This window comes from Onychostoma macrolepis, chromosome 23 (assembly GCF_012432095.1).
Source record: "Onychostoma macrolepis isolate SWU-2019 chromosome 23, ASM1243209v1, whole genome shotgun sequence".
NCBI classification, from domain to species: Eukaryota; Metazoa; Chordata; class Actinopteri; order Cypriniformes; family Cyprinidae; genus Onychostoma; species Onychostoma macrolepis.
This window is the reverse complement of record NC_081177.1, coordinates 26,447,928-26,592,106: the sequence shown is the minus strand read 5'-3', so window position 1 is coordinate 26,592,106 and position 144,179 is coordinate 26,447,928. Positions and strand designations below refer to the sequence as shown.

At 37.6% G+C, this 144,179-nt stretch overlaps 4 protein-coding genes and 1 pseudogene across 7 annotated transcripts; 4 read left to right on the top strand and 1 right to left on the bottom strand.

The window, feature by feature from the left end:
* Window positions 1-5,654: 5,654 nt before the first annotated feature.
* ndnf (neuron-derived neurotrophic factor) lies at window positions 5,655-23,017 on the bottom strand. Its single transcript, XM_058764108.1, has 4 exons — window positions 22,661-23,017; window positions 13,809-13,997; window positions 11,146-11,270; window positions 5,655-7,893 (listed from the first exon to the last, which is right to left on the bottom strand). The coding sequence occupies exons 2-4, from the start codon at window positions 13,994-13,996 to the stop codon at window positions 6,485-6,487; spliced, it is 1,722 nt and encodes a 573-aa protein (XP_058620091.1). The 5' UTR covers window position 13,997; window positions 22,661-23,017; the 3' UTR covers window positions 5,655-6,484.
* Window positions 23,018-56,392: 33,375 nt separating this feature from the next.
* cpeb2 (cytoplasmic polyadenylation element binding protein 2) lies at window positions 56,393-89,510 on the top strand. Of its 2 annotated transcripts, XM_058763547.1 has the most exons (11): window positions 56,394-57,931; window positions 63,221-63,490; window positions 70,367-70,457; window positions 74,500-74,550; window positions 80,386-80,409; window positions 80,984-81,157; window positions 82,312-82,401; window positions 82,738-82,856; window positions 83,613-83,727; window positions 84,053-84,234; window positions 85,777-89,510. In XM_058763547.1, the coding sequence occupies exons 1-11, from the start codon at window positions 57,077-57,079 to the stop codon at window positions 86,002-86,004; spliced, it is 2,199 nt and encodes a 732-aa protein (XP_058619530.1). In that variant the 5' UTR covers window positions 56,394-57,076; the 3' UTR covers window positions 86,005-89,510. The 2 variants fall into 2 exon arrangements, with proteins under 2 accessions (XP_058619531.1, XP_058619530.1); XM_058763548.1 differs by lacking the exon at window positions 80,386-80,409 and having other exon boundaries at window positions 56,393-57,931.
* Window positions 89,511-90,133: 623 nt separating this feature from the next.
* Window positions 90,134-98,509, top strand: LOC131532696 (NACHT, LRR and PYD domains-containing protein 12-like; annotated as a pseudogene).
* A 439-nt stretch (window positions 98,510-98,948) lies between these two features.
* On the top strand, window positions 98,949-107,769 carry LOC131532697 (complement C1q tumor necrosis factor-related protein 7). Of its 2 annotated transcripts, none has more exons than XM_058764559.1 (3): window positions 98,949-99,104; window positions 101,937-102,176; window positions 105,331-107,764. In XM_058764559.1, the coding sequence occupies exons 1-3, from the start codon at window positions 98,954-98,956 to the stop codon at window positions 105,954-105,956; spliced, it is 1,017 nt and encodes a 338-aa protein (XP_058620542.1). In that variant the 5' UTR covers window positions 98,949-98,953; the 3' UTR covers window positions 105,957-107,764. The 2 variants fall into 2 exon arrangements, with proteins under 2 accessions (XP_058620542.1, XP_058620543.1); XM_058764560.1 differs by lacking the exon at window positions 98,949-99,104 and adding an exon at window positions 100,584-100,761 and having other exon boundaries at window positions 105,331-107,769.
* Window positions 107,770-112,200: 4,431 nt separating this feature from the next.
* cc2d2a (coiled-coil and C2 domain containing 2A) lies at window positions 112,201-141,130 on the top strand. Of its 2 annotated transcripts, XM_058764371.1 has the most exons (38): window positions 112,201-112,635; window positions 112,749-112,824; window positions 113,102-113,158; window positions 114,068-114,148; window positions 114,804-114,927; window positions 115,076-115,167; window positions 115,276-115,377; window positions 116,148-116,240; window positions 116,475-116,708; window positions 117,906-118,065; window positions 118,154-118,290; window positions 118,436-118,567; window positions 121,467-121,676; window positions 121,759-121,865; window positions 121,958-122,098; window positions 122,169-122,325; window positions 122,422-122,666; window positions 124,753-124,930; window positions 125,026-125,179; window positions 125,276-125,423; window positions 125,512-125,650; window positions 126,699-126,902; window positions 127,256-127,348; window positions 128,044-128,135; window positions 129,830-129,997; window positions 130,075-130,180; window positions 130,271-130,380; window positions 131,770-131,866; window positions 131,945-132,043; window positions 132,293-132,469; window positions 134,154-134,357; window positions 134,439-134,528; window positions 134,618-134,731; window positions 134,894-135,028; window positions 135,729-135,851; window positions 136,042-136,100; window positions 136,186-136,363; window positions 140,366-141,130. In XM_058764371.1, the coding sequence occupies exons 1-38, from the start codon at window positions 112,622-112,624 to the stop codon at window positions 140,552-140,554; spliced, it is 5,019 nt and encodes a 1,672-aa protein (XP_058620354.1). In that variant the 5' UTR covers window positions 112,201-112,621; the 3' UTR covers window positions 140,555-141,130. The 2 variants fall into 2 exon arrangements, with proteins under 2 accessions (XP_058620354.1, XP_058620355.1); XM_058764372.1 differs by lacking the exon at window positions 113,102-113,158.
* Window positions 141,131-144,179: the final 3,049 nt, after the last annotated feature.

Here is a 144,179-nt window from a genome sequence, read left to right as displayed (position 1 = left end):
ATTTTTGTTTGTTTTCCCAAAATAACTAAACTTTATTGGATATACCATAATTAATTATTTTTGGTTTGTTTTGATTTTGTTTTTGTCATTTAAAGTTTACCATAATTGTTTCAGTTTTACTGGCGTTTTAATTGAAGTTTCTGTCTAGTAAATAGTCAAATCTGGAAAAATTGGCAATTTTCATAATTTTAGGAATCCTCTGATCTCTCTCACTTGCCAATTGTGACCTCATGTAAAAACAACCAAATTGGTAAAAGTGAATTTTTGTTTCTATATTGTTGCCACAGAAACAAATTATTTCTGAATCTGAGCTGAGAAAGTAAACAATCAGAATAGTGCTACATCACGTTATTACAACAATTGTGACAACATGGCTACAGCAAAATCTGATTGTGACCCGCTAAATTTGAATATGCAAAAGTGCAAATTTGACAGCTATGATGAGAGGCAAGTTTTTCAGTGAAAAATTACTTTCAAAAAATTATTTCAGACTTTTCCCTGCACAACGCTATAATATTGGTTTAGAAGACATGGACTGTTGCATACAAGATTTAGCATTTATATCTCTTGTTTTGAGTTTAACAGATGCAAAATCATATGGGTTTGGAATGATAAAAGGATGACAATTTTATTTTTGAGTGAACTATTTCTTTAAAATCAACCTAGGCTCATTAGAAAAACATTTTTGCAGAGCTCCAAAAGCACATCTATACAATTCACTGCTGTTTCTAGCTGAAGTGAACACTAGTGCACGACAGTAAACTTTTATTCCTTTTCACACAATTATGATTACAGGGAAGATTATCAATTAATAAATACTTATTTTCACACAATTCCTTGCACAATACTGACTTCATGACTTTTACCATAGTGCATGATTTGAAAACTAATACATTTTGTTGTTTGCATCATACAGGCAGATTCATATGGCATTTTTTACATAGTAAACTTGCTTGGAACCCCACCTGATACAGCACTGCACTTGCAAGGTGGAGCACTTGGATACGAGTCAGGAAAGTCTTGTGAAAGCAGGATAAAATGGCATGGTTGCTTCAGCAAATACATTTTTATCTTGTTTGATTTTGTTAAGATTATTGGTTATGTTTGGCATAAGGTTAAGTGTAAGATCTACATAATTTTTAAACATGAATGTCGTGTTATGTACAACAACCAAAGTAATAAAACATTGCTAGATTCATATTCATCTGTTTTGGACAGAAATTAATGCACTTTAAGTGTCACTTTGAAAGTGTTGCAAAAAAAAAAAAAACACACACACACACATATATATATATATATATATATATATATATATATACAATATATTAAATTAAAAAGCAAGTTATATTATTTTGAAGAAATTACATCACAAGCATGTACTGTATTTCCAGTGAGCTTGTGTTGTGTAAAGTATGTTAGTCATTATACACAATTCAGTTCATTCAATTCATCACAACAGCAATTCATCCTAACTTTAACTAGATGATAGCAGAATCATCCGAACTGAAGTATTTCTGCGTCTCTTTCTGACTCCACAACCAGTCAGACCAAGGCTGGTACCAGATCCTAACAGAAGTACAGATCATTGAATACCGCCAAAAAAAGCTCTCTTTCTTTCTCACTCCTCAGGGTCTCTATTTCTTTACACAAATATTTTTTCTACAGACAAACCTCATTTTGGCAGTTCACACAACCGCCTTCATGCAGGATTTTCCCCAGCGTTTTACCATATTTCAGAGACACTTCTGAAAACTTGATACTGAGAGATCTCTTCAAACTGGAGGTGTCTCCATCATCCAAACCTCACTCCAAACCAACGTCCCAATGAATGCTGTTTCTGGCCTGTCCTGCACTGCTGACGTTACTATATACACTGTGTTTGACTTTGTCAAGCCCCCGCTGCTTCTTGAGGGCCACCAGGATGGGAAGCGTTGATAGAGAGAGTATGAGAGGGTGGGTAGAGAAATAGTCCTGAGAGACAGAGAGATTACAGTGAAGATAAAGCGTGAGAAAATGACTGCCACTAACAACAGACATCTGATGAAGGACAACACAGACACCAGACCACCCTTTATGAGGGCGTAACAAAACCCTGTCTCCATTTATTCATTTTTACTCCCTTTATTCAGACGGAGACAATAATAGCTAAACTCTTAACAATAAAGGGTTCTTCAGTGACTCTTAGATTCAGCAGTATGTTGTGCATTTGGGCTATACAGTTCTTGAGCTTCTTGATGTTTCATTATAGATTCTTCAAATCTAAGTGTAAGGTGCAAAACCCTAAGGTAGCATGTACACTCAAAAATCAAGTGGGTTTCTTCATAGAAGAACCAGTACCTTTCAGTGAACAGCTCTTAAAAGAAAATTTGTTGTTGTTGTTGTTGTTGTTAGTTTAAAGAAGATTTTAATAAGAATGTTTTCTATTATAAAGAATATTTGCACCATAAATATGCAAATATTTTTTGCACCATATAGTTCCAGGAATTTAGTTCTAGGAACTAGCAGGCAAGGTGGTTCCTAGAGAACTAATTTCCCCCTGGCGCTGTTTTCCATGTTCATGGAGTAAATATTTTTACACAGCTTTTTAAAAATGCAGACACTTACGTCGCTGGTAGTTCCTATACAACTGTTTTAGACCCTACTCTGAAGTAGGAGCTAATTAGCGAGCTAGTTAACTAATTAGTTCCCCCAAATGCAGTTCCTAGAACTAAATACGTTCCTTAATTCCTGCGGTGCGAACACGCCCAAAAAGCGGGAACGTTCACCAATAGTTGTAGGAACTATGAAAAGGTTCCTCTAGTGCGAAAACACTTATAGATGTTAAAGGTTCTTCACAGAACCACTAATGCCAATAAGGAACCTTGATTTTTAAGACTGTATATAAAACCTTGACTTTTCTTGAGGTTTATGTTTCCATGTGCCACTTACCATGTCAAATTTAGTCACATGACACATGGGAATCAATGGTGATTGACGATAAATCGATAAACTCCTGTGGCATCAGACTTTCTGGATCTGGATCTAATTGGAAACTCTATTTTTAAGAGTTACAGCTATGTGACATTGACTAACTTGAAAGATCATTTATGATACCCAGAAATCTAGTATGCTTAATGTCATCAGGAACCACCCTACCTCCAGTTCGAAAAAGAGACCTTGGGAAGCATTTTGTGAAATATCCGCCAAACTAGCAGAATTTATTGTTCTCATTTTTGTCATGATGATAAACCACTTTAGAGGGAGTTTTTGATGGAGGTTTTTAATCAACGTGAGGAGGTCTTTAGGTACAGATGGTCTGACCTCAGAGGAACTGCCAGGACTGTGGTTTCTGAGACCTTTTGATGGTATCAGTATTTCTGTCTTACGAGCACCATCACACACAAGTGTCATAAACAGAGTTGGTATGTGGATGTCGAGCGAATATGTTTTTTTGAAAGAGTTACTTCAGAATCCTTCTTCACAAACTATCTTCAGAAGTGTCACTGAGTTCTAAGGAACTGGGACGCAAGCCATGCATATACATGCATTCACACAGACACACACACCAAAAATCAGATAAGAGCAGAACAAAGTTCAGCGCTAAAAGCTGAAACCCATCACTCTGAGATGTGGCTTCCATCCCTCTATATTTATTTCATTCACTGTTTTTTCTGGCTGTATATCTCTCACTCTTCCCCCTAACAACCACATCTCTCTCCTTTTATAGTCCCTGGAGAGCCGCCGGCCAGCATGAAACCGTTTATTCTGTGTATTTGAGTATTTTCCTCTTTTACGACACCAATGTGAACTGCTTTTACAGAGAGAAGACCTGTTTTGATTGTGCTGTTATCATCTTACTCTGAGTGAGTGTTGGCGGCCAAATGCGGCAACTGTGGCTCATAAGAATTCCAGAATAGAGGATACAACAAGGTAAATGCAGAGAGAGAGAGAGAGAGAGAGAGTGTGTCTGTGTGTAAAGACTGTGTATGTGAGCGGGAGGGAAAGATACAAAAGTTTGAAAGACAAACATAAGCTCTAAAGTCTAATGAGTTTCCCAACTTTATAGCATTTTAAAGTATCATGGGTATGCGATCAATGCAATTACTGTTCAAAAACATAGGCAGTGCAGTTTTGCTGCCTTTTAAGACCACTTCTTTTGGCCAAATACTAAAGCAGCATAGCACATACCCAAGTAACAAATTTAGGTTAGAAAAGGTTTTGAAATGTTTGCAAATGTCCAGATTTCCTGTTGTGGTGATAATAATATTTAAAGGTTACAAAAACGTTTCTTACAATGTTTTACTAACTTTGTGTTCACCCAAAATACAACGTTATTTGAAAGTTAATTTTTAATTATCTAATGTTAAAATGTTTTCTTGTTGTGATTAGAATGTCAAATGTTACTAAAAACATTTTTCACAACATCTTACTCATTTCTTTTTTACCCAAAATATAATGAAAATGTATATCAAATATTAATGTTCAGTAAACATTACTTAAAGAAAATTTTGTCCTAACATTTACATAACTATTAAAAAATACTATAAAGTTGTGAAAACGTTCCTTGTAAGCTAGGTATACTTTGTGAAATAAAGCAATCCCAGAATGCATCGCGACAACCTCGGTCTTCAACTATTATTAATAGTTAAACTAATCCAAAAAGAAAAAAGAAACATTTAAAATATGTATATAATTGCTTACTATAGTTCATAATAAAGCAAATTGGACATAACGTAATTTCTTTCACTTGATAAACTGCTAATAAATAAAGACTGATGTGAATAGAGTAAATGCATAGAGTGCAAGCTAAGCTATCAGGCTAATCAGGTATATGCATGATATACTAGTATGTGAGCTTACAAAAATAGATGTTAATGTTCATTATAATGTAGTTCTAACTTCAGTACATATACCATGATTTCGTAATAATTGCAATCAGGCGCTAAAGAGAACACCCATTAAAATGTATTTGAGTCTGTCTCTCATGTAGTTTATGTGAGGATGTCTCCCATGTGCTTCTTTGGGTGATGCACAGTGTTGCTGCCAATCTAGTGTACTAAATCAGTCAATTATAAGGGTTTATTTCAGTATGGACTTAGAAGGCAAATGGCTATGTAGACAGTACTGAGCAAGACCACTCTAGAGGTTGAAAAAAGAAAAGAAAATGTGAATGCATTGGCCACCTCTTCTTTTGATTGTCTTGGGATCCAGGGAATTTTGGTTTTATTAAAAACACATTCACTCTCTTAACTGACCCTCTTTCTGGGAGCTTTGCACACACAGTCCCTGCTGACCGTTCTTATTAGCTTCTCTGTAAAAGGCCATCCGTGGCATTCCCAAACCATTGCCTCAAGCATTCCCAATCCATTCCTGCACCATTCCCAGTACTCTTCCTCATTATTGCAGGGCAGCAATGAGGCTAATTTAAGACAGGCGAGGTTCTGCTATGTCTGTAGTGATTGACAGGCTGCGAAGGGAGCTCAAACTGAATTGAGCTCAAACTGCATTGTGGGATCAAGTATTCTGTTCAGTGTGCTCTGTTGTATACTGCAAATTTTGGCAAACGCAATTGGTCATTAGGGTATTCTTGACGTGCATTACTATGAGTCATATGAAAGATTCTTTACTTCATAGCAGAACATACACTTTCAGTTGTTCATTCATGTGGATATTTTGCAGTATGTATATATCATCCTGGCAGAGAAACAGAGAACCGCTGGGATTACAGATGTCTATATTTAGTGTTTTATGTACATGAATATTGGCAGAGAAAATCTGTACATGTGACACAGAGATGAGACACATTTACACACACCAGATTCACAAACTGAGATTATACACACACAAACTGACAGTGGGGAAACGCTTCAACAACGTTGACTTTCATATAGATTTAAAACACATTTTTATCACTAATAACTGTTGTCAATAACAAAAAAATAACAGTTAAAAAAATAAAACATTAAGAAGTATGAAATAATTTAAAAAGTCTTCTAAACCATGTTTTTAATACAGGGCAGGAGAGCGGAGAGAAGGAGTCATGGAGCTACCACTGCGATGGCTGGCGTAAAAACCAAAACGAACAAACAAATCGAACGTAGACATAAGGCAGACAAATGGTGCATGCAGTGGCTAAAAGAGAACTGCAAGTCCTCCAAACTCCCATTTCCACGGCATTGAGGATGCAGTACAGGGACTCTTTGCGTAGCAACAGCGATGGCACCCCCTGAGAACAAACCTTCAGGTGCCTAAGGTCGCCTGAGAGCGCCAGACTCGACTCGACTCGGTAATGTAAACATAAATACAGAGGTTGATATCTCACTCTACAGGCAGTTCGGTAATCGCGACACATGCAGCATTAGCATTAGCATTGTGCGCAAGTAGTCAGTCTGCAAAACTCTCCTTAGTAGAATATCACTTCGAGTTAAATAAACTTCTTTTTTTCTCATTATATATATAATATATTTACTTCTGTGCAGAGTCTGTGCTTCGGAGTTTCTGTTTTTTAACAGTACTTCCTTGTTTTCACCAGTTTGCTCTGGTACTTGACTGAGTGGCCGCTGTGTCCCACCACATAAACATCCAGGAGGTAGCTCTTTCCCGCCTCGAGGCCCGTTATGGTCTCGGTAGTGACTGCCTTCTGCAGGTTGGCGCTGTGGAAGTACTTGCAAAGCACTTTCTCAGACTTGCGACGGCTCTCTGGTCCAGCGCACTGGTTCTGCTCTCTGCGCCGATGCTCTTCGCCGTAGCTTTCGGAAACTTCACGTCTGTAAACACAGTATTTGTTGCGCTCCTGTGTGCCAAGCCAAGCCACGGTGACAGAGGAACAGGTACGCAACTTATCGAAAGCCTTGATGCGGGTATCCTCAGGTAGGGCAGGGAAAGGCTGCTTGCCTCCGGCACGTGTGCTGGCAAGTACTTTCAAGGTGGAGGCACCCTTGCGGGACCCTCGCACACGAATCAGATACTTGGCTTTGGGCTTTCCTCGGAGCTGGAACTGACGGACACCCTCCACATTCTGAGAGAGAACAAGCTTCCCGTCACGCCGCACCTGAACTTGCACTGCGTCCAGACAGGCATGGACAAAGAGCGTGACGCGCTGGTGAGAGGAGACCGGGGCAAAGCGAAGGAATTTGCTGCCTTTCCTCTTAATGAAGACGTCGGTTACTTTCCCATCCTTGAGCTCCACAGTCTTCTGCTTGGCTTCTTCCTTGGTGCGGGCAAAAGTGCCCACGTACGCAGTACTCATGTTGGTGCCAGTGTTGACGGCGAACACATCAAAGTAATACTGTGTGTCTGGCTTTAGATCCGTCACGGTAAAAATATTCTTGTTGCCTATGCAGATCTTCTGCATGTCTGCCACTTTGGGCTTGGGGATATATGTGCGACTCATCTTGTTGCTCAGAGCTCTGTTGGTGGTGAGGGAACGATCCTTGAAATCATTCTCAGATGGGACAAAACCAAAATGAGCAAAGTCAAAGGGGCTGAAATCCCGACCGGGTTTTGGAGCAATCATGAAGACATCATCCAAGCTCATCTTGGCCTCCGCTGCACATAAACTCTTGAAGTTGTGCTCCTTGTTAATAACCACACAGTACTGGATCGGCTGGCCCATGATAGAGCCAGTAGGAGTGGGCTTCCAGGCCAGCGTGACAGTAGTACGACCCAATGCGGTAACATCAACCCTGGGGTCGTAAGGCAGCTCCGGGTATGGCTGGTCGGACTCGGGAGTTGTGGTAGAGTAAATCTTGAAGTTGCTGTCCTTTTCGGTGGAGATGATTTCCAGCTGGTACAAGCCCGAAGGGGAGCTAGTGGAGATGAACGACTCAACGTCATTTCCTTTGTAGGTAAAGAGTTCGGTCCCCTCGTTGGCCGTGACCTGCTGTTTCTGCTGCTCTAGAGGTTCTGGTTCACCTGGGACACAAAAGACACAGAGAGATTCACAAAATTAGACCTTGGGAAACAAGCACAGAGAATCAAAAGATGATGAGGAATTGAGTGTCCCCACAGAACAAACCACGAACATCAAAAGCAAGGCCCATTCTGTGAGGGTAAAACTGTTTGGAGATGCACGTTTTGAATGATGACTTGTTTAAACCACACACAAACACAAGCCACATAAACTGTCGAACAAATGGATGTACACACTTAGGCTTTCTCTGAACATCAATGACTGAGACATTTAACATTAACTGCCACATAATGACGCATTTCCCTCACCACTCCAAATCCTCTCATCTAGTTGTTTACTTTCCGCTTCCTCCCCACACCCCGATTAACACTACTGGAAAAAAAGAAGCAGCAATTTCCATCTTAACGGAAAGAGCATCGTTTAATTTGTTAATCCTTGTGAGGTAACAGGGAGCTACCTGCTCCGGTGAACGTTAGCCACTCGTCTTCTGTGTTTTGTATCCAAACAACCTTGCAGATCAGAGGGTAAATTTCACTTTGCCTTCCCAGGGAACTCTAAGCTACACAGAGACGCCTTGTGGCTTCGCTGTTCCCTGGGTTCCTTTCCAAGCCCTCTCCGTTCAGCTGGGCGAGAAAGCATAATATTATGTTTGTCAACCAGAGAACTAAATGAACACGCGTTGCACTCAAAGACCGGCTCCCAGTGGATATATTCCGCAAACATGGGAAAAGACTTGTGTATGAGTATTTATTTACTTTGACTGCTGTACCTCAAAAAAAAAAAAAAAATTAAAAGTGCTTCCATGTCCTTGTTTGCTTTTCATTTATAACATAGTCCTGCAATTAACCAGAAAAAAGTACATGAAGTATTGCACAGAAGCAGCTCAAAATGGAGTTCTTACTTATGTTTAAAAATGTCAACTTCGTCTCGGATGTGTCTCCTAAAATTCTTTAGGGGAAATAAAATGAGACAATTGTTGATACACTAAGTATTTATGTAGCTTAAACCGTAGAGCATGGCACTGGCAACACTAAGGTCATGTGTTCGATTCCCATTGAATGCAAGGACTGATAAAAACAGAGGTTGTATGGATCGTGAAGTTGCTTTGGACAAAAGCATCAACAGTTTGCATAAATATAAATGCATAGAGCTGTAAAAACAGGTGGATAGCAAAGTTTAAGACATTGTTCTCTGAAACTCTAAGGTACAGGGGTCTTTCTCAGGAAAAAAAAATCTGAAAAGCAGGAGACCTAAAGATTCTATAAAATGTTATATCGGTGGTCTCAAAAAGACAGACACTGACTAAAACCCACAAAACTCCAGTTTTCATTCATTCACTTTCCGTTTGACCCCATTGCTGTCTTTAAACAAATGAAATATTGAAGAGATCTCATTTGAAATGTTCTTTCCTAAAGTCCAGTCCCACCAGAGTAAGTGTGTGTATGTGTGTTTGAGTTATTGCAACTGTGAATGACTGAATGTGTATGAGAGCAAGGAAATGAGTCTGAAGGCAGATATCATCAACTTTGACTGATTTGTCTTTCAGGATCTCCTAATCACAGCCAAGTCACGCCGTAGCAGGACAATCATTACATGGTGTGCAAAAAAAATCTAAATCCTTTGCGTAAAACCCAACTGTACAGCAGTGAATGATGGGGTCTCTGCATTTCATCAGCCAGGACAGCCATATTGGGCCACAGACTAAGAGGAAGGAGGAAACCCAAGGCCTGGGAGTCATTACGGCACAAAAAGTCAGAGATGATCAGAGAAGCTTGTCGTCTCGCAGGGAGACACTCGTGTCTTCATGTAAGCTCACACATGTTCTGCGCATACAGTACGCTTCTGACACAGCAGCTTCTGCCCCGTTTCGGTCCTATACATTGGGTTTCACAGACACGCGGAACTGAAACCGCTGTTCTGCTCCATGTGTGTGGAGTGAAATACAAGGGTGTTTTGTGGAACTTTATTGATTTCTTTTTTAGGATACTGTCCAGATGGAAAAAGAGAGATGCAGAGAGAGGGTGATGGGAAAAGGGAAGAAATGAGAAAAATACCAGGAGGGAGGGCAAAAGAGGAGGGAGTACTGCTAAAAGGGAGAACGAGTACAAGCGAGAATTTTGCTTTGAAGAAGAAACGCCGGTCACAACCTTTTTTTGCTTACAGTTGATGGGAACAGTGGGAGGAATTCTATTGCTGTGTGATTGAAAGCATGTCTAGGTCACATTTCACTACAAATTTTTTCCTTTTTGGGGTCATGTTCTTGACAGGTTTTGTGAGATTCACTCTTATATTTCCCTATACAAGATTCACTCCATTTATTCTTTTTCATTCTTGCTTTAGGCTTTTACGTCTGCAGATGTTCAGATGTAGTCCATCAGCACACCAAGTGTGCTTACACTGAGCCCAAATTCACACACATATACACACTGACGCACTAGAACAGGGCTAATGATTGACCACGGTGGAAAACACTGACCCACACTGGACACGCTCCACAGTACTTCACAGAAAACACATATTTACCTGCAGCCATGCTGCTTTTTCAAATAAAACTAGAGTTATTTTTGCATAAAACTTTCCAAGGGGGGCATCTGTAGGACATTCATTTTGACTTTTGGTTAAATCAATTTGTTGTCTATTCCCTACATAGGCAACATCCTAACTGAAGCGGAACCTTATAATGCAAACAGTGCTGCTCCGGCAAGCCACGGGAGAATAAACACAATTTTATTTGTTGTTATAGATTAAAATCTAAGTATAATTTAGGCCTAATAGATATTTCTCTTGTATAATTATCCTCATCTTTTGTCACAGTGCTTTAACAGGTAACTACATTTTAGGTCAGCCTTAACATTACGAGCTTAAAATGCTGCCTATGAAGGCTGCTCACTAGGTTTTGGAACAGAACCAAAACAGTCCCAAGAATTTTTATGCTATCATTTATTTAATCATTTCAGTTTATTTTAAATTTTAGTCACAACATAGAAAGGAATTCTAATCCTCTAGGATCTAAATGATTCTTAATTTAGGAATGACTTCCTTCCTAATCAAGTTTAATCCTTTGGAGGTAAATGGAAGGAGATGCCAATGTCTACTTTAATCATTAAGCTGTATTGAATGGCTATGGGAGATGTTCTCTTGTTCCACAGATCTAAGATCAGGTTTTCTAATAATAGTTTAGAACGTTTACATGGAAAACAAGTCTTAAATTACTGCAGAGTTGCAACATTGATCAGGAGATTTAATTCGGATACCTGATCCTTCCCCGCTGCGGTCCTCTGGGAGCTCCTGCAACGTCAATCTCCACTCAAGAGGAGCATCGCAAGGTGTAACCGTCACCAACAGAGGAGTGTTGTCTTCCTCCACCACAAAATAGTACCTGCAAGAGAGAGGAAAGTTAGCATGCACTGCAAAAATGACAACAACATAGAAATTAGCCTACACAGGAAATTAAACCTGATTTTGTATGTTGTATAGCAGATGTGCTCTTTGCTTGGACTGAATCACATTTGATGACTGTGTGAAAACTAGCCATCTGCAGGCAATTATATTTGTAGGTCTTTTTTTAGATAAACACATGCACTATTTTAGCATACAATTATATAGAAGGTTACATAACAAGGTGTATAACAATACTTTCCACATTAGGGCCTGGAAAAAAGTGCAGGTCCCTAAGTATAAGACTGCTATTTTAGCAAGGTTATGCATAATGGTGTTGCTAATTTAGCCCGTCTGATTGCAGTCATGTTTCGTCTTTAAAAGTACTTGAGATATATTAAAGCACGTCCCAAGACACAATATGCTGAAATTAGAACTAGCTGGCCTTTCAGAGACCACTACCGAATTAGGACCATATTCCCCAAACACAGCGCTGCTACATTAGCCTTGCTGTCTCAACACATTTCCGCTAGCTTTGTTAGCGTTTTTAGCACTGTGTTGCCAATGAATTAACATACTTTTGACAATGCGTTGCACATGGGAGATGTCTTATAAAAGGCACACCAAACACACCTGGTGTATTTTAGCTGTAACCTCTTTCTAATACTATACTGAAATATTAGCTTACTACTTAGTGCAAGTATAGACTGAATACTGCCTACTATTTCTTTACAAAAATGTGAAACAGAAAGCATCATGTGTTTATATACAATTCATTTAAATTAATTACATCACCACATTACATATATGAATTATATCCATACAGAGAAATGGCAAGTAACACAATGAATTCAATGTGAATTTTTATTTGTAAAGACTGAAATAGTAATATTTTGTTAAATGTACTCTAATAAATTGTGTTTCATTTACAACTTTGAAAAATATTTTTTTTTACATTGCATTTAAACTCAGGCAGGTTGTAACTGTTTTACGCTCTGACCAATTGGTGGCTAATTTGAATTAGTTTTTTTACTTTTTTATATATATATACATATTATTATTATTATTATTACTCTAAATTCTATTTATTTAATTCTTTATTTATTTATTTATTCTTATGCTAAAGATTAGGTTTGGTGGTGAATCGTCACACTTTTTCTAAAAGCAACAAACAACAATACAAATCACATCATACAAATTTATACAAAATCATCTTGTAAAATAGTAATGTTTTCTCATTAGATTAGGTCGGTCCATTTACAGGAAATACATTTTTTTTTAAAATTGTAATGTAATATATAATACATATAAAATTGTCTCAAAATTTAAAATGTCTTAACTCTTGATGTTTTAAAAAAGGTTGAAATTACTTCCAGATCATCCATCACACTGGAAAATGAAGGTCAAATTAAGCATATTGCATTGTGGGATACAGCGCAGTGTGCTCTGTTGCATACTGCACATTTTGACAAACGTGTTTAGATATTGCATGAAATATCTACTGTACATATACTTCTAAATTAGTATAAGTAGCATGATACTGTGTTATTCCAAACAATCTGAGCTTTTAATCAGACCTTCTGTGAGCAGAAACACCTTTCAACTCCACATTCTGTAAAATAATTATGACAGATGTATGCTAGACTTCTGTGTAATCAGCTATATTTGAGAACACTGCAGTTCATTAGCAGGACACGACATTGACAGAATCACTGGCGTGGACATCAAACGGGAAACGGGGAGATTTGTTGTTACTATAAAGCGTTTTAAATTGCGAATAGCTCAGCCTGCAACCATCTGTGGTATGTATGTGATTAATTCATCCAGGATCCTCAGCTAAAATAACCCCGTAGCCTTTTGCTGAGACCTTGCATGTGGTGCAGTTTGACGGATGTGGTGAACACGGTTGATATTCATCCATCTGAGTGCACCTGCTACTCAAAACAATGCTTCATCAAACACACACACACAGTCGTTTCCAGCATCTCATTCATAATGCATGTCTCACACTCATCTGATGCATTATAGCTGTAATAGATCCCATATTTCTTCTTCCCTCACACAAAGACACTTCCACAAATGCACATGATTATAACCCTCCCATCCCAGGATGTTCAAACTTAAAAATGAATTTACGTGAAGGAAAATGTAAAAACATGAAAAACATACAGTATGCTGCAATTCAACACACAGAAGATCGTAAATATAGGTGAAGCAAGCAATTTGCACCACAGCTGCACCATCTTCACCAAAAAGAACCAAATAACCAAATCTAAAACTCCTTTTGAGGAAATATGGGAAAATCTAAATAAATACAAACAAAGGAACGAACTTATATATATACTTAAAAAAAAAAAAAAAATGAAACGTTTAACTTTCTGAATGTAAACTTTTATATAAAAAAAATATATTTATTTATTCAATTATTCAATCATTCATTCATTCAGGTTTGTGTTAATATATACCAGTTTTAATTACCTTTATATAACTGCAAATATGTAAAGAAAAGTGTGTATGTTTGTGTGATGTATGATCCCACCTTTTCGGTGTATCTCTGAACAGGTATCCGCTGATCTCAGCTCCATCTGGCAGGACAGAAGAGTCATGAAACAGAGCTTTATCCCTGATCTGCATCTGAAAGAGGCCTTCATCACGTGTGGGCAGTTTCTGTCCCATCACCCCCAAGACCAGCAACACCAAACCATAACATCCACACATCCACGTCATCCTAAAGAGAGAGAGAGAGAGAGAGAGAGAGACATTGACAGTGACTGAACAGGAGAATGGAATTTCATTCTTAAAAACCAGTCTTCTTTCCTTTTTTCTTTCACACCAACTATATTAGCGTCCACATCAAAGCACAATAATGTTCTGTTTCTTAAAAGCAACCACACTGTGGTTATTGGGTGGATTCTTATTGACTGCCAATGTTTTTATTGTTTATCAGCTGGAAAAAAATAAAAATAAAATCATTCTAGAAGTACGTCTTTCCAATAATATTGTTCCACTGTATAGTTATTGTTATAGTTCTGATTTTGACTTAACCATTCTCATAGAATCTGAATGATAATTAAAACTGTATTAGTTATAGTTCTCGTCATAGTCTCTAGACTTGTTGGGGGAGGGGCATAGAAGAAAGCATTTGATTGGACAAAAATATGTTCAGTGCAAGATGAGTCATCAATATTTGTGCTCTGTTTTGCCAAAGGAGAAAACAAAATATGCTTATCTGCTGAAAGTGAATTTTGGAGTGCATTAATCATGTACATGACCTTAGTTGAAGTAATTAAACTCAAAAATGTTTGATTTCGCTGGAGAATCAATACATCAAGTTAAGGACAGTTAAACCATCAGTAGAAGTTAACAACTGTTTAAAAACTCTAATGGAGGACAGTTAAATATTTCCATGATGTCCTTATTCTAATCTAAAAGAACAGCAAATTCATCTGAACATTTAGCTAAATGACTGGATTGCACCATCATGCTACAACAAACAAACCAAACTACAGGAGATTTGGGATGAAGAATTCAAATTAATGTCCACACTGACCACCTTTGAAGTTCTGCTGCTTTTTTAACTCAAGGGGCGGCACAGCTGGGGTAAAAGACGGGTATGCGGCGGTTGATTACTGCACGCAAACAACATTCAGCAGCTCATGAGAACATCCAGGCACTCAGAGACACTCACAGATGCACACATCTGCTCACTGAAGACACACACACACACACACACACACACACACACTAATCACCGTTTGAATGCCTGTGTAGAGTGTCCGAGCTCACAGTACAAAAATATCCATGTCTGGTTGGTGTTAAACACCTGCTTGTAACTATTCACAGATTTTCTTTTTCACTGATCTGCTGCATCTGTCCTGTGCACTTTTTATTTAATTTTGAAGTGAATGACAAACAGTATATTTTATTATTATTATTACTATTATTATTATTACTTTGGTTAAGATTTTGAAAATGAGCCTTTAGAGCAGATATTAAACAATAGTCAAATTACTGTTCAAAAGTCTGAGGTCAATAAGACTTTGTAATATGTTTGAAAGAATTTTCTTCTTCACTCACCAAAGTTCATTTATTTGATCAAAAATACAGTAAAAATGTGAAATATTATTACAATTTAAAATATCTGTTTTCTATTTGAATATATTTTAAAATGTAATTTATTGCTGTGATCAAAGCTGTATTTTCAGCGTCAGTACTCCAGTCTTCAGTGTCACACGATCCTTCAGAAATCATTCTATGATGATTTGCAAAAAAAAAAAAGTGTTTAAAAGAACATAAGTTATTTGAAATAGAGATATTTTGTAACATACATATCTTTACTATGATTTAATTTTTTTAAAGTTCAGACTGCAGTGCTTAACTATGCTAGTCTGTGCTTAGCTGGCTTTCATTGTTCTGGAGTGGGTAAGACCGCACAAGTGTGTTAGATTGAGCTGGACTAAGTTTATGTATGCTGTTCTGAATTAGACTGTGATGAGACCACTTAGAAAAAGCTGAACTTGGTTCATCTGTGCTGGTCTGAGTCTGGCTGTGCTGGACTACACTCTAGGCTAGATTTGGCTTTGCAGGGATCACATGATATCCTCTTTCTATTGATTTGGTGCCATTGATTGGAGCTGAAGGCAAAGCCCAAACCCCCTGATATAATCAGGCTAATGATGGCAGATTAGAGTGATACTCCACTGTCATTAACAGCAAGTGAGTGCTTGTCCTCTTAATGACCTCTCCAGGAATCCCTCCCCTCCTGCTGCCTTTATTCCTACTTTTCTTGACCTCCTTCACTCACTCTTTATTTGCCAGGCTCAGATGGTACTCTCTCTTTCTCCTCTTCCGCTTTCATCCATTGTTTCTCTTTCTTTTACGTGCCTTCCTCTTGCCTTTCTTTTAAAAGTTGCACATTATCACTTCCCCCTCCTTTACACTTGGGCTTTTCACTTCGGCCAATCAAAAATGTACTTAACTGCATTTGCACACAAAGCACTGCTTTTATCATGCATTACATTTCCTCTCCTCTGTCTCCCACAACAAGAGAGCACTGCTTTCTCTTGTGCTCTGATGGTCTAACAGGATATTCTCACACAGTAATGCTCTCTCTTGAGGACTCATCTTGTATTGTTAAATAGGTATATGGGGATGTAGATATACTTAAGCAGGATACTTTGAGGACATGTTTCGAACACTTTTGGTGCACACCCAAGTCTGTTTGGTTGTGGTGAAACTGATTTTCCAAGCTCGGCATTGAGTTTACTTGAAAAAGTGGTCTGGGATAACTTAGGAGTATGTGAAATTTGGTATGGTTCGCAACTGGTATGAAAACAGTCCATCTTAATTCACAGTCATGTAGTAGGCTATACAAGGATATCTTCTAATCCAGATCAGTTATTTAATGTAACATCTGCTTGTATAGGCTTGCAGATAATAAGTCAGTGTTCACCGGAGAGCTCTGAACAGAACTGGGAAAACAAATGAGCTAAAAGTGTAGATTGTGACTGGGAAGACCTTGTATGCATGATACTTGGGTAAGAATTATAATACTGTATCTCTCTGGATGTGGTTGCAGAACATTTGCCACGAATTCCAATTTACAACCAAGAGGTGAAAGCAAAGAAACACAGGAACATGGATTTCCCCTGCAACTTCGTCAGGTTTGGATGCAGTTCCCCAGTTTCCCAGAGCAGAAAGTAGTTCTCTTTCTAAAATAAAACTTCAAAACAAAGCCCCATCTGGAACAAATAAAAGCTAATGTTTAATTAGAGCTGGGGAGAATGTCTGATCGTAATTTGGGGGAGGATAATTTGAAGGCAGAGTCGGCCGCAATCGTGTCAACTTTGTTTTGCTCCTTTTTATTTTTTTTCTGCATTCATTTGTTTTTACCAAACTTTTTTCCTGTGACGGAAACGGGTTCATTTGGGTCCTGGATCACTTATGCACCATGTACAAATCTGAGATGTGTGATGAATTGGACCTTGAAGTGGTTTCGAGAGAGAGTGTGTTGTGGGAAGGTCGTAGAGTCAAGTTCATAATGTTAAACAGCTTAAACCCTTTGAACGCAACAAGCTGTAATGTTTGAATTATCGTCCTCAAAATGCTCCTAATCACGTGCGAGTAAAACGACAATGTGATGGTGCTAGCTTACTCTGTAACTTTAAGTAATTTAACCTCCTTGATTATCATTCTATGATCTAAAGAGCCATTAGAGATAATTCTGCAACACAAATGCATTTCAAGAATCTTGTGTCAGGTGTTTCAGAAACATCTGGCTGCATTCCACTCTGGATAACACACAATTTCCTTTGGTTACAATTCTTCTAATTATCTCTCTAGAGACAGAAATGTCATTCTCTTCGAAATATGTTTATCCAAATCAGATAAAATAACCATTCATCTCCACTGGGAGTCTAGAGGCTTTAGGCAACATCAAAGTCTGACTGATTGATCAACAATTAGGAGCAGATAATTCTATCAGCCTGTCGTTAAATGATTCAATCAGTCAAATAATAGACTGATTAATTGCCACAGGAAGTGTTAACGTGCAAGGTGAGACAGGGACTAACAGGCTCAGCCAGGGAAACACACACACACACACACACACACACACACACAAACACACACACACAGATGAGTAGCACATGTACTGTGCATGAAAAGCAGCACTATTGACAGGGTGAAAACACACATCGCACCAGAGCAGCTACCACCTGTCAATCAAACCGCAGCGGCCCGGGCCACAAACAGCGGAGAGCCATCATTACCGCGCTAACCTGTGTGGGGGTGTCACTTCTGTCTCACTCGCTTTTTAAACATGTATGACTGCACGTTTACACACACACACACACACGCTGCCTCCATACTGACTCTCCTCCCTATGGAGCTCAGTGTCACATATGTGAACTCTCCTATATCACACCAGAGCTGCAAAAGCCTTCATTTCCACCGAGATAAGGGAAACATTATAGATTCTGTTTCAACAGAGGCACGACGCCCTGAAACTGGAGAATGGGTGATTTTCCCTCAGCTTCTGTCAGCGCTTCCCGAAACCTCTGAACAGACATTTACTGTGAGCTTCGTCCCCTGGGCTCCTCACGGCCCTGTCATGCATACATACAGAGCCAGAGCTGGAAAGCTAAAGACGGGGGGAAAGAAACCAACCTCAACAGTGGAACACAATGGGGACAATGTTGGATTTTGTTGAGCAGTTTTATTCAATGCAGCTCTGACAAGAGTCAGTGGTTTGTCCATCTATTCTGACTATCTCCATCCTGCTACACCAATAAGCCAAGCTATGCGATCCAGTTTTTTTTTCTTTTTTTTTTGGTATAACCCACTCAAATATGATATTCATAAACCAGATTCAAAACCACATTCAATAAAAATCTCTACTTTAGTTTCATTTTCATAATTTGCGACATGTCCTGTCCTGCTCTTGGAGGGACACTATCCTGCAGAGTTTGGCTCCAATTCTAATTAAACACACCTTTACCTGCAAATCAAGGTCGTATCCAAAATCACATATCATATCCTCATGTCAGTGTTTCCCAACCATGTTCCTGGAGGCCCCCCAACCCTGCATATTTTCTTTGTCTCCTTAATTAAACACCTGATTCAGATCATCAGCTCATTAGTACAGATTCCAAGACCTGAAATGGGTGTGTCAAACAAAGGAGAGATGCAAAATGTGCAGTGTTGGGGGGCCTCCAGGAACGTGGTTGGGAACCACTGCCTTATGTAATGTAGTTGTTCACAAGCATGCTGCTGGAGCCCCCCAACACTGCACATTTTGCATCTCTCCTTTCTGTCACACACCCATGTGTGGTCAGGTCTTGGAGTCTCTACGAATGAGCTGATGACCTGAATCAGGTGTGTTTGATTAATGTGCAGTGTTGAGGGGCTCCAGGAACGTAGTTGGGAACCACTGATGTAGTGCACTATTCGAGGGGACAGCCATTAGTAGTGGTGTCTGGAACCATAGTTTACATTATTGACTGCAATCATTCAATCCCATAATGCACCTCAATAATGAATGTACGACCTATGTACACTTAATGACTAGTAGCTAGAGGAAACCCACCAATTGTGAGCATCATGCAAATGAATTACCTCATCTTGCCAGAAGATGCCATCTTCAGCATTACCAGTGCCAAATTCACATTTGTTTTCATTCACTCATTTGGTGGACTATATCAGAGCAGTGCTTCCCAACCACATTCCTGAAGCCCCCCAACATTGCACATTTTGCAGATCTCCTTTGTCTGACACACCCATTTCAGGTCTTGGAGTCTCTACTAATGAGCTAATGAGTTGAATCAGGTGTGTTTGATTAAGGACACATGCAAACTGCAATGTTGGGGGGCCTCCAGGAACATGGTTGGGAAAGACTGTATTAGATGAGTATTGTAGGGAATAGAGAATAAGGGTAAATGGCAGGGCTCTTCAACTCTAGGGTCAATGTCCTGATGAGTTTAACCCTAATCAAACACCCCAAACAAGCTAATCACAGTGTTACAAATTAGAGACAGGTGTGTTAAATTAGGGTTAGAAATAAAGTCTGCAGGACACTGTCCCTCCAGGACTGGAGTTAAAGAGCCCTGGTATATAGTGGGTGATTTCAGATGCAGCCACAGGCAAGTGTGTTGGGGCAGTTCAGAATTAAACCCTGCAGGACACTGTCCCTCCAGGAGCAGCGCTGGACATACATGGCAGTATCAGCTGTGTCTCAATTACCTCATTATGTGGTATTTGGTTTGTATTGAAAAATGAATGAGTGTGCACGCAAACAGCCACTATGTGTCCTTCTCACCTCAAATGTTATGATTTCTTATAACTGAGATCAGCACTTTAGAGCTGAGGTGCTTGACATGTACTTCGGCTGTGTCTTTATGCCAATCCTGAGCTGCACTGGTGCTCTTGGACAGCCAAATGGAACAATGACTAATTGTTAGAGGCCGGTTTTGAGAGCTGAAGTCCAGCACTCCACCGTGGACACTTGGCTGTCTGCTGCTTGTTTACTTTGGCAAGGACCCAGAACGGCATTTGTTGAGTAAAATCTTTGAAGATATTTGTGTTTTTGAGGCACATTTGAGACAGACACAGATTAGCTATGAGGTATAACGTCTCCAGGTGATTTCAAGATTATTAATAAAGTCAAACCTACTCAAGAGTGTCCAGATGTCCCACTCTAAGTATCCTCACACAGTTCTTTATCTCAGGACTCCCAATTAGTACAACGTTTGGGAATGTTCTTCAGGCAGCTGTGCTGAGGGTGTAGGGGCCACTTTCTCCAAGTGCCACACAAACAGACCATTGAATGGGAAGGCCCCTGACTGATGTTCACTTCATTGCTGTCTTTGTGAGAAGAATTTGAGATCTCACAGATATTCACAGACTTGAGGGACAATTTGTCGTCCTCACCCCACCCATACGAACATATCTAAGGAAGCGCACAAACGGACAAGCTGGGAAATAAAGAAGCCACTGACGTTTATTTATCATCTACCTACCGAGAACGAAAATGATCTTATGTGAGTGGCGTTGTTTGCGTGTTTCACCGACAGGACGTGCTGAATGAACCATCTCAAACTGAATTTGAGCTCTGAAGCTTTGCGAACAAACAGATATGGAAATGAAAGAGCAGGGGGTCACAAAAAGTTCGAAAAGCTGCGATTAAATCCCTGGTTCTCCTCAACAGGACATGACACACAGTCACGACAGACCCCACAAAGACCAGCGTGAGGACGACTGTATCTCCGCATCAGACTGTCACTCCGTCGGACACACAAATGGCTGTTGCAACAGTGGCGGAATTCTTTCGCTGCCAGAGTTTTCATATGCAAATAAGGGTTTAGATACGCTATGCAACACAGACCTTCCCGTTCTTAGACTTTTGTTCCTGTTTCATTCTTTCCGAGAGAGGATGGGAGGCAGTGCAGCTTGGCCTCGCTGCTAAATACAGTTATTCAAATTCCCTCATTCTGAGTCTGCCTTTCATTACGGCTCCCAGCCCAGAGAAAAATATCACTCTCACCAGGAACCACATCAGGTAGCCAGCAATCCACTTCGTAGTTGTTTGTGTCTGATAGGAGACTAATCCTCGCAATCCCATCGGAGAGATTAAAAAATCCACACAATTTACTATTCAAATTCGAAAAGAAAAGGATGCAAATGGGACCGAGATCTCGCTGCATGCTACAGATGGGTAGCTGATGTGAAATTTCAAGCAAGTGACATGCAATATTTTTTTAGAGCTACTTTTATTATCATATAATGATTGTTCATCATGCTCATTTTATGTGCTTACATTAATACACACAGAATATTTGTACTGTTAAAAATGAATTAAACACACTACAGGACTAAATTGATTAAAATGGAATTTGTGAGTTTTGTGAGGAATTTTTTATACTTTTCAAGCTATCAGTGCTGACAGCTAAATATTCATCAAATGTTAAATTTCTTATTTCACTCCATATTCGTGAAACAATGTAGATTGTGGTTGTTTGGATTTTTGAGAATACAATTTAAAAACTAGTCCACTTTAAACTTAAATTGAGCACCCCAATCTAAAATATACACTTTCTCTTATTCATTCAAAAACTGTAAAATGAAGCTAAAATCTTGATGTTGAGAAATAAACTTGGTGTGTTTATAAAATACCAATCTTCTCGCTGCTTAAACCAAAGAAAAACGCAAACTTGTGCAATAAGTTGTTCCTGTCAAACCATTCATCTATCTAAACAGCAAAGGACAGTTCATTAAAAAAAATGCATCTTACAGGTGCTTTTTTGCGTTACTGTTTGGAGAAGTTCCTAACAAACAGATATTTAAAGAAAACTCCCCATTTGCCTTTGCCTTCATCGGAGACAGAGACGTTTAACACTTTGAAAGACTGAATAACAGACGCACAATTGAGAGGGCGAGGACGAGTTGTGATGAATTGCGTCTGGCGGATGGGAGCGCATGGGAACCGCGTCTCCAACACAATGTCCAAAAACTCCCATCACACCTCCTCTGAGATCCAGACGAACATTAAAAGAGCCTGCGAGCTCGGGCTTGATGGAAAGGTGTTTGAAATCGTTCACTTCCAGGAGTTTGCAGACCGCAAAAGCCCGTCGCTCTTGTTCTGGCAGAAGGTTCAAAGAGCGCGGGGAGTCCCGCTCCGTTCCCCGTGACTGCAGAAGTGTTTCAACTCTTTCATGAGGCTTGAAAGCATTTAGGAAATGCAAAGGCAGGTACCTTTGAGCAATGTCTTAAAATAGTGCAAATGATCCTGAGAGGTTTTAAACGCATCGCCTCCTGCGTGCATTTGCTATGAACGGGCAACTAAAACCTTTAGTCAATACACAATTAAACATCTCAATGTTACGTGAAGTTCCTTACCTTGTTCTTTTGGGTTAAATCACTCCAGTGCGAAAGTGTCTCGATAGAAATGTTATTCGGCTGTGTGTGTTGTCTTCCAGCAGCGCAAACTTGTCTGAGAACACAAGATGGAAATGCAGGGAGTTTGTTGGAGAAAGTGCGCTGAAGTTGTTCCTGCTAGATTCCTTCAGTCTGTGCTCACGGAGTTTCTCCCGTCCCAAAGTTGGTGTCTTGTCTTAGTGGGTATCCTGAGTTGTTCTCCTGCTGTTCTCCTCTGTAGAGACCGAGAGTGAAGTGAGAGTCAGACTGCTGTGAAGTGTCTCTCTCTGAAGACCAGCCCACTCATCTGACACAGCGCACAAACACACGCTCCTACACGAGTCAACAGTCAACAAGCTTCAGTGGCATCATGATAAAAACCTTACACTGCCAAAGCCTCAAGTTGTAAAGTTACATTGTCATTTTAAGTTTAATTCAATTCAAATGAAGTACCTGTTCTCAAATGTATCGTTAGAAATAAAAAGGTTTTGTGTAGGCAGTATATAGAAGGTCTAGATAGGCAACTATATACAAATCTGACAATATAAATCCAAATATATAGTGGTACTTTGGATATCTATTTTTTCTCAAAAGTAGTAAATCCAGTTAAAAATTGAGTATAAATCGGAAGTAGGCCCTATATCCAAATATAGTTTATGCACTTTATATTATGTATTGAGTAGGCTATAAATATTGTGAGTCTAAATGTATAATTTAAAATGCAAATGTATTTATATAAGTCTACACGTAAAGCTATAAATCCTAAAATATATTATTCTAGACCCAGAATATATACTTCTATATAGAATATAAAACCAAATATATAGTGATATTTGAATATGTTTTTTATAATATGTGAATATAAAGCCGTACATCCTAAAGTATATATATATATATATAGACATAAATCTGTGAACTTTAATTATTATTATTCAACTTATTATTATTATTAATTATTATTTCAGTTTTTTATTAACTAATAAATAGCCTAACATTTCATAATATTCATAATATATAATAATAATAATATTCTAAATCTGTGAACTGGCGTATCAGCATATCTGAACAACAAACGCTGTTTTAAACTTTGATTTTTATTTTTTATTTTTTTTTAATGCTAATTGCATTGATTTTTCCATCTTTGAAAACTATAATTTGGTTGCTCTGTGGGTTATAAAATGAGATTACTGATAATAACTGAATCTGTTGCAGAATGTGCAGAAAGAGCAGTGATATGATAAAAGGCATTATGTCTCAAACACCCAGCGATCTGTCTTCCTAGACAGCATTCTGGGCATCATTTCACTGGTCAAAAGTACTAAAGGAATGTGAATACAATTATGATCAAAATTTAAACCAATCCTCATGACAACAAATATCAAATAAAAATCTTTTAAGAATAAAATCATAGCCTACTGAATAAACTGAAATGCCTGTTTTTGAATTCATTTTTTTTTTCTTTCTGAAATTCAGTTTAGTATCTCTTATGTAAGCCCTTTAAGATAGTGTCCAAACATTTAAATGCACTTTTGCGTCTCAAACATGCTGTGCACTAGGTAGCACACTAAACTTCACAGTCAAGCCTCCAAAGGCCTGCTGAAGTTATGTTTTTGTTTCTTCACACACAGGATAGTTTACTGTAGGGCATCTGTCTCTCAACTCCTGAAGACTTCATCAAAAGAGCTGTGTCACGCTGAAAAAAAAAAAGTCCCACGATGCTTCCCGTCCTTCTTTTTGTACTTGGAGTATTTGCATACTTGAATAGCTTGTGATTACCAACACACACGCAATTGTGGGGTTTGTTTGAAGAGCGCAGGCACGGTTTGTTTCTTTTGTTGGGCTGTTTACAGCGGGCCATTCTCTCCATTGCCGTCTCTATGACCCGCATCTACTGGAGGTGTGAAGGGGAGGTTTTAACCAGGGGAAGTAAATATTTATGAAAGATAACAGCAGCTTGAACAAATGCACTCAGTGATGAATGGTCATTTATGACTGAATGAGTGTCTGAAGGCTTCAATCAGATGGAATGAGAGCTTTAAATCTCGTCTCTTAATGCTCCTCTGATAAGATCAGGGGCCATCGTTCTGGGAGTAACTTTAAGTATTGTTGTAAATCTTGTTTTAATTTCATACAGTGTGACAAAATGTCACTGTTAAGATTGTTTTCAGAAGATAATATTTGCTGTGAGCTGTGTTTCAGACAGCAGACTAAGTGCAATATCACCATCTAGTGGTTTTGTAGCTTTTCTAGTGAGAGCCGCGTGATTCTGTTGAGATTGATTTCATATGTGAAGTCCAAATTTTCAGAAAGGTGATTGTCCATAAAAGTAAAATCATTTGCATATGGGATCAATTTGAACCTAGCAAAAACATGCCCATGTGAAAAAGAAGGGAGCTTAAGTGTATTGAATGTGCACTTGTAGTGAACTTCACATCAAAAATTATATTGTTAAAAACTGTACTTGCAGATAATATATTAATGAAATAAAAGGCCACTTATACTTAAAAAGAGCTTGCTTTGCTAACTGTTTTAATACACCTAAGAGCATTTAAATTCACATTTACATTTATTTTACATGCACATGTTAAATCATTTTAATAATATTTATTTGTGCTTTTAAGTACTCTTATTTTGATGTGTTGACTAACATACTTTAAGCACATGTAAATTAATTAAATGTTTTTACTTAGTGTGTTATTTGATATTAGAATTAAATTAATTTAATTGTACAAAATGACAGCATCATCATTAGAAATGTGTAATTACAAATATATTTAAATACATGACATACAAGTTTTAATAGAAATGGCATTAAAGTGTATTTTAGTTTACTATAAAAACACTTTAACCATATTTCAAAGACAGTAGAAGTATGAAATTACAAATAAATATGTATATGTATAAGTCCCACTTAAGTGGGTTAAAACAACATTTAAAATTTAAAAATTACATTTTCATTTAACTGCAGATAACATGCAATTAAGTGAAGGCAAAAATATATTGCATGCCAAAATTGTATATTTAGGTTGAGGGAATTGAAATTTAATTAACAATCACATCGAACCCTGTAAGAAGAAAGAAAAAAAGAAAGAAAGAAAAGAAAAGAAATTAAAAACACAAGCAAAACACCTGTGAAAAATAAGATACAGAAAAAAAAATATATGATAAATGTAGTTTTGGTCCTTTTTTACAGACTTTATAAAACATGAAGTTATGAAGCAGTAGCATTGACATGATAGCTCAGCTTTAGATATGTTTTTGAGCTATTAAAAGCACCTCTGGGTCTTTCTGATGCTGAACAGAACATGAAGAATACACTTTATCCCATTAATCTCCATGTAAAGGCATGTACTGCACATATCTACTGACAACCATTAAACCAAATCCGTCTGTGCAGCAGGACACTGAGCCTTTCATGTCAGTGTCGTTCTGCTCATGTGGGCTCTGATATCTGTTCAGCTGTAGATACGAGGATGCTGCTGGAAGACACAGTGGATCTCAACAGTAAGTGGAAGAAGCTTCATGATGATAAACTGATAGAAGAGATGCTGGCGACAGAAAACAGAGACACGTTGAAGAGAGTGTTATAACACACACACACACACACACATGTCTGGTTTGCTATCCTTGTGGGGACTCTCCATAGGCGTAATGCTTTTTCTACTGTACAGACCGTATATTCTATCACCCTACACCAACCCTACACCTAAACCTACCCCTTACAGGAAACTACAGGCATTTTTAGATTTTCAAAAAACTTAATTCTGTGTGATTTATTAGCTTGTTTACCCGTGGAGAACTCAATTTACGTGACATGAGTCCCCGTGAGTCTGTGTGTATTCAGGTTTAAGTCCCCACCTGAATAGAAAAACAGGTACACACACACACACACAGAGACAGAGAGAGAGTCTAATCGTGAAGCACTCCTCTAGCTCTGGAATGCTGGTCTTGAATGAGATGTCTCACACACACACACACACACACACACGTTCTAGTCATTAACCTCATAGACACTTTCACCATGACAACAAGCCCTTCAGTAAACAGTTCAGGATGTTTACTGTTTCCTTTTCCTGTTCTGACTGACACAATGCATGACCTTTGACCTCACCCTCACTGGCTTTCCTTACCACCCGCACTGAGGTTATTACCTACCTAAACTCACACGAATGAGACCTGAAATTACAGTATGTCTTGTTGAGGAGAGTGTGATGCATAAACTACAATGGAAACATTTATTTTAAATGTAGTTCACAACTTGTATGGAAACATAATTACCGTATTGACCAGACGTACCTTTTGGAAAAAGTCTTTTGGAAAACCAAATCTTGTTTTTCTTTTTTTTTTTTTTCTCTGTAAAACATTTTTTCTTCAATTGTTTTCATATTGCATATTTTTCCTAGTTTAATTTTTGTTTTGAAAGTATGGTAAATACTGGTAAAATGTACCAACAATGACATTTAAAAAATATACACTTTTTGATGTACCATACAAATAGCAGGTAGCCCATCTGAATTATATAACATTTAGGCTATCCATCTCATAGTAGCCTACCAAAATTTAATTAACAGTAGAAGTGAAATCTTTTTGTAGTCTTCAAATCTGGGTACTGTCTTATGTTTTAAAATCACTTACAGAGGAAGTTTGGTCCCATCAGGCGTAAATCCCGGGGGGACGGGGGGGACAGGACCCCCCCTATCTGAGGCTTGTCCCCCCTAAAAATATCATTACAAGCGACTCTGTGTATTGAAAATAATATAATAGACATATACTTAAAATAATTGTGTGATTAGTAAAACAAAATAAACGCGAAACAACGTTTTAAGTTCATAAATGTTTTGATTCCCCCCTCCCTTTCCTCACAGTGGTTTGGTCCACTGCCTGCTTTCCTTCTTTACCGATACACACACACGAGTCCGGTGAGAGAGAGCAAGTTAGTTATATGTAAGGCTGTCAAGGCTATTTTATTCTCTTTAAACATCGGGTGAAATGATTCTTTCTCTTTAATACAGATGATGCTGGATCATTAATAAATTAGTCATGATAAAAAAATTATGACATCCGATGTAGTTTCTATGAGCGATTATAAGGTTAACAAGCTTAATACCGTAGCTTGTAGCCCACTACAACTAACACGGCGATAAGCCTGTGTGTGAACTGATATTAGGCTAATATTGTAGACCTACGTGTTGGGTTTCGTTCAATATGATGTTAAGTGGCAGATCAGTGGGTTTAATGCAGTTGAATTAATGCGAAAGAGACGAAACCTAAAATACTATGGATGACACAAAATAATAATTATAATATGACCGCGTGGTGAACCATGAACTCATATTTAAACACGGTCTCCATGCTATGTACACATGCTGTGTACACATATCTATCCTTACGTAAATTTTACGTTTATTGTCCCCCCGTACTGTTAGATGAAATTTACGCCCCTGATTCGGGTCAATACGGTATAGAGACTTGGGCAAGTAAGACACTAGTGACCTCCCACAACACCCTACTGTAGCAACTGCTTTATAACATGCTGAAAACAGAGCGGGATAGTAACTGATTACATGTAATCTGGATTACGTAATCCGATTTCAAAAATTAATGACTTGTAATTAGATTAAATTACATTTTAAAATACTCACAATCAAACTACAGACAGTTTTTTTATGGATTGCATGATTACATATTATTTATGCAATAATTTTACACACACAATGGGCACACAACAGACATTGCATTCATTTATTTATTATTACGGTAAGTGTTTTATTTCGATTCATTTTAAAATTATTTGTTTTGATTTAACATTTTTATGATTTAATTCATTATTAGCTTTTCATTAATCATCATCATAAACCCTCCTTCCTTCACAAACCCAGTTTGGGAAACCTTGACGTAATATAGGCATAATGTTTAATGCACTTCATTTTGTTAATTACAACAAATGGAATATATGATCTTACTCTTTGTATTTTATATCAATATGGTACAAGATTATCCTTTTGAAATCAATGTGAAAAACCAAATAGGTCAAAAGTAATCTAAAAGTAAAAATCTAAAAACTGTCTGATTATATTACCTAAAATGTGTAATGTTAATGGATTACGTTAATTACGACAATTTTTGTCATGTAATTTGGAATCAGTAACGGAAAATGCTACAAATGCTACAATCCACATAGAAGCATGCTGAACAGGCTTATTCATTTCAATTTTGGTGTGAAAGGGCTTTTACATTTGCCAAAAAAAAAAAAAACTTTTTATATTAAAAACAAAAAAGGAAGCACAGCCCAAGGGAGAAAAAGTAACGTAACACATCACTTTCCATATAAAGTAACTAAGTAATTACACAATTAGTTATGTTTTTAGGGAGTAACGCAGTATTTTAATGCATTACTTTTAACTTTCCCCAATACTGGACATGATAATATGAATACAAACACATCATTCTCCTCTTTGTTGATATAAATGGACTGTTTCTAAAATTAGCTTCTCTCTCCCAAACTGACTCTCTCCTGAGAGGAAGAGAAGGAAAAGAGGCAGAACAGGATTTAAAGTGGAAGAAGAAGAAGAAGCCTCGATTGGATCCAGATGCCACAGAGATGGCTTACACTGTGTCATTATCCAATCAGAGCAGAGTTTGATCTCATTATCCAATCAGACAGTTGCGTGTCTGTGATGTCTGATCTCAGCAGGGAGTGCCGATTCAAACATGAATGAACCTCTCAGTCTCTGTGACTCATTAACTGAAAACACACACACAGACACACACATGCACAGCGTTATTGATAAAATGTGTGTGGTAATGGCAGAGATGGATCTATAACTCTGTGAGCTGCCTGGCTGTCTACTGACTACATAAATATAACCACAAACGGCAATCAAGCACTAACAGCTCAAATGGATCACTAGGTGACACATTTGTTATGTATCTTTTTCCAATATGTGTTTTTACTGCAAAGTCAACAGTCTTAAATCTTTACTGATATTGTAAGTTTTTGGTGAAATGGTTGAAAAATACATGATACTTCCAAAAGACACGAACGACTTAAAAATAAATAAATGAAAAAATTAAAATTAAAATTAACGAAAAAGATAAGACCTAAAAGGATATATTGTGGTAATATTACAGCCTTCATCTGTCATTTACATTGAAATAAATAATTGATTATATAGATGTTCTACTTTGAGCACCGTATGCACAGAGATTGACATACCTTGTCCTGTATCCTCAGAATGTCCTCTTGTCTATATGTTTCAAGTTTTGTTAAATTTGGACTTTCAGTTTGGGTATTCAGCAGATGTAAGTCTATTATAGCTAAAAACAACCCATTTCTATTGTCTTATAACTTTGCAATGCTTATTGAAGCATCTAAACTCATTTGATAACTTGTTGTCATGGGGGTCTTGATATGATCTGTCTCAAATTTGTTCAAATCTGACACTTTTTGGGGCAGAGAAAACAAAGGAGAAGAAGAAAATAATAAAGAAGACTCAATGGGAATGCAATGTTTAAGAAGAAAAGAAGAATATAGGGGAATACAATTTGTGGTGCACCACTTCAAGATATTTTTGTAAATAAATGCCTAGTTATTTTATGAAACTCTAGATGGCACAGGCTGACGGGTTCTTAACGTAACTGTTGATATTCACAGCGTTAAATGACTTGGCACAATCTGATTGGTTCATGTTGCATACATGAGCTTACTGTTTTACATTTATATGGCTGGTTAGCATTCACTTGAGCATTTTGCAGCACGCCTTCAGAGTTCCTCTGAAACCCTCCACCTTCCCCAGCTCCACCTGTATAGATCTGCCACGGGTTATTTTATATGCTATTTGTGCAGCAGCAGTATGTCTTAAATACTCACAGCACTGTATCACCGCATGCATTGGCAGGAGCAAGTTCCTGTACTTGCTTGCAGCAGCAGCAATAATCTACAACTACAGCAATAACCGACAGCAGCAGCGATTCAGCAGCAGCTTTGCAGATCTATTCTGCCTATTCCCATTGTCATAACCATTGCCATGCTAAAATCTTCAGAGAGTTGTTATAATAGAAATAATTAGAACACCAAACTAGTAAAAAGGTAGCTATTTAAACTTTCAACTTGGCTTACTTTTTTTCTTTTTTCCCTCATCATTTTTCAACATTTCTTCAGTGATAAAAAAAAAAAAGGCGCAACATTTGGGCGGTGTTATGCAAATCTTCCCACACCGTGACGTAGACCTGTGGGGGCGTGTTTAAATGAGCCGTTTTAGGAGGGCGTGGTCGAGTCTTAACTTTTATAAAGAATATCTCTTTTGTTTTGAGACTTTAGTCTTGGCAACTTCAGGGATCTTATCTATGCACAAACCGCTTGTAACACTCCAAAGAGAAAGGAAAACTTGAAATCGCATCATATGACCCCTTTAACAAACTCTCCTGAAGAAACTCTCCATATTTATAACCAATCTCAGAGACGTCACAACGACAAGCCTCTGATTGGCGCTGCAGTTACACATGCAGCCAGCACTCTCTCACTCTGTTGAGTGTTTCCTCAGCAATGAAGGTCCAGTGAAACTTTATCATGAATCTTCACACGGCAAGTCTGTTTTTTTTTTTGTTTTTTTCAGTTGCAGGACTGTAGACGTATTTCTTAAGAAGAATGTGACATGTTTGAGCTATGTTGTCCTGTGGAGCAGCAAAACCAATCACGCTAACACTGTGTAGCTATGTTTCTTTTCTTATTATTTTGTTTGTTTATTTCACTGGTTTGCACTCTATCTGCCATGTGCCTTGTACTACTATCTTTTTTGCATGTCTTTATTTTTATGGTTGTATACACTCTTTAAAATAAAGGTGCTTCAAGATAGAAGAACATTTTTTGTCTAAATGGTTCCATATAGAACCTTTAACATCTGAAGATTATAAAAAGGTAAGAAAGAGATGTTTTTTTAAAGAACCTTTGACTGAATGGCTCTTCGTGGAACCAAAAAGGTTCTTCTATGGCATTGCTGTGAAGAACCTTTTAAGCACCATTATTTTTAAGAGTGTAGTAGTATATTATATTATATTTTCATCTGTGTTTATCTGTATGCACCAAGAGTCTGAGAGTAAAGGTCATTGCACACTGAGTCTGAAATTTTCGCACATTAAAAAATAAAATATGACCTCACGTTGTGCGCTACTTTAAAATGCTGACTCAGGTTCACAAGGTTCACTTTTTGGAGCAGAGTGAAGGCTCTCTGCCTGTTTTCAAAGAACTTTGTGTTTTTGGTGTTTTCCCCAAAACAGATGTGTAACACACTACAATCAACTGAACTACACACAAGCTAAATACACACATCTGCACATCTGTAGAAAAGAGTAAACATCTTTTACATGCAGCCAATGACACAGTTTACAGATTGTAAACAATTGGAAATTGCGCCCATGGGAAAAGACTGAGAAAGACAAGGGCATCATACATTTAAACATTTGCCATCTACATTTTATATACACTGTATATGCCACATATAGTAGAAAGAAAGAAGAAAATAATTGCTAAAAAATTAAAGACACTGTTTTTGTAAATTGGCTTATTGTGTACTGATCATCTCTGTCTTTTTCAAATGCAAACAGTACAACAACAACAACAAAAAAAAACACACATTTCCTGTTGCTGACAATGTTTGTGCATGTTTTTAATGTAAGTGTGCGGCTAAAATGTTGACAACTCATCTTTTCGACAAAGACTTGGACAATAACCTTTTCTGCTGTTGATTTGTGATGTTTACAACAGGAGGAAGGACATATACATATTGGCCACTTTTACCTGCTAATTAGAACCAGATGGACCTCAGCAACATGATTAGGACCAGGTTTGTGTTGTTTTTGCAAACGGAGTACCTGTGTGAAGTTTGACAGGACTGTGTCGCCCTCTAGTGCCAGTTGCTCTTCAATCATTTTGGATCTCTTCTTGAAACATACAATCCAGTTTTATTATTAATCAGTCAGGCTTCCACTAGCTAGTTGTTTTTAGCTGTACAAAATAGCACGTTATGCTGCTTGATATTGCAAACTGCTTTTTCTTTTCATATTATTTTAATGTACACTACCAATTAAAAGTTTTTGAACAGTGAGATTATTAATGTTTTTTTTAAAGAAGTCTCTTCTGCTCACCAAGGCTGCATTTATTTGATCCAAAATACAACAAAAGCTGTAATATTGTGAAATATTTTTACCATTTAAAATTACTGCTTTCTATTTGAATACATTTTAAAATGAAATTGATTGCTGTGATCAAAGCTGAGTTTTCAGCATCATTACTCATGTCGTCAGTGTAACATGATCCTTCAAAAGTGATTCTAATATGCTGATTTATTGAATTATCAATATTTAAAACATTTGAGTACATTTTTTCAAGATTCTTTGATGAATAGAAAGATCCAAAGATGAGCATTTATCTGAAATAAAAAGCTTTTGTTATGCATACATACACAGTATACACACTCATATACGCATATATTCCCTCCCACTACAATTAATAAGATCATCCATACCCACACTTGCCATAGTCTGTCACACAGACATGCGCTTATCCTCCTCCATCCCCAACTCCTCCTTATGCAGATACATGATCACTAACTGCTCGCTCAGGGAGATATATATATCATCCATCCAGCTCATGTTGCTCAAATTGTCCAATATTATCCACAGTACTGTGTTACTCTACTTGGTATATGTCACGGTGCACACAGCAGGGAGGAACAAGGAACACGCAGACGAGGATAAACTCAAATTAACAGTCTTTAATGTTGACATCAGGGCATGATAAGGCAGGGCGAGACAAGGCTGACATACAGACAGGAACACCAGGGAGTAACGAGTAGACCAAACGAATACTAACTAAACAGGCAGGAACTAAATACACAGGTTAATTACACAAACACAACATAATTAACTAATGATCACATTAAACAAGGACAGGAAACAGACCAAATATGGACACAAGAGGCGGGAACACATGACACACACGACGAGTCCTGCCAGTATATAACTGCATATTAAAATATTTGGCAGAGCTCTACTAGCCCCCCCCCAAAATTTCCTTAGGGAATCTAGGGGGTATCAGGAGCCCTCCGGGGCTAGACAAACAGGACATGACAGGATAGCCCTCCAGGGCTAAACAGACAGGAACAGAACAATCCTCCAGGGTTAAACACCAACAGGACAGCCCACAGGAACAGGAAGCCCTCCTGGACTATCTCGGAAGCAGAGGCTTCTTCTGGGCATGACAAGGAGTCAGGGGCCCTCACAAGGTCCCTCAGCAACCGCCTCCACTTCCGCGACATGAGGGCAGGCGGCTGGGAATGCCCTCGACGAGTCTCCGTGGACAAGACAAGGTTTGATTAAAATGTTCCTGTGGGCACGACATGACAAAACCGGCACTCCTGGCCGGAACTAGGGAACTGGCGGCGTCGATCTCCCGCAAACGGCGGGCCTGGGAGAGCTGCGGTCGGCGGGTTGACTTTCCCCGCGAGGAAAACGAGGAACACGCAGACGAGGATAAACTCAAATTAACAGTCTTTAATGTTGACGTCAGGGCATGACACGGCAGGGCAAGGCTGACACACAGACAGGAACATCAGGGAGTAACGAGTAAACCAGACGAATACTAACTAAACAGGCAGGAACTAAATACACAGGTTAATTACACAAACACAACTGGAACATAATTAACTAATGATCACATTAAACAAGGACAGGAAACAAACCACATATGGACACAATAGGCGGGAACACATGACACACACGACAAGTCCTGCCAGTATATAACTGCATATTAAAATATTTGGCAATTGCTCAGGCTTCAGGGGGGTCCAAACCTCAGAATCTGAACCCTTCAGAGCAAAGCCTGCCGCCAAATATAAAGTTCAGGACCTCTACAATATTCTGACTCGAACAGAGTGGTCCTGACTGTTTTTTTTTTGAAAATTAGCAGCGAATCAGAATGATTTCTGAATGATCATGTGACTTGAGTAATGATGCTAAAAATTCAGCTTTGAAATCACAGGAATAAACAGTTATTTTCAATATTTTACTGCTTTAGCTGTACTTTGGATCAAATAAATGCAGGCTTGGTGAGCAGAAAAGACTTATTTAAAAAAACAAAACAAAAAAATCTTACTGTTCAAAAACTTTTCAAAAATCACACTGATTTGTAGCGCAAATAGTTTTACCATTTACTGTATGTTGTTATTCTTCTAGATATTTCGGCTAATGAATCATCGTCTCACACAATGACAGAAAAATATATTACTTACGCGTTGAAAGAGAGATTAAACTCTTGCCATCATATCAGTGAATTTATGGTAACCTTGATTTAGGTCTATAATCTAAACGTCACGTTCAGGATATTCCATTGTAGGCCTATTGTCTATATCACCAACTACATAATTTATGCAGGACACATAAGCATAATTTCTTCAGTTTTTGTGGGATAATAATGACGATTAAATTGCAGCCCATCATCACGAGAATCAGTGGGCGAGTGAGGAACCCAGTAATCAGGAGAAGTTCAATATAAGCACTTCCTGATATCTAATAAAGACAAGGTCAATGTCAGCTGATTTCAAAACAGTATGGCTCAGATTACTGCACTAGTGACCACAGCAATCCTCTGACCATATGGACACACTCTTCATTCTCAGCTTCTGATTATTATTTTATTATTATTATTATTATAATGATATCATTAGTATTTATACTAAATATAAGATAGTATTCATATCCATAAATATTAACATTATAAGTAATAATAATATTGTTATTAAATGACATATTTTTTTGTGTGTGTGTATTGCATAATGCCTTAAAAGCATGGTCAAAAAACAAAAACAAATTTTATGTATATATATAACCAATATTATGTATATATATATATATATATATATATATATATATATATATATAGTTTTTAATTGCTGACACACTAAAATTTGTACCTGAGGCACAATCAGTGAATGCTCAAAACAATTCTGCAAAACTGCAAGCACATTATTTGCTTTACACTCAGTTTGCAATTGTAAAACAAACTTTACATTCTAACAAGCCAATAGTGTCATTATACAGCTCAAGTCAGTTTAGTGTTGATTCAGTATAGTTCAATAACTGTAAAGTTTATCACATGTACATACCCACTGTATATACAGTGCATTTTTGCACATGCGTGTACATGTGAGTGCTTTGACAAACTCCACGGCACACTGAACGAGTAAAAGAGACTAGATAGTAGTGTTTTACATTTGTCATATCTGTGTGTAGTTTGGCATTAATATGGCTAATCATTTCATGCTTGTGTGTAGAATTATGCAAAAACACAGTTTTTATAAGAGGTCAAATAGTTCTGAAAGAGGTGTTTGCTTATGCAAGATATGTATATGTATGTATGCTTTGTGTAGAGTTCAGAGAAAAAGAGCCATAGTTTGTGTAAGCAATTAAAAAAAAAAACTGTATTACCTGCTTCATGTTTTCAAATAACCTTTTAAATAAAATAACACTTCTATCACTTATATAACACTTATGACACTAATTGATGACACTTACCAAATTAAAATATATCAAACCTATTTATTGCATATTATGGACAATGTCCATTCAGTACAGTATATACAGTAGACTAGTGGAACTTGGATAGGCTATTGTAGTAATCTGTTTTCACAAATAGAGGGAGACAAAACACAATTGTTTTTTAGCTCCAGTGACCTGTTGGAAAACAGCACCTGACTGAATGTTCTATGGAAACTGATAATCTGAGTGAACAGCTAATTAGCTTTTTAATGGATAGTAATAATATTTAATATATTGACAAATTACATAGTTATGAAAAAAAATCCCATGCGAAAACAAGCTTATAAATCACACAGAATTAAGTGTTTCAGAAATAAAAAAATTAAATAAAAAAAAAGGTTTTGTGTGATGGGTAGGGTTAAGGGTTGCAGTTAGGGATAAAAAAATACAGTTTGCACAGTAGAAAAACCAGTATGCCTATGGAATGAATGAACCCATAAAACATGGAAAGTGTGTGTGGGTATGTGTGGGTGTGTGCGTGCATTTTTGTGACAAATGAGGATATAAATTTGTATAATGACAAGGGTATGACATAGGTATTACAAGGAGAAGGTGATTTTTCAGGACATTACCCCATGTCCTCACTTTTCAAAACGCTTATAAATCACACAGAATGGAGTGTATTGAAAATATGAAATAGCAGAAGTGTCCTGTAAGGGGTAGGGTTAGGTGTAGGGTTGGTGTAGGGCAATAGCACACACAGTTTGTACAGTATAAAAATCATTATGCTTATGGGATGTCCCACAAGGATAGCAATACCTGTATATTTTGACCTTGTGGGGACACTTTTTAGGTCCCCATGAGGATACAAGCTTATAAATCATACAGAATAAAGTTTTTTGAAAATCTAAAACAGCAGAAAGTTTCCTGTAAGGGGTAGGTTTAGGTGTAGGGTTGGTGTAGGTCGATAGAAAATACAGTTTGAACAGTAGAAAAACCATTATGCCTGTGGAGATTCCCCATAAAACATGGAAACATAACGCACGGTGTGTGCGTGTGCGCAAGGTTTAGATTCAGATGTATTCTATCCTCATTCCACCCAGTTTCACATATTAATAATGGAAGAACCCCTTTCCCAGCACACACACACACACACACACACACACACACACATATACAGATACACACACACACACATACACACACACACTTCCCCATTGTCTCTATAATGCTAATGTGTCTCAGTGTGTGTCCATGTCTGTCTGTGTTGATGCATAATTAACTGTTTGAAGCTTGAGTTACTCAATACATTATTGAGAGGCAGGTGACAGTTTCCTTTGCCTGTAGTTATACAGTGACCAAAAGAAAACAGATTCATTTCTTACTGTAATAAATAAATGAATAAATAAATAAATAAATTCCTCCCACCTGCAGCCTGCTCATGTTTACTCACATAAATATGTAAATCCTCATGATAGCATGAGTCATGATAGCAGAACATTTATCATTCCACAGAAACAAAACTCAGTTCTAGATGTTTTAGGCAGTTTACACTATACTGTTACATCTTGAAACTTTAAAAACCGAGTTTCGGTAGCAGACCAAAATAATATTTATCTGTTAAATTGTTATATGTCATTTAATGAGGTTTTGTAATTCGTAATATATATATATAGTAATATGTAGTAATGGGTTTGTGATTTGTGTGGTCAGTTAAAATCAGCTGAGCTTCAAAACAAAACCATATCAGGACCATTTCATCTAAAGACATCCATTGTTTATGAGACAAACAGATCGTAAATAAACCAAATGCTGTGGCCTCAGTGAGGTCTGTCTTCTCCCCCGAGCTTCTGTTGAGCATCTCAGAGACAAAGAGATGTTTTTGTTTACTCTGCATTATCAGTTTTTTTTTTGTTTTTTTGATTTATTTAATAAAGGCACAATACCCCTCTCACTGCACCTGCCTAGCTCCCAGAATGCATCTGGAGCTCTAGACACCTGTCATTATTGACCTCTGACCTCCAGCTGGAGCTCTGAGGTCACAAACAGACACATGAGCAAAGGTGTAATTAACACACTCAACACAAAGACAGACCTGTCAGTAGGCTTTGCAATTGCTTTGGATGCATTGTCAAGTTAATTTTTGTCAAACGATAAAATGAACTTAAGGCTGGTTTTTATTCATAATCAAATTGTTTTGTGTATAATGTAGCTGAAAAACCTATACTGACAGCTTTATGGTGTGATTATATTTGTGGGAGGTGTTATATTTGTGTTTTAGGTCTTTTACAAATCGCTTCCAGTATGAATAATCCTTACGTATTTTAGTAACCATAAAATGTATATAGAACAAGGATTTAAAGGAACAATTATTAAAAAATTTCTTCAAAAACCTTCTTTCCTCTGAAAAACACAAAAGGAGATGCTTTGCAGAATGTGCACGCTGCTCTTTACCATTCAGTGGATAGGTTTGTGTGAAGAATCCAATGAAAATGTTCCCTTCTGCTGTAGGCCTCAAATTTAATTTCTGCAATTTGAGTACATTTCTATATGATCAGTGCAAAAACCAGTAGAGTTTGGTGTAAGAAATAACTTTATACAGGTTTGAGGGTGAGTGAATGGCATAAATGTATCTAGACGTAAATGTCAGGATTGTGTTTAGGGTGAACTATCCCTTTAAAAGTTCTGTCTGAAGCAGACGACTGTGGTGTTTGTTGTGTAAGTTGTAGATAATTGTTTGTGTGCTGTATAAACAGGTGTCCAGTAGCCCCAGCGCATGTCAAACACACACTTATCAGATCTGTGCTCTGGAGACAAATGCATCATCATACTCAACATGTGAGACGACAAACACCATAGACTTTCTTACATAAGCCAAAAACAATAAGGGTGGCAGCGGTTATGAGGCCGATGATGAGTGACAATTAACCGTTATCTTTACTGGAGTCATTCGTGTCATCTCGCTGATGGATGTACTTGTGATTCTTAAAGGAATAGAAAATTAATATTCTGTCATCCTTTACTCACCACTGTATCATTCTAGAACTGTATGACTTAACGGATCATTGAGTTGTATTAATTACACTACTGTTTAAAAGTTTGTGGTTGGTAAGATTGTTTTTATGTTTTTGAAAGCAGTCTCTTCTGCTCACCAAGGCTGCAGCTATTTGATCAAAAATACAGTAAAAACTGTTTTCTATTGTAATTTTCTTAAATGTAATTTATTCCTGTGATCAAAAGCTGAATTTTTAGCATCATTACTCCAGTCTTCAGTGCCACAGTCTAATTTGCTGATTTTTTTCGTGTCACTTTTGATCATTTTAATGCAACCATTCTACAGTAATTCTCAAAATGAATATTATTTGTAAGGTAATTATATATAAAGTTTACTACATCAAGTCAAACCATTTAAATGAGTGATGATATAATCATTCATGATGAGACTTGCAAAAAACACTGATGTGTTTATTGTCTATGAAATCACATTTGAATGTGCACAATTATTTCAACAGCCCTAGTCTGCATTCACTCTCATTGTATTTAAAAGAGCAGCCTGGCTATTCTGCTGAACATCTCTTTTTGTCTTTCTCGTGAAGTAAGTCACAGACATTTTGAACTACAAGAGAGAATGAATTTGAAGAATTTGAATTTCCCTTTTGCTTGTATGATATCATTACCATCCCCCTCTTCCTCACACTTTCTCTCATGGATCAGGCCTCCCCTCACCCTCCTCAAATAGTGCAGATCATGCTGTGATCTCCCTGTGAACCTACAGAGGACAAGCGGTTTGGAAAATGAATGGATGGTGTGATCTTAAAAACAGTTTTAGATTTTCTGCTAGGCAGTATGATTTAATTTTTTTTTTAATTTGAGACTGCAAGTGCACATTCAGTACAATTAAGTGCACTTCTTTTTCACAAGGATATGTATGAACACGTATAAGATACGTCTCTGTATGGATAAATACTTCATTTCTGTACCACAACCTAACCCCTTAAACCTGTAAATTAAGCTTTAATTTATGGTTTATGGGTTTATTCAAATCACTAAGTATGTGCAAAACTAATAGTCAGGCAAACACCATTAATAAATAAACCCTGCCAAACACACCACATACACATGAAAACAGAGCAGCACACCTCACACAACAAAACACACGCATACATCTTCTTCTGAGTGGGTAGTACATAAGCGTGTGACTTAGTCTTAATCCTCAGAACAGATTGCTTCATGGACGAGTTTAAAAACAGGTCAAGATGATAACGAGACCAAACCCTAACCCCTCACCAGCTCAACACACACCCCACACAAACACACCCTTACTCATACAGACACACCTCAGAGGCACACCCTAAAAAAACTTTATGTCAACATAACACACCATCCACAGTCCATTTTATTTTCATAATATGTATTTCTGAATAAAACCAGGGTATTTTACTAGATTCTTTCTGCGTCATGATAAAATGTAGCTCAAACAGTAGGGCATGGCACTAGCAACACAAAGGTTATGGGTTTGATTCCCTGGGAATGTAAAAGGCTCATCGAAATATATATACCTTAAAAGCAATTGAAGTCACTTTGGATAAAAGTGTCTGTCAAATGCATAAATGTAAATAAACACTATGGTTATTGGTTCGATTCCCAGGAAATGTAAAATACTTATTGAAATGTATATACACGGAAAACTATTTACAGTAAATCACCTGTTAACAAGACGGATGGCAGTACCCACATGCTCACTGCAGTTTGCACAAATACTGGATAGTAATGTTTTATTTCCTTCGAGTAATAAATACAGTAAAATGCCGTTATATTGTCTCTATGTCATTTCACAAAAACGAAGGAAAAAAAACAGTAATGTACTGCTTTTGAACAAAACAGTATTATACTGTTGAAATTCTGCCGTAAATTAACAGCAATTTCTAACAGTGTATATATGGCAAAGTCTGCTTTATATGTATTTTTGAAGTGAGTGAGTCTCATGTCTTGTACTGTGGATTCTTTGAGCCTCACGTGTGATGTCATTAACTTGGGAACAATGACAGCAATTGTACATTGCACTCTGTCATCAGGGTGTACAGGTGATTAAGCCAATTAAACATATTTAGCCTTATGCAACAACAAATTTGATGGTTGTTTTTCCAAAAAAAAAAAAAAAAAAATGCTGAAAAAGGTAACATGTTAGTTCACATCCCTCACATTAATTATGAGCAATAGTACTAGCAATGCTTGACTCAACAAACACCACTAATGATTCAAGTGTCCAAATGAATCATTATTTTAGTGATAAACACTTAGCATAGATTTGATTGCTATAGTCATAAAAACCTGAAATTATAATTTGATCATAATAAATTCATGTCAGGTTTACAGCTGTAGATTTTGTGTCCTTGCTGATTCATCAAACAAAAGGCCATTTGCTTTGTTCAGAATTTGTTTCAGTTGTTTAAAAGAAAAGAAGGAACCATTGTGTTGAACACTGATTACACTCCTCACCCTCAGCTGCATCTTAAAGAGCCTCTGAAACACACTGCTAATGCTATTAGATGTCTGTAGGTGTAATTGTGTGTGTGTGTGAGAGAGAGAGAGAGAGAGAGAGAGAAAGTGGTCCTTTCAAGACTTTTTAAGACTCTTGGGGGTCTTAATCTTACTGAATCTTAGACTGGGCAGGAATGAAAGTACAGGCTGTTCAGTCTGCTGTGTCCATGGTTTGACAATAATGTCTTGCTAAAACTCTTCTCAAGGCTTAGGAAAACAAACTAGATGTGACCTATGACTGTAAAACTACGCAACAGGCTGTACATCTATCCCTCACAACCATGTTTTCATTTGCATGAATTAAACGTGCCATCTACTCTTCAGTTATCATCAACTCATGCGTTTAAACCCAGATGCATATCTTAATTTTGTATCTTTTCTGATTTCAATATCATCGACAGCGTCAATATAAACATTTGTATTTGGTTCTGTCTTCACTACATGTTCAGACGCTGTGGGGAGTGAGGCAGAGATCTTCTCAGAAATCTGAAAATAGACCGTCTGGTAGGCAAGTCCACCGTCGATCTAAATATAGCTTAGCACCGCACAACAATTATGCCAAGTGTTCCCCCTTCATGGGAAGTGAAGGACTGCCTACTTAGGCAGCACAAGTGTGTCCCCAACACTGTTCTAAAGGGTAAGCATAGTTTTTGCCTTCCAAATTCCAAATAATTACATTCATTGGTTCAAGTGACCCATTTCTGATTTTTTTCCTCCCATGTGGCAACGTGTAAGCAGGAAAAATCACACATATTCTGATTTTCTCAGATTGGTTTCAGGCCTCATTCATATGTGGAAATAAATCAAATATGAATCAGATTAATTTGCATTTCCCATGTAAGCGGACAGATCGATATTCCTCTGTCAATGCGTGGATGAGTCGTATGTCATCGAAATTACGTCAGCGTTTCCAGGAAGTGTTTCCAAGTCCATGGTTTTGCCATGGAACTGGGCTACTTTTACACTGTTGCTGTGGGTTGGTTTTAGTCTGTGGGTTAAAGCAATCTCCCCCCTCCCCCTGGAACAGAGGGGAAAACCCCACAAAACAAATGTGATTGGGCTGGTTTTGATTAGCAATTAGGCAGATTTTGTTTCGCAGACCTGGCAGCCCTGTTTCTAGGTCAGTACATCACTTTTAAACAACTAAAAGATGTAAGCTAGTCATCATCAAAAAAAAGGGATACAGTCAACAAATTGTAAATGTGGCCTAAAACACCTTGTTTTAACCAAATTGTAAGGCAGAATCACATGCATCATTTGTAGATAAGCCAATCCCAGAATGCATTGCAGCAACCCAGAGGAACAAAAAAAATATGCAAGATGGCAGAGAGGTCAGGTGAAATTGATGTCAATAAATGTTCTACATTAAAAACAGTTTACTATACCTTCTATTTTTTGTTTATTATAAAGGTGTGGTTACAGTAGCAACATTTCTGGGAAATTATGTGGGCAAAAACTGTAAAAAATGTTATCTATTGCCAATAGTGTACCTATGAACAAACCACAGCTCACGCAGAAATCACTTTTAAAACAATCAGCTTTCTGTCAGTCAACACAATGAATTGAACCTGTTGCAAAATCGGTGTGAAATTCCTGAATTGACGTGACTTGATTTCGACAAAAAAACAAACAAAAAAAAACATGCAGAACAGTAAACATGACCACAGCTTTAGAAAGTCATGTTGTTAGCTTAGCAACATGCTAACATCAAACTCAAGTGTCTTATTTAAAACTTGCTATAGACGGTTTCATCAGGCGCACGCGCCTGGACCGAAGTTAACTTCCGGTCTGTGTTTGTTTGTCGGTCTTGTTAGTGGCGCCGGTTAATGAAGTTGGGCTCAGGTTGTTGTGCTGTGGGATGTGTTTCACATACATTTATTTATTTGTGGCGACCGCCGCGATATCAAAACTGACCAATTTTCCAAAAGGCTTCGTTGAATAAACATGAGCACATAACGCACGTTTAAAAATCAAAACGAGGCGCAGGCGTTTTTATATCACTGTATTTCTGAAGGAACACTGTCTTTAGAAAATGTTCGATGTCATTTTCATTTCATCTTGCATGTTATATGCCTGATAAAGCAGCGTTTGTAAGCTCAGCGCTGCTTTGTGTAACTACAGCCCAAAAGCCGTTTCCGGGGAAACCTTTAATTCTCCCACTTTAAAGCGCCTCCTGCTGGCAGAGAATGAATTTAATTGCATTTTTAATAAGTCTGTCCAAGTAGTTATCACTGCATCTCAGTCAGTCTGATTTACGCAGTAAACATATTTTGCTTGTTATCAAAACATAATCTACTCTAGAGGGACTTAGCTGTTGTCACTGATTGTATTTGGATGTCTACCAGAAGTTAAGTTAGGGCCACAAAAGCGCGCATGCGCAGTAACGTTTGTTTATGTTGTTGTCGTTGAAACCGTCTATATTGTGTAGCACAGCTCTAAATTAGTCACCTGTAAGGTTCCATTTTGGTTAGCAGGTAGGTGCCTGTATAGACAGCAGACAGTGAGGCGGCTCGCTAGGTTTTGGAACTCAGCCATAGTATGTGCTCATCATCAGATTGAGGTGTCACATTCAGTTCTGTGGCAGCTGACACACTAAGAAAGACACACACACACATACACATATGCAACCCCCATCCTGTTTAAGAAGGCTATACATTGAGAAGGGGACAGCAGCTGGCAGCTTGCCCTATTATAACCCCCCCACCACCACCACCACCGCAGACACACACTCAACCCCACCCAGAAATCACACACACTAATCACAGCCAATGATTGCTCAGCACCGGCCAGGACCGCCACACCTGCCTTTAAACTGGGAGAACTGTCCCATCTGGGCAACAAGAGCAGAAGGAGGGGTCCCTGTTTATGGACCCAACAGCTGAAGAGGAACATGGAGGAAGGGGGACGTAAAGGCGAGATCTCAAGAGGATACAAGTGATGACGAAGTGTGTGTGTTAGGCCTCAAGGGAATATGCTGTGTCATCTCTGCAGTTATCAGCTGGTGAAATTTCCACTTTTAATCTATTACCTTTAGCAGTCTTTTTCTCAATGTTAAACAAAACATTGTTAAGCGAAGAAATGGAAAAGCATTGTTTCTAGCTGTGCTCTAGCTCATTCACGCCAAGGACGATAGCTATAACGATAACCATAAAATTGTATTAATCGATGGGAATAGACATTCACACCATGACTGCAAAGCCACAGACGTCAAAACTGCAGTGCAAGCTTAGAATAAACAGAGTGCTATCATCTGTTTGTGTGGATGCTACTGTAAAACCAGAGCTGGGTAGATTACTTACAAATTGTAATCCGTTACTGATTCCAGATTACATGACAAAAATTGTAGTCAGTAACGTAATCCGTTACATTACACATTTTAGGTAATATAATCAGATTACTTTTGGATTACTTTTAGATTACTTTTTATTTAACTCGTTTATCACATTGATTTAAATGGGATGAACTCGCAATTAAATTACACATGTCACTTCAGCAACAAAAATCTGAAATTAATTGATCCATGAATGTTGTTACTTATGTTCAAATAGCATTTAAAAAGCTTATTTGTCAGGCTAGACCAGCCATTACGCATGCGGAGTAATAACGTGCTTATAACTGTGCATGCGCATTGGCTGGTCTTGCCTCAGATTTCTATGGGAACTGGAGCTTCTAACAGCCGCTGCAGTGAATGCCTGCATTACATGTAAATAAAAAATAATGTGAATATATGCATTTTAATGAGTTTGAAAGACAAAAGCCTTCCAAAGGCATGATAATACATGGTTAAAAAAACAACAACAATTGAGTGATAATTCAAATAAAAATGAATGTGTTCATCAGTAGTTGATGCAATGTTGAAACCCTTCTTAAACCTGAAATTATTTTGTAAATCCAGTGATCAAATGCTGTATCGCCACCTGACTAATGACTAGTCTATGTGTGAATGTCCACAAAACTGGACTTTCTGAATGTATATAATCGGTAGGCTATTTTAGAAAGGAAAATTTAAAAGATGAAAAAGAGAAATTAGGGAGAATCTGAATAATTTATTGCTATTGTGTGAATAATATGTAATAATGTAATCCATAAACAAGTAACTGTAGTCGAGTATTTTAAAATGTAACTTACTCTAATTACAAGTACTTAATTTTTAGAATCTGATTACGTAATCCGGATTACATGTAATCAGTTACTACCCAGCTCTGTGTAAAACCTTAGTCAGGGTAGTGCCATATGTAATTTTTGACAGGAATGAAACAGAGGATCTGAAGGGTTAGAGGTACAGTGCGTTCAGTGGGTTGTACTGTTTTGAAAGTTGGTTGAATGTTCTGATCTAGTAGCGTTATACAGTGCATGCTACTGTGAAGACTGCGACTCGATTTCATCCGTGCTAAAGGGTTAGTTCACCCAAAAATGAAAATTGTGCCATTAATTACTCGTCCTCATGTTGTTCCAAACCCGTAAGACCTTCATCTTCAGAACACAAATTAAGATATTTTTGATGGAATCTGAGAGCACTCTGACCCTCCATAGACAGCAATGATATTACCACGATTAACGCACAGAAACGTAGCAAGGACATCTGTAAAATAGTCCATGTGATATCAGGGGTTATCAGAACGTAATCAATGTAATCAGCATTGTTTACGTTCAGTAGAAGCAGCGCGCGCATGCTGAACATAAACAACGGTCATTACGTTGATTACGTTCTGGGATACTCTCCAAAATGGTGGAAGACGGTTACTCGGGGAGAAGAATTACTGAATAGATTGTTTTTTTTTGTTTTCTTTGCGCACAAAAAGTATTCTCATAGCTTTGTAAAATTATGGTTGAACCCCAGATGTCACATGGACTATTTTACAGATGTCCTTGCTACGTTTCTGTGCGTTAATCGTGGTAATATCATTACTGTCTATGGAGTGCCAGAAAGCTCTCAGACTCCATCAAAAATATCTTAATTTGTGTTCTGAAGATGAACAAAGGTCTTCTGGGTTTGGAATGACATGAGGGTGAGTAATAGATGACAGAATTTAAATTTTTGGGTGTACTATTCCTTTAAATACAATTTGGTGTCTAATCTGACTAAGATCTATCTATATAGATTTTTTTTTAAATATACATATAGTTATCATTTTTGGTGTGAACAGGTCTTTGCTGTTATTTGTGTTCATACTAGGCATTAATGATACCCTCACATGTTATCAGAATTATCGTAAATACGATTTTTCTACTCGGAAATTGAACAGGAACGGCCTCCCTAGTCTCCATCTGGGAAACTCTGAGATAATTTTGATACCTGAGTTTCCGAGTTGGCGTGAGCCATAGACTTTATACATGGCAGAGAATAGAAACATAACCGTAGCCTACTATTGTAAAGTTTTATTTTTTATTTTTTTCCCACATCTATCTTGTTTTCTCCCTAAGTTACAATCGTGTATATGTATGTATATAAATAACAATTTGATGTATATTATATGTATTGAACAGAGCGAAAATAGCACTTATTTGACCGAAATTTGGAAACGTCAGCCAGCTGAATATCTTGAAAGCGCAGTGAATGTTTATATTATTACTAGTGAATGGGACGCTACATTTTATTCTAAATCTATATGAGCCTAAATATCATCTATACCTTTTGGCTTTAATAAGATTTCCTCAAGAAACAGGCAAGAATGAATTCATGAATGCGCCATTCTCCATGATTCCTGTTCTTTTCGACAAGAAAACACTTGAATGCGACAAACTCGTAATTACAACTCAAAAGGTGGAAAGTAGTAAATTTCCAAAAGCACTGGCAGCATCAGATTTAACCACCTAATTAAACCTTGGTATAAAACTCATCCTGCGCTTGTGTCCATTTTTGCGTATAAATACCACGAGTTTTCATTTTTATTTGGCATACCATTTATACGCATTTTCATGAGACCAGACTAATATATGCTGTCCATAGAGTTTATATTTGACCTGGAATATTCCTTGATTTTAGTATACACTGTATGAAAGTACACTATTATCAGAAAAATAAAAAATAAAGGGAAAAAAGAAGGATTTCATGGATCCAGATAAGAGTCTGCTAGTGGATGTTTATTCTGTCAGTTCTCTCTCTCACACACGCACTTAGAAGGCCAGCTGGTATTTAGTTGTAGGTTGAAATCTATACGGTGGTAATCAGCAAATTAGATTGCGTACAATGTCTGTTCACCGTATCTCTGACTCTCTCTCTACCCCTCTATCCCACAATCCTATTTCTGACTAGCTCTGTTTCCCATATCTCTTCAATCTGAGTCCCCATTCAAACACAACCATCCATCTCTTTGTTTGTGCATGTGTGATGAAAATGAATTTCAAAAAGAACAATTACAGGTTGTCAGCTGCTAGTCCTGGTTATTCCAGTTCATCTGCAACCACCATTCACCAGTCGTTAATGACCCATAATAAAGGCAGCATGCAGGGTTTGACGTTCCTGTTGGGCCAACCTTATCTTCATCTTCTTCTCATACGATGCATTTGTCATGTCACACACAGTGATTGAAGCCCGTCAAGTCTCTTAGCAAATTACAGGATGTGTCTTTTAAAACTTGAGGAGTAGTGATGCTGTGTGCAGCAGGATGCAAATGGTACAAGTGAGTAGACTTTGATCAATTGTGATATGTGGGTTCATTTGTAACTGTCACAATAGCCGCTGCATGGAGGTGAAGCTCTGATGGGCTTAGATCAATGATTGTATGATTAATCTGTCCTCAGTGTTGCTGCACTGTGATTGAATCAATGGAGAAATGAAACATTTATGGGAATTATGACAGGGACCATTGTGCTTATATTGATGGCAATATAGCCATAATTAATTGTGCTTAGTAGTAGACAACCCCCTCCATACACATCCTGTAAAAGCTTTCATTATTGATCAGAGCCCAGCATGAGAGAGAGAGAGGGACTGAAAAGTAAGTGCTTAAAACAAATGCCACATTTGACGTGGGAGGTACAAACACGACCAGCTGTCAAATGGATCAGATGCTTTAAAAGGTGGACAAAGACTGGAGGGACAGAATAATGTCCCCTCGTTAGAAGCATGAGGATGCTGTTTAAGCATGCACAGGGAATTAATCTCCTTGACACCCGGGTGCATTTTAATGAGATATTTTTAGAATCCAGCGTCACTGCGCACTGAGGATGCACATCGCAGAGTCATTATCTCTGTTCACTGGTATTATACACACAGCAGTACATACTGAAGTATGCACTATGCACTACAGTATGTACTAAACTATATTCTATAACTGCACTATAATATTATAAATGCTATAGCGCAAACAATATACTCCTACAAAAAAGTACCTTGATGATGCCATAGTACCATGATTGTATTAGATGGGGTAGGCCCTCAAATCTAGGCCCCAGCCTGGCCCTGGCCCAAGCCCGTCTTTTTTTCCCCCTTCTCCCAAAACAGCTTATACTACTGTTTCAGCTATTAAAATAGTTCAGTTTTGTACATAATGGCAAAGTGATTATGTTTCGTTTCGTTTTATTATTAAGTTAATTGAGAAAAACGTTTGGAGCATTTTTGTTCGTTAAATATAAGTTTTTGTTTTTTTAAAGTAACGACCAAGCGGCCAGCGGCAGACAGTGAGCTGATCATAGCCTATGTTTGATCAATTTAGCCTTCTCAAATCATCACGACTTGCCTAAAATAAAATCAATAGATATAAAACAATTCAAGCATATAACAATGTTTAAATGTTAAACCTAGATAGATGTGCGCTATATCCAAACGTTTGTGCAGAGAGTGGAAGCTAAAGCGCGCTATGGAGACATGGAGGCGCCAGCGCGATCACTTGCATTTCAGTGGATACAACTTAAAATACGTCGTCATTTTTACTCATAAAGGTAAGAGTAATACATCAATCGGAACTGTAAAGGGTCTTTTATTTGCATGCACTCACAATATCAACAAAACGTTGGGTAACACTTTAGAAGAACTAACAGGTAATTATGCATCAACGCTTAATTCACTACTGTTAACTACTAAGGAAGATGTGTTAACTAATCAGTATGTAATACAATTTTAAGTAACAGTTCGCTAATCAATAACTAATGTATTCTGTCATACATCCTGAATAACTACTATTAATTATCTACTAGTTAAGGTTCCAGATAAATAACTATGAAGTAACTACTAATGAACAGTCATACACAATTACATTGAGTTGTGACCCTTTCATATAATTGTTATTAGAAGTAGTAGCAGTAGTATGAAAATGCAATATTAATAAATGCAATACACTTTATAGAGGTTTTTCCTGTGTAGTGAATTGTTTTGTGAGTGTGTTTTGTAAGAAATCAGCTTCCGATAGGAACCCCACCACCACTCCAGTGCCTTGCGATAACTTACCTTAGTTTTTATATTTTATATACAGTATGTGTGCCTCCTCAGCATATACCACATTACCATTAGTTCAATTCCTGTATGTAAGGCAAGGACTGAGGGAAAGTGAAAATACAGGTAACCCATTAGTAATTAATGAAGAATTATTAGATAATTCTTCAAGAATTACTTAGAACCTGAAACAGTATTCTAAAGTGAAAACATAGGGAACCCATTAGTAATTAATAAAGAATTATCAAATAATTATGCAGGAGTTATTTCGAACCTGAAACAGTAGGCCTATTCTAAAGTGAAAATATTGGGAACCCATTAGTAATTAATAAAGAATTCTTAGATAATTCCGCAAGAATTGCTTAGAATCTGAAACAGTATTATAAAGTTAAAATATAGGGAACCCATTAGTAATTAATAAATAATTATCAAATTATTCTTCAGGACTTATTTTGAACTTAAAACAGTAAGCCTATTCTAAAGTGAAAATATGGGGAAACCATTAGTAATTAATAAAGAATTATTAGATAATTCCGCAAGAATTACTTAGAACCTGAAACAATATTCTAAAGTGAAAATATAGGGAACCATTAGTAATTATAAATAATTATCAAATAAATCTGCAGGAATAACTTAAAACCTGAAAGTGAACCTATTAGTAAATAATTACTACATAATTTTGACTCAAATCAAACTTACGCACACACACACACACACAAAAAAAAAAAAAAAATATATATATATATATATATATATATAAAAGTAATCATAAACTTTGTAAAATACAGGACACAACTTGTTACTTTATTTCAGATGAGAAATTTTTTTAATACAGAATATTTTATTCCGTTTTAACATGTATACTGCCCACATTTAAACTAATTTAACAAACATTTTATAATCAAAAGTTCAAGTGTTAAAGAAGCAATTCAAGTGTAATCAATTGGTATCCTCCGTTAGGCGTTAACACAACACAAAAACTACCCAAGACTAAAAAACAAATATGACCCAACAGCTTCATATCAGTGTTTCGGTAAATAAATAAATAAACAAACCACCATTTTACAGAGTGTACTCTATCTGTAGTAAGTTGGATAGTTATGGCAAGACAGTGGAGTTGGGGTTCCTTTCCAAAGCAGATTTCCTACAGAACATGTGCACAAAGCAATTATTTACCATACAGGTAAAAACTTAGGTAACACTTTATTTTGATGGTCTCTTTTGAACATTCTGTTGACACTAAGTAATGCTGCAACTACATGTCAACAAATTCTCATAAGAGTATTAGTAGACTGTCTGCTTCATATCTACTAACTCCTTATTGTGTTGGTCTCCCAACAGATATTCTACTGACTATAAGTAACTTTGCAAGAACGTGTCAACTTAATCTAACCCTAACCCTACCAGTCAACTAATACACTACTAACACTCTAATGAGAGTCAGTAGAAATGTAGGTGCAACTTTACTTATAGTCAATAGAATGTGTTAAAGGGACCATCAAAATAAAGTGAAACCAAAACTTATGTACAATTATAGTAATGAGTCCTTTTGCAGCAAACAAAATGCATATTTCATTTCCATTATAGGCTAATAATAGTAGTAGTGGACTGTAACAAAGTTGCTACTGTAGTAGTACTTTGTACTTCTCCTTTTACTCAAGTAATTTTGAAAATGAATAGGCCTACTTATAATTTTACTGGAGTCATATTTTATTGGGGTATCTGTACTTTTACTCAAGTACTTGATTTGTGGGCCACAGCCTGATTATTATAGTGACTATTTGCGTATACATCTTCTTTAGAAGTTAACAGTAGTGAGTTAAGTGTTAATGAATAATTACCTGTCAGTTCTTATAAGTTATGCAGTAAGTAAGAAACAGTATTCTAAAGTGTTACCAAACGTTGTGCTCTTATAAAATAAAGAAAACAAACGTGATGCGCTTTCTGCAGTTTCGGTCTTGAACAGGAGTGCTTAACAAAAATGAACCGAAACTCAGCGAATACATGCATCACAGATATGACAAATATATCTATAGAAAGCTTCAAAATGAATACTTAAAGAAATAAAACAAATCGAAAATAAAAACTCTTTAATTATAATCATAATCCGTAAAGATGCACTTCTCTCTAAATGCGCGTCTAATGAGGAGATGACGAGTCATGATCGCCATGACTTCATCCTTGCAACACGGACTCAGAAAACACTAGTTTACTAGTAAATAATTCAAATATCTCCTTACTATTTCCCCCGGACACATTCATGGTAATTACTTTTGCCGATGCTTTGTGGCAAGCTTTAGCCTATTGTGTGCATTTGAATGCAGAACACTTCAGCTGTGCTGACGGCACGCATGCTGCTTCTGCTGCTGCTTCGAGCCGCTCTTGACAGTTGCTTGTATCACAGTCTCATGTTGTTTCCACTAGCCACCAATTTTTTTTTCATCACTAATTGATGGATGTCTAAAATTCTATGTTGTAAAAATTGGCCTGAAGCCGTAAAAAAGTCGGGGCCCATCGGGCCCGGGCTGAAATGCAGGGCTCTAGTACTGTGGTATTATACCATGGTACTAAATGATTACACAAATCAGGTTCTCATGAGGTTTACGTTGCTAAAAATAACATGGTATTACCATGGTATATTTCCAAAAAAACAAAAAACAAACATGGTAATAGCATAAGGCTTTTAGAATATTTTTCTCATACTATGTATTACATTAAAGCATATAATGAATACTTCACTGTGTACACCATGTACTACACTAAATACAATGCATAGACCAATATACGCACTTCTTCAGTGTGCACTAGACAATATAATTTCAGAACACCATATATGGTAGTATACACTACTTAATTATATATCACACTCTATAGAATAGCCTAAATACTTCAGTATAAACTAGAACACTATATAGCACACTACCACAGTATACTGAATATTCTAGACTGTATACCATATAATACATTCTATAGAATAAACTACCCTTTGTTTTATATATTACAAAATAAACCAAATACTAAATGCTTCTTTATAGAGCAGGCAGTACATAATAATGAATACACTACACTACAACCTAGGTACTAGACTATGTATTTTACCTTAAGTAATATACTAAATACCACAGTATGAACGACACAGACTACCATGCTACTTATTAAAGCTACACTATATAGACTATACTACAATATTCTGAACACTTCAGCATAATCTAGACTATGCAGAATATGCTACTCTATGTACAATACATGACGCAACGCTGAACTCTTTGTTCTGGATCGGGGCCAACTACCATCGCCCCGTGGACCTCCCAGACACCACCGGACTCAGCTGAAGGGAAGGGATCCTCTGGTGTCTGGAGAGTGTCCAGCCCCGATTCAGAACCAGCCCGTCGGCTGCAGCTCTCTCCAGACTGCTGTTCGCGGGGAAGTCATGCCCGCCGCCATTCGCGGGGAAGTCATGCCTGCCGCCGTTTGAGGGGAAGTCATGCCTTCCGGCCTCTCCACTGTCAATGTTCATTATTACATCTAACAACAAATTGCTTAGGAGTCATTCTTGTCTACATCTGCTACGGCGGTGAAACAACTGATGACAGCTCACTCAGGGCGGGTCTGAGGTAAGACACCAGTGCAGTTTGTGCTAAAACACTGTCAATCAAAATATTGTGGGAGTGGCCTTCGTCCGTGTGACCTCACACAGACAGACGGCTCGATTTGAGAAAGGGGTAAAGATTTTAGTAGATTAAAAAAAAACTTTTATCATTATAGGGTGGTTGTGTACACACACTGCCAACACACATTTCAGTTCAAACAACTTGTAAAAGTGCATGTAGCATTATATGACCCCTTTAAGTATACACTACACAATATATTAAATAATAAAGTGGATACTGTATAGTGCACTACATAGTATATACTACACTTCTTACTGTGTACTGAATACTATGGTATACTCTAGACTGTATAGAAAAAAATATAGAATTTAGGATATAGGATTTATTTACTGCACTATTTAATGTTCACAACACAATTAAGAATACACAACACACTAATAAACGACTGCTGATTCAAATTCTATGATAAGAGTCCAATCTACCATGACACATAAGGAAATATGTGACACAGATATTTCAAAACCATACAAAAGTACATAATTAAGTATTTCTTTATGATATAAGTCAGGGGTATTCAATTAAATTTCCAAGAGGTGCGGTCTCTATATTTTCCAAGCAGAGGTCTCGACAAAAAAATAAATAAATAAAAAACCTTTTTACATGTATTGTATTTTTACATTTAGATACATGCAAGGTCATGTGACAGAATAAAATACTGTTTTTGTTTTTTTCTCAGGGTTTTGCTCCTGAAATCTATAGTATTTTAATATTTTACTTAAAAACATTATCTACTAAAAACATTAATCAAAACGTTCTCATCTTGAGCAAAAAAGTTTAAGTTCTATCCTAGCCATCTAGCGTTTGGCTTTAGATAAACATACTAGAGGATATAGCGCTGAAAGATATTTGCCATAAATGACCCTGAGCGCTTGTTATGTGATCCACTCCGCTGTTTTGACACGCTGCTCACTTTTAAAATGGTGCTGCTGTTACAGCTCGCGGCCCAGATGGATGCCGGGGAGCGGATGCGGTCCGCCTTTTGAATTTCAGTTATATAAGTATTTAAGGATAAAAGACCCGAGTTTATAGAATATGCTACACCATACTAGTATGTACTATATAATAAAGACTACTAAATACTTTTAAACAGTATAATATAATACATTGTATAGAACACACTGCATACTATGTACTGTACTACACTTATATGCTCCATTGCCAATGCGCTAACATAATCCAAATGTTTTATCAGGCACCGAAGGTATGCCGTGTAACACTGTGTCCTACACAACATAGTATACACTACTACATGATAATAATAAACAATTGCATAATACATAGTGTGCTACACTGAATATACAGTACTGCTTACTACTGAATGTGACTACTACAGTACAATCTAGATTGTGTACTACATTGTACTAAATACTACAGAATAATCTACACTATTTAGTACATTATGTACAGATACTACACTGTTAAGTATACAGTATGTATAATTAATGTATGTATACTACTTTCTGTGTACTGAACAGTATGGTGTAAATCAAACTTTATAGTACGTTATATAGAATATACTACACTAAGTATACACTACACGATATATTAAATAATAAAGTGGATACTATATAGTGCACTACATATAATATACTAAACTACTTACTATGTACTGAATAATATGGTATAATCTAGACTGTATAGTACATTATATAGGATTTACTGCACTATATAGTGTCCACAACACAATTAAGTATTCATCGCACAATATATTACATAATAAACGATTGCACACACTACATCGGATATACAGCAGTGCATACTATGTACTGAATGCTACAATATAATCGTACATAGTACATTATCAACATGATCTCACAGAATTCCGTGTAATGTTCACGGACTTAATTAACCCCGAATCTGTGGTGGTATCACGGAATCGCCGAAAATTCCGTGATGGGCTCACAGAAGTGATATATCAATGTAAGTCAGTGACAGGCATCAGCCGTGCTCCACGCACGGATTCACTGGTTCAACACTTTAAATATGCCGACGCGATAATTTATCGTTATAGCCTTATTGTTCAGAACTGGGTAGGTTTAGGGTAGGGGTGGGGTCAGGTACTCCAGTGAAAGTATAACTGCATCGGAGTCACTCTTTTTACGTGGTCCGATGCAGCGCTGGTGTTGAACCAGTGAATCCGTGCATGGACCACGGCTGATGCCTTCTGTGAGCCCAGCACGGAATTTTCGGCGATTCCTTGATGCCACCACAGATTCGGGGTTAATTAAGTCCGTGAACATTACACGGAATTCTGTGAGATCAGGTTGAATGTACTACACAATACATTAAATAATAAAATGTATATTATAAAGAGCACTACATAGAAATGACTGAATACTGCAATATAATCTAGACTGTATATAACATTAAATAGAATTTACCGCACTATATAGTGTTCACAACACAATTAAACATACACTACACAATAATAAACGACTGCAGACTATATAATACACTACACAGAATATACTACAGTACTTACTATGTACTATGCTACAGTAGACTGTATACACAGTACATTATATAGAATACACTATATAGCCTACTATGCGTACTATACATTAAAGACTCCTAAATACTTATAAACAGTATAATATAGTACAGTGTATACTGCAGAACACACTGCATACTATGAACTGTGGTACACTCATATGCTCCACTGCCATGCGCTAACATAATCCAAATGTTTTATCAGGCATTAAAGGTCTACCGTTGTAATATGATATGTGAATGCTCATAATTCCGTCTGGTTACCAAGCACAGTCCGCCGTTTATTACTGGTTTATTACAGCCAAGCATGATGCATGAGTATAAACTCGGCAGATTATAAAGGCTAAAGGTGAAAAGGCTGGAAGACACCCGAACAAGCATTTGACCGAGCAGCTGCCATATTTCCGACATGCTCTGCTCTGCTGCACCTCCTGAATAATGAATGAGCGACGCGCACATTGCGGCTCTCTCTGCGGCTGTGAGGGAGGCGGGCGTTGTGACGCGGCGGTGACGCGCATGCAGGAGTTTTAATCCTCTGCCGCAGCAGCAGATCAGATCCGCCGGTAACGCGAGGAGGGGGATGCGCGGTCGGTCGGACGGCTAGAACGGCTAAAAAAAGCCGCAGACAATTAAATCCGCGAACAATATTTACAGTGCGTAAAAAGGCGACCGAAAGCTCCTCCTCTCTCGCTCTAAACAGGCTTTAGGAAGTTACAGGACACAGTGCCTCTCTTATTGTTCTTGAGCAGGCCTGGGAATAGGAGAGCTGCGCTGTTTTGACGCAGTTAAATGGGTGATTACGGGTTCGGTTTGTTGCAGACAGCGAACATCAGCAGCAGCTCCACACGGTTCGGCGGAGGCGCATTCACACCCTATCCCAGCGCGTCTCCGGTGCGCCCCAGCAACTCGCCTCTGGTGTCCCCTCTTTTCCCGTCACATCAGCGCAACATGCAGGATGAGCCTGCGGGGCTGACAGCTTCTCAGTCCAACAGCGAACAGAGCAGCGCCGCCGACAGCGACCTGAGCCGCTTCTCCGCTGTAGGTCACGCACAGACAGCCGGTGACCTTCAGCGCGACCGGAACATACATCAGCAGACTGAGCCGCCGCCGCCGCCGCAGCAGCAGCAGCAGCCGTACTCCTCCTCCTCCTCCTCTTCCTCCTCCTCCACGGGCCTGGACACCGATGCGCCATCGTCCAAGGTGAAGCCCCAGATGGAGTCCCCCAGCGCGCACCACATCAATAACGGTACCGGCGGCAATAACATGCTCGCGGCGGCCGCGTTCCCGGAGATGCAGAGCCCCGGCGGCGGCGGCTCGGTTTCCCCCTCCCTGCCCGCTTTCGGAACGCCGTGGTCCGTGCAGACGAGCTCCCCGCCTCCGCCCGTCTCCAACGCCGCTAACGCAATAAACACGATCCCCACCACCGAGCCTGACAACTTCTACCCCGGCATCCCCTCCTCTATCAACCCCGGCTTCTTTCAGAGCTTCTCGGCGAACCCGTGCCCGGTGCAGGGCTTCAGCAGCCCCTTCTCCCCGCAGATCAACGCGCCGCCGCAGAGCCGCCGGTCCCCGGTCAGCCCGCAGATACCCCCGCAGCAGGGCGCCTTTCTGCAGCAGCGGAACAACTACAACCACCACCACCAGGTGAGAGAACCCATTTAATCAAACGAAACACATAACGCGTTTATTGAGAAAATAACTATAGCCTATGCTTAGTAAAGGCCTTTGTAGAATACTAAAGATGAAGGCGGCTGTCATTGTGACGCAATCGCGGCCTTGAAACGGCTTCTTTTGCGTCATAATGCAGCGCTCAATGAAGCCATTGTGACGTCTGTGAGTTGCATACAAATGCGGCCTGTCAGTGCGTCACTACAAGCCAGCATTACTAGCTTACTGCGTACTGCGCAGGACGCAATGCTTAGTAGGATTTAAAAAACTGTATTAGTGTGTTCAAATATGTAACCCTGGAACACAAAACCTGTCATATGGGTCAATTTTTTGAAATTGAGATTTATACATCATCTGAAAGTTGAATGAATATGCTTTCCATTGATGAATGGTTTGTTGGGGGCAATATTTTTGTCTGAGACAACAATTTGAAAATCTGAAATCTGAGGGTGCAAAAAAAATCTAAACATTGAGAAAATCGCCTTTAAAGTTTCAATTTTGATATATTTATGGTAGGAAATTTACAAAATATCTTCATGGAATATGATCTTTACTTAATATCCTAATCATTTTTGGCATAAAAGAAAAATTGATCATTTTGCCCCATACTGTGTATTGTGGGCTATTGCTACAAATATACCCGTGCTACCTATGACTGGTTTTGTGGTCCAGGGTCACATATATTAAAATTAACAGTTCTAATGATATTTACTGTTATTTTACTGTATTTTTGATTAAATGCAGCTTTCGTCCTTCAAAAAGATTTTAAAAAATCACACCAGTAGGCTATGTGACAACAGTAGCTATATATCATGCAACAGTAAATGTTAAAAACTGTAATATCATACATTCTAGTATGAAACATTGTGGACGGCAGTTATAATCTCATAATTTGTGTGTTTTTTTAATGCAATTTGGTGTTGTGTCATAACTTGTGGTAGTACAATCAAATAGTGAGTCAAAAAAGAAACGTCACAGTGGAAATGCAAGGTCAGATCAAGTTCAATGCATTGTGGGATACAGTATTCTGAACAGCTTGCTCTGGTTTTTTACAGTTTTGTGCAAATGTAGCTGGTTCGCACACTGCATAATGCAGAAAATAGTAGTATGTTTTTCCACAAAGCCGTTTTTTTCTGAAAGCGGACATGGGCGCATCAAGCATGAGCCGTGGTAATATCGTTCAAGGGCTTCACATGACATTCCAGGGATGTCTTGACCTTTAGGGCATTCAGTGAAATCTCCCATTGAGAGCTTAGAGGCCGGAGATGTCAACACCATGCTAAACTGCAGCAGTTTTAGAAAAGGCTGTTATTACTGTAATCTGCAGTTTACGCAAGCATTCCGCTTATATGGTGGCCATTTTGGTGAATGTTAGTATACCTTTGCATTTCAGCATTTTTTGATAATATATTTGCATATTTAAAAATCTACGACAGTGGTTTCTGCATCATTACTGAATCTACATTAGCACAAAAATAATTTTTAGTACAAAATAAATTTATATTTTGCGTTTGCAGTCTGAATTGAAGTTGATATAAGATGAGGTGCTGCAAAAAAACAACAAATACATAGCATGTTTTGTTTTTTTGTTTTTTCTTCATGCAACAGAAAACACAATATATAATCAGATTTACAAATAAATGACTATTATGAACCAGTTCAGTTGATGAATTGGTCAAAAAGACTCTCAAACGCACAAGGTACAGATGTGAATCAGTCTAGCATCTGCTTCCACAGAAAAATGCTCTAGATGCATTATGAATGATATGCATTTCTATTTGATATTGCGTTGCCGTAGATGCAATATCTTGGTATCTGGTGCTGGTAGGCCTCAGTGTCTGTGTGTGTCTGGTCTTGTGGGGGTGGGGTAGAGGCGGAGGGGGTACGGTCACATGATTTTAGGAGTGGCCCTATATGTCACAGTGATATTCGTACATGTGAAGTCATGCTGGTGTAACAGCTGTTAAGAGTGAATGTCTGTTAGCATGATATTAGGGCTAAACTGGAGACACCCTTTATTCAGGAGTCCAGAATCGTGTGTGTGGTGTGAGAGGTATGACCAAGATCTTATATCACACTTTGAGTAATTTGTATGGAAAATGTATTTTCGCGGAAAATGTATGTTATCATTGTGGTAAGATTTTTTTTTTTTTTTTTTTTTGAAAGAAATTCATAATTTTAGCAAGGATGCATTAAACTGATCAAATTTGACAGTAAAGACATAAAGATTTCAGTTTCAAAATTAATGCTGTTCTTTTGAACTTTTTGTAATTTAAAGAATACTGAAAAAGCATCCACAAACAATATGAAGCAGCACAACTGTTTTCAACATTGATAATAATCAGAAATGTTTCCTGAGCAGCAAATCAGCATATTAGAATGATTTCTGAAGGAATGTGTGACACGGAAGACTGGAGTAATGATGCTGAAAATTCAGCTTTGATCACAGGAATCAATTACATTTTAATATATATTCAGATAGAAAACAGTTATTTTAAATTGTAATAATATTTGACAATATTACCGTTTTTGCTGTATATTTGGTCAAGTAAATTCAGCCTTGGTGAGCAGAAGAGACTTCTTTTTAAAAACATTACAAATCCCAAAAAGACAATTAAATATTTTTTGTATTAAATACCACTGTGGTACCATTTCTTTGATATTTAAATACTTAAGAAAAATTACAAATGAAAGGTACTTAGAATGAATTGTACTTCATCTCATTTAATTATTTGCACTTTTTCATTGGAGCTTGATGACACAAACCAAAAGATAAGATTATCCATATCGAGTAAATGATAAATCTGGCATCAGTGCAAAAACACCTTCAAACTATGTAACACTTGAGTTAAAAATCCAACACACAAATCAGTAAAACCTAATATCATAAATGAAGAGATCTGATTCTTATGACTTTATAAGCCATAGTTGAAGTCAATGTCAAACAGCCAATGAACACACAGCTGTGAAAGCTGCAGTTGCATCTGAAAGCTGAGAAACGCTGGCGGGATTCGAATGTAGGAAGGCAACAAGATACATCTGAAACCAATGACCTGTACTGCATGCTATCTACTGAGATGCCTTTTTGAAGGCAGCATTGATATATCCTTCACTGCCATTGATTGAGCTGAAGAATAAAATGGCACCCAAAAGTTGTAGTTGGTGGTCATTGTAGTAAATAAATATACTCTTGATTATCACCAAAGCTTCTTCTGTTTGGGACTCTTTGAGCTTTGTTTCTTTTGTCTCGCTTATGTTTAAATAACCTAAAGCAGTATAAGCAGTATAGCAAGGTGTCTACTGGTCGATGCATGTCTACCATTACACGATATATACATCAAACCACAAGCAGGTTTACTGTGTGATTTACTTCTTGCTGCATAGTACACCATCTTTCCAGTGTCTAGACGCCATCAACGGCAATTATCTCTCACTATCCCTTAAACACTCAACCAGATTGTATGTGCACACAGTCTCACACCCACACGCACACATACACACTCGGGCCATTACCCAATTACACACAAAGACATTACGGAGATGGGTGGGACACTTATTTGGGGAGAGTTGTGCACACAATACAGTGACAACACATGCTGATAATGAAAATGTGTTTGTCTGTTTGTCACTGTTTGGTGGCATTTGCGTGTGTGTTTTTGGCTTATGTTCTGGGATAAAGAGAGTGTGTGTTGTTGCCACTGCGTTCACGAGATGTGCAGTGGTAGATGCAAAGCTTTAAATCTTCTTACTTGTACAGCAAGGCAAAGCCTGGCCATGCAATAAACACACACACACTCGCATACGGGCGATTACACCAGGTACTCTCATTCAGATTCCCACACACAGGTTATATTTGTAGCTTTTAGTTTCTGTTAGCGTTGATTAGCGTTCTGTATTCTGGTGTAGGCTACTCCTAATAGTTGATGAAATCAACTTAACTAGTTTGTAATTTGATGCAAATGTGATCTAACATAAAAAAATCTAAATCTAAAAAAAACTGTTTAATTATTTTTTGACCCACTTAAGTAGGATTTAAGTGTATTTTATTTGTAATTTCATAATTCTATTTCCTTTGAAATATGAGTAAAGTGTATTGTTGGATGTACTGACAAAATGATAAACTAAAATATATTTGTAATTACACATGTGTAATGATAAAGTTGCAATTTAGTTCATATAAAATATATTAACTTTAAATGTAATCAAATAACACGCTGCAGTTAACATTATAATTCCTTTACATGTGCTTTAGTATTTTAGTCACATCAAAATGTGTACTTCTTTTAAGTACAACCAAAGATTATTTTAAAAAATGATGCTTTACTTTGGTACTTTAAGGTAAAACTTTTAACTTGACATTATTACAAAAGTATACTTAAGTGTGTTAAAAACAACTTTCATAAGAGAAAGTAAATTCTTTAAGCAAGTAGCCATTAATGCCATATTATCTGCAAGTACAGATAGTTATTATACTTGTAAGATTTGGAATACACTACAATTGTGCATTCATTACAAACAAACAAGGCATTCAGGTTTTTGTCCAATAAAATGCTCTTTCTCCAATACTACACTCTGAAAAAAAAAGGTGCTATATAGCACTAAAAGTGGTTCTTGGCTCGTAATCATAGGGGAACCACTTTTGGTGCTATATAGCACCATATCTTTAAAGGTGCTATACAGCACCTTGTCAAATGGTGCTATGTAGAACCATAAGAGGTGCCGTACTGCATTGTATTCCTTCAACAAAAATGGTACTAAACAGCACCAACAGTGCTTCTTTGGCTCGTAAAGAACCTTTAAAGGGGCTTAACAGGTTCTTTGTACGGCAGTGGTGCTATATAGCCCCTCAGTCATGCCAAAGAACCGGTGAAGAACCACTGAAGAACCACTGAAGCACCCAGATTTGGTGCTATACAGCACCAAAAGTGGTTCCCCTATGATTACGAGCCAAAGAACCACTTTTAGTGCTATATAGCACCATTTTTTTTAGAGTGTACTAATAGTGCACGTGTACTGGCTTATCAGCCTGAAATATACAGTTTATTCATTCATGTCAGATTTTATTGCTTATTTGAAATGTTATAGAAATGTGAGTTTGGCAAGTATGCTTTGAGATTTTGATATTCCCCCATTCAGCTCGATAGGAGCTGTACATGCATAACTAAAAATAGATGGTCGAATGCGTTCCCAAGATGGCCGCGAGTGAACAGTTGAATCTAGCGTACTTGCATTTTGTATCTAACTGTGCTTTCTGTCTGTCTGTAGCCCATGATGAAGCAGTCGCCGTGGGGCAGCCATCAGGGCAGCGGCTGGACCTCTGGAGGGGTGTCCTGGGGCAGAGACCACCGACGCGGGGGCGGCATGGGTGTGCCCGGCTCGGTCAACCAGATCTCTCCCATGAAGAAACCCTTCTCCAGTAACGTCATCGCTCCGCCCAAGTTTCCTCGCTCCGCCGGCTCTATGGGACCTAAATCCTGGATCGAAGAAAATATGTTCCGTACCGACAACAACAGCAACACTCTTCTGCCGCTGCAGGTATGTGTGTGTGCTGGGATGAGCATTGAAGCACTTGGGCTGGGATGGGCGGCCCATGCAGTGGGCTCCGTCCATGCTATAATTTAATTGCTGGTCAGTATGCATCTGCAGCAGACGTGTTGTGTTTGTACGCCCGGTACGCCCTGCGTGTAGTTGTTGAGTTCTCTGTTGATCAAGAGGACGTTTAGGACCTTCTACAGGATCTGAAGACAGTGATGACTCACAGTGAGGTCATCGAGGGTTTTGGTGGTTTCATCCTGAAGGAACCTGTTCTCTCCCTTCATTATTGTTTGGCTCGGGCGGTTTCTCACAGCCTGACAAAAATAAGCCATCCAGTAGAGCACTGCTATCGTCGGTGTTTGTTTAGTCTAGGCTTAGAGAAATTAGCCCGTCTATAGTGTCAGTGTGCTTTTTGGCAAAATCAATTCAATCTGCTTCATTTCCTGTTTGCTGTTAGATGTGCCACCTGGGACTATGAAATGTACATTAATCTCACAGAATCTCAAGCGCAATCTTATGCTCGCATGGCCATCAGCCTCTGTTTATTGATTTTCTCCTTGCACTGGGACTGGGGGGAATATTTTCTCTGAAATGGGTTTAAAATATATATAATAAAAATGTATATCTACAGTACCATTCACAAGTTTGGGGTAGGTGCAGTTATTTTTTTGAAAGAAAATAATACTTCTGTTCAGCCAGGGTGCATTAAATTGATCAAAAGTAACGAGACATACATGGTACTAAATATTTCTATCTCAGATAGATGCTGTTCTTTTGAACATTCATCAATCATTCTATCAACTTTCATCAAATAAAGATATAATATCACAGTTTTCTCAAAAATATTAATCAACACAACTGTTTTCAACATTTTCATCATAATTAGAAATGTTTCTTGAGCAGCAAATCAACATATTATAATTATTTCTGAATGATCTCGTGACACTGAAGACTGGAGTAATGATGCTGGAAATTTAAAATAGAAAATAGAAAACATACTGTTTTAATGCAAGAAGTAAAATATAATAAAACTCAGGAAATAATCCGGTAAATCGCCACACTTCTGTGAACATTTTTGAGTGATGGTGGCAACGAACCATAAAATTCTTCTGAACTGATTATTTAAAACAACAGTTTGCACCATTTTTGCTGCTAAATTGTAAATTAAAAAAGCCAAGAAGAACAAATACGAGATGTACAAGATGTGAGTACGAGATGACGTCATCGGTACTTGATATTCACAATGTTTTATGTTACCAAGAAAAAAAAGAAAGAAAAAAAAAGATTGCAAATATGTTCAGTATATTGTCCAGCCCTACTTAATACTTCAAGAATTTTAGATCACGAGAATCCGAAAGCTGAAAGTGAGAAACTGTGAGGGTGTGAGAGGCTGACAGAGAAAAGGAGGCGAGAGTAACACGTTTTTGTCATGTTGCCCCATTGTTTTGTAGATGGAATGAAACAGAAGCTCATTTATATGTGAATCACTGAAGTGTACGAGGAAACTCCCCACCTGTGGCACCTGTAGCTGGGTGCTCATCCTCTCACTTCAGCTTTAAACCTCCACTGCTAATGTTAACTTTATAAGTTAGTATCAACATGGTGCCATATACTGGTACTTCAGCCATCCTTACTCGGCTAATCTTATTCAGGCCCTGTGTGCTAATGGCTATAGATCGTCATATGTGCTGTTCTATTAAACCAGTTTTGTTTTTATATATTATTATATATTTATATATTATTGTTTTTATATTTAAAGTGCCTTTCTGTCGTCAAGAGCTGTAGTTGGTAATATTGGCATGGTCTAATGACTCAGGATTCATTGTTCGTTTGTACTTAATTTTGGACCAGATGAGTGTTTGGCACGTCACAGTTAATTCCTTTAATGCCAAGCCTAACAGAACTGAAATGAGGAACTTGAGATGCATGCAATCTGGCCTTCATCACCTTCTTTTCTCCTCTCTCAGGAAACAGGTCCGACTCTACTAGTATCTACGGTATCGTTCATTTCCATAAACAGGGTGCCGTTTGGAATTCCTCACATTCCACAGCCTCTCCTCTCTCCTCCTGTCCTCTCCTTCCTTCTCCGCGATTGCTCTGCGTTCCAGAGATCAAATGCGTCACGTTCTGAAAAGACAGATAGAAATGGAGGAAGGAGGAAAGGATAGAGATACAATGTTGTTACAAAGAGTTCATTCGAGTTTACAAGAAATGGTTTTGAAGTTTGAAATTTGAATGTCAGTGACGATGAGTTTGAATCAATACCGAGACTAAGGTCGAACATGAAGTCTGTAAAAATATGGAGACTGATTCCAAGACCATTTTTCCATATATAATTTAGGAACATGTGGTCTCAGTCTTGAACCAGATTCAAATAAGCAGGTTTTGATTCCAAGTCATGATAAGTCTTCGAAATGGAGGCAGGAGAAAAGGACAAACAGGTTATAAAAAGGTGATCGTCATTTTCATAAACATTTCGAATTTGGTATTGAATGGTAGCTTGAAACCCAAATCTCGGATCATGAGTCTTCAGGCCTCGTGTTCTTCGCTGGAGAACTGAGCTGCTTTTCAGACACTATTTCTGGCAATGTTGCTAGAACTATATTTAGCTTCTTGCAGCCTCGCGCTGTCTGTAAGCTCTGCTGTGAGGGCCTGTGAATAGGACTGGATGCTGAAAGCGGCACAACAATGATATAAGCTCTTGCTTTTTAAAAGCTGCTCTACCTGTGGGAGGCAGATGGCCGTGACAGGGCCAATTGGAAGCAGCTGCGTGTGACGCGGTCAACACTGTGTGCTTTCCAAACCGCATCCATCATAAATATACACTAATGTGTCAGTGTATCTGCAGCAGATATTAGGGTAAACGTACCTATTAAGCTCACCAAAATCTACATTGAGACATTTTTAGTGCACAAAATATTGGTTTCAGTACAAAAAGTTATGTTAAAATAAAATCTCTCACACAAAAATATTTAATTTTATTTTAAATGACAAAATAATTTCAATTAAGATATACATCGTTAAATTAAAAAATTCTGGCTGTGTTTAATGGGTAAATTTGTGTACCCTTTAAGCACACCCCTGTTCCCATTAAGCTCATATCATGTTTTATTAAAAATTCTTGTTTATTTTAAGGAATTTTTTTTTAAAGGATAATTGTAAAAATATATATTTTTTGAAGGTACAAAGTCAATCGCAAAAAAAACAGAACACTAAAATCAAGCAACAAGGCATTCAAGTCGATCGGTTATATATTCATAACGAAGTGTCATCTAAGCACATTGCAACAGCTATACTAGTCCACGTTCAGCTAAGTAACACATTCAAAAATCAAATAAAACATTTAATTCATGGGGATGAACACAGAAACTAGCCTCATTATGAAACCTCTTTTTAAATGGATGTCAACGTATCTATAGTCTCTTAAGGCTGGAGTACACTACATGATTTTTGCCCCGATTTTCCACAGATTTACAGTCTGGAGAAGTTTACACTAGTTGCCAAAGGTCAGAGCCAGACTGATTTAAGTCGACACAATCCATAGAAAATCGATTAACTTAACTTAAAGTGACAACCATCAGTTAATATTTAAAGTTTGTTTGTGAAGTATTTACATTGACGTTCAATGTGGAAGAGAGCACACTGAGCTTAACTGGAGCAGCAACATTTTTTAATACATTTCATGTAATATTCATTAAAATGACAGGATTTTGCTAAATAAATAGTCTAGGTCATGTGTTAAGTTCATACATATTTTAATATGACCAATTATTATTAACCATATCTATGAAATTATACTTTTTCTTGTTGATGTTGCACTGAAGCTGTGTGATTTTCATAGTCGTGCACCCTTTAAGCTCACCTTAAAATAATATGAAATCTTTAAAAATTACAGCACTGTAAAACGACAGACCAGCAATAAACTGTCAATTTATAATAATATGGATGTAAAAGTGAAGCCTGTGAAGTAATATGTTAGCGTAGCACACAATCTTATACAGCTAGTCAGCTAACTGTGTTCTGTAGCATCTGCGCTGTGTTGCTAAAACTATCTTTTGGATCTAATGTAATTATTTCCCACATCCAAGTTCCAGGTTATAATATGTAAAAGTCTGCACATTAATCTCTTAATTTCACAATAAGTAGTGAAACTTACCCCAAATAAAGGCTTAAACATCAGCACATTTGGGGCTCCTCTTTTGGTGAAAGTTTTCAGACAGCTTTCAAAATGGCCGCCAGACAGTGTGAACACATAGAGACACTTATCTCAGTGTGCAATGGTCTGATTGACTTGAAATTACAGGAGGTATGTAGTAACAAACACATCAATTGGTTAAGATATCAAGTAGGATAATAAATTATGTTTTCTTTTTATAATCTGATCTCAAAAATGGAAGTGTGCTTAATGAGTACGTGAGCTTAATAGGTACATTTACTCTGTATAGCCTTTATTTGTAGCCCTGCACATGAGATGAGGATGATGGGACGATGAGTTCCCATGGCTTGATTATTTCATAGCCATATTATACTAACTTGTTCTCTTGTTTTATCCAAAAAGTTGTGGTCCTGTTATATTGAACAGTGCAATTTAGCATCTTGTCTTACAAAGGTTTTCTCAGCAGTGATGCCATAGATTAACCATTTTTGGTTCCTCAAAGAACCTTCCAGTCAACAGTTCTTAAGAGAACCCTTTTTTTTAGTGTAAAGAACATATTAATAATCTGAAGATCTTTTTCCACTATATAGAACCTTTTGTGCAATTGAAAGATTCCATGGATGTTAAAGGTTCTTAATGGAACCACTGATGGCAATAAAGAACCTTTTATTTTTAAGAGTGTATCTAATTTTTATCATTTAGATGCAGTATGCTATTACGAACATATTTTAGTTTGCTTAGGAGGCGCTCTTTTACGATGTCCATGCCCAGGGTTCTGCCATTTCTCACCCAACACCGAAGTGCACTAGTGTTGGCGATATGCTCAATTGTCATATAGTCCTATCGTCAGCCTGCGAGATTGCTGATACATGATGCCGGTGTTTCAGCGATGACTCATCTGAACGCCTGAGTTGAACTCTGATTGGCCATTGCATTCATAAAGTTATAAAGTGATTATAACACGCAACACTGTAAAGAACAAATAATCGCCTCCAGGCTATATCTCTGACTATCGTCGATACGATATTGGCACAACCCTAAAGTGCATATATATATATATATATATATATATATATATATATAATTAATAATAATTTTATAAAGGTGCTTCTATGCATGTTTGGTCTCAACACAGAGTGTTTTTACATATTTTCCATTAGAATAACTGTAAAGCTGGACTGAGGTAATCTGGTATGATCCTGTCACAGAGCAGCTGCTGTTGTTTAACGCGTGTTTGTGTGTTTGCTGGAGATTTAGTGTGATAGACCGCATACTAAAACACTTCATACTGCACCATAATCTACATAAACTAGAAACTACAGGTTATCAAGAGCAAAGTGCACACCATTCATGACTATTATAATATTATGAACTATAGTTTGCAAAGCATTTAACTTCATAGTGTAGCGTATTTTAGTGAAAAGAAAAAAAAAAGAGTCAACTAATGAGGGACAGGACTTGATTTTATCGCTCAAGATTTGATTGGATGACAATTTGTAGGGCTTTTAATAATATATTACTAGTTAATATAATTGTACACATCTCACATGGTCTTGGTTACATTATACTGAATTTTAGTTTCTGTAATACTAAAAATGCCATATTTTAAAAACATAAGAAGTACCATTTAACATACTTTTTAAATCTGATTTGTATTTTTTAAGGTAGTTATTATGGAAATAATATACTTTAATATATTTAAGCGTTAACTAAATGTAATGTCTTCAGACGCTTATGCAAATATTTGCATGATTTGTACTTCAGCATTTAGTTTTATTAGCTTTAAATGTTATATTGAACAACAAACTTTTGTTAAAATGACTTGACGTGCATTAGTATGTTAGTCAACACATCAAAATAAGTGTATGATTAAATTGTTAAATCTTAGATTATAAAAATATTTAAAATGTACTTTAAAATGCTTAATTTGATATTGTATTATAGCCTAAGACATTTAGTCATGAAAGAGTGCTCTCTTTAAGTACACTTATGCATCCTTTTATTTTATTAATATTACTTGTAAGTACACTAGTAAGTGCACTACAAGTGCACATTCAATACCAAGTCCATTTCTTTTTCCAGAAGTGTGTTCATAATGAGGGTCTCCTGTGTTTCGCCTGAAGCTTATGGTCTTGGTGTTGTGTGTGTGGTGCGTTTGTGTGAGTGTGTGTTTCCTGTGATGTGCACACACAGCTCTGTGCGGGCCGGCCGGTGACGGAGGGCTCTGTTTGTGTTCACATTCCTTCTTGGTCTCATTGCGGTAATGACACAGATATCTGTGGCATGTTGTTAGGCAGGTGTTGTGACTGGGAGATGGGACGCCGCTTTAAACGTCTGACAAGGGATATTCTGGTAAAGCAACTGAATAACAATAACAAGCGACACACACAAATCTCCCACACATACGTTGGTTTCGTTCCGCCTAAAAACAGCCACGCGGTGAGACTAGTTTGGCTGAACGTTCGGTCCAAAATACACTAAACCTAACAAAGCAGCCTGGTTATTCCACTCGTGACAGCTCTACAAACAACATTCCAGCGGCATTCAGTATTCAGGGATTCAGCGGTGACCAGGTCACAGAAAACATGCCATTCCATGCATTCAAGTGTGTCTGTTTGCTCCTGACTGCATTAGCATGCTGCATGCAATCCCATAATTCCCAAACAGACTACATCTGTATTGCACATATTAACACGTTCCTCAACTCTCTCTTTCTTTAGGATCGGTCCAGGATGTACGACAGCTTGAACATGCACTCGTTGGAGAGCTCCCTGATTGACATCATGAGGGCGGAGCAGGACCCTCTGAAGGGTAAGATCCATTTCCTGCTCATCGTGAGAGTCTTATAAGGCTTTTGAAGACAGACTACATGTTCACTGGGGACGTCAAGGACAGTTTTCACTATATATGGCTCGTATGTGGGCTGTCTTCATCACTGTCAAAGAAGATCTGGCATTTGTACTAATTCAGCTTATTTTCATCAATGGATTAATTGAAATAAAAGGAGAATATGTTTTAGAAGATTATGTTGAGCTATGCAATGGCCAGTGTTGGTTACAGAGATAATGGTTTCTTAATATCAAAAAGTCTGGTTATAAAACAGATCATTTGTGCAAATCTGATCAGATGATGTTCAGAGAGGTTGTAAAACAGCCAGTATACACACACTTATACACATAACATATTCTTTCTTTTTTTTTTTCTTTTTTTTTGCGTTGTAACATGTTTTTATTCATACATTAGTCTAACATAAGCAATAAGTTACCTGAGGCTGTGTGAAATAGTGATTTTACCATGGTAAATGTCAGTATGAAATCACAGTTACGATTAGTTGTGCAATATATTATTACTCCAATTATCTTTAAATAATCAGGATTAAGCTCTTGTGAAAAAGTACACTTTAGCATACATTTGATGTTTCCAGACACATTGTAATTAAATTAAAATGTATTATAGTTTAAATTTATATTAAATGCAATTATCTGAACTTTTTGACTCCCTGAAGTATGACGTAAGTACATCTTTACATGTAATTTCATAATTACTTCTATTGTCTTTGAAATATGTTTAAAGCACTGCTGAATGTACTGACGAGCATTTATGCTAAACTAAAATATACTTAATGTCATTTTTATTGAAACTAGTTTGTCATATATTTGTAATTACACATTTGTAATGATCCGGTTGCAATTTACTACACTTAAAATATATAACTTTAAATGTATATAAAATAACACGCTACAGTTAAAATGATAATAAAGCACTTTACATGTGTATGTTAGTCAGTACATCAAAATAAATGTACTTCTTTAAAGCACAACAAAAGATTATTAAAACATAATGATTTAAAATGATGTTTAAGTGCATGTTAAAATGTGTTAAGAAACAGTCATGAATGTGTCTCTCTTTAAGTACATTTTAATTTTATTCATTAATATATTATCTGTAAGTACAGTTTATTTTTAAGTATAATTTTATAAAATGTACTAAAAATGCACATTCAATACAATTAAGTGCACTTATTTTTCACAAGGGATGCTAGGCCTCTCTGAAACGACTTTCCCTTTTGGAGGACATTACAAATCCCTCTCAGTTTCAACCTCCTCCGTATGTTTTGGTATCTTATGCCCACTTTTCATAATCAAGCGAAGTCTTCATAGATACAGTATAATCAAGTCCTCTCCTAAACATTTTTTCACACAGAATATCATACTTTAAAACAGGTTGCCAACAGTGTTGTATGTTGGAGGTTCCCGGTACTGCGTGCTTCATATCTAATCATGGTAAAATCACTGTAATGCACTGTCTGTCATGTCCTTTTGTTTTTTCTTTAAGTCGGGTATGGTTCAGTCGGATGTGTTTTTGTGCTGAGCGGCGTGTCTCTGTGTCAGAGAGGTGCGTGTGGTGCTGTGATCAGGGTGTGGCACTGCGCTACACTGACTCTGTCTGCCTCTCTCTCTCTCACCGGAGCTTCTCGCTCAGCCTGCTGGAGCAGATGGACCAGACACATGGGGCGGCACTCACTGCAGAGACCGAGAGAGGGAAGGGCATGGGTACGGCTATATTTAGCACAGGACACACTATGCCACCCTGTGTGTGACAGATAAAAGACAGGAGAGTGAATGTGGGTCTTTACACATGCCCTCCTTTAAAGTCAACATGAAACTTGATTCATGTTACTACTTGATCGTGCATGATTGATAATGCAGCCGTTCGTTCTAAAATATTGCCGCAGTTAACGCTATAATTTAATGCTGGTTGCTGTCAATGTGGTAAAGGTTGTTGCAATTATAGCACATAACAATATATAATAGAAATTATTCCAGATTCTCTGGAATATGCTGTTTCTGTCACAAATATGTCACATTAAATAATAGGCTATAACTTTCAGATAGCATTTCATGATGACTTTAAGCTGGACATGGGGGAGAGGGGTTAATAGTACAAAACCACCAGATTATGATCTAAATGTTTTATTAGCTAAGCTACCTGTGCTTTAGCTTTTCAAACATGGCATCATGTGCTTAATCGAACAGATCATGGGAGATGTGCTGAGCGAACCACATTTCTAAGAAACCTGTTTAATGAAGGATGGTTTGGTTAATGGGTCGTCACGAGAGGATGCCAGCATCAGGGAATGTGCTGACTCTCGCTAAAGTGTTCAAAACAATGCAATGCTGTTGAAATATTAAACACTTGGCAGAGATATCAGACCACTATACAGTATCGGTTTGTCTTGTGATGTTGTGCGTAATCACAAAGCAGATGAAATGAAACAATAGTTTGATTCACTGTGGATAGACGATGAGAGCTCTGTGAAACATTGTAACGTCTCTAGCAGCATCTGCGTTTAATAATTGGACAACAGATGGTGTGTGTGTGCGTGTGTTTATGTTAAGAGGACTTGGAAGAATTACAGCTGATTCTCTGTGTACCTGGATGTTTTCTAAAAAATCTGTCAGACTAGATTACGAATAAATCTCAGGACAGCATGTCCAGGTTTCCACATTTGACCCCAAAATCCAACAGAAAAAAAATATTTTTATATTTTGGATAAAAAAGAAGCTCTGCAGCCTCACTACAAAACAATGATACATTTTCAGTTTTAGATATGTATTACAAAATAATGATACAATTTCATTTTTAGATATGTAGTTTATACATTTAGCATTAAATGTTTTCTTTCCTTTTGCAAAAAAAAAAAAAAAAAAATGTACTTAAGAAAATTTGCAACTAGAAAGTATAGAAATTATCATAAATTATGTAACTCCATAAATTTATGAAAATGCTTTTGCTTGAAAACAATTGCACTCAATGCAAAAAAAATAAATTAAATTAAATAAAACAAAAAACGACTGCTGTGGTTTTCAGCATATTCCTACTGATAATTTCAAGACAGTCAAAAGCTATTTATCGATTTCGACAAAACTTAATACGTTAGACACCTAGATAACATTATCTGTGTGACAAATCAGAAGAATTTGCAACAAAAACATGGAACACATAACAGAAAACTGAACCTTTCAATTTGCCCTTCCCTTTATCTGACGGGGCCCCTCGCTTTGGTTTGGCCCTTGAAATCATCCTAAACATCCCCCATGTTACAGAGCCCCTGACAAACACAGATTCAAAGTGAATTTTTCTGTGTCTTAAATGGTCACGTGTCTAACTGGTATGGGTCATGTGACAGAGCTTCATATTTGATACTCCATGTTTGCATATGTCATGTGACCAGGGCCAAATTTAAGGGTAACCTAGTAACACAGCAAATCTAGTTCATCATTTCTAGAAACATTCCTCATGAGAGGAATGTCTCATGAGCCACTTTGAAGTCTTTTGAGGGATTCTGATTAGCTGTCAATGTTTTTAGCGTTCATTAGTTGGAGAAGTCATTCTGAAAGTGATTCCAATGATATTATTCCTCTGTGTTGTTATCGTTGTAATTGTGATGTAGACTTTGCTATTCTCAAATAATTAGAATGATTATTAAAACTATAGTTATATTGTTATTGTAAATGGTGTGAACAAGCCTTTAACGGACAATTTGGATGCTAGCATCAAAATATCAGGGAAAATACTACTCTTCACATGAAGCGCATGAGAGAACCAGCCAATTGATTCTCTGATGTTAGCATGTTGCTAATCTAAGCATATAATGTTCAACGCATAAAAACACAACCAGAATTGCTGAGGTTGTTAGCTGGTCTGTTCCAGTGAGCTTGTTGCAGTGCGAATCTGGGATCTAGATGCTTAAAAATTCTCCCTACATTTGCAGCTCTGTAGGTTTTATAATGCTGGCGTGTGGCTATATGTTTCATACTGCTCTCTCTCTGTCTCCCTCTCTCATGTTCAGGCCGTGTGGGATGCCCCCACCCAGCCGCTGACGGCCTACTCATGCTCAATGGTAATTATGACAATAAGCTACAGTATTTTATGTCTGTAATACATTACAAAACAGTCCAATGTAGGACTGGAAATCTACATATTTTTGATGAAGACGGGCTGCCTGAAACAAGTTGCTGTTCACATTGATGTAACATACTCTTACTATATTGTGTATTTTAGCATGTATGTTAGCAATTAGCATCCAGGACCACAAACTTTTTTTTTTACTCATTATAGTAAAGATATTGCTATTTAATTGTTACCAAAATGCTGTTAAATCTTTACATCTTCTGCATAGTCTCACCTTGCAGAACGTTAAAAGTTACCTTTGGACCACAATGAATAATTTTAAAGATGTGTTTTATAGATATGTTTTATCATTGAGGCTCCAGTGTATGATGATGCTTCGTCTATCTTTCTAAAATACTCTGTTCAGGCATGTTCTTCAGTTTAAAATCTTTCATACTTATTAGTCATATTGCTGTGGTTTGGATCACTTTGCCACTCAAATGTTCTGTCTTAATTAACGTTGATGTAATGCTTGTTGTAGTAATGTTATCTTACACATATTTTCCTGTTATTTTTGCATCCGAGTTACAAATGAATAGTTCATTTTCATTTGATGCATGGTGAGGTAATCCTGTCTGACCAATCTGCTCACTGCATCCAGACAGAGCGTCTGCCAGTAGGGCTCCGTCCATTTTTAGCCAACGTGACTGAACTCTTGCTCGTTGTGTTTGGCTGGGCTGATATTCGCTACGCTCGGTTTGGATCAGTCTCTGAAGCTGGGCAGAATTGCGCTTTGCTCTTTTGTGATGACATATTTCAGTAACAGCTGTTGCTTTCTTTTTTGGATAATTGGATCATCATAGATTACACTCTAAAAATAACTGTTGTTGTAGCCAAAAGGCTTCATTTTGTTTGCTTTAATCAGTCAAGCATCACTATTGCTATTGCTTATATTTAGGGTTAGTGATCTGAACAAACCACTAAACAGATATATTACACTTACATTTTGTGTCTGGTTGACATCTCATAGAGGTACATTGATGGATTGACCTCAGCCATATATAGAGACTGGATTATTGTTTTTGGGGATGGACTAGCAGTATAGCTTTTTTGATGGCCGATGCCAATATCTTGGAGAGCTGAGCAGTCCATATAAAGCAATATATGTAATTACACTATTTAATTCAGAGGTCTTCAACCCTACTTCTGGAGGCCCAAGCTGCGTCCGAAATTGCATACTGTCTAGTATGTTCGGGTTGAAACTTACTTCACGACCGTTAAATAAGTATGTTCTGTGGACCATGAATATGGGTGGTATGAATGAATTTGTATGTAGCCTACTACATGTACATTTGCCATGTTGTTACTGTTGTGTGATCTGCCACCATCAGTTGCATCGCTTCACTGCCATTCACAGATCCTCACCCATGGCTTCATGGGATAGTGAATGTGCACTCCAGAATCTCAGCAGAAGTAGCATATGGGTGTCAGGATTATGGACCTGTCTGTGTTGTGTTTTGCTCCCCATGTGTTCCGTGACCCAGTTTCTCCCCAGTCTGATTTGATTCCAGGTGTGTCTCCTTTCGTCCCTCGTTATCCTGTCTTTTAAAGCCCCAGTGCCTTCAGTTAGCTTTTGTCGGTCCTTGAATGTCTTCCTTGCATGTGCTCTATGTTCCCATTTGGATTATTAAAGACTCTCGTTTTGTGAATTCCTCGTCTCCTCGTTCCTGGCTTCCTTGACTCCCTGATACCGACCAAAAACAGTTACGTCTGCGTCTACCGTCCAATATTGTTTCCGTGTTTTCTCAGTGTTTTTCTTTCCGTTGTGTCCCCATGGATCCCCTCCTTTGCCCGGAATACCTCCTCTTCCTGCTGGAGCAGGGGGAGAGATCGCTCGAGGGCCACACAAGACTGTTCCTGGTACTTGCCAACCTCTCCAGCTACCCAGACGACACGCTCTGTGCATTCTATGATGCCAGCTTAAACTCTACGTACAGAGCGCCATCGTCCGAGGAAGGCCCTCGAGCAAATTTCGCCACTTTTGTGGAGTGGACACTCTGGACCCAGTGCCCAGCCCACCATCTCCCTACTGCACGGAGCGCATGCCCGAGCCCACCGCAGATGGAGATCCGGAGCCAGAGCAGAGCCAGAGCCGCTGATGATGTCAGTCAAGGTGTGTGAGCCAGCAACAACGCCCGCCACGAGGGAGAATGCCGCAGACGGTGTGAGCACGGAGAGGAGCTCCGCCCCCTGCACCGCGGCTGAGGGTGAGCTGAGTATGGCGTGGACAATGCCACATCAAGGGATTGAGGGCTCCTTTTCCCGAGTTTGGCCCATGGAGGGCCACAGATCCCAAGTCCAGTTCTTCGTCTCCTGAGTCTCCGCTGGTCCTGTCCAGCTTCGCTCCTCCAGAGCGCCCTCCAGTGTGAAAGCATCCTCCAGAGCGCCCTCCAGTCCCTGCTCCCCGAAAGCGTCCTCCAGACACCCTCCAGTGCCCGCTCCCCGTAAGCGTCCTCCAGAGACCATGCCTCCAAGAGCGCCAGAGTTTAGCCCTGGAAGCCTGAAGGCTCACAAATGCCCGTCCTCCCACCCACTGGCTCCGCCGGGCTCCTTCGTCCCTCCGGCGCCAGCTCTGCCTAGGTCTGGCGTCGACCATCCTGCGCCTCGGGACTCCACTCCTCCGGCTGCACCTTGTCCCTCCGTCCCTCTGGCTCCGTCAGGCTCCTCCATCCCCTCGGCTCCTCCTCAGTCCTCTGTCGCTCTGGCTCCACTGCGGCCCTCTGAATCCCTGCCTCCGCCTCGGTCTCCGGCACCATCTTCTCCGCCTGGGCCCTCCGGATCCCCCCGTCGCCCATGCTCTTCGGCTCTCCGTCTCTGTCCCGGGCTCCTCCACCACCTGCTCCACCGCCGTTGGTCGGTCCCCTGGAGTCGGTGGCCATCCCTCCTCCACGGTTCCTCCCTCCGTTGGCTCCACCCTGGGTCGACATCATGGCTGTGGTCTGGATGCAGTTGGACTCCTCCTGCTCCGGGTCCCTCCTGTCTCTTTCCTGGCTCCTCTCCTTCATCACCTCCCTGGTCTCTGTCAGCCGGCCACTCCCGCGTGTCCGTCCACCTCCTGAGCCGCCTCCCAAGCTCCCTCCCCTCCCCATGTTGTATCTACGGTGCAAGGACACACCTTCTGGGAGGAGGCGTATTGTCAGGATTATGGACCTGTCTGTGTTTTGCTCCCCATGTGTTCCGTGACCCAGTTTCTCCTCAGTCTGATTGTTTATTTGATTCCAGGTGTGTCTCCTTTCGTCCGCTGACAGGATAGCACATTTGGTCAGAAACGTTATCAACGCTGTCAAAACAGTAGCATTTGACACTGGTACACAGATCTGTAGAACAAGTAGGTTCCAGAATTAAATGAAATACGCAAACACTAGCCATGTATAAGTCTTTGCTATGTCATTCAGTAGTTAAATTAGTTAATTTAAATTAGATGTTAAATTTATCATCTATATAGCAATGGTTATTAATAAAAACTAACAGTAATACAGTATGTATTGTTGCATGAATAATAAACAGCTGATAAAATTATCCACGCCTAACTATAGTAAAGTTTGAACAAATTTTGATACAATAAATAGGCTAGGGTATGATTTAAAAATGATCCCCCCTCCAAAAAAAAGAAAACCCTCCAAAACAGAGAAAACATCTTTCACACTTTGTGAAAATTTTCAAAGCCTGGCTACGGCCATGTGTACAAGCTGAGTGTAAAGAGTATATGCAGTTGGAAAAATTGGGCTGCATTTGTGTAGTAAGCACATACTGTGATGACAAAATTTACATCACTCGCACTGTACAAAAACCCTAGTGTGCATGTTAAATAAATTCTGTAAGTTTGTGCTTAAGCACTGGGTTCTCAGTGCTGTCAAAATAAAAATTCTGCTTCCGAGACTTGCTGGCCAAACAGAAAGACTTAACAATGGCGATAATTGAAAATATCGGTAACGATAGTTTCAATTATTGGTACTGATATTTTCAATTAACGGTACCGATATTTTCAGATATCACCATTGTTGATTGAAAATATTGGTAGTGTGTTGCTAGGGTGTCTTGGGTGGTTATTGGTGGTTGCTACTAGTGGTCAACTGATACATCATATCAGTTGACCACTAGTAGCATCCACCAATAACAATAAGACACCCTAGCAACACATTGACAAAAACACTTACAACACCTTAACAATAATAAAAACCATTTCTAAAGCCAAAAGCATATTTACCATGTCTGACATGTCCACTATCCCGCACGATTTAGCTCCAACCCCTGTCAAACTCGCCTGAACATGCTAATCAGGGTCATAAGAATTACTAGAAGCATCCAGGCAGGTGAGGTATGGGACAAGCTGGAGCTAAACTCCTGGGTCTTCAAGCACTCTGAACACCTGAGCACTGTGGCAGGAAGCCACCACATGCATATCCTTTCATCTTTTTGTGATTTTATACTTTTATTTTATTATCTGCCTTTATAGTAAAGGCAAATTAAATGTAGACAAAAAAGTAGGGACAAAAGAGGGGCAATGGGATTGAGAACAACCTGTCCTGGGGAAAGCATTGTGAGCTAAGTTGATCTTAGAGATCTTTTGTGATAATGGTTCTGCAGTCTACTTAGGCTTACAATGCGTTTGAGAAATGCAGGCCTGATCATGTGCATACACATCTCTGACATCTCTGTCTTGTGTGCTGTTGAACTGGTTGTGGAGCTTGTTTGGATCACATCAGCGAGAAGGACATGTGTTAGTATAGATCACATGATTTTTAAGAGCTTTCACTAATGTTGGTCAGTTGATCCAGTGGAACATGTCCTGTCCGTCATGTGATTATTTGGAGTGACATGTGAAGAGGTTTTCTGGAATATTGTGCTTTTAGGAATAACTTTTAATTCTTGTATATTCATGCATTATTGCAAAACAAAAGTTATTCTTACTGACCTATCAGTCTTCTGAAAAGACCGGTTTATGCTGGTTTTTATGCTGGTCTGTCTAGGGGTGGGTAGTATTGTTTAAATGAAAAAAAGGTGCAAAAAATGCAACCGTTTTCAGCCAGTTTGTAGCTACACAGTTAATGAGAATGTCATAAAATGCAGTCTACTGCAGCTTTCCAGCACAGTCTAATGACAAGTCATAACCTTACGTTTTGGTAAATTGGTTGCAAATTCGTATGTTATATTAGGTTTTATTTGTACATTTCATACAACCTGCCCACACCACACTGAGGGTTAGGGCTGCAGGTTAATGATTTTTTTATCACAAACAGTGCTGTACGTTTTCCAACAAATCACATTGTATGAATTTGTAGTAAAACCGGGTTGCACCTAAATGGTGAAATAGGCTACAAAAAATAAAAAATAAATAAAAAATAGAATGCTTGTTTTGGCAAGTATTCGTGCAAACACAGTTTGTGTATTGATTGTAAACAGTTGGGAGAAAATTGGATGTGTTTCAGTACATTGGATCCTTGCATTAGGTCTTAAAGTGACTGCAGCCTAATAAACCTGCTGCTGTCAGTGTCCTTATTGTTAATCAAATCCAATTAGCCTATCAAAATTGTATCAGTTTTACTAGTATCTTAAAATAACAACTTTATTTTCAGCAAGAAATAATTGTATCATATATATATTGGTCATATGACCGTCTGCATGCTAGTGTCAAGCATATATGTTGCCTTAGGGAACACCAGCATGATGACCAGCTGTAGTGAATATTTCATCAATAAACCTTTGCCTGTATTTACACAATCATAAAGTTAAGCTTTCAGTCAGTTGTTTCATAGTGTCCTGTATTGTTTTTGTTCACATGCAGCCAGGAGCTATGGGAGACGACGAGGTAAAATCCACTGTTTGTTACGCTATCTGTGTTAGCATGGCAGTATTCTGTGTCTGTGTATGGTGTATATGTGTGTACGATGCTCTTTGTGAACTCGTCATTGACCACTAGCAACAATTTGATGAGTTTATCTATATAATAGAGGCTTACTTGTGTTTTTGAGGCTTATACTGACTGAGAGCCACAGTTCACTGACACAACCTGTGATTCATATATGCATTGACACACATAAATGCATTACATTGGTATGATCTATCTCAGGTGGTCTGATCACAATTGGACAGCGTTAAATACAAGAGTGAACAGGGTTCAGATTGATCCAATCACTCAAACCATACTCAGAGGTAGTTAGAAACATGCTATGGCAAATGTCCTAATGCACCATAGACATGAATAACCACTTGTTAATGTATACATTCACTGCACTAAAATAAGGGCCCTTGTTTTGAGACTTTCCTCTAATAGTGGTCACCAGAGTTACATTTGAGATGCTTAATGCTGATCAGATCACCCAAGATGGATGTTAATACCGGGCAAAAACAAGTGTACTCACCTGTTGTTCACTTTTTAACAGGACGTTCCTCCCTCTTCCCCATTGATGACGGTCTTCTAGATGACGGCCATGGCAACCAGGGGGTCCCAGGGGTCCTGGGGTCTCCTCACTGTTACCCCCATCAGAACGGGGAGCGCATCGAGAGGTTCTCCCGCAAAGTGTTTGTGGGCGGTCTGCCCCCTGACATCGATGAAGGTTCGTTTGAGAGAGCGTTTGAACTGCAACGCATGTATTTATGGATGATTTTTGAATGATATGTGATATACCTATTTGTGATGTTTAAAATTGTCAAATTTGGAAAAAAAAATGTTTTAGAATGTTCATCTCAAGACCCCTCATTTCGAGGGGTGAGAACCAGAAGGGCGTAAGTGATATCTCACCAACTTTACAGGAGAGCCAAAACAAAAATTTTACCATAGTTCTGATAGTTTTTACCATAGTTTACCATCTGACTTTGTGTACTGATTTCAACTGTTTATAATACACATTTGTACACTCATGGATGACGGTACTTTTGACAGTAGAAAGAGCTCATTAAGAGCTTTCATTTGATGTATATATCTCCATTTTACCAAAAATGTCACTTATGCCCTTCTGGTTCTCACCCCTCGATTTGTTCCCAGTCTTTTGCATTCCACATAGATGTTTGTGAAAGGAATGCAGAATCTCTTATGCCAGTTCAATTAATTGAATAAAAAAAAAAAAAAATATATATATATATATATATATATATATACATATTTTTGAAAGCAGGAATGCATCTTGTTTGTGCAACATTATTATATTATATTATATTATATTATATTATATTATATTATATTATATTATATTATATTATATTATATTATATTATATTATATTATATTATATTATATTATATTATATTATATTATATTATATTATATTATATTATATTATAAAACTGATAGTTCCAATCCTTTATTGTCTGAGCTGCATTCAAAGCCCTAAAATACATCACTATTACTGCTATTACTGATAACAGCACTGAGATGCATAAAACCTAAAATCTCCACTGAGTGCAGATCTGCAGACAAAATGGCTGCTGCTGATGAGAGATGCTGATTTACTGCTGATAATTCGGAGGAGAATTTGAGGAAAATTATTTATATCAGTGAACTTCACCTTGCAGATATATTGAACAGGGTTTGCTTAGTGATCTGGGCCACACTGGATTTTCCAGCTTTTAAGTTCTTAACCTCTGATGTTTGATTTTCCCTTGCTTATTCAGATTAAAATCATTATGTATCTTTATGAAAAAAGGATCTGCAGCAGTTCCTGCTGCTCTCTCTCATCTCTGTCTGATTGTCATGATCTCATCTTTCCCACAGATGAAATCACAAGCAGTTTTCGGCGGTTTGGTCATCTGGTTGTTGATTGGCCACACAAAGCAGAGAGCAAGTCTTACTTCCCCCCTAAAGGTACTTCTAGTAAAATGACCACATTCATAGCAAACACAGCAACAGAAACCTGCATGTGCATACTGTATTATTAGACACCTATTACTGTTTTTTACATCATAGAACTATCAGAATTATCTTTCCGTTGTTTTTATTAAGTACATTTTAAGTGTACTAATTTAAATGTTTTAAATTGAATGATTGAATATGTAATAATAAATGTGCTCTAGAACAAGCGATAATCACCCAGTGCCTCTGGTTCTTGTGATCCTTAGCTTTTATTCATTCAGTCAGAAATCGTATGTTACACCTAGCTGTCATGGTTACAGTTACTGACTGCTGTGGGCTTTTGTCTAGGTTATGCCTTCCTCCTATTCCAAGAGGAGAGCTCAGTTCAAGCGTTGATCGAAGCTTGTCTGGAGGAGGACGGGAAACTCTACCTGTGTGTGTCCAGCCCCACCATCAAAGACAAGCCCGTGAGTCCACATACACACACACATATAATAAGTGTATGTTAGTCAAAACATCCAAATAAGTGTTCTTCTTTAAAGGGCACCTATATGCAAAATGATTTCTTTCCCGACCGTTTACCTTCACAGACATAGGGCTAATCGACAGCTTTTGTAACTCATTTGTTTTTAACATAAACTTGTGTGTATTTGATAGTTTAAGCGCAATAAGACATGAAAGACAGCTGCTTTCTGTGTGATCGCTTTGGATGTGTGCACTCAGGAAACCCTATATCAGAAGTTTAAACTGCTATGGCTTTAAAACACATGATTTCAGCGAGATAGACATGATAATCAAAACAAAACAGATGTTTTAAGCAGAGTGTCTGAGGTACTGTAAAGGCACAGCTATTCTCTGGAAAAGGGGGCGGGGAGCAGCAGCTCATTTCCATTTAAAGAGACATGCAAGAAAACAGCGTGTTTCTGCTTCCACTCAAAATAGGCATTAATAAATGACCTGGGGGGTATTTTGAGCTGAACCTTCACAGACACACTCTGGGGACACCTGAGACTTATATTACATATTGTAAAAAGGGGCATAATTGGTGCCCTTTAAAGCATGACAACATATTATTTAAAAAATCATGAAAATGTTTTTGTTAATATTATATTATAGATTTGACGTACACTACAAGTGCACATTCAATGAAAATACGTGCAAGTCTTTTTTGTGTTGTCATGTATAATGTGTTTGATATGTGGGATCTTTATGTGGTTTTTCAGGTCCAGATTCGTCCGTGGAACCTGAGTGACAGTGATTTTGTGATGGACGGATCTCAGCCACTGGACCCCCGCAAAACCATCTTTGTAGGAGGAGTACCACGTCCACTGAGAGCTGGTACGCACATGGCTCGATGTTGTATTTGTTATAAATTACTGCATATGATGTACACAATGTGAAGAGATGCCAATTATCACAACAAATATTCTAAAATTAATAAATGTTGCTGTTTTCATAACTGCTTCAAAACGTATTAAAAAGTTAGTTTAAAAAAAAAAAAATGTTAAAAAATGCCAATGTGTGTGTAGTAATATATTCTTATATTCAGTAGTCTTAGATTTTTTAATTAATTAATTTCATTTTAACTGATGTGACATTTTCAAATCATGTTCTCCATTTGTGTTTTGTATTAAATAGACTTTAATGGTATATTTCTCTGCAGTGGAGCTGGCCATGATCATGGACCGCTTGTATGGTGGAGTGTGTTATGCGGGTATTGACACTGATCCAGAGCTGAAGTACCCAAAGGGGGCGGGACGTGTGGCCTTCTCCAATCAGCAGAGCTACATCGCTGCCATCAGCGCCCGATTCGTCCAGCTGCAGCATGGCGACATCGACAAACGGGTAAATAGACAGCACTTATTTACATATTAACATACAGAATAGCACACTATCATACTACTCTTAAGGCTGATTTATACTTCTGCGTCGAACCTACGCCTATGCACAGCCTGATGTGATAGTCCTCTTCAAAAATGTCACAGTGCGTCAATTCTATGCGGAACGCAAACGCTGTGATTGGTCTGCTAGAACCCCTCCCTCCGTATGTATTTGAGTTTTGTGTTTTTTGCACTTCTATATATTTTAATGTTACACCTTCTTATAAAAATAAAACAAAGCGAAGAACAAGTGTCTTATAATTTATTATAAAATGCAGCTTTATACATCACTTTGTTGTCCGCGACAAACAATGTTGTTCTGCCATGGTACAAGTCCTTGTGGAGGTTGAAAGAATGCCATCTTCTCCTGTTCCACTGGATATTTGCGGCCGTCAATGCTTCTCTGACAAGCCGCTTGTTCTTCGACTTTTGCCTTGATACTGCAGGTTACACCAGCAACATACCCGTGGACACTGCAGACCAGTGGTATGCATGTGTAATTTTACATCGACGCAGAAGTATAAATGAAAATCCACGCATAGCCTATGGCGTAGATCCGATGCAGAAGTATAAATCAGCCTTCAGTATATCAGTAGTGTATACTGTAGTACGTATACTGTGCATAGTATGCTGTTTTTTACTTTTTATTTCCTGTGTACCTAGAATACCCAAGACACTTGCTAGATTTGACAAAATGTGTTACATTGTGTGTTAAGAAACATAGTCATAAATGCACACTTAATTTTTTATAACATTTTATTATCTCCAAGTAGTTTTATATAAGATTTGAATAACACTACAAATGCACATTCAGCACAATTAAGTGCACTTCTTGCATTGCATTGTTGAATATAACTAATTACATGTAATAATTATAACAAATCTCAGTTTTACATATTGTAATACTGTATTTTCTTAAATATTAAAACCATATATAATAATGTTGAGTAAAACAATGCTATAAATGTATCATTATTTTACTCATCACTTTATAGTCCAAGTCATATGTGCAAAATAACTATATCATGGTCAGCGTTGGGAAGTTACGCTATATTCAACAGTGTAATTAGATTAATATACAAATTACTTTCTCTTTAAAGTATTGCATTACTTATTATTACAAATTAAATAAAATTAAATTGCATAAATTATTCTTGAACTGACCAAATTGTTTAAACAGAGAAGGTTACATAAAAAACATACATTTTAATATTAGATGTTAAATTCACTATTGTTTTATATGGAGTTGTTGTATTAAATATTGTTTAGACTATAGACCAACTCTGTACAAAACAATAGTGGATTACTTCGGAAGTAACTGTAATTAAATTACAGAAGAATTAAGAGTAATCCCTTACTTTACTTTTTCAAGGGAAAAGTAATTAAATTACTTAGCAATGCATTATGCCCGACACTGATCATGGTACTGTTTAAGTAGCTATATCAGCCGCTGTACTTTACCAGAATTTTAATTAAACAACGGTGTTCTGTTATTCATGTGGCACAGGTGGAGGTGAAGCCGTACGTGCTGGACGACCAGCTGTGTGACGAATGTCAGGGGGCACGTTGTGGTGGAAAGTTCGCCCCGTTCTTTTGCGCCAATGTCACCTGCCTGCAGTATTACTGCGAGTTCTGCTGGGCAAACATCCACTCCCGTGCCGGCCGCGAGTTCCACAAGCCGCTGGTCAAAGAGGGAGCCGACCGTCCCCGGCAGATCCACTTCCGCTGGAACTGAAGACAGGGACTCCAGGAGCGCCGGGAACGGCAGCATGCAAGACGATGCAGAAACAACACGTCTGCTGCGGGAAAAAAAGATGCTTAGTTTGGCCCCTGAACCCAAGCTGTCAGTATAGAGTACATAACCGTATACAGTATATAGAGAATATATATGACTATAAATATATAAATATATCTTTATCTTTTGTAGCAGCCAGAAACACTACAAGCCTCAGTTTATTTCACCAAACCACTTCTTTCTCCTCCCTCCCTGTACATCTCAGGCTCGGAACAGAGTTTTTGTGGTACGTTCGTGTTTTTTAAAAAGGAGATTAAGAAAAAAAAAGAGATTGATTTTTTGTAGTTTTTTCAAATTATTTTTATATGTGAGATTTAAAAAGTAGAACGAGAATGTTTTCGCTTGGGGGGGCAGCCTGTCTATTCTGTTCATTCGTTCTGTCCGTCGTGTGTCCGTCTGCTGCTAAATCCCCCCCTTGTGGGCAAAGTGCGCAATTGTCTCTGGAAAACCCTTGATGACGTAATCTCTGATGCCTGCCCTGGATCTCGAACCAAAGGTAGCAAAACGCGCGACCTGAAAACAAGACGTTCGCCGTGGAATATACTAAAAAAAATAGTAAGAGTAATATTTCCCCCCTTGATGTTTCGCTCCAATGTGCTCTTAGCAGGAATAGGAATGATTCAATAACGAATTACTGAGACTTTCCATTTTCCACTGGCAAAAAAAAAGACAATACCTCAGAATATTAATCTGGCTTGTTATTGCTCTACTCTTGCAATTTAATCACAAGCTATAGAAGAAGCTTTGCTGCTATATAGGATATAACGAATAGATAGTGTCGGTGTTCTATGTAATGCCATTGTGACGTCACTGGCGATGTCATACACAGAAATGCAGTCCGTTCCCTCTCGCACGGCATGGCCGATCGTCGCCATGAAAACACAGAATGTGAAAACTTACGTGCATGTTTGTGGCTGTACATCATTTGCATGCAGTGTAAAGGTTACCAGCACATATTAGAAAGAAAAAAAACACAAAACATGATGCATATTAACGATAAACAGAGGAATTTATGTAGCATGAGGCGAAAAAAGGTCAGACACTTAGATATATAAGATAATCAATACTAATAACGAAAGGAAAAAAAAAATCAGTGTAAAATTCTTCGTAAAACCTTTGCATGCGTTGTTGTGATGATTCCTTTACGAACTTATTACGAAAGAAGTGACGTTAGTTTTTAGAGTAGTGAGTTCTGCCATTTTGTAACTCGATACTTAGTCAAGAGACGGTGTGCTGTCCTGTGGTTTTCGTGTCTCGTCTTCGTGCCGTGTGAGTCTAGTTATGAATTGAGGTTTCAGTTCTACGATCTAGAGGATCGTCTCTCAACTTTTAACCTTTGCCCTTCCTGAACACCCCTGAATGCCACCCCTCGTATTGCGATAGAGTGCAGAACTTTGATATGTGTAGTTCGTAGGAATTCGCGAAGGAATCGTACCCGTGGTCGTTGTCTGTGCATGGTGGGCGGAGCCTAGCGCCGCATTTCGTAGTTTAATCTCCGGACGAAATCTATCGGTAAGAACAGACCTAGAGAAAAGAGAGGAGAGAGATGTCACGAAAGGAACCCTGTCGCAAATATTTTTGTAGCATTTGCGTTTTCGATCAGATCAGTCTTATGGACAATCTCAACAGAAGCAATGGCCGCTGGTGCCGCGACCAGTTGTTCGGTACTGTACCGCTCTTTCTGTCTGTCTGTCTGAATGTCGTTCTTTTTGCACTCTATATATTCTTGAGGTTTGGTCCCCTTGTCGTACTGTCGAATTTGTGTATGTGATTTAACCTTTCAAGTGTCAACAGTGAGCTGAGATTGTGTGTTTATTTATTGCGTATATGTGTGTATTTATTTGTCGACGTGTCGCCTGTTTCCAGACTCTCCAGGACACGTGATGCACTACCTTTTCGATTTCTCTCCTCTCTTTTCTCCTCTTAGAGAACCAATCCCTCTTTTCCTGACGTTTGGAGTCGAACGCAAAACAGTCTCTTTAATTTTGTATCACATCACCTTTTTTTGTATACTATTTGGTTGTGGAAGAATTGCGACCTATTTTAAGTCTATTGGATAATTTAAATATCTTTATTTTTTTGCATAGTAACTTATTTGATTGTGTAAGACGCTGGACCCAGATTCTATTTAAGCGATGACGGCGATCTGCTGTGTACTCGGAGTAAGTAGCGAAGGCGTTCCTGGGAGCTAAACAAGATGGCTGCTGCATCGTTATCGGCATCTGCGTCTTTCTCTCTGTCGGTGACGAGCAGCGCGCTCCATTTTCCGTGTTCAACACTGTTGCTTCGTACGTGTATGTGTGGGTTTTCGTTGTCGGCGTTTTGAAAAATCATATTTATTTGACTATTTTTGTAGACAGATAACTATTTGATTTAAATTGTATTTTTCTATTTCCTCTCTCACTTGATTTGCCCACGTATTTATGGTTACGTTCACACGCAGCGTCGTGCTGGAAGACGCAAAAGGCCGTTTCTTGAATCATCCGTGCAGTTGTGTGTGTGAGTGAGTGTGTGTATACGAATCTATTTATGTATTATTGCTTAGCACACATCGATTTGATTACTATTTAAGTTGGTCGTGTATTTAATTTGAAGGAAGGAAGCATTGAGGGTTCTACTATGTTCATGGAAAACACTTGAGACTCTCCCTGGTTAGATGGAGGGGTATCAGCCCTCCCCTCACTGATACTCAGAAACTTGAATATAACACATTTTGAAAGGCTTACTAACCTCGAATCTGTGTTGTGACGTGCAATACTGTTTCTAATGTTTGTATAAAAAAGTGAGAATTGCAGTGTATACCTTTTTAATGCAGATTTATTTTTTTCATTGCATATTTTGCAAATTTCTGATTCACAGTGTCATTTTTTACTGTCAGAAAAGATGAAACCCCTTTTTTTCATTGCAACTATTTTTAAATCCAGATATCTTTGTACTGATGTAAATGATTGTAGTTATTTTGGATAGTGTTTTGCTAACAAAAGGAGAAACTTTTTCATGCATATTTCTATTTCTTTTTTGTTCGTTGTTTTTTTTTTTTTTTTTTTTTTTTCTTGTTTTTTATTTTACTCTAATAGTAGCAAAATATTTGGGATAATTTTTCATATTATATGTCATTAATATTATTTTGTATTTTTATGTGGAAAGATATGAATATATAATTTTATGATGCTAACTGCTAAAATATTATTTCAATTTGAATTATTTTTAAAGCTAAAATCTTTGTAATATTGTTAATGTTCTAGTTTCTAAATCAAGTTTGTGTATAGATTCACACAAGTGGTTTATGAAGTGTTCAGACTGTAATTATTACTGAATGGCTCTTTGATATGCAAACTGAATATCATGTTGTTCCTTATTTTGATTTGTTTTGTATTTAAATGGGGTGTTGATTACAATCTTTTTCTTTCATTTCCTGAATAAAGACCCATTCTGTTCAGACACAAGCCGCGTCTCAGCTGTATTCTTTGGTATGAAGTGTCTGTAGTTAGCTTGGTCTGGTTTTTTGCATTGGTTTTCCTGTTTTTTTGTTTTTGTTTTTGTTTTTGTTTTTTTTTACATTTAGTGAGAAACTGTAGTAGTAGTGAGTAATGGAAGGGAGAAAACACTTTTTAAATCGTTTTATAGAGATTTTCATTCGCAGCTCAATTGGTGAATCGAATCCATGAGCCTTCAGGCGCCCCCTGGAGGAATAAGCACTTTTGTGTCCTACAAGGAGGGGTTTGTTGTTGTTGTTGTTGTTATATTTTAATTTATAGATTTAATTAATATATTGATTAAAATTATCCAGAAAGAAATTCAATAATAAATAAGATGGTTTCAAAGCGTCTGTTATCGATTTTCTACACGGAAGGTAACAATAGTTGTATCATTTATAATTCACTCTAGAACATTATTGCAAACCCATAGGAAAGGTATTATAAATTAATATTCGTCTCCTGGTAAGACACACCAATTAAGAAGAAAATTACCTGCAAGTTTCCACATATATAGGCCAACTGTAATCTTAATCTGAATGAATCGAGCCGTCTGTCAGTGTACCTGGCCCCGCCTATAAGTAAGGTTGCTCAACCTGAAGGAGAACAGAAACCGAAACTGTGGTTAATGGTGTTTATAAGCGACGCACAGTCTCGAACAAGGTAAATACCCGTATGCGCATAGGTTGTTTTTTAATATTTAGCGTTTTAAAATAGCTTTGGAAATGTGTTAATCAGACAGTTGTGGGAACTCTGTGTAGGCTATGTGTGTTTGTTTTAAAGATAAAGTCATTCAAATGTAACATGTTTCAGATGTTGTTCAGAATGACCAGCTCAGGTGAATAAAGACCAAGACCTGTGAGAAGACAATATGACCGGGAAGATGCATGTTAAACTCAGGTCTGTTTCCTTCTTCAAAGCTGCCTTGTGAAAGGCTCTGCATACAGTGGCACCCAGTGATCAAATTAAACAGAGGAGAAAACAACAACAACAACAGTCATTTCTTTATCACTTGATATGCTACATATAAACCAACTTTTTATCTGTTTTATTTCATTTTTTTTTTCTCAAACTCTCATCCGAAAATAAGTGGTATGACGGAGCCCCTCAATTTAAGCACTGGTGGCACCCATGTTATATACACACTGGCTTAGGCAAATAAAATGGGGAGTATGGAAATGATGTTCAACTAAAAATACAGGTGTGTTGTGTAAATGTAGACTTTAGGATCATTTAAGGCGTCTGGAAAAACATTGCCATGAGTGAGTCAAGTGAAACCGAAGATAATGTCACATCCAGCCATAAGGACAAAAGCAGAGGCAGCTGTTCTTCTACTGAACCACAAACATTCAATCAAGCCGAAAGGTATGTTTGTTTATTTATTGCTTATTAATGATTAAAATGTTTCTGCATTTATTTGTTATTTTGATCGCTTTACACTCTAATAGTTTGAATAGAATAATGTTTCAAAAGAGTTTTTTGTTCAGTTCCAGATATTGACTTGATTCCCTGAATGTTTTTGTAGTGTTGAGGATCATCAGCGGAAGAGAGCTGGCTCTCCAGTGTTTAGCCATGTTTCTATGAAGAGTGATGCATCAATGAATCCTCCAGTTAAATTCCAGAGTGAAGATCAAAGGTAATACACATTTATTCAGTGAAGCTATAGTGGCACCACTGACGACTTTCTCATCATGAACCAACATTCATTCATTTCATCCATTTTAGTTAGGAGCCTTGAATGTGGGATTATTACTATGATTTCTATGAGTAATATTTACCAAGTGATCTTTAGTCATTCAAGCTGTACATTTTATCAGCATTAAACCCATGACATTCCATACCAGTTGAGCAGCACACAATTGTTTTTCCTTACACCATTGATGACATTCTTTTCTTTATTTATGAGTTAGGCAGTTCAGCTATTAAATTACTGTATGTTCTGTTCTGTCAAAGTCTGCCGGGAGATTGGCTCGGTTCTTCTGCTCACACCCATGTGTCTGTTCAGAGCAACTGGTCAATGGAGCCACCAACTAATCTCCATATGGTTGATTTCCCCATCCAACAACAGTATGTGAGGACTTGTTTTTATTCATGTTGCCTGATTCTTAAAAACACTCATACATTCTCAATCACATTTTTTTATTAATATTCAATTTGAATACTTTGTTCTGAATGCAGAGAGCAACCTACAGAATTGCACCACCAATCGACCCCAAAGACACAAATGGCTCTTGCTGCTATTTTGCGGGTTAGATATATATTTTTTGTTTTACATCATTTACATTTGAAAGAAGAGTAAAATATTCAATAAAATGTATCTTTTTCATCTTAGCAACTTCAACGCAATGTGATCACTTTTGTAAAAAAGGAACTGAGAAAAATCAACAGCGTTTTGAACCCTGATCTCACAGAGTGTACAGAGAGTCCACCAGATGAAGAAGACGAATTTGTTCTTGAAGCCAAAGAAGCAACAGTCAAAATCACATTACATATTTTGAAGTGTATGAAGGAGCAAAGCCTCTTTGACAAACTACTTCAATGTTAGTATGTGTATATGGGTACAACATACCCTAGTAAAAAATAAATATACTAAAATGTATTTGAAATACATTTATTTCATTCTAAGAATACTATTAATACATTTACATAGTTGTGTACTTAATAAAAATGCCCTGCAATTCGACTTTTGGTATACTAACTGCTATACTTAAAGTCTGCTAAATTTGAACAACCAATTTTGTACTTAAAGCACTTTAATTGTGCCAAAGTAGTGCTGAAGTCCAACTAAAGATATACTGAAGTATTTCTGATTGTGCTAAAGTGGAGCTATTGCAAGTATACTTCAGGTACACTTTACATATCTTGTATTTAAAGACTGATATTATTCAAAGAGCATACAATCCTTATTAATAGTGACATTAAAACCAGCCCGATCTCACGGCAATTCGTACATATTTTAAGTGGCTAATTCGTACGATCTCACTCGTACAAATTCATATGATTTTTGCCAAATCATACATTTTTACGAGTTGCACAATTCGTATGAATTTTTTCGAATGACCTACACCTAACCCCGCCCCTAGACCTACCCGTCACTGGGGTTTAGACAAATCATACAAAATCGTACGAGTGAGGTCATATAAATTCATACGAATTAGCCAGCTTGTAAAATACATATGAATTGGTCATGAGATAGTGTTGATTAAAACACATTTTAGGCTTAATAATAAAGAATGTGCATTGTGCACCAGTAGTACTCCAAATAAAGTTTAACTTTTGTATGAGTAAGTTTCAAGTGATATGGCACTAAATATGTTAATAGATTTGAACTATATGTAGTATGAAATAAATGTATTTATATACATTACTTTTTTACTAAGGTAGTTTACATTAAGTTCAGACAAAGAGGAGTAACAAATTGTTTATTTCTTGTTTATTTAGTTCATAAAATTGATGCTTGTCAGCAAAAGCTTAAATCCAATTTGAAGAACAGGAGCCAGCGTATATTTGAAGGTATTGATAAGCAAGGAAATCCATCCCTTCTCAATAAGATCTACACAGAGCTCTACATCACAGAAGGAGGGATCGGAGAAGTCAATAATGAGCATGAGGTGAGACAGATTGAGACAGCATCTTGGATGCCGGAGACACAGGAAACACCAATCAAATGCAATGACATCTTTAAAGCCTTACCTGGACAAAACAAACCCATCAGAACCGTGCTGACCAAAGGAGTCGCTGGCATTGGAAAAACGGTCTCTGTGCAGAAGTTCGTTCTGGACTGGGCTGAAGGAAAAGCCAACCATGATGTTCATTTCGTGTTTCCATTGCTTTTTCGAGAGCTGAATTTGATTGGCAAAGGGCAATACACACTGGAGCAACTTGTTTATTTATTCTTCAGAGAAATTGAGGGATTCAAACTTTCAAACTTTGAGAACTACAACGTCATATTCATCTTTGATGGTTTGGATGAGTGTCGAATGCCTCTTGATTTTAGCAACAATAAAAGGTGCTCTGATATACCAGAGCCGGCCTCTGTGGATGTGCTGCTGACTAATCTCATCAAGGGGAATTTGCTTCCTTCAGCTCTCCTCTGGATCACCTCTCGGCCAGCAGCAGCCAGTCAGATCCCATCTGAGTGTGTTGACCAGGTCACAGAAGTACGAGGGTTCAATGACCCTCAGAAGGATGAGTATTTCAGGAAGAGAATCATTGATCAGAGTCTGGCCAGTAGAATCATCTCACACATGAAAGCATCAAGGAGCCTCTACATCATGTGTCACATCCCAGTCTTCTGCTGGATTTCAGCCACTGTTCTAGAGAGGATGATGAGTGACAAAGAGAGTTATCAGATCCCCAAGTCTCTGACTGAAATGTACACACACTTCCTGATCTTCCAGACATTACAGATGAACGATAAGTACAAGGAACTACATCACTCGGATCCACACAACATCCTGTCGCTTGGAAAACTGGCTTTCCAGCAACTGAGGAAAGGTTTTGTGATCTTCTATGAAGAAGACCTGATGGAGTGTGGCATTGATGTCAAGGATGCATCACTATATTCAGGACTTTGCACCCAGATCTTCAGAGAGGAGTTTGGCCTGTACCAAAGGAAGGTCTTTTGTTTTGTGCATCTGAGTTTCCAAGAGTATCTTGCAGCTTTGTTTGTTCACGTTCACTGGTTTACAAATCAAAAGCCCAATAGTGATGAATTCAAGATACCAGTCCAAAACACAGAGTTCGGAGAGCTCTGTATGGATTCATCTCAGTTTGACCTACACAAGAGTGCTGTAAATCAGGCTTTAAAGTCAAGGAATGGGCACTTTGACCTTTTCCTCCGCTTCCTCCTTGGCCTTTCACAGGAGCGCAGTGAGACCTTGTTTCACCACCTTTCAATACAAATAGGACACATCACAACCGGCAATGAGAACACAGTCACATACATAAAAGAAAGGCTTGGGGTAGGTCTTAGCCCTGAGAGGTCCATCAATCTATTCCACTGCCTCAATGAACTCAACGACCACTCTCTTGTCAAGGAAATCCAAATGTACCTTCACTCCGGAAAACTTTCAATGGAGGTACTTTCAAATGCGCAGTGGTCGGCTCTGGTTTTCGTGCTGCTCACCAGTGATGAAGGACTGGAGGTTTTTGACTTGAGGAAATTCTTCAAATCAGATGAGTGTCTTTTCAAGCTTCATCCCGTTATCAAAGCCAGTCGGACTGCCATGTAGGTGCCATCAAACGTCTCATTTCAAAATAAAGGTACAGTTCTGAAGATAAGATAAGAGGTTTGTTTTATCATTTTTAGATTGTCCTCATGTAAACTGACAAAGAAAAGCTGTTCATCGTTGGCTTCTGTTCTCGAGTCCAATCCCAATGTCCTGAGAGAACTGGACCTGAGTTTCAATGAGCTTGGAGACAGTGGGGTGAAAAGTCTCTGCTCTGGGCTGAGGAGTCCGCATTGCAAACTACAGTCGCTAAAGTACATTTCGTCCTCTATCTTATTAAAATCTAACACATTTCACAGATGTCATAATACAGGTGGTAAATGACAATCCCTCTCCATTGTATTCTTCTAGGCTGGAGTTTTGTGGACTCAGAAGAGACAGCTGTTCAGCTCTTGTTGCTGCTCTTAAGTCAAACCATCACATCTTAAGGAGCTGGACCTGAGCTACAATAACATTGGAAATGACGTAGCAACCTGGCTTTTGGGTTTAGTGCCTGACTGTGGGCTGGAGGCCCTTAGGTCTTTAATTATTTCAGTAACTTAGAGAATATTGATATGGTAGTTATTAGCTTAGTTCAGGGATCAAAATCCTTTGGCCAAATTCCCTCTCTCTCAGTAATCCTTCCTTGAAGTCACAAAACTCGTCTTTGGGTGGGTTATGACAAATTGATGCATGACCAATTGGTCATGCACTAAATGATGCAGAAGATCCGTTAATTTGCTCAAACCTGTGGTAACTTGGCACAACACTGCACGGAACTATTTGACTTCCCAAACTGCTAAAACAGAGCTAGTAGAGTTGATGGCTATATTGCTGGAATTGCTCAACTGAATTCAACAGATATTCATTTTCACTTGCAGGCTTTCAAGCTGTGGGATCACAAAGGAGGCCTGTGCTTTCCTCACATCTGCTCTGAGTTCAAAACCCTGCCAACTTAAGAAACTGGACCTAAGCGATAATAGACTCTGGGACTTAGGAGTTGGGATGTTTTCTGATTTACTTGCAAACCCAAACTGTAAACTTGAAGAGTTGAGGTAGGTGTGCAATGATCTTATCTGTGGAAATTGCCTGTTTATCTGCTTGTACTGTTTAGGGGCCAAGAAGGTGTGCAGGTAACTACTGTACTTGTAAAAGGTAATGTGTATTACTTTTCTGGCTAGGAATCCAGTCAAATGAAAAATGTTAAAGTTGGTCCTCTCATACGGGAGAGTCTCTATCCCTGTAAGGCAGTGGTTCCCAAACCTGGTCCTGGAGTACCCCCTAATGGTACACATTTTGGATGTCTCTGTCATCTGACACAACCATTTCAGAACTCTACTAGGGATGTCACAATACCAAAAATCAAGTAGTTGGTACCAGTACCACTAAAAGTACATGATATTCGATACCAAGTCAATACCACTGAATAAAATAGCTATAATACTTAACCCTTTAACGCGTACGATCACACCGGTGTGATCAGTCTTGGCTGGTCTCAGGAGCGTACGATCACACCAGTGTGATTAGAACGATCAGTGCATCACGTCATCAACTGCTGAATTCAAATCAATTCAAATGTATGTGTTATAAATCCCACAGCTGGGATTCAGCGCGAACAAACATGGCGGCGCCCATCACCCGGTATAGATAAACTAACACGGTCAATATAAAAGTGTTTAAACAACCAAATACATTTAATTGCACATATTTCAGAATCGGAATATCAGATATTTCATAATATAGTGAGTATGTTTGTGAATATTAATATTAGAAAAAGGAAAAACGAAATAAAAGCAATCCATGTGTCATGCAGCGCTATCAGGGCTGCAGTGTGTCACATGACAAGCATGACGCGTCGCCATGGAAACAATAAGGCTATAAATTCTAAAATAACGGTCGCCTAAAAAAACTCACGCCGGGGGCTCAGCTAGAATATTTTAAACTCACGTGCGAAAGGGTTAAACATTAACTCCTGTATTTAACATTAGTGGCACTTGGCCTTGAAATAATACACAAGCACACACACACACACGCACTTATACTCTGAATGCAAGCATTAGTTTAAATTCACTGACATACTGGAAGGCCAAAAATATATTTTTTAAAACATTCATAAACAACAATTACTTAAAACAATAATATTAGCCAATAATGTTAATAAGGATAATCCACGGACAGATACACAATGAATGAACAAGCGGTAAGCTGTCAGACAGTTATGTGTGTGCGTGATCATGCACAGCGCCTGGGCTTTCAGAGCTGCGTGCTCTCATTTAAATCTCACACAATCAAAAGTTTTTGACATGCCAAACCATATCAACAAATTCACAAATAAATAGGAGTGAGGCTGCGTCTTTAGAACACTTTGGTGTATTGAAATTAATTACCAAGAATTAATTTTTAAAAATGTTTTCCAGATTAGAAAGATGTAATTTTACATCTAAAAGTTGTGGGCTGGGTCTGGAGAACACTCGCCTCAAAGCTCTAGATCTTGGATTCTGGGATGAAGCAGCTCATGAACTCACTGAAGGATCCATCCTGTAAACTTGAGAAATTAAGGTTGTGCTTAATTTATTACATTTTCACAGCACTTGATTGGAGTGTTTGAGAGCTGACTTTGTGTAAAACTGAAAATATATTTTGCTTTCAGAATTCTTATATTTGATCAACTTTTATCCAACATAAAATTAACCTAACATGAGAAGTAACAGAAATAAATTTAATTTTAAATGGGCACTTAATTTTAAAACATAATTACAAAAAATATATATATAACTACATTTTGTGTGCAGTCCTGTTAATTTTTAGTTTGACCTCCTTAGATTGTTAAATAAAATTTACTCTAAGTTAAGCAAGTTGACTTACTGTAAGTTGACTTAACTTGATAAAAAAAAGTTTGGCTTTTTAAGTTAGAAAATATCTTGTCATATGTACTCATAATAATGATTGATTAATGAACTCCCACTTGTAAGGTTTGAAATATGATGTTTGATTATCATTGATTATCATAGAATCATAACTAAAACTGTTTGCCATATTCTCCAGGCTGTCGTGTTGCAGACTGACAGACAAGGGTTTCTCATTTCTGGCTTCAGCTCTGAGATCAAACCCCTCTGGCCTGAAAGAGCTTGATTTGAGCAAAATTTTCCCAGGATGCACTGGAATAATGCAGCTTTTTACAGTCCTTGGAGAAAACAATGCTCTCGAAAAACTGTGGTCAGTATTACCCAAAGGTATAATTTGAGAATGTTGAGGAAATGCACCAAGGAAATAAAGTAATATTATTACACTTTTATGAATTATAATTGTTCTAAATTCTTTATCCCTGCAGTCTGGACTCTTGTGACCTCACTCCAGATATGTGCGGTTTAGCAGCTACAGGTCTAAGCCAAAACTTAAACCTGAAGGAGCTGAACCTAAGCAACAACAACCTAAAAGATAAAGGTGTTTGGTTGCTCTGTCTTGGACTACAGGAAGGCAGCTGTGCAATGAAGACTTTAAAGTAAGATCAAATAATCATAACAAACAGAGAATGCAGATTTAGGAATGCGAAAAAATTAATGCAGTTGTTGTAACTTTTTCATCTGTTTTCATTTTAGATTATCCAACTGTGGTCTCACTGACAGCAGCTGTCAATACCTGGCTTCAGTTATTAATCAGTCTGTATCTATTGAGCTGGACCTGAGCAGAAACACCATCAGCCAACAGGCGGAGCTGTTTCTGAGTTCAATATCAAACATCAATCTTTTATTCTAGACCATGTGCAAGTGTAGTTTCACATTTTTGCAGGTAAATAGGAAAGTTTAGGATCTTCAACAATTCATGCAGACTGTGGAAATTAATGTGTGGTTGGTGGGGGAAAACTGTGTTCATGAAATGGAATAGAATGTAAAAACAAATTGTGTATTGTGTTGTGTGGTGATTGCTATAGCTAATGTGTGACCTCATTGAGAAATGCTGGAGGTGTGTCTTTCAAGTGGGTGGTTAAAAACTCTTTCCACAAGTAAATCAGGAATGCTGAAAGATCACTGCAAACATCTTGCAGAAATGCACTCATTTAGAGAGATTGATGAACGGAGAGGGACGGAGACAGACAGAAGCATGAGGACAGATAAAGAGAAGTCAGAGAGAGTCACAAAAGTACAGAGGGAGAGATGATTATGCCATATATGTATCTGCTGCAAACGTTCGGCTTATTCATGGATGTACAGAAAGGAAAAAAGAAGAGAAGTAAAAGACAAAAATCTGAAGCCGAGAAAATACGACACAGCTCAAACTGAGGAATTCAAACAAGTAAAGGACATCACTGAAATAATAAATCAGGACGAGGAAAACAGTCCTGCTACAGAAACTGGCAAGTCACTATTTTTGTTGTTTAGAGCATGCATTAAATAGGTTCTGTTTAATACTGTATTTGGTTAAATATTATTAATATTGTATCTGGTTTTGTCATCAGTTGGAGACTGTGATTGTGAGATGTAACTTTTCAATAAAAGCTGTGTTTTGATTTAGAACCATTTGTTGTGCTTTTTAAAGATATCAGAGATTATTATAACTTTTTTAATATTTTATTTATTTATTTGATAGTAAGATCAGGAAATGTTTTTCATGTGTTAAAAACGTGAAGAAACAGAAACAAAAATCTCATCATTTACTCACCCTCATGCTGTTTCAAACCCACAATAATAAAAAAAAATGTATAGGTAACAACTCAAGATTTAGTTCTGTTTCTCACATAAATGTTTTGCAAGACTTTGAATAGTGCACAAGTCGTATGGATCACTATTATGATAACATTTTCACTCATTCTGTGTTCCACAAAAGAAAGACATATGGGTTGGGAAAAAAACATGAGAGTTTGTAAATGATGAGTTTTCATTTTTTGGGGTGAACTTTTCAGCAAGACTACAGTTTTGTGATGGGACAGAGTTGTCATAGTAACAGTGTTTGTCTCTCAAAGGAGGATGTTTGGTAGTATCATTTCACACTTCTGCTGTGTGTCACAGATGTTTCATTGCATTCACCATCACAAACCGGATTTAAGAGCGTATAAATGTGTTACAGTCCAATCTGCTCTCACAGCTGTGCTTGGCTCATCAGACAGTACAGCTATGAAGGACAGATTTCTGAATGGTGATTCTGATGATTTTTGACACTTTTTGTTGATAGAGATTAACTTAAACCTGATCTCTGTATCTGAGCAGCACAGCTTACACAACCACTGAGCTACAGTTCCAATGGTCTGTATCGCTTGTATGGTTTCAGAATGTTTTATTTGAGTGCTAAAAATCAGGTGGTCTCAATATTTAGGTGCAAAATTCAGAAAGCCAAAGATGAGCACACCAGCATGGATGTAGCCCACCTCTCTGTTGGCAAATCATGTGACAGCATGCACTTGTTTGTTCTTCTGTGTATTTCCAGATGTCTTTTGCAATTTTTTACAAACTTAAATAATGAAAGTACAATTTCATGACTCAAAATCTGTCCAAATATTACAAAAAGCCTGACAACATTGTCTGTGTGTGTGTGTGTAAGCATACACCAGCATACACCTGTCATTTATTATGCATTATGCATAAAATTAGGAATTAGGAATTTTGCATAAAATATGACAGTGGGTAAACAAAAAAAATAATAATAATTCATGATATATTCTTTGAAAACAAGTTTTAATAGTTTTTTTTTTTTAAACAATTTAATTTAATGCAATACATACATGTATCTTATTTTAAGAATGCTTATTTTACTGAAAAACAAGACAACATTTATTTTGGCAGTATTAACGCAACAACATATGACAATAATTTGGTACTAATATTGCTTTCTGATGTAGTTCAGTGACGTTGTAGCTCTGGAATGAGCTGGATCAGAGCCTCAGACCCATTACCATATCATCATTCAGAAAGGCCTATGACTTCTGCCGCATGCCATGCATCTGAGCTGATGTCAAAACTCACAAAGTCCTGCAAGGGTTCAGCATATCTGTGGATGTATGAACACACACAGTTTAGGTAATCGCATGCCTGTGCACATCTGAATTCGTAAGGACACAATCTTACTGGAATACTTGGCAGGGACAAAGTCAGATGTTTAATCATAAACTGTGAAGATATTTTCCTATTGAAAACACGTGCTGAAAAGCTGTGCAGTCTTGTTTTAAATACGGTACAATGCATGTGTTATTTTACCACTGTTTTTGTCTGTTTCAAGACCGGACAAGTTCTTCATTTTTAAGAGTCTCAGTATTGTGTTTTCATTTCTGTCGTGTAGCATGTAAACTTGGCTCTGGCTTTGTAAGTGTTACAATTTTATAACATATTTTTCCTGATATGATCCAATAAGCAGCAAATAATTAACACATGTATATACATTTGTAAGATTTATATTAGATTTGCATTTTTTCTTTTCTTTTTTTTTTTGTAATATAATGCACAAATTGCAAATAGTATCAGTGTGTATATGTGGTCAGCAAACAGTCTAAACAATAAAATGATCTGTTATGAAGTTCAAAGACAGAAACATCCTCTTCCTCTTAATGTGAAACAGTTTGTAGTTCTGAAATAGAGACGCTTCTTATTCCTTGTACAAATACACTGGTATGATTCTTGTTTAAAGCCTGTGACACATCATTGAACAAACAGGGATGAAAGCTGACTGTGTGTAGGCCAAAATTTGTGCTTGAACACATACATGTTCTGCGCCTTCGCAAGCGAAACAGCTCTCCATACCAGCAGGTGGCAGTAGTCTGTATATATCATTTGACTAAGATTGTGGCTATACAAACGGTAAACAAAGCAGCACTTCCTTACCATTTTGAATAATAATAATACTGATCAGCTGGTCTTCACTTAATTCCAGATGGCCATGAAAATGTTCACATATTGGAATGCTCAGAAATGATGATGATGTAAAATGACAAGAGCCTTCTGTGTGTGCTGCTGTTTTCTTGCTTTTGTCACTTTGGTTTTTCTTCTCATGTACTGGTTCACTAAGCTGAACAGCCAATCAGAGCCACTGACGGGGTCTGACTATTGCCAATAGTGTGGCATGCACCACAAAAACTGGGCACTCAGCGTCAGCTTAGTGCGTCATGACCTTAAGGAAGAGTTTAGCCAAAAATAAATTCTTCATTTGGGTGAACAATCTGGCTTTTGTTTAATCCTTGCTCTTCCATTTTTGTGCTTAGGTCTGAGGATGTGGACGATTGTGGGTTTGGTCTGTCTTTCTCAGTGCATTATGAGTCAGCTGCTGGAGGCCAGGACCAAAGGAGCCCTGCCTCAGTTTATTTGCAGCATTCCAGGTTTGCCAGGAGCCCTGGGAAAGACTGGACCCCCTGGGCCTCGTGGAGAGGATGGCCATGTCGGAATACCAGGAAGAGATGGGAGGGATGGACGGAAGGGGGAGAAAGGAGAAAAGGGAGAACCAGGTAGAGGAAATTTCCCAAGCAACTGAATGGTTTCTCAGGCAAAGCTAGTCCCTGGTGATGTGAAAGATCACAAAATGTTTGCAGCTAAAGTTAACTGAAAATGGTTTGTCAAAGGGTGTTTCTCATTTCTTAATTGTGCATCCTCGTTTCCTTTCCTTGCGACCTTTCCTTGTATCTTAGCTCCACCCCCCTTAGGTTACGAGGGAAGGATGCAAGAAAATGAGGACAAACCCTGTTGAACGTGGGCCATCAAAAATTTGACTACACATGCATGGTGTGCGCTGACCCTTCTGATGACGAAAACTGTGTCACGAGGACAGTGTGCGGACCGTCCACAATTTGATGCATATTGCACAGAAAAATAACATCACTGGGGGATAGTCCAGGATATTTCACCTTACCCTGTAACATAAGTGATTATATTTTCCAATCAATATAGAACATATTGCCATATTTTAAACAGATACTGAACTGATATAAGACACCTGTCTGGAAGTTTCTAGTATTTCTGATGATCTTGATTAGATAGCTCAGGTGTGTTTAATTAGGATTGGAGCAAAACGCTGCATGACAGTAGACCTCCCGGAGCAAGACTGGACACCCCTGCTCTAAAAGTAATCCAAGTGGAACAGGCCCTTGAGATCCACTTTCCTGCAGCGTTTAGCTTTAATCTTGATCAAGTTATAGCTTGACCTTGATTAGTTGGTTGAACTTGGTTCAGGTGTGTTTGATTAGGATTGGAACTGATGCTGCATTTGAGACAAGGTCGGAAGTGGGAACATTTGAGTTGAAATGTCCCACTTCAAACCTTAAATAATCAATCACACGTCACGTTAACATATTGACCTCATGATGTTGGCATGACACAACAAGAGCATTTTGTGTTTTTGCGTCAATTATGGAAAAAAGACAACAACAAAAATTGAACATAAAATGATGTCGTTTGTTTTGAAAACAACTGACGAAAAGGTATCATTTTATAAACTTAAAGTGTAATGCTTTTACGTTTTTAAGCTCCACACTATGGTTGTTGGATGCAGTGACGTCAAATGACACATCTCGCTGAAGTCGGGGTTGATCGATCTGCCCTGAGTTCCCAAGTCGGATGTCCAACTTCAAGCAGCATTCTAGATGTTATTTCCAAGTAGGAGGTGGAAAAATCCAAATTTTCAAGTTGTCTGGAACCCAGCCTAAACTCTGAAGGAAAGTGGACCTCGAGGGTCAGAGTTGAGAAAACTTGCAGTAGAACAGGGGTGTCACAAGCTGTGTTTCCATCAAAAGATTCAAATTAAACTTATGTGCAAAACTGGAATATCGCCTATAACATTTGAGAATAAAGCACCCTTTCCATCCAACGAGTTACAGACAACAAAATCTTCGCTTCCTGGTAAACTGGCACTAAATATCACTAAGAAAACTAGGAAAAGCCACTGAATAATAATTTTCATATATGATAAATTACTTGCGCCTCAGAGCGAGCAGACACAATACGAGAGAAACATAATACATGCTGTCACTGCTTTCGGAGGTGGATGCCAGCTGTTTGGGAACACAGTCGTGTAAGACAATTATACAGAAGTATTTCAATGACAGACTTTCCTCAGGCATTTCAGAATGACCATAACAACATATGGATGCTGTGAACGAGATCGGTCCGCTGCTATTCAAGTTAAGCCCTAAGACTACATGATTTTAGCCAGATTTTGCCACAATCTGCTTGACGTAGGGGGGATTCGTATACGACAATGGGCATCGGGACACAAGATTCAATCGTTTCATCTCATGTAGTGTGTCATAGTACACGACACCTCTGCGATGCTTCACGACATCAACACAGAAAGATTAGCACGTTCCATCAGTTCCATCACATCTGGCCAATAGGAGCAAAGAAGTGCCTTTGTACAAGCTTTCAAACATGCCGAAACAAAAGAGAGACAATGGCATCAGTCCTGCTAGGTGTAAGTTTACAATGGAGGAAATGTTTGTGGAGCTACGGCAACAATACTCCAGCATTTATGATGAGGCACTACCGCGACACAGTGAAAAAAAAGGTAAAATAAAAGTTAAAAAAATATATATATATATATTTTTTTACCTCAGTTCTCTTTGACAGTCCATACCATCCTCTTCATGCCATCCAGATTTGTGTCCATTGTCAGGTTTTCTTTCTTTTTTGGGCTTTTCTGATGACAAGTCAGGGCAAAAGACGCTGTTTGCTAGCCATTGTTTGCTAACGCTCATAGCACCTTCTGTCTTGTCCTGCTGTATCAATGACAGCATGCCGTTAATGAAGGCATGAGATGAATGACTAGGTAGCATTGTATAGTCTGAACATGTTTCTTGTTCACGATACGACAATATTTTTTGAGTAAAAATCGCATAATCTGACACAGTGACTAGTAACCTACAAAAAAAAATTGTGTAGTCTGAACGGGGCTTTATCCCTTCTCATAGCGCAAAGTCACATGACTTTTTTTGATGTGCATGGAGGAATTTATTCGGTAAATGTGTTTCTGTCATATAGTTTATGTGCATTTTTTCTCATCGGATAAAATGATTATCCTACTCAAACGGGAACATGCGTTTTTAGAATTTATGCGCATCTTGGCATTTCCATCTAGCATTTATTTTTATGCGATATTCCAAAATGCGCAGAAAAAAAGGTGGATGGAAACATAGCTATAACTTCAGTTCCTGGAGAGTTTAGCTCCAGTCCTAATCAAACACACCTGAAACCGATAATCAAGGTCTTCACGCTTACAGGTGTTTTGGAGCTACACTCTGCAGGAATATTGTGCCGTAGAATATTGTTTGGATATTTGCTTCATAAACTGTCTGATTCATAATGACGTTATCAAATTGTGATAAATCACACACAGATAAACATCCTATTAAGGACGAGTATAAAGAACTGAAGGAATTTTTTTATGATGTGAATGACAGATTTCTAGTCCTGGGAGAGATCTGAGTTCCAGAAAGATATACATCATTGCATTTTAGTGTTTCCAGCCATATCCACATCAAAATACGTTGCATTCTGAGTATGATGGTTTTTATTAATAACGTCAAATCATTTCAGACTGGGCCAGTGCAATTGCAATGTTGTTTGAAAGGATTTTGGCTTAAAATCAACAGCGTCTTGTGTTTGTTTCAGGCCTCAGAGGTAGAGTCGGGCCGACGGGAAAGCTCGGGGAACGTGGAGAGAGAGGTTTCATTGGGAAGCGTGGACCTGGAGGTGATCCTGGAGATTTAGGGCCTCCTGGTCCTCCGGGACGTCTCGGACTAAAGGGTGACAAGGGCCAACGAGGCCCTCTGGGAGAACCAGGCATCTGCAGATGTGGAAGTTTGGTTCCCAAATCCGCTTTCTCTGTAGGCATCACCAGTAGCTACCCCACTGAGCAAGCACCTATCAAATTCAACAAAGTCCTGTTTAATGAGGGTGGCCACTACAACCCAGAGACGGGAAAATTCATCTGTGCTTACCCAGGAATATACTACTTTTCTTATGACATCACTCTGGCCAACAAGCACCTGGCCATTGGTTTGGTTCAGAACGGACAGTACCGGATAAAGACTTTTGATGCCAACACAGGAAACCATGACGTGGCGTCTGGCTCAACAGTGATATTTCTCAACCCAGAGGATGAGGTGTGGCTGGAGATCTTCTACAAGGACCAGAACGGCCTGTTTGCTGACCCTGGCTGGGCTGACAGTCTGTTCTCTGGGTTTTTACTTTATGCAGAGACAAACTATATGGATACATTGGCGGAAGAGTACTAGCAGCTGCGGTAGCATCATTTAATGGTGCTATCTTGGATTGGGTCGTGCTGTTTTTCAGCATCTCATGCCATGAATGTCACATTTTTAGACACTGTTTCCATTTTTAAAAAAGAGGTTGTATAGTAAAAAAGTACGAAACGTTCTGCATTCAATTATTTGTTGTGATATTTCTGTGATATTTTTGAACAGAAAAATGTGTCCAGTGTGAATGGCCTCTAACTTGCTGAAAGTCACCATTTGTTTGCAAAATACTGAAAATGAAAATGATGTTGTTACCTATCATAAAAATAAAAGTGAGATTCTTTTTGTTTTATATGCATTCATCTAATCTCTAAGATTGGGGATTTAACAGTTTTAGGCTGAAAATGTTAACTTTTTCCACATTTATTTGGAAGTAACTTTTTCCACTTCTTCCATATTTTGAAAATACCAGTAAATGGCCCAGAACATATTCTGACTCATATGTGTCTTCTTCAAGAGCAATCTTAATAGTAAGAATCAACAAGCTCCTTTGATGAAGCTAATGATTACTTTTCGCCATGTTTTTGGACTTTTTCATTGGACTATTTTTGAACTTTTTTCATCGTTTTTTCGATAATTTTTCATTGGACTATTTTTGAACTTTTTTCATCGTTTTTTCGATAATTTTTCATCGGACAATTTTTTTGGGACATTTTCATTGGATTATTTCTTAATTCTTTTTTTTTTCTTCCATTGTTTTTCCATTGGACTATTTTGGACATTTATTGTGTATGAACAGATATTTTGAAGATTTTGAGGTACACTGTAATACGTATTATTTGGCTCCTCAATATATGTATATTTTATATTTAATTGCCTTAACATCACCAATTAAGGGGCTGGGATGTAGGAGCCATAAGGCTATTTAATGCTGTTACTCAATGTCATTGATATATGTTATTATATTTCCGTACTCCCCCTGTGGTAAAGAGATGAACTGCACCCATTTTTGGGATTTCCTGTAGGTAGCCATCTTAAACAGGAAGTGATGTGGCAATGGGAGAGGGAAGGGAGACAGTTTTTTGACCTACATCCGACTACACTGTTTATAGGGAAATCACGGTTTTGTTTTTAAGTTTTCACTTTTCTTTACAATAAATTCATGCAAGCAAGCTTAAACAAGTGAGTAGTGTCAAAGATACTTTCCCTCACGGAAATGGCGAGAAAGGAAGAGAATCCACACTTAAAATGTTTACATATATTTTATTAAGAGGGATCTTACAGATCCCTCTTAATAAAATATATGTAAACATTTTAAGTGTGGATTTTGTGTCTTTAGTGAATATTTAATATTAATAAAAAGTAGTTACCCTTACAGAAAAAAAAAAAATAAATTAATATCACACCATTTGCAAAAGGAAAATATGTGGTTATAGGATATTTTTATGATGTAAATATGTGAAACCCGTATGATCATTTGTTTCCACGTGGGTTCACATGGGTTTTACATTTCATGTGATTGCATATGTGAAATTTATGTGATTTTTCTGGAAGTGTAACTACATTTTTAATTTAAATATTTACTTACTAAAAGAAACAAAGAATTTATATTCATGTGAAATGTTATATTGTATTATACAAAGAGTATATGCTGTTTAATTTGATGACCAATAAATACATAATGACGATGTTTGCCATGACAGCTCATGCTACATTATATTTTCTGCTGTGTGTATTCATGTGTCAAATTAAGCAAAAGATTTGTACAGAAACTCCCTTGGTTTTATTGTTTCAATGAGTCACTTCTTGAATTCAATTTCATGTGTCATAAGAGAGTTTGCCTGCTGTCAGAGGAAACAGCTCAACCATCTGGACTGCTCTGAGACCTTGACCTGAACAAAAGCTGTGTGGCTATATAAGTGATAGAGTAATATCATATTTGTTTGGAATATTTTAGGCATTTAAAAAAAATAAAATAAATCTGTTTAGAAGAAGAAGAAAAATCAGACATATGTTTCAAGGTTAATTTCAAAAGTTTAATAAATAAGATGATTGGACCAATATGTCTCTGTAATTCTGCACTTGTGCGCTCATAAGTGCATGTTAGTGCGTAAATCCACTCCATGTGTCACCAACTGGATAAGTAATAGTGGGAAAATTTGTTACAGCCAGACAGATGATTCTGTCAGAGGATAGAAAAGTAAAAAAAAACAAAAACACTTTACCCAGAAGATCAGTGCCTTCACATGAGTAATGCAACAACAGTACAGAGTTTTGCATTTGGGACAAATATATGGAAACCAAAGCTCAGAAACCCGAAAACACCCTCTTTGAATTCTGACAGCCATCTGAACAAGATCAAATAACTGCAGTACAGAATGTGGAAACCAACGCATTTGGTTGCATTTCCTTCGGAAAAGAGGAAAAACAACTCGACAGCTTTATTGCAGAACACATTTGTTTTCTGGAGCAAACAGGAAGATGTTTCCAAAAATACAGTGAATGAGGTCAGATTTGTTCTTCCATTAAACCAATTGCAGCAGAAATCAAGGGTTTTAGTGATTTATAATCTTCTAATCTATCATCCAATAAATAGTTTAAAACAAAACAGGGTGTAAGGTTTGTTACTGGAACTGGTTTGAAGTAAAATATTTATTAGGATGTATTTTAGAATAATAATACACTGTGCTGTGTTTAAAATAACATTACTCAGACTCAGACGGTCTAAATAATACGTTTCCTATATGTGTAATAATTAAATACGGTGTAATTAAATGTAAATGCCATGGCAACATTTCCAAAATTGTGTCCTGTCTGGTTAGCACATGTTACAGTGTCAGCAATTTTTAAAAATGCTTGTTTTTGTTACAAAAAGGTATGTTTCAACCCATGCAACAATTCTAATGTTTTAATAACGTATCCTAGATTACTCTTAACCTGCTTTTAATACAGTTCTTGAACAAATTGATACAAAACAAGTTACAAAGATATTGTGGTGACATATATGTCCCATCGGGCTATTAACCATAAACGTAGGTGGAATTTTGATGTGACGTATTTGTCACATTAAGAAAAATGGTAATGAGCTGCTCAGTTAATTTAGCTGATTCAATTATTTTAGTGTTATATATATATATTCTGCTGCTCATTTAACAAATCTACGTGCATGTTTAATATGTTGACCTCCAGTGTGAGGTACTTATTTATTTTTATTCAGTTTGCACATTTTTGAGTTTCGAGTCTAAAAATTAATTTCTGGTTAAACTATATACCTGAAAAAGGTAGAATGTTGATATGTTACAAAAGAGTTGTTGTAAAATTTAATGGTAACAGTTATGTGGTTTTGAAATATGTTGTGGCAAAGCAAATAAAATGCAAAAACTATATTTCTTCTGAAAAAGTTTTTTGTTTTATCTTCCCAGAAAAGTAATCATTTTGATATATGTTGTGGAAAAGCAAATAAACAGAATTTTTTTCAATTGAGAAATAAATGCCCAATGTAACATATATGTAACATGAAAAATGTATCATAAACGCCAAATATGTCACACAGATCTTTCACAAAGAAGGGCTGTATTTCAAAAACAACTGCAGAAACATGTTATAAGTGGTCCATTTGGTCTGTTTTATAAGCCCCATAATTTTCCTACACTCTTAAAAATAAAGGTGCTTAAAAGGTTCTTCACAGCGATGCCATAGAAGAACAATTTTTGGTTCCACAAAGCACCATTCAGTCAAAGGTTCTTTAAAGAACCATCTCTTTCTTACCTTGTTATAATCTGAAGAACCTTCTTTCGCCACAAAGAACCTTTTGTGAAACAGAAAGATTCTTCAGATCTTAAAGGTTCTTTATGGAACCATTTAGACAAAAAGGGTTCTTCTATGGCACCTTTATTTTTAAGAGTGTATAAGGAGAAATTGATCTGGGTTCTTATGGGTTAATAATAAAAAAGGGTTATTGCATCAGACAGTAGGCCTACTGCAGCGCACACTTTATGTGTAACACTCTAATTTACACATTTTGTGTCAATATTAAATAAAAATGTGTAGAAAAGAATAACCTCTTTTACACATGTGTAGTTTAAAAATCAACACAACAGCATTTAACACAATATGTGTAGACCGATGTGCTAACACTTTGAAACTTTCTTTGAACAGAATCCAGTCAGCCCATAGTCATTTCAGTCTGTAATGACAGCGACATGCCATTTCGTTTTACTTCTGTATTGTTGTAAGTAAAATATCGTATTTATAGCCTACCATAATCGCTTTATTATGTTAATCGACTAAAAGCGTCAAAACTGCTCGTCAAAACCACCTTTTTACTACGAAGACGATTCGCGCTGGAGACTGCTAGCAAGATTCCTGAGGTAAGATGTACTTGAAATCACATTTATTAACAAAAGCTATGTTTCCTGCTGCTGTTGTTTTAATACTGTTTTAAACGTGCGGGCACAGCGAAATTTTGTGGGCAAAACCCGGTCATTGTCAATAACGTTGACCGCACATTTACCTGTATTTTACTTTGTTTTTGTCAATAAAGAAATGGTGCTAGCAATGCTGTTTATTAATTATGTCTAAAGTATTTAAAAGTTTGCTGAAATGATTAGCAATATAAGTGTTTTGGAGCCACTGGTGCAGACCAGGTAGCTTACAATCTAAATTTGCTAACATTATATCAAATAAGTGATGTCTAATATTATGTTTATTACACAGCAAATTAACCAATCAGAAGATGGACCATTCTCTATGTTCACCTTTCAGGTAAGCACTGCAATAAAACTCACACTAAATCATTCATTCATACCAAATCAAGCATTCTTTAGTTTATAAACTTTAGTTTATGTTTTATCATTATTTTAATCTTTTCATCTGCCATTGCAGTCCCACATGACCATATCAGCGCACAGGTGGGTTAACTACTGTATGAAGGAGGAAGATCATCACATAGTGATTGCTTGCATGTGTCTTACTGTGTTTTTGTCTCAAACAGCTACCCCTTCACTGCAGACAAGCTGAAGGCTAAATCCTCAACTGGAGTCTTTCTCTCTATGGATCTCAGCATTTTTGGACATAATTTAGGATGTGTAAGTATTAAAATTAAATCTGGCATAATTTAGTTTACAGTTCAGCTGAAATATTTGTATATGTTATTGACAAGCTGTTACTTACAAATATATATATTCTTATGTTAGAGTAAAAAAGGTTTAAAAATGTAGGTTAAATATAAATTAACACTAATGTGGAATTGTCTCCTCTCTCTCTGTCGTAATATAATGGATCTCCACTGAAGGACTGAGTATATTTGTGTTTGTGGACACGCAGACAGACCAGGGGACATGCTGATGTTTTCAGTCAAGTTCTGAGCAGGATCAGTCTTCGGAGAAGTTCAGTTATTCCCAAAGGTGGACAAAAACATTGTGTTGGCTTTTAAAAGGCTATTTTGATAATGACTTCTTCTCCCATGCTGTGGAAAAGACGGAGGAGTACAGACATTGATAATAAGAAATGTTTTTTGAGTATCAAAGAGACTTCTTTCAAAATACTGTTGGCCACCAGTGTACATCAATCCAGCAAAGTTTGGAAAAAAGTGAAATGATTATGAAAGTGGGGTTATGTGTCATGTTAATGAGATGAAAATAACTGTTTTGTCCTGTGTTGGACATTTCCTTTTTGACTGCTTAAAATTGTATATATATATATATATATATATATATTCTGCAGTTTTATGAATATAAGCTAAACAACCATTGATTTTTCCATTAATTTTGTCAAATGTGAATATGTTTTTTTTTTTTTTTAAATAATGTATGTAGCGAAGGACAGCACATAATATATTAAATTATACACGTTTACACATCTTTGTGATAAACTTTCTGACACATTTACTGTGTTAAAATCATCATCACAATAAATTAGTAAAAATGAACACAAAAAAACGTTGTCCCAGAACTCACCCGTTAATGTGTTAAAATTTAACACAGGTTGTGTCATTTTTAACACATCTTTTCTGAGTGTATAAAATGATTAAAAAAAAAAAAAAAACATACGTTTTTTTTTTTTTTTTTTTTATTAAAGATAATTTTTGTAAAGTAATATTGTAAACGTTGTCATGTACGATCAAATAAACGAAAAAAAAAAAAAAAAAAGTACACGTTTACGCAGGATCGGATTAAAGTCTGCTGACGTCTCCAGATATAGATGATTGACGGGATTGTGGGCCAATGAAAAACGCCCTGACATAGAGTGGGGCGGACCTGACGCAACCGCTCTGGGTTCGGTTGCGGATTATTTACATCCGTTACCAGGCAGCGAAGCGCCGCTTGACGGTAAAACTCTACCAACATAAAGATTGAATAGCTGCTCCTTCAGCGGATTAATATTGTGTGCACTGTTAAATCTAGAAAGCCTTTGTTTTCAGTTTTGTTGTCTTGTTTCCTGCCTCGAAAGACTAACAGTGCTGCCATTAAGAGATTTACTTGGTGCGCTGGAAACCCGTGTGATTTAACGTTAACAGAAACATCAGATGTGTGTTTGTAAACCATGTCTGCTGTAGACTATACAGTCAGTAAACTTCACTCATCCACGATTTTATTACCGTTTCATCAAGAAAGTCTCAGTTTCATCTGTGAAGTCCTGACTTCTAATCTGATATGAATTTGGGAAGATATCTCATATAAATAATTGTATTCGTGGCCACCAAAATGTCATCGCCCAGGTAACTTAGTCTTTCTGTTTTTTTTTTTGTTTTTTTTTTGTACTATTTCAAGAATAAAAACGTAAAATGTGAGTGTTTTAAGACTTTGAAGTTTTCTCTCCTGTCATCTTCAGTGATGTACGAGAGAAGATAAGGAAGAAGAGGAGAGAACTGCAGGAGTCTTTAGGAAGAGTCAGAGATGATAAACAGGTATAAACACTGTACATGATGCACTATAGTAGAGTATACTGAAAAATGATTGCTATTTGCTGTGTTTGTTGTTTATCACCTGTTATTTAGGGGCTGCGCTTTTGGACACATATGTTCATATTTGGTGTATTTCACATCTGAAGTTGCTAGACATATTTGTTTTATTAGCAGTTTGTTATTCAAGACAAACTGTAGCGATATAAAGCTAGAGTATATGCTCCTTCACTGAACACATGCATGAAGCCGTGTATGTAAGGTCTGTGCCGATCTGCTGTAGGCTTTGGTTCCGTCAGACTGGGATCTGTCTAAGGAGAATGAACACACTGCGGTGGAGGTTGGTTCTGTTCTCACCCTTGCAATTTCCTGTAGTGCACTAATATATTTCTGCTAGACCTTCTTTCAATAGTGCTTCTGTCCTAATTCTTAGTTAAAGGAATAGATCATCCAAATATAAAACATTGGGTCATCAATCACCCTTGTGTCATCCTGACATCTGTCTATCTATCCATCCATCCATTCACAAAATGAGATATTAAGGAGAATGTCTTTGCTGATCTTAATAGGCTGAGTAACAAAATTTCAACTATTCTTTCAATACTTTTCTATTGGATTTCAGAACTCTCTTGAACATTCGTTGTCATTCTTCTTGTATCCAAGCATGGAATTTCCTTAAAAACTGCTTCTGACCAGCGAGAAAAATACTGCATGTTATTTTATCTAACTGGACTGGCATGATTAACAGCAACTCATGCAAACTCCAAAAACACATACAGTTACAGTAGATGAATATATATATATATATATATATATATATATATATATATATATATATATATATATATATAGTTCATATATTCACCATATATTCGTCTTGATATATATATATATATATATATATATATATATATATATACACACTGTATATACATTAGTGCTGTCGATTAATCGCATATATGTATATATGTATATATATATATATATATATATATATATATATATATAGATAGATAGATAGATAGATAGATACACTGTATATACATTAGTGCTGTCGATTAATCGCATCCAAAATAAAGTTTGGTTTACATTATATATGTATGTGTATTGTGTATATTTATTATGTACAGTATATATAAATACACAAACATACAGTATATATTTTGAAAATATTTATGTTTATACATTTATATATTTATATTTTCTATTATATTTATATATATATATATTCCATAATATGTTATATTAGGAGCTTCCAGGTGGAGAAGAGGACCCTGGTGAGACACTCAGACGTTCAGTGATGGCGAAGAGAATGAAAAAGAAGAAGAAGGTCAGGACTGTGATAACTTTACTATACAGCACTGATTTTTAATCATTCTTGTATGCTTTTTGATGAAATAATGTTGACTACAACAATAAAAACATTATTTTAGCATTTATTTTATTTTAACATTTATTTTAACTTTTTATCATTATTTTGTGACTTATGACATTATTATGATGATGATGATGATTATTATTGTTGTTTAAAAATTAATGGCTATAAAAACTTAAGCAATAATGCATATAATAAATTGTCAGTAATCTGTTTTATTCAGTAATTAATATTTGCTTTACAGTAAGAATAAAAACATGATATTAATTATTGTTATTAATTTTATTATTTTGCCAATGCAACTATTATTATGACTATTATTATTATTTGTTTGTTCGTTTGTTTGAAAAAAAAAACAATTGCTATGAAAGATACTGTAATAATAATGTAAATAATACAACATTAAATAGGGAAGTTGCTTTTGCATCATTTTGTGGTAGACCCAATAAACAACAATTAAGTAGATAAGTACAATAGTGTGATTATTGCTACAAAATATCAGTTCACTTAGAGGTTGTTAATGAATCACCTCAGACCTCATGGCAGTTTTATTCCATTGCACTTGGGTTTCTTTTGTCTGTAATGTCTGCATATGGTCTCCATGTTCTAGCTGCTTAAGGAGATGGCGGTAGAGTCTCCTCCAGATGAGGAGGAGGTGACAGCAGTGCAGGAGATGAGAGAGGAGCAGGACAGAGGAGATGATGTAGAAAGCCCACCAGCTCGCTCACCGAGAGGTTAGGACATTCTGCGGTTTGTAGACATCATTGCAAAGCCTTGGTTTCACTGGGGCTGGCCGCCATGCCAGTCTGTATACTGTGTGACTGTAGAAATTTCGCTGTAAATCTTTGGAGTACAACACTCTCATCCTCACAATCTTTCTAGATCTTCCTCCTCGTCCTGTGATAAGGCCAGGATCCAGCCAATCAGAGACTACCATGAGACTGCGCATGACTGAGAAGCTGAGAGCAGCAAAGGTAAAGGTCGTCTGGGGCCAGTGAGAGGAAAACAGAACATGTATTTCATAATATATTTCAGAATACTAAATGATTCCTAATTCATTCATAATTGTGTCATCCCTTCAGTCTAAAGCAGCTAGTCTTCTACAGCAGGAAAGCATCATTGAGCCTACCAGCCGTCTACAGAGTCTACGAGACAGAGACACCCTCACTAGATTCGACAGAAACGTAAGCACTGATGAACTGTAAAATGTCGACATGTAAATTTATGTAAACATGAATAGTCCTGATATGGTCATATTTAAAGCAGGGCTCAGTCTATAATTACTGATCTCAGTAGTGCAGTAGTTGCCCTGTGACTATAAATATCGTAGTATGCACTACAGTTCAAAGGTTTGGGGTCAGTAAGTTAATTTTTTTTTTTTAAATAAATTAATACTTTTATTCAGCAAGGACACATTACATTGATCAAAAGTGACAGTAAAGACATCTATAATGTTACAAAAGATTTCTGTTTTAGGTAAATGCTGTTATTTTGAGCATTCAATTTAAAATTTAAAAAAATAAAATAAAATGATGCAGCACAATTGTTTTCAACATTGATAATAATAATAAATGTTTCTTGAGCAGCAAATTTGTATATTAGAATGATTTCTGAAGGATTATGTGACAGAAGACTGGAGAAATGATGCTGAAAATTCAGCTTTACATCACAGGAATAAATTATATTTTAGTTAAAAACAGCTTTTTTGAATGATCATATTTCACAATTTCACTGTTTTTACTGTATTTTTGATCAAATAAATTCAGCCTTTGTGAGTTTTTTTTTTTTTTTTTTTTTAAATATTGAAAAATCTTGACCCAAAACTTTTGAAAAGTTGTAAACACAGCTAATTTGATATGCGTATTTTATAATTAAGATAAAACACACCACCTCCAGTTCAGAACTGAAAGAAGTCTGATCATGTGACACGTCCTGTCATGGTTTCCTCCTTCAGACGGATCCAGATCTACAGGCCAATGAAGACTCATCCTTTGCTGCCAGGCTGAAGTTTCGTGATGCAGCTAGACATGCAGCCAAAGACAAAAGGGTAAGAAACTGCTGTTTCTCCTGCGAGGATGAGAAGCACCCTCATAAAGTAATGAAACTGTTGTATATTATAAAATGGTAAATTTAGAATATTTGCATTTATTTGCAATCTACACTGGATATTTGAGTTCTGTATAAATTCTATTTTCCACATTAGGTGAAGTATAATGACAGAATTAATTGAGAAATAATCTAGAAATCCTCTAATCCTGATGTGTGTTTGATTTCTGAGCAGGCTGAGGCTGGTTTGCCCACCGCTGAAGAGGCGTACAACTTCTTCACCTTCAACTTTGACCCAGAGCCTCAACAGCAACAGCGCTATAAGAAAAAACATTCCAGGAGAAGAGAAGCAGAGGAGGAAGGAGAGGGGGAATCAGGGGAGGAAGATGAAGAGAAGGAAGAAGAAGAAGGGGAGGAAGAGGGTGAATTGGAGAGGGAGCATGAAGGAGAAGAAGAGTCTGAAGCCAGGGTGACTTGAGTTTATATTTTCTCAGGTTTTTAGATTAAAATCAAATGTATATACTATTGTATGTACTATACTATGAATATACTTTTTTTTTTTAACACTTTACAGTAAGGTTCAACTTTTTAATATTAGTAAACTGCATGAACTATGAACTAACACTGAAAAATAAATAAAACCTTAAATCCTAGATAATGTTAATTTCGACATTTGCTAATACATTATTAAAATCAAACGTTTTATCTGTAAACGTATATTTCATGGAGTTAAGCTAACATGAACTAACAATGACTAGTTGTGTTTTTATCAACTAAAGTTTACAATGATTAATAAATACTGCTCATTTTTAGTAATAAAATAATCAATCAATCAATCAATCAATATTTATTTATACAGCCCTTTACAACAGTCAAGATGAACCAAAGTGATTTGCAATAAAAACAAAAGTAAAAGCCAACACCAAAAAATACTATTTTTGCAATAGTATCATATACACAAAAATGTCACAAGATTTCTGGATATTAAAAGTCAGTCTAAATAAGTTAATAAATAAAGTTTTCAGCCTTGCTGTAAAAAGGCCCAGTTCGGTAATGGTACGCATATCGGGGGAAAGCTTATTCTAGAGTCTGGACCCAGCCACAGAAAAAGCCAGTCACCCCAATGTTTGTACCGTGACCTCGGGACTTCCAGCAAAAGTTGATTTGTTGACCTAAGAGCCCTGTTTGGCTGATGAAAAGCCATCATCTCAGTTACATAAGGTGGGGCAAGGCCATTGAGAGCTTTAAAAACAAACAATACAATTTTAAAATAAACTCTAATAGAAACTGGAAGCCAGTGGAACGAATAGAGAATTGGGGTGATGTGCTCACGTTTGCGTGTGTTAGTTAAAAGATGGGCCGCAGCATTCTGCACCAGCTGAAGGTGACTGAGGGACGACTGTGAGACACTAACATAAAGTGCATTACAACAATCTAATCTTGAACTGATAAAAGCATGAACTGATAAATGCTTTCTCAAGGTCAGAGTGATTCAAAAATGGTTTGATCTTGGCCAAAAGACGTAGTCTCTGAAAAACAACTAGCTTTAACCACGCTGTCAATGTGTTATCAAGTTATCAAAATGCATTAGTTAACATAACTATAACTGTCCATATTTTTGTTACTGGTTGTCATTCATTCGTGATGTAATGCATTCACTGTTTAGGATGAAGATGCTTCTCTGGTCAGAGACGATGAGGAGGATTTGTTCATCATTGACCAGTCAGCACAGGACTTCCTGGAAGTAAGGAGAGCGGAATATATAGGCTACAGCAGGCGACTGCAGAGGGAGCGAGAGACACTGTTTGTTCCCAGCATGAGGCCAGGTACAGAAACAGAAGCAGCATCACTCATGCAATTCTTCACCTGAACTTTCCTATAGGTCAGATAATCTGTGAAACATTTGCCACACAGTTCCTGCCTCCAGTAAGCTGCCAGAGAACGTGCGTCCCCGTTACCTGGAGGAGGAAGGGTTATATGTGGGGGAGAGGCCACCCGTCTGTCTGACCAATCAGAACATTTTGGAAAACCGAATCCTGAAGCAGGCTGAGGTAATTAAAGAAACTGGGTAAAGAAATCATGATTGGGCAAGAGCAGAAACCTTTATAATATAACTTCTATAAAAATGATACTGTAAAAAACTAATTTGTTTACAAAGGTTATTGTCTGTAATGTGAGTGTTTGTGATTTCTGCAGGGAAGGAAGTGGTTTGGAGATGATGGGCGTATTATTGCTTTGCCTGACCCAATCAAAGAGTCCTCATCCAGACCGCCTCTCTTCCAACTGGAGGATGAGCTGGACCCTGCGCTGCAGACTGTCTACAGAAAGGTCAGAGATTGAATTATACATTATGATAATTAGACAATATTTTGTGTGTTTATGTGCTGGTTTCTTTAGGCCTGTCATAGACAGCTGACTCACAAAATTTTCATATTCTGACAGAAATGATCTCCATGAAGGGTCAATAATTGCCACCTTAAATTGATTTCGAGGGACATTCTTTTTTCTGACTTTATTAGAAGTATGCATCATCATTTTATGTTGAATTGCTACATTTAAGCAACAAAATCATTTAGAATAATACAACATTATTACACATTAGGGGTATAACGGTAAATTCCAAATGGAAGCAAGTGATCATCCCTATCCCCTTGGTGGGGGTACTTTGTAGTGAACAGGGCACGTGCGTGCCATTATTTAGTCGTTTGGAATGCACTTGGCAAAGGGAGAGAGTGATTTCCTTCGGTTTGTGATTCGCTGACGGACACCGGCGTAAAAAAATATACATTTTATATTTTAAAAAGTTTTATACAAATTAGTTTTTATATATTATATAGCAAAAAACTTTAAACAACGTTTTAAAATATAAAATGTATGTTCATTTGCAACAGTTATGCTAAAAACACTAAAAAGACATTTATTCTATGCCATTAAAACGGCGACATCTGCTGACGCACATCGTGCTGCGTTGACGGGAACATCCCAGCTGAAGATAAGAACCGTTTTAGTTCGGTACGCGTACCGTTACACCCCTATTGCACATACTGTTTAATGCAGCTCAGAGGTGGCATGAATGCAATAACAATTGCATTAATAATGCTGTGAGATTCATGTTTTCTACACAAAAAGGTCAGTATTCAAATAAGAAATTATAAAAAAAGTTACTTAAAATATGAAACTAAGTCATTCTTTATGAAAGGATCATTAAATAATTTGTTCAACCAATTAGTTAAAAAAATGTGGATTCATTCAGTAACGCACTACTGTATAAAATCAGTGTCACATTTGCAGTTGTGCTGATATTGGACAAAAACTGCATTTTTGCTCTTGTGATGTTGCTTAACTATATCATATGATATAAATATAAAACAAAAACACATACAGGGGCTTTTTCTGCCCCCAATATCTTGAATTTGGGGTCATTGTAAATGCATTCTAATAGTTACATCACGCAGTGAAAGCATGCTCTCTCACAGCATGTTTTTGTTAGTTTTTTTTGCAAAGTGAGTGACATACTTCATAATGTCATAACATCATTAAAACAATATGTATGATAGTATTATATTGTAGACTCAACATATCTCACATCCCTAGCTGACAGTGTAAATGTGTCCCTTATCCAAGTTCCTGGGCTTCTGCAATAAGTGCTTTCAAAGAACAACTAGTTTTTGCCAGATTAAGATTTGCATGGTTTGTGGAATTCAGATGAAACATGACTCACATTAACTGCACTGGTTTTGGAAGACAGTTTTCTGTGGTCCCAAGGCACTGGACCTCTAACACTGGTCTGGAGAGGAAGAATCAGTTATGTTTTCTTTCCCACAAAATAAAATTAAAAGTCCACACAAAGCCCTGTTCAAAAATAGTTTTCATTAATAATTCCAAGGACCCCAGGGTCATGGAAGACCTGGAAATATCTTGTAGGTCAGGAAAATATCATAAAATCTCAGCAAGTTATGGGAATTTCTATAGTGAATTATATATATATATATATATATATATATATATATATATATATATATATATATATATATATATATATAAATTCTGCTCAGCTCTAAAACATTTCGGAATTAGAAATTGCTCTTAGAGGGTGAAATCTCTATGATTTTTGAAAATCTTTGTCATTGTCTAAAACACATCAGACCGTCCACCCTGGGTTCTTTATGATGTTGAATGCTAAAATGCAATCCTGTAATGTTTACTAGCGCTTTTTGGTGTCGTATCCTCCATGCAGCCTGTTTCCAGGCAATATGAACTGCCAATAATATTTGTGGAGATGAGAGGTGTGAGAACGGAGATGGGATCCAGATGTGTGATGATGTCACGGGTTCTGCTGTGAGACAGGGCAGTGAGGTCACATGTGCCTGTCACGCCTCACACGACTCAAAATAGGAGATATGTACTAGATTTTATAATACACACACATATATAATAGAACAATAACACACCCATTCAGCCATGTGTGTTTTATAAATCTTAGAGGTACGTGTGTGTTATGAATGCTGCAAGCCAATAAAAGTGAACATTATGAAAGTACTCACAGACATGTGGAACTAATTGACATTAAGTGTTCTGGTAATGCAACCCACTGAAACATAAAAGAGTGAAAATGAGAAACATCAAGCAGACACTAGGAGCACAAGGCTGACGAACAGTGACAAACTGAAGTATACAGAGTCCTCATGCACACAGTACAGGCAAAAGAAGAGTAGTGTTGAATGTATACGCCAAGCTCAATCATTCAACCCTGTTACCTAAAGAAAAAGAGTGAGGAAAAAAGAAAAGTGATTGCAAGGCACTTTCCATGGTACGGAACAACATACAACCTGAAACTATTAAAAAAGCTATTTTTTCTTTGTCAACAAGTGATAATCAGAATTTGGACACACAGTTTAGAATTGTATACTAAAATTGCTAAATGCTGCAAACTGTATGTAAGCTTTGTAAATATATGAAATTTTTTACATTATTTTTGGAATTGAAAAAGCAGAAATTAAAAAACAACATCTGGCCCCATTCAATTATTTTAACACCGAGTTGTGTGATAAATAGCAATTAAAACAGTGGGATAAATGTAAATTCCTAAAAGTTTGTCTTAATGATCCTTTGTTGAAAAATAACAAAATTCTACCTTTGAAGTATTATTTTGCACACTATTTCTGAAAACGTATAATGCATAATAACTGAATGTTTGCATAATGACATGGTGTTTCCACTGCCCCAGGCTCTGAAGACCAAGCATGTGAACCTCTACATAGCTGGAATGGGCAACCCCCAGGCAGACTACCAGCTGGATGTAGATGTATCCGGCCTCATCTTCTCCCATCATCCTCTCTTCAGCCGTGAACACGTGCTGGCAGCCCGTCTCGCCCAGCTGTACGATCAGCACCTGACCAGACAGCACAAGAACCTCACAGGACTCCTGACTGATAAGGTAACCCCGAGGAGTGCCAACAAAACCAAGCTTCCTGTTCTCAACCTCCTGACTCATTCTGAATGTGCGTGTGTGTGTGTAGTTGAACAGCTTGAGGAACACGATTCATAATATGCTGGAGCTACACAGAGGAGAGGCTCTGAGTCAGGTGGCCCAGCAGAGGATAGCGGAGTACAAACAGGAAGTGAGGTAAGAAATTTCCAATCACCTCTACCTGTTATACTTATGATCGTTGTTTCATTACGTTTAAATTGATTCTTGGTCTCTTCCTGTATCGTCAGACACACTCGTCAGTTGCGTGATGTGGAGCAGGAGAAGGACAGAGCACTCCTCAAAACCATCATCAGAGTGTGGAAGGAGCTCAAAGCTCTGAGAGACTTCCAGAGATTCACCAACACGCCCTTCAAACTCTTCATGAGGAGGTACGGCTTCTTTCATACGAGTTTGACTCTGTGTTTGTGCTTCGTTTCATTAAACGAGTGACGTCTGCAGGGAGAAGGTGGACAGAGAGCAGGACGAGCAGGAGTTTGAGAATGACATAATAGCAGAGGTGTCAGAGCTGCAGGCGGAGGCAGAGGAAGACTATCAGAGGAAGATGAGTGAATACAGAAGACAACATGAGGAATGGAAATCCTGGAAGAGAAAACAGGTACTACTACACATGGGATGCAACTACTGTTTTTGCAGTCATAATCCTCTTTGAAACCAGACTGAGATGTTCTCAACATGTTTCTGATTCCTTCAGAAAGCTTTGAAGAAAAAGCAGAAAAAGAAAATACAGCAGGAGGAGGAAGAGGAGAATGAGGAAAGTGAGGAAGAGCTGGGCGAGGAGCCAGACAAGTCGGAACCTCCAGAGAAACCAGACATGGGTGACCTGGAAGAGCAAGTGCAAGAGAAGGCAGCCAGGATCCGCAGGAAACCTGGAGAACCGGTTCTGATTCCAGAACTTACCCTCTCTGGGCCCGTCACCCCCAATGAGCAGTGCCCACGGTGAATGACACACACACATGTTGGTTTTTATGGTTTGTGGGGACTCTCCATAGGCGTAATGTTTTTTATACTGTACAAACCGTATTTTCTGTCGCCCTACACCTAAACCTACCCCTTACAGGAAACTTTGTGCAATTTTAGATTTTCAAAAAAACTAATTCTGAATGATTATAAGCCTTTTTAATTACGGGGACACTGAAAATGTCTTCATACATCACATTCTCATTGTAATACACATGTCATGTCATTATGCAAATTTGTGTCCTCATAAACCACACACACTGATACACTTACCTCAGACCTTCAGGTAGTGACTATTTTTAAAATAAGTGTTTGCTAAGGTAAGCATCACTATTACTTTTGCTCATATTTAAGATAAGTGATTTGAACGTGATGCTTAAACTGTCTTTAGAATTAAACTTTAGTATTAAATCTGGCATAACTTGTCCCACACTGTTTGTCCTATTGATATGCATGAACCTTGTGGACAATAAATTGGGGGGGGGGGAATCCACCTAAAACACCTTATCAACCAAATATCAATGCCCTGGCAACCACCTGCAGTATTTCAGCAGCCTCTTAGCAATGCCATTCGTCTTAAATACACTACTCATGCATTAGGCTATATTTATATGCTGACTTGCCGATCACACACTACCAGACTTTCAGGTCTGAACACAACAAACTCACGTAGAAATGTGTGCCTCATTACTAGAAGATGCATGACAAATTTATGTTTGATATCCTCCAACTACACCGAATCATAGTCTGAAGAAAATCAGAGTCTGTGTCCATTATTCACTACACACAATCTGTCAGCTCTGATTGCAGACTCGCTCTGACTTTCGGCAGCTAGCGTCAGCACATCCAGACTGCAAATAGAGGCAAAAGTTGAGTGGTTTATTCTAGCCTTTAGCAACTTTCCTGAATGCCCCAGCCATCACCCAGAAGACCCTTGCAATAGCATAGCATCTGCTAAACATGAAGAAAACCTTAAAGGGTATGGTTTTCTTACGGTTACGGTTGAACCACTGATGTCACATGGACAATTTTAACAATGTCCTTGCTACGTTTCTGGGTCTGAGAACATTTCAGTTGCATTGCTGTCTATGCAGGGTCAGAAAGCTCTCGGATTTCATCAAAAATATCTTAATTTGTGTTCCAAAGATGAACAAAGGTCTTACAGGTTTGGAACGGCATGAAGGTGAGTAATTAATGACAGAATTTTCATTTTTGGGTGAACTAACCTTTTAAGGTAATGATTGACCAAGCCGATGGTCAGTTGTCATTCAATGTCTGACCGTTGTTGAGTGTCTGTCGGCTTACTTTTTGTGGTGTGTTTTGTACCTTCTTGGTGGCCTTTTGGCTGATCGAGCATGTTGAATCACATTGGAGCCACTGGTGAGAGAGACAAGCCCCTTGTCCAGATACCCACACTTGTGGTCTTTGCACCTGACCACTTGACTACTTATATGACATATTTCCTGTATTTGGCCCAAGTGTTCAAGTTAGAATGAAGACCACAAGTGTGTATAGAACTTTTCATTACCTGATGGGACACACTTATAGTTTTGTAAAAATGCAAGTGTTTGCATAGCTTTATTTTTATTTTAAATACTTTGCATTTTAAAATCAACTTCTAAATGTCCATTCAGCAGTACCTATAACAGATGACACAATTTCATTGTGGTGCTTCTAATTAAATGATGAAAAGCAATTGCAAATGTTGTACATAATAAATATCACCAAAACTTGCAACAGGAAAGGCAAAGGAATAGCTGTTTACATTTATGAACCAAAAGAAGTTACATTAGAATCCATAATTACCATAGTCTTAATTACGATTTTCCTTTTTGCCGACCCTACTGCCACCTGCTGTTGTGGAGAGTTATTTCCTCCCACACTAGTTGGCCATTGGCTGTACTTTCTGTAGTTTTGGTGTGTTCAAGTGCAACTTTTTGGACCTTATGCATTCAACGTGAGGCGCTTGGCACTTAGTGACCACATACACCCTGACTTTTGCCTGGATAAACATTCAAATTTTCTCCAGAAATGTAAAAATATAGTTTTTGTTTGTCTTTTCTAGTGCCGAGTTTTCTCGTAGAGAGGATGTGGCCAAACGGTCCCTCTTCATCAAGGTCCTGTACAATGATAAAGAAGTTTCCAGAACAGACAGTCGAAACCTCAACATGGATTTCAGAGTTCACTTTGGTCAGATATTCAACCTGAAGATAGTGAACTGGCCAGAAAGCATCAAACTACAGGTACGGCTGGGTTGGGTTGGGTTGTGTGTGCATTCACACAAATGCATTGCTGTTTGTCTGTTTGTGTCTGAAACGTTCTGGATGTTTTCTCGCAGGTGTTTGAGAGTGTCGGCTCGTCCTCCTCCCTGCTGGCTGAGGTGTGTGTGCCAGTTCCAGAATCTTCTGTCCTGACCGGCAGTGCACTGTTTGAGGAGATGGAGTTTAGCAGCAACCAAAGAGTCACGTTCAACCATGAGGGGGTCGGCAGTGGTAAACACCTCTTTAAACCTTCCTAAACAGATTGTTTTGTGCGTCACAGTCATGAAGTGAAAGGATGCAGGTTGTTTTATATCTTGTTTGTGGTAGGTGTTCCGTTCTCTTTCGAGGCCGACGGCACTAACACGCAGACCCTGTTGACGTCAGGGAAGCTCTCCTGCTGCGTGTCATGGGCTGTAGGGGAAGATGACATCCCCCTCGCTCCCCCGTCCAGTCAGCCTGGAGGGGGTATGTACAGGTCAGAGAGCCAAATTGAGATCCAGCCCTCCATTAGCGCATTATTTTCAGTTGTGCTGGATAAGATGCACTGTTTTCTCTCTCTTCAGTGGTCTCAGGCAGATGGACGCTATAGCATGTATTGGAGCATCTGGGCTGAACGACATGAAGAAATTGGGGAAGTGGGCGGCTGAGTCTCGCCTCGACCCCAATGACCCCAGCAATGTTTCTATAATGCAACTACTTTCGGTACATTTCCCGGAATTTTCTATACAGCTCTTTACCAGACAAATGTCATTAAGTTAGTGATAATGTACCTCCATAAAAATTGTTTTCCAATGTTTAATTTAAAGTCTTCACATCACCAAACTACACTGCGCATCTAGCATATCTAGAAAGGCATCTGGCAGTGAGCTTGAAGATTATTTTCAACGTATAGTTAAGCTGCAGTCTGTAAGTTTTGCCTCTTTGTCGCCATCTCTGTTTGAAAACCTGCAATTGCAGTTATTTGCACAATTATCTTCATTGCGTGGGTTGTGCACCGGCGCGACTCCAGCGCAGATGAATCTAATGTTTTGAGGTGTATGTGTGGCTGTCAGTCACCGTGCCGTGTGGATACTGTACTTAGGAATCACAGATTCTAGCCTACGTCTTGGAAGTATGACCCAAATAAGAATTTTCACCATATATTGTCATCTGAACAAGTAACAAGTCTGCCATGTTTGTTCTGACCAACTGAGGAAAAAAGCATTGCAATAAATCCAATGGTGATTAAATCTAATGATCGGTTAGCTCATATCACATCACACCTTGCAGATTATTATTATTGTTATACTTTGTTCTCAAATTATTAATGTTAACAACATCAGCATTGCGTGACTATGTGTATGTAGTGTGTATTAGCGTGTAGATTAAAATTTCTGTACAGTCTAATCTCTAATCGTCATACCATTCGAATGTCATATTGAGAAATTATTTTTAACATGCTCGATTTTCCTGCAAATTCCTACCTGTACCACTCAAATTAGAAAACATTATTATAAGCTAACCGTTGTGAATCGGGCTAAAGTAAGGTGATAGTTTTGAACACTGGCTGGGTATGTACTTGCTCAAATATTGATTTCGGATCATTTTTAACCAAAAAAAAAAGTTACGAACTGCAGCTGTAAATAACTGAAATATGCAGTTTAGTCATTATAAATAAGTGTTTGACTGCTCAACACCACAGTAAAGAAAACCAATAAGAGTCTAGTATTCAGGAGCGCTGTGTTTTTTTGATGTCTTATTTTCTCTGTAGGTGGTGAGTGGTGGAGATGTGGCGGTGCCTGAATATTTCCGCCTGGAGCAGCTTCAGGAGGAATTTAATTTCCAAACCGATGAGGAGCTGCATCGTTCCCGTCGCTTCCGTCTCCTGAGGCTGCGGAGTCAGGAGGTGCCGGAGTTCCGTCACTTTAAATGCGTCCCGTCCATGGAGCGGGACATATCTGAAAAAGTGTTCCAGGTAAGATCACTTAACCTCGGTGAAAGCTTTCTGTTTCCTGAGATTGTCCAGACTGGATGAATCGCCAAAGACTTCAAAATAATAATAATAATAATAAATAGACTGTCCAGGCAGGAGCCAAAAATTACATTGCAAACAGTAAATTCTCATAATTTATTGTAGCACCACCTAGTGTCGAGTAGATGTCTGTGCATGAGATTTTTCACAGCAAGACATCAGTTTTCCAGCAGCTGCAGTGCAATGTAATAATGGTTTTATCTTTTTAGGGAGTATGTACCTGTAAGTAATTATATTGTTAATTAGCCTAAATGTGTAAGAATAAACAGCTGTTTTGTGTAATAATCTTGTTTCAGGATTATGAGAAGAGACTAAAGGAGGGTGAGGTCATTGATACCAAAGAACACATTGATGCACATCGAGCCCTTGTGGCCAAATATCTGCAAAGAGTAAGTGATAAGTGAAATTTAGCTATGGAATAACATCCTTACTTACACTATTGTTCAAAAGTTTGGAATCCATAAGATTTTTATAAGAAGTCTCTTATGCTCACCAAGACTGCATTTATTTGATCAAAATACAGTAATAAACAGTAATATTGTAAAATAGTATTACAATTTCAAATAAGTGTTTTCTATTTCTGTTTTAATATATTGTAAAATGTAATTTATTCCTGTGATACAAAGCTGAATTTTCAGCATCATTACTCCAGTCTTCAGTATCACATGGTCCTTCAGAAATCATTGTAATTGCTGCTCAAGAAACATTTCTGATTATTAATATCAATGCTGAAAACAGCTGTGCAGTTGAATATCTTTATGAAACATGTTTTTCCAGGATTCTTTGATAAAAGCTCAAAAGAACAGCATTTATTTGAAAGAATAAATCTTTTGTACGATTATTGCCTTTTCTGCCACTTTTGACCAATTTAATGTGTCCTTGCTAAATAAAAGTATTAATTTATGTGAAACAAAAGTTACTGACCCTAAATATCTTCTGTTTTGTTGTCTTTGTTTTAATGATATAAGAGCAGTGGACAGTTATGTGAGTTATGTATAAGATAAACGTGGTATGTATGGACTGCAGCAGAGGGCCTTTAAAATCACATTCCCTCTCAAATGATCTGTTTGTCTCTCTGTCTCAGGTGCGGGAGTCGGTTATTAATCGTTTCCTCATAGCAAAGCATCATTTCATCCTGTCCGATGTGGTTTCGGAGGACGAGGTTCCCAGCATCGGGTAAACTGCTCTATTGTTGATCTAATTCACTGCTGCTGACTTTAAATACAGACTTTCTGAAGCCAGCCTCATCTTTAACAGTCCACCCACTTCTAGATGCCATATTCAGATATGGTCTGGTACACATGCTGACTTTTTGTTTGAAGCTAAATCCAGTTCATGCACTGCAGTTCAGTACATTTGATGATGGTTCTATTGAAGATTAGCATGTTTGATTGCAGTTTATGCCATCAGCAGTCTTTAATGACTGGATTGTGCACACACTGCAGAGAAGGAAAGGTTTTGTGTGATCTTGAATCAGTATGAAGTGATGTTTATTTGACAGTTCCTGTCTTTTATTTCTCTTTTTTTCTCCTGTACGTTTGTATATTCAGTGGTCCAGGTGCTGGGTATGTTCTGAGGATTTTCTGTTCTGTTTTCAGTCTCCCGTATTCCTTTATTTTTCTCGTGTTCCTCCCCTCAGATCTGTGTGTTCATGAGGTGCCATCCTCTGTAGAGTTAGTCAGTGTAAAATGTGTGTGTGTGTGTTAATGTGGAGATCACACACTCAGACAGTGTTTGCTCTGCTGGTGAGTACTGATAGTGAATGTTTAGAGCAATTATGTATTTATTTACTCACTCTCATGTTATTCCAAACCCATACAACTTCCTTTCCTTTGTGGAAGACTAAAGGAGACGTTTAACTGAATGTTCATGCTGCTCTTTTCCATGCATTTAAATTATACATTGACCAGGGCCTGTCAAACCCCAAATGGAACAAAAATATTCTAAGACGTTATAAAATCATTAGAATTGTGTGAGGAACAGACTGAAAGATAATCTCCTCCACTTTAGCTTTCACAGCCATAGCGATAATCAGAGCAACAGCACGATTGTGAGTGTATTGCTTTTATACAGCAGTTCAGTAAACAAAAAGTTAATATTGAGTAACTTGCATTTTAAGCACAATACTGCCAGAATTACAAAAGTAATTCCAAACAGATTTAGAGCAGTCAGTGGTGATTCATTCCTGAATGAATCAGTTTTTTCAAACAAATAAGTGCATGATTCAATGGCTCACTCATAAAAATAGTGAGTCCCATTAATCAATAAATATGTAGATTGTTTATATTTACACACACAGGAAAACTAATCATAAAAAGATTTGCCCCAGGCTAGTAATTTGCATAAAACACACATATTTGCATAACACAGAGATCATCTCCATATAAGGGCTTTCCACAACCTCTCCTTTATAGCCTTTTGTTACTCTCAGTACGTAAATTGATAAATCATGATTTGTTCATGCAAATGCTCATACTCAGACGGCACACACACATTCGTGAATGAGACCCAGGCACTTCTAGAATGAATTAGTTTTTTGAATGAATTGGTTGAGTGAATGATTCAGTTGACTCGCTCATAAAGAGTCGCCATCTACTGGTATAATGAAGTCACCTACAGAAGGAGTCACTGATGAATCTCCATCACTAACGTACTGACTGACTGTCCATCAAGAACGTGTTCAACATCAACATCTGTTAATAGATATGTGTTTTGTGTTCAGGATAGAAATAGAGACTTTAAACCAAGGCGCTGTATGTGAGGCTGATGAAGTCCTGTCTCAATGTCTATTGTTCACGTGGAACATCTCTCACTAATACCGCAGTGTGTTGTGGGATATCTCCACTGACTCTCAGCTGGCACTCTTTCAGGGTGTTAGGCTGGAACCTGTTCAAACTGGCCGAGCCCAAACGGCCCCTGAAGCCTCGCAGGAAGGAGAGGAAGAAGGTGACGGCTCAGAACCTCTCAGATGGAGACATCAAACTCCTGGTCAACATCATCAGAGGATACGACATCCCTGTCCGCAGACCTTACGCCAGGTACCTGTTTCTACACTTCCAGAAAAGTTGACCAATAAGAAGACACTAAACGATCACGTTATTTGTTGTATTTTCAGCAAACCCCCTGCATCGGCTAAGTCTGGGCGATCATTCACAGAGCCGTTTACAGCTCCTGTGTCATCCCAGACACCCCAACAGGGCAGTGAGTGGCCCTTTGGACAGGTAACAGCACGACTGCACCATACCTGTACCTTTACCTGAATATTATTTGACTGTGACTGTATGTATTCATGTACTGTGTGTGTACTGTAGCCTCTGATCAGGCCGTTTGTGGAGGTGTCTTTCCAGCGTTCAGTGCTGCAGACGTCTACTGCTGAGGGTCCAAACCCCTGCTGGAATGAGGAGATTGTTCTGCCATTCAGGTCAGACTAAAACCTACAGCACTGACGTGAAAAGCCAGTATAACTTCATAAACTCTACTTCCCTGTAGCTCTGTTCCTGAACCGAGTGAACTGTCTTGCTGTCTGCTGCTTACACGGGCAGCTGTCTTCAAAGGCAGCCTCCAAACTGAAACAGAACCTCATAAGTGGCTCGTATGAAATGCTCTACATAGGCAGTGACTCTGAGTTAAAATAATGACACTCCAATCCACCTTATACTTCACGTAAAAATGAGCAGGGCCGTTTGTAAATTTTATGGGTCTAGCTTTCAGCTATTTTTAGCTGTACAAAACCACTCGTTTTTCTGCTTGATACTGCAAATTGGTGTCTTAACATATTATTTTAGTGTATTATCTTAATTATGATCACACTGGTTTGTAGTGCAAACAGTTTTGCTGTTTACTGCACATTGTTATTCTTCTTTTTATTTACCTATAGCGGCTAATGAACCCCAAGTCTCGCCCATAGGCTTACTTCTGCGTTTAGGAATAAGTACATAGTCATTTTTTTCTTCATTATACTCAAGTATTGAATGATGCCTCAGTATTTTAAAAGTAAAAAGGTATAATATTGGATACTTTTATACTTCTATCATTTTTTTATTCTTAATATTCTCAAGTATTGAATAAGAATACATATTTTTAATATACATTTACATCAATAATATATATTATTTCTTTTGACAAAATATAATTTAAAAATTTTCTTTGTTTTTCAGTTGTTGAATGAAGCAAAAAACTATTTTAATTAATTTACATTAATGATAAGAAATTATCATTTCCTTTTTCTTGATATTTTCTAGTATTGCATAAGACTAAATATGTATAATATATATTTACATCAATAATAAATATATATATATTTAGATTTTTTTACAAACTTTAAATTATTTTTTCTTGATATTCTGCAGTGTTAAATGAAGCATGATTTTTTTTTTTAAATTTAAAATACATATTATTTATCTTCTAAATAATTATTTATAAGAATTATAATTTTGTTTTTCAGTATGGAATAAAGCATAAGGATTTTTAAAAATAAATTTACGTAAATAGTATGTATTTATTTCTTTTGATAAATGACAGTTTCTTCTAATTTAGGTGTTTTTTTTTTGTTTTGTTTTGTTTTTTGCATTGAACTTGTCACAGTGTATTCTGTGATGTGATACTGCATTACAATTAGGCCAGAAAATCAGATTTCTTAAAAGACCGCATAATGTTCCTGTCTAACTTTTAGAACAGCCTTCATATTAGGATTGCGCCTATGATACCTTGAAATGCTGTCTTGGTATGCAGCTCACCATAAATGTTATTGTTTTCACATTGAGGTTCAGTATTTGCATGGTGTGAATCAACGGTTTCCTCTTTATCTCAGTGCTCCAAACGGAGACTACAGCTCCACCATTCTGCAGTCGGTCAAAGATGAGGTCTTCATCAACATCTTCGATGAGGTCCTCTATGACGTGGTGGAGGTGAGAAACATTCTGATGTGCTTATGGATCATTCCCAGAGTCATTTTAATGTTGCCCTGTCTGTCTGAACTCTGTCAGGATGAGCGGGAGAGAGGGAACACTATTCACACCCGTATAGAGCGGCACTGGCTCGGCTCCATCAAGATTCCCTTCAGCACCATCTACCTGCAGTCTCGGGCAAGACACCAAACACCAACACTTCATACAGAGCACATGACAGTTTCTACTTTTGTACAAGTGTTCGTGTATAATGGAAATATGCTCTAAAATAATCCTGCTCCCCTCTGATAGGTTGACAGAATATATCTCTTTTAAATGTGATTGGCTAGTGTGGGTTTTTATTTTTTTTAATCATTAAAGCTGAAAATATTCAGGTTTGATTGATTGTGATCTGTATCTATTATATGATCTGTGCATTATGTTTAGATTGATGGGACGTTTAAGGTGTCCACTCCTCCAGTGCTGCTGGGATACAATAAGGAGCGCAGTTTGGGCAGTGAAGGTGGATATGACGCCGTCCGCAGCCTGAGTGAAGGAACCTTCCTCAGCCTCTTCATCACCATTGAACCCCAGCTGGTTCCTGGAGACACCATCAGAGAGAAGGTACTGCAGAAAAATCTGCTTCATTATCAAGTGTTATGTGATGACAAAAAAATATTTTTTATAGTGCTGTGAAATGATTAATCGCATCCAAAATAAAAGTTAGTAAAGTAGTAGTGTATGTGTGTGTACTGTGTATATTTATTATGTATATATAAACACACACATGCATGTATATATTTAAGAAAAATATGTTACATTTATATATTAAATATATTTATAAATAATATACATTTTATGAATATAAATATATACATGTAAATATTTCCAAAATATATGCTGGATGTGTGTGTATTTATATATGCATAATAAATATACGCAGTACATGCACATATATTATGTAAACAGAAACTTTTATTTTGGATTAATCGCGATTAATCGCTTGACAGCACTAATTTTTTATGTTCGTAAAGATAAGAATTTTATAATTTTTTGTTCAACATTGCTTTTTCCTCTCTGTCTCTTTTTTTTGACTGCTTTTAATAGATGAAGGAAGTAAAGGTAACATATTTGGAGTCTGAATCATGTTTATTTACAGTGGAAGTCTATGGGGAAAAGCGTTGTACTAACATAAACACTGACATACACACTGTTTTCAAAGTATCACCATAATGCTTAAACCTTTATGCGTTAACATCATACCAGTGTGATACAATTGATTACTAAACTTTACTAAAGCCAGTAAAAGGGAGATTTTCACATGATCTGCAGAAAGGATCCATAAAGGGACTGTTTACATGGAGAAAAATCTGCTGACTGGTGTCCCACCTCTACAAGGACAATATAAAAAACTTCACAGCTTAAATATAAAACATTTGATGTGGAATAATGACTAAAAGCGCTTCAACAAATACACAAGTTGCACATTTCTATTGTCTGGCCAGAATGTCTTGCCCCACAGACTTCAATTGTATGTGAGTGTATTACTGTAAACATGATTATTGTTTGTTTTCACAAATGAAGAAAAGAGTCAAAATGATTTTCTGTGGTAATCGACAGCATCTGTGAGCATCATACCGCTTAACTTTTATTACATGTAACTTAACCCAAGACATTCCTGTAAGTGTTGTCTGTTTAGTGGAGTTGTGTTTAGATCAGGTTTAATTTCTCTCCATGTCCAATTTACGGTTTATACATTTCCATTCAAAGGTTTTCCATTCAAATTAATTTTTACTTTTTTTTAAGAAAGAAAGAGAGAAAGACAGAAATACTTTTATTTTGCAAGGGTGCATTAAATTGATCAAAAGTCACAGTAAAGATATGTATAATGTTACAAAAAAATCTAAAATTATATTTCAAAAACATGCTGTTCCTTTAAACTTTCTTATTATAAAGTAGTATCACAGTTTCCATAAAAATGTCAATAATAATAATAAATGTTTGTTGAGCATCAAATCAGCATATTTGAATGATTTCTGAAGGATCATGTGACACTGAAGACTGGAGTAATGATGCTGGAAATTCAGATTTGATCACAGAAAAAAAATTACATTTTACAATACATTCACATAGAAACAACCATTTAAACTGTTAAACTGTGTTTTGATCAAATAAATGCAACTTTGGTCTTCTTTCAAATACATTAAAAAAAAATCTTACTGAGCCCAAACTTTTAAACAGCTCAATTTATTAATATACAGTAAGGGAAACGTCAGATTAATGACCTCTGACCTCTCTCTCCTCTCAGTTTGACTCTCAGGAGAGTGAGCGTTTGTTAATAGCAAGTGAAGTGTTTGAGAAGGAGGCAAGTCGGCGTTTCCCCGACCGGCCCTGTCTCACCACCGTCATCGACATCAACGGCAAAACCGTCTTCATCACGCGCTTCATACGGCCTCTGAACCCCCCGCAGGAGCTGCTGGACGCTTTCCCAAACGGCCCTCAGGAGACCACGGTCCGTCCACACACTGTTCAGACACCAGCTCATCTGTGTGTGCCGTCATTCTGCTCATCCTCTGCTTCGCTCTCTCCTCAGGAGCTGGTTGCGCGATACGTGTCGCTCGTTCCTTCTCTTCCAGACAGCGTGTCTTTTGCTGGGGTTTGTGACTTATGGAGCACGTGCGACGTGAGTAAACATGGACGTCTCTCTTGTTTGTTTCTGTTCTGAGATTGTGTCATATACACTCTTTTTTTGTCCGATTTATGCTGTTTTAGCAATTCCTAACGTTGCTAGCTGGAGATGAGGAGGAGCATGCTGTGTTACTCTGTAACTACTTCCTGTCGATGGGCAAAAGGGCGTGGCTTATCATAGGCATCGCCATTCCTGAGGTGAGTGACAGGCCTCTTAGCCAATCACACATTAATAAAACTGAGGGTGGCTTATGAAACATTATGAAAACACATCAATGGAAATCAGTGGAGATGGACGTGAAAACACTATTTTATTATAATTTTTTTTTATGCCTGCATGGGTTTGTGTCATTGTTTTAGGGCCCTACAGCGTACGTTTTGACGTATGAGCAGAACCGCTATCTGATCTGGAATCCCAGCACCGGGCAGCACTACGGACAATATGACACATTCTGCCCCCTACAGACCATCGGCTGCCTGATCAACTCAGACAACGTTAGTAAACATACTTACCCCTCCACCCCCCCCAAAACAAAAATATTTTAATGTATCACAACTATCATAACTGACTTCATATCTGTGCAAAAATACATTTTACAGTCAATTTGCAAGTCAAAAGTTTAGAATATTGTTCCAAATTTATTTGATCAGAACTACGGTAAAAACAGTAATATTGTCAAATATTACTACAATTTTAAATAAGTGTTTTCTATGTGAATATATGTTAAAATGTAATTTATTATTGTGATGTAAAGCAGAATTTTCAGCATCATTACTCCAGTCGTCAGTGTCACATGATCCTTTCATGATCACAGCTGTGCCGCTTCATATGTTTGTGGAAACTGATAAACTGCCAATTTTTAAAGATTAAAAAAAGAGAAATGCTTAAAAAGTGACAATACAAACTTTTATAATGCTACAGAAGATTTCTATTTTAAATAAATGCTTTTGTTTTGAACTTTCTATTCATCAAATAAAGTATCACATCTTCCGCAAAAATATGAATTAGCACAACTGTTTTCAACATCACTGTTTTTCAGATATATTGAAAAATCATAATTTTTCATCATTTATTTGTGCACAAAAAACTATTTCTGGCAAAGCTTGGCATTTATTTTACGTGATATGATAAAAACAAATATTGTATAGTAATTTTATTGGTTTTTATTTGTATATCTGTGTTTGTGTGTCTCAGGTGTGGTTTAATATCCAGCCGTACGCTGCACCTGTGAGAATGATTTTTGACGTCTCCAAGCCAAATCTCTGGAAACCGTTTTTCTCGCGATCGTTCCCTGATCCCGGCCTCTCTAGTGTGCAGGTGAGGACGGCTCCACCAATCACAGGCCTCGATTTAACAGGTCACCCATTAACTGAACCCAGCTGAAGAATCCCAATGATTCTGATGGATCTTAAAATCACTCTCTGAAGTAACGTCTAATCTGCAGCCGTTTCTTGCAATTTTGGGCCAAACTGTGTAGTCAAAATTGATTTTGAATCATGTTTTTCAGCCGGAGGGCCTGGTGTACAGACACACGGACAGAGCAGCTGCTGTTGAGTTACAAGACAGGTTAGTTTTAATCAAACACACACCAGTCATTTAGGTACACATATCTGATGAAATGAGATTGAGCTTCTGTGCTCCTGTGCTGTAGGATAGAGAAGGTTTTGAGGGAGAAGATCATGGAATGGCGTCCGCGTCACCCCACGCGCTGGAACCGCTACTGCATCTCTACGTTACGTCAGTTCCTGCCAAAATTAGAGCTGAGCGGAGGACGAGAGGTGGCTGAGGAACATCGCCTCGAGCTGCAAAGCCTTCTGGGAGAATACAGGGTGAGTCTTCTGCTAGAAATCACACTTTACACAGGCTAATAGCCTTAAGGCCGTTTCACACTGCGAAAAAGCGAGGCGAATCGCCGACAAACGTTGCTTTCACACCGAGAGCGAAACGACTGATCGCCTAATTCACGCCTGCGCGCTAGGTGGCGCTGACCAACAATGCATTTTTCTTCAGATATGCGGCTCGTATATGGATTTAACATCATCCGCTGCTCAATATACAGCATTAAATTAAGATATAAAGTTTGGTTCTATGCCAGAAACACAGCTTAAAATACAGACAGAAGTAGCATCAAGCCACATTTGAAAATTTAGCAACAGCAACAGGTTGTGAACTTACAGGATCGCAATAGGCGCAGCAATCTGTGTCTGGTCAGATTGCCTGAAGGTTCCCGAAAAGGATGACCATATGGGCTTTTTGAAAAGATCGCTACCGATGTGGCTCCTGTCTCTGGCAGGCAAAGAGATTGAAGTGGAGCGAGCGCATCGCGTGTACACAAGACTCTCCTCAGATCGCGCTAAACCATGGGTTTTCATCTTCAAACTGTTACGGTACACGGACAGGGAGCTCATTCTGCAGGCCGCCAGACTTCACGCCCCGGTGAAAACATCCGACGGAGCAACGCTGCCGTTCTTTCCAGATTTATCTCCAGTCACCGCAAAAAGAAGTGCCTTTGCGCCAATTTGGAAGGAAGTGAGAGAAGCTGGCATCCAGAATTTTCTTCTTTATCCCGCAAAGCTGAAGGTCATTCTCAATCAAGGTGAACCTAAAATGCTATACTCCCCAGAAGAAGCAAGAGTTTTTCTCAGATCCCATTCATCCACCAACTCTCAGTGAACTTCATCAACATTTGTTGTTTAATTGGAGAAGAGATGCTCTAAATGGCTGGGTGACTGTCTCTTTCACTATTCACTTTAATGTTCACTTCTTAATTCATAGTTACTAGAAGCTTTCTTTGTGCATACAGTATCGCTTACTGATTATGATGTTATTTTATTTGTTTTAGTTGTATTATTTGCCGAGTTTATTGAAATGAACCAAGGTTCAGTGGATGATCCTCAAACACTTTGGAATGCAGTTAAATCATTTATAAGGAATAACTCAATTTCATATGCCTCTTTCCTTCAGAAAAACCGACACAAAAAGATAGTTGAACTGGAATCACAGCTCCAGAATCTGCCTGGAGATAATCAACGTTGTTTCTCAGACAGTACACTCAGTAAAATCATGGCGGTTAGGTCCGAACTCAATTCATTACTGAGATCCAGGGCAGAATTCCTGATTCAAAGATCCAGGCAGAATTACTATTTTCAAGGGAGTAGACCAAGCCACCTTTTAGCTCTAAGATTACGCAACAGTGAAACGTTTGCTAATATTTCGGCAGTGAAATCCCAATCTGGGCTCATTATGACAGACCCAAAAGACATTAATATCGCCTTCCACTCTTTTTACTCTAACCTCTACACTTCTTCTGCTGATGGTGACCCTGACTCTTTTGCATCTTTTCTGTCCAACCTTGATTTACCTTGGCTTTCAGATTCAGATTCGGGAATACCTGGCTGAACCGATCACTCTTCAGGAGCTGGAGTCAGCAATCCGATCTGTCCCCAGGCATAGATGCTATTCCAATCGAATTGTATACTACTTTTTGGTCAGATTTAGGCCCCCTCTTGTTAGATATGATCAATTTCTCAGTTACTCAAGGCTCATTTCACCCATCTATTAATATAGCTGTTATTTCTCTCTTGTTAAAAAAAGATAAAGATCCGACTTCCTGTTCTAGTTACCAATCTGAAACTATTTCTCCCCATAAATATACGGAATACTCATCATCATATTTCTTTGTTTGCTGATGATATCGTCACATTCTATTCCTCATGTGTTGAATTTATTTGACCATTTTGGATCTCTCTCTGGGTTTAAAATTAACTGGAGTAAGTCATGTCTACTTCCCCTCAATTCTAAAATTGATTCCATGTCCCTTTCTATATCTATTCCATTGGTTCAAAACTTTAAGTACTTGGGGGTAGATGTTTTTCCTTCCCTGCAGGAAATCGTCTCAAAAAACTATAATAGTATTCTAGCAGTATCCTCAGATTTGGAAAATTGGTCTCGTCTTCATACTTCTTTTCAGGCTCGTATATCGGTGATTAAAATGAATGTTCTCCCACGTATTCATTTCTTTTCTTCCATGATTCCTCTCGCTCCACTGGTTGGCTACTGGAACAAACTAGATGCATGTGTTTTACGGTATATATGGGATGGGAAACGTCCTCGCATTAAACTGACTACCTTACAACGATGTAGATTACATGGAAGTCTTTCTTTCCCTACTTTTAGACTGTATGCTCAAGCCTTTTCCCTCCGCCCTTTATCAGTTTGGTTTGATCCTGACGCTTCTGTGTCTTGGAGAGCAATTGAGGAATCTATTGTTTACCCGAATAGATTGAAGCATCTTGTTTTTTCGGGGGTTCCGCTCAGGCAGTGTTAATCTCGGTTTGGTCCCATTGTAACCCACCTCCTCTCCACATGGAGGGATATTGAAAGACGTTCACAACTAGTTACAATATGGCATAGGCATTCGCCCATTTTCCACAATAATAACCTTTTGTCAGGCAGTACTCCATTTCGTTGTCCGCAATGGACTCATAATAAAGTAATAAACACTCTGGGAGATATCTATGATGATAGTGGTTTAAAATCCTTCCAGAATCTCAAAACTCAATATAATCTGCCAGGCACCTTCTTCTTTATGTATTTGCGCATTAGATCGGCCCTATACGGGCGTATGGGGTGCCTTTGAACTCTCAACTGCCTGTTCACCCTTTGCGCAAACTAATCCTTCCTTCTGAGGAATCTCCCTCCTCTGCTTCAGTCATCTATCTCTTTCTTCTTGAGCATTCATACAAACCTTTATCTATTACAACTGTCTGGGCTAAGGATCTTAATGAGGAGGTGCAAGTTTTATTTTCGGATCAGGTATGGGGTGTTTAAATTGTCTTCTAAAAACCCTAATCACCAAACGATTCATTGGAAATCGCTGCATAGGGTATACTTGACTCCAATGAAACGTTTTTATATGAATCTGTCATCTTCTCCTAAGTGTAATCTCTGTTCCCAAGGAGTTTTAGGCATCTTTTGCATTGTTTTGGGAGTGCCCCTCTCTCTCACCTTTTTGGACTCAGCTCTCACAGGAACTATCATATTTGTTGGGTACTGAGATATGTTTGACTCCGCGCCATTTTTTTCATGACTGACTTTTGGGACTTCACCTTGTGCGTCCAACAAAGATGTTTACTGTTAGCTGCTCTCACAGCAGCAAAAAGATTGCTGGTCAACCGCTGGAATCCTCCTCACACAATGGACAGACGAACCTGGACGGTGTATTTGTTGGGCATCATCTCGATGGAACTCTCAACTTCTCGTATACATGGATCTAATGTGAAAACTGTAAATTCATGGCATTCAGCTTTTAATGTTGTGTCATCTTTTCTAAAATCTTTGTAAAAATTATTTTATTGTTATTTATTTATTATTATTTATTTTATTTTTATTTTATAATTTTTTTTAAGTCTACCAGGGGGTGGGTTCTAAATTTGTACAGCTGCTTTTTGTTTTATATTACTGTTCCCTGAAAAAATAAATAAATTCAATAAACAGTTGTTAACAAAAAAAAAAAAAGAATGATTTTCGAGCATCTTTGTGTTGTTGCAATGTCAGTAGTATGTAAATGAACAGTGTGTGCTCTTTTTCCATGTTACCTGCACCCAGATCTACCAGTTTATATGTTAAAACTACAGATCATACTTCCATCTGGAAGTCGGATTGAGCCCAGTGCAGTATAGTTTTCCAAAGGGAAACTCTATAGCCTTGTTCTCTTGTAATGTAGCACAGAAGAAAAAAAAAAGAAGCCTTTTCTACTGCATAGGCGGCCAATTTTTATTGTCAGCAGTGAATCACCCATTTAATGTTGTTTTCTCACTGATCTGTTTCAGATATCTGGGTTTCCCCTACACCTTCCTTTCTCAGAGATTCGGCCAATTATTGAAGCCGTTCACAGCACAGGGGTTCATATGGTCGAAGCCCCGAATGTGGAGTTTGCCCTGGCGGTCTACGTGCACCCGTACCCCGGTAATGTGCTCTCCGTTTGGGTCTACATCGCCTCCCTGGTCAGTGCACACTAGATCACAGCAGAACACCACCAGCAACAGAGGAAAGACTTCTTGATATGCTTTATATGAAATGAAAATGTCATATTTTCTATACATTTTTGATTTTGTAGAGCTCCTGTGCCTGTCAGTGTGTTTTAACACTACCTCTACTACTAGTGGTTGTCTTATTTATTTTTTTAAAGAAACTCAGTCTAGAATGTTATTTTTAAGTGTCAGTTTAAAGCTTTTATACATTTTATTCTGTATATTATTCATGGTTGTACTGAATCGAGATGTTTGAAATATTTTTAAAACATTTTAATTACACAAGACTGCTAAGTTCAACATTATTGTTTTTTTTTTTTTTTGTACCAGTCTTTTAGGTTGAATCTCACAACACACACCAAAATTAGTGTTCATGTTCATGTTTTTATAATATATAAAAATAAAAACATTTTAACAAAACCAAGTCATATGGGTCAATTCTTTTGAAATTGAGATTTATACATCACGAAAAATCGATAATATTGACCCATACAATGTATTTTTGGCTTATATTATACCCCAGAGACTTAAGACTGGTTTTGTGCTCCAGGGTCATATATATATGTATATATATATATATATATATATATATATATATATATATATGTATATGCTTTTGTTAGAAGTTTCTTCTGCTCACCAAGGCTGCATTTATTTGATCTAGAATACAGTAAAAACCATAATATTGTGAAATGTTATTACCATTTAAAATAACTGTTTTATGTGTAATATCTGTTAAAATGTAATTTATTCCTGTGATGCAAAGCTGTATTTTCAGCATCATTACTCCAGTCTTCAGTGTCACATGATCCTTCAGAAATCAATCTAATATGCTGATTTGCTGCTCAACAAACATTCCTAATTATTATCAATGTTGAAAACAGTTGTGCCGCTTTACATTTTTGAGGAAACTGATACTTTTTTATTTTTTAGGATTCTTTGATGAATAAAAAAAAAACCAACAACAAAAAAAAATCAGCATTTATTTAAAACAGAAATCTTTTGTAACATTATTGATGTCTTTACTGACCATTTTGATCAATGTAATGCATCCTTGCTGAATAAAACTGTTAAGTTCAGGAGCATCATTGTTAAAACTGCTCAACAATAAATCCAGATGCATTACAGTGATGAGAGATTAGGTGGAATGTGCTTATTTTTTATGAAAAACAATGTTTTTGTTTTATTTTGATACAATATCACCTCAATATTTACTTGACGGTTTAGTAGCTTTATAGATATTTTTATATTTTAATTGCATTATTCCAAGCACACTACTAACCTGAACCAGTTGATTATTGAAGCACATTTAAATGTTGAAATGTGAAAGCAATACACAATATAAGCTCTACAGAATAAAGCAGTACGGATGCTTCTGTTCTCTGCTTTGCATGTGAACTTGTAATTCTGTAGAGAGACTTCCGCGCTGCAGAGATGTTATCACCCTGATGTATTTGTCCGGCTCAGACAGACTGAAGCGGATCTATCAGATCTGTCAGCGGTTATAGGCTCTGTTTGGTTTGAGTCTTGTGTTGGGACTTGAGTGGTCTTGCAGGTGTTTTTGTGGTTGTTAGTGTGCGTATGACAGCTGTCCCCTCACTCTGGTCTTGTAGGGTAATCAAACTGTGAACTTCCCGAGAGGCTTCACTCTTCACCAGGGCACTTCTAGATACTAGATGTTAGCCACTTCTTGTTGCTATTCTTCAGGGGTTCATTATATTTTTCCTTCTGCAAAATACTACGATGGATTCATAAAACCATCATTGCAGAAATATGACTTGATCTGCAGAGCTGTAGGTGCTACACACAATCAGAAACAGCACAGGCTTTGATCCCATTTTACCTTTTCTTGTGTTGTTTAGAAATAATTGGATGTGTCCCGCTTCCTCTTTATTACCTCAGTGAATAATATGTGTTGTTTATAAATTCATGTCTCTGATCTCAGAAGTTTTGAAAATTCAGAACAAGTTGTTTTTTCCCTGAGGAGGAAATTTTGAGAAAGTTGCAGTGTTTTTATAGCACAATGAGCTCTTGACTCTCAGATGATCAGGGAACATTTGATTCCTTATGATAGGAGCTCTTTGAAGTGGTGAATGTGACCTGCAGACTCAGAACTGACCTTTATAGAGCTGCGTGCTGCTTTAGGAATGTCCTCTATCCCCCGCCAAATAAAAGCACAACAGCATGCAAAAATAGCCAGAAAATAACTTCTAGGGAAATCAAGCATTGCATTGCAGTTATTAATAAGTTACCACTAGATGGCTCTTCTTCATCATATGGGTTTAATTTATCAGCTCAAAACTGTTTAACTTGCTAAAGGCCTTGAGCACAGATCACAGCTGTATCAGATCAGGCTATCAAACACCACACACATGACCCACCTTCATGTTGAGAGAACGATCACAGAGATAAATGAAAGCATGATCAAAAAGAGTGGTGAGGTCGCAGCTTTTAAACTTCACACACACGGATGAAATAACCACATTATAGCAACATTGTAAGATTTCTGCCTGCAAGTAGCAGAAAATCTTTAGTTAATGACATTCAAAACTTATGTTCAAAATATATATAATATATATATATAACACTATATAAAATATAGTATATACATATATTTTGATGTCAGTATTTTATTTATTTATTCTTTTAGGGATTTTTGTTATACTTTTATTCAGCAAGGATGCATACAATTTATCAAATGTGACAGTAAAGACTTTTACATGGTTACAAAAACCATTCTTTTTCAAATAAATGCTGTTCATGCATTGTTTTTTCCTATTCATTAATGAATCTTCCAAAAAAAAATATATATATATCATAGTGTCCTGAAAAATATGAAGCAGCACAACTGTTTTCAACATTGATAATAATAAGAATTGTTTTTGACTGTTGTTTTTGAATTATATCGGCAAATCAGCATGATTTCTGAAGGATCATGTGACACTGAAGACTGGAGTAATGATGCTGAAAATGCAGCTTTGATCACAGAAAAAAAAAAAACATTTCTAAATAAATTAAAACAATAATATTTCACAGTATAGACTCAAGGTTTTGAGCCATAAAGCGTCGCGTGGCATTTCCGTCGAGTCTCGGACACATTGTTCCCTGGCATCTGATCAAACACAGCATTATGACAATGAAATAACTCTGTTGCTGTCATTATTCTGCTATAAGAACAGCAGCCCTGCTCTCTTTCATGTCTGTTTGGACACAAATAAGTTTATTGTTGATGGTGACTTTATGTTATTTCCCTCAGGAATGTACAAATGAAGTATAGACAGCGTCTAGACATTTATGTCAGTGAGACGAGAATGAAACCACGGCAAAAACAGCCCCTGGGTGAGGTATTGTTGTTATGACATGAATACGCCACATACATACTGACCGCAATGCAGCCGTACAGACAGAATCTTTCACTTTTTCTATGCCGATTTTGGGGGAAATTTGGTGCAATTTTGCAGCAAATGTGTTCTTAATGTGAAGTTCTGCACATGTAGATTCCATTTAGACCACAAAACAGGCGACTTTGTTTATCATATAGACATTTGAGACACAATTCCATTTAGAGCCAGTTGGGGGCAGCAGTGAGCTACAGTTACAAACGCCGAATGCA

Excerpts from the sequence above, each read along its gene's own strand:
- cpeb2 (XM_058763547.1), top strand. The coding sequence starts at position 57,077 with ATGGGTGATTACGGGTTCGGTTTGTTGCAGACAGCGAACATCAGCAGC. Across the intron at positions 70,458-74,499 it reads GGAGCAGGACCCTCTGAAGG|GCCGTGTGGGATGCCCCCAC; the intron begins GTAAGATCCATT and ends TCTCATGTTCAG. Across the intron at positions 83,728-84,052 it reads ACCACGTCCACTGAGAGCTG|TGGAGCTGGCCATGATCATG; the intron begins GTACGCACATGG and ends ATTTCTCTGCAG.
- cc2d2a (XM_058764371.1), top strand. Across the intron at positions 118,568-121,466 it reads TGCAGACTGTCTACAGAAAG|GCTCTGAAGACCAAGCATGT; the intron begins GTCAGAGATTGA and ends CCACTGCCCCAG. Across the intron at positions 126,903-127,255 it reads TATCTGAAAAAGTGTTCCAG|GATTATGAGAAGAGACTAAA; the intron begins GTAAGATCACTT and ends ATCTTGTTTCAG.
- LOC131532697 (XM_058764559.1), top strand. The coding sequence starts at position 98,954 with ATGTACAGAAAGGAAAAAAGAAGAGAAGTAAAAGACAAAAATCTGAAG. Across the intron at positions 99,105-101,936 it reads CAGTCCTGCTACAGAAACTG|GTCTGAGGATGTGGACGATT; the intron begins GCAAGTCACTAT and ends TTTTGTGCTTAG. Across the intron at positions 102,177-105,330 it reads AGGAGAAAAGGGAGAACCAG|GCCTCAGAGGTAGAGTCGGG; the intron begins GTAGAGGAAATT and ends TGTTTGTTTCAG.
- ndnf (XM_058764108.1), bottom strand. The coding sequence starts at position 13,996 with ATGACGTGGATGTGTGGATGTTATGGTTTGGTGTTGCTGGTCTTGGGG. Across the intron at positions 11,271-13,808 it reads TTCAGAGATACACCGAAAAG|GTACTATTTTGTGGTGGAGG; the intron begins GTGGGATCATAC and ends TCTCTCTTGCAG. Across the intron at positions 7,894-11,145 it reads CCGCAGCGGGGAAGGATCAG|GTGAACCAGAACCTCTAGAG; the intron begins GTATCCGAATTA and ends TTTGTGTCCCAG.